Raw genomic sequence first — 144179 nt, forward strand, 5'->3', positions numbered from 1 at the left:
AGAAATATTTTTCTTTTTCTTTCTATAATGCAGAATACTGTAAAAAAACAAAAAAACAAAAAACGCTGTAGAACAGGAAATGTGGCTAATCATACAAATTCTATATTTAGTTCTAGAAAATTTTAGTAAAATATTAGTAAAACAAGTCAGAAGATACTTGCAGGTAGTGGTAAACACCTTTATATAGAACGGAAATTTGGAGTACAGAGGCATAAACACTTAATGGTTTATTAATGTTTGTTTTATAAAAGCAACCTCAGTTTCCTCCCTGGGTTACTTATACATTTCTTTACTCTTGACCACCAATAATTCTCAGGATTCTCAAAAGCTTTTACAATAAACATGTAGTTTTTTGTTCCCCATTTATAGTAAATATTGTTGACTGCAAAATTCTAAAGAAGTAAGTTGTCATTCATCAAACAATTCGCCCGAGGTAGACAGATTTGGGATATTTCTCCTTAAGAGTCGGCCACTGAACAATGAAGTAATCGGAGAGGTGAAACAGAATCTTTCCGGACAGGGATAAATGTTCCACTCGGCAGATGCTTTCAACGTAGACAATGATCACTTTCTTTATTCCTAGTATCCCAAGGAGAAGGGCAGATATACAGATAGGAACACATGTTCCTGGTCCGTTACATAACACCTTGAAAAAAAAAAAAAGTTGAAGGTCAAATAAAAAAACAGAATACTGCTCTAATTTTAAATTAAAAACAGTCCAATATTAGGGAGGATTTTTTTATTATGCTAAGTCTTGAGCGATTCCTTGTTAAGATCCCATCTGTAGCAAACTCATGCAGTTAGAAGCCAGGTGGGGCTGTGTTGTCGGCTCTCCTGCTTACCAACTGTGTGAGTTGGGACAAATCAGTTCACTCCTCTGCACCTGGGTGGCCTGCCCTGTGCTACAGGACGTGTGCACACAGTGCCTGGTGCTCAGCCAGCACCCATGGGATGGGTGCGTTTTGCTCTTCTCCGACTGCTTTGTGGATCTTGAATGTCACACAAACATATGGAAAACAGATAAAATCAGTTGTGATTCACTGTTTTCTCATATACTGACTTGTTCGTGTTGATTTTTTAAAGTAATCTAATTAATAGTTGGAGGACTGACATGTTAAGATATAGGAGAAAATGTCTTCAAATGACTAATTATGTAGAATATTTTTGCTGGAGGTAGAATCACTGTAGGAGTTCAATCCAACACATGGGATATTCGAGAGAAGGTTACGAAATGAATGAGATTTTCCCTCAAGAGAATTTAATCCACACTTGTGATCCCGAGAGTTTTAATGCTTTTGACTTCTGCTAATTTTTATAGAAAGCCACTGATTAAAAACAATTTAGTTGGTGAACCTAATAAGAGAAATAAAAATTTAACTCATAGAGTAACTGCAAAGAATTTTTATAAGTTTTTTAAGAAAATGAGGGGAAAGCTATTACACAGAATTGCTGGTAAGATAATTTACTATTATTTTCAGAGGAGAAAAAGCATTTTGCACAACATCTCAATCATATGCTCATGCTGACTGAATTAGTACAATCCAATAAAGCATTTTTTACTCCACAAATCATAAAACAGGAGATCTGTGGTTGTCTACACACGCCTACTGGGTATTACCTACAATGTCACATGATCGCTCCAGCACAAGGCCCACAAAACTTATCAGACATCAGAGAATCTTAGAGATGAAAGGGTCCCCAGAAATACTGTCTAACCATCCCAGCATTGCAGGGACCTTCCCCAACAGATGTCTGTTGGGGCTGTGAGACAAGGTGAGGGATATAATGGTTTGGTAAAGGTCATGTGAACTAAGCCCCACCCTTCCTGGAGGCAGGACCACCTGGAACACCATTCACAGAGCTTTGGAATCAGAGAGAGTAGCCTGTTTCAGGTAGGAACCAATCCTTTTTAGTCTCCCTTAGGTCCCACCTACAAGTTAAACCCCCTGCCTGTCTTTTATGAAGATTTTTTTTTTTTTTTTTTTTGCAGTACGCGGGCCTCTCACTGTTGTGGCCTCTCCCGCTGCAGAGCACAGGCTCCGGATGCACAGGCCCAGCAGCCATGGCTCACAGGCCCAGCCGCTCCATGGCATGTGGGATCTTCCCAGACCGGGGCACGAACCCGTGTCCCCTGCATCGGCAGGCAGACTCTCAACCACTGCGCCACCAGGGAAGCCCTATGAAGAACTTTTGTTCAGACTTTCTCCTGAAGTACCAGCTACTAAGCTGCTCTCCAGGCCAGTGCTCTTTAATCCCCACTGAGTTGCCCCTATAATCTTTCTTCATAGACCCTCAATGGAGCATAAAAGAAAGAAAATGGGACAGGGAGTCAGGAGAAAGGGGTTAAACAAGCTGTGTACTAGCTCTGTGACCTTGGATGACGGTAATCATAATTACCACCTCAGCTCTCACTACCACTATTTATTAACAGCACATCGTGGTCAGGTACTGTACTGAACATTTCACATGTATTCTTTTAGTTAATCCTCACAGCAATCATTTGAGGCAAGCTTTCATATCCCTTTTTGCAGAATAAGAATCTGAGGCACAGAGAGATTGGGCCAGCTGCCTGATCACACGTCTAGTCCAGACTAGATGACCTTTCCTGTTAGCTCCAGGATTTGATAATTCTTTGAGTCTCATTTGTTTCTAGTTTTGTCTGAAGCCTAAGTTACAAGATTGTTCTGTATCCTTTCAGGATTTAGAATTCTAAAAATCCTATTAATGCAAGGTTTCTCTAATAATGGCACTATTGACATTTTGGACCAGATTATTTTTCCTTGTGGTGCCAGTCCTGTGCATCATAGAATGTTTAGCAGCATCCCTGGCCTCTACCCACAAGATTCCAGTAGCCAAAAAGATCAAGAATGTCTCTAGGCATTGCCAACTCTCCAGGTGAGAACCACTGTGTTCATGTATTCCCTAATCCTTGGATTATCTGTGTTGCTTTTCTCAATTTTTTTCCCATAGTACAGAACAAAATAAAACCTACAGCTAAAAGATAATATAAAGGTTGCATGTTGGATCTTGAATGTCACAAAAATATTTTCATGTTTGTTGCCTTTAAAAAAAATGTACATATCCACATGTGTTCCTTTCAGTGTTTCAGTGTCTGGTCAGCCCGCTATACACAAGCTGTGAATACATTAATAGAGATGTCTGGATACTGGAGGGGAAGTGACTGGGCACTGGTGGGAGATGATTTAATAACCTGCCATAGATCAGAGGCAAAAGGTAAAAGTGGAAATTAAAGGTATTTTGTTTATCTCTGTTGTATCTCTATTTTGAGGTACCTTACTACAAAAGTCCCAGAAACAAAAAAATCACAAAACCCTAAACCACGTATATAAAAAAAAAATCTTAAGGAAAACTTAGGCAAAGGAAAGCTTCTTTTAATTAACCACAGGTTTTAACTCTGAGTTTTACAGTAACCTGGGCAAAAATTTAAAAATTGGGGATTATGGAGTTTCTATTATTTCATGGAGCATACTAGAGAGACTTATTCCAAGCACTAAACAAACTAGAATTCACTGAGATAGCCTGGGTAAAGACTTTAAACAATATAATGGTTGAAGTTGTCTTTTTAATTTTATAAAAAACAGAAATACTCTTCATATTTCTATTTCTTAAAACATAAGTTCTCAGTAAACGTGGGTGCACTGCTCTTACTGACTCTCTACCTCACTACTTTGTAAGCTCCTTATAAGCAGGGTCAATTTCTAGGACAATCTATGTTTTGCACCTGGAACAAAATAGGCACTCACTAAATTCTGCTGAAAGGAAGAAAGGAAAAGGATTGAAGGATAAGGGAGGAGGGAATCCTTTGCCTATCATATATGAAGTCAAACGTTCGCTTTGCCAGACTTGACCCTGTTTGTAGCTCTATCATACACATTTATCATGAACATAATGGCTGTGACTGACAACTTAAAAATTTTTTACTATCTCAGATCCATCGCCTTTTCCTCAGGGGAACCACTGTATCCCTTGCTCTCAACTTAAATGTTTGAATAGAATTGACTCCATGCTCAACTATAAGGAGAGGACATATGACTCGTCTGACCAGTTAGATCATCGAATTTCCCTGGCCAAAGTCATCTGTTCAGGGAAGAGCATATAATCCAGTGAGAAACCACAAGATGTAGTGGGACATTTGTTGGGGCTACTGAGAGAGAGGTACCTTTTCTGTTGTACTGGCACCTAGGAGAATGTGGGCCTGGCAATGTTAACATCTATCTTGCCACCATGTGGAGGGCTTGAGAATGAAGCCATCACAAAGCAGAAGAGAGCAGAGCTGAGAGATGAAGACAGGCCAGGTCCCAAAGATAGCATTTAAGATCCATGAATCCAGCTGTGCCTGAAGGAAACCAGATCTACCCCTAGACTTGCCAGGTATGTGAGGGAATATATTCCATTTTTGCTTAGGCCAGTTTGAATCAGGAGTTCTGTCATTAGCAATAAAAAGCATCCTAACTGACACAGCCCTTTATTTTGTCTAACTCTCTAAGCTCCGACTGTCTGCAATGCCAACCGGTAGGTGTTCATACACGCCTGTTGGATGAATTAACAAATCAATAAACTTCTCTGAGAGCAGGAAATCCAAGAGATGTAATAAAGAGGATATAAATTATGGGTCTAGAAAACTGAAGGAGGTCAAGGCTAAAATAAACATGAAGTCATGAGGATAGATGAGCCAGATCAAGGATCAAGAAGAGTTACAAGAGGAGTGTTGTTCTGTAGATTTGGGTCACCACAGGTCAAGTCCTGTTGGCTGAGACATGACATTGGCATGCACGAAAAGACAAATTTAACTAGGGTAGTCTGAACTTAATTCTTAGCCTAGTAGGAACCCCAGACACAGAATACGGGCCAAGACCTTTGGGGTCCTTGGTTGGTTTGAAAGTCAGAGACCATAAAGTTGAGGGTGATCCAAACATATGAAGGTGAGATTGAAAGCCAGATGGAGGTCCAACTAGTCTGTAATCTAAAGAGACTGGGCAGAAAAGCAGAGTCCAATTCTGAGACACTGGCCTGAAAACCAGACTTTTGGACACCAGCCTCTTGCTGGTGGAGGAGGAGGCTGGAGAGAGCTAACAAACTGAGGAGCCCAGCTGCAGGCAAGGTTTTACTGAGCTTCCAGGGCCATGCAAGAAGCTGGAGAACGAGAGCCCACTGTCAAAGCTGAACTGGCTTGGGAAGACAGTCTCTATGGAAGTCACAGGTTCTGTCAAAACCAACACTTCCATATATAGGATATTAGTTCCATTATGTAGACAGGTAAAAGGGGAGATGAGGAAGGGAGTAAACACTGAGATGTAGGACTAGTCAGGAGACACAGGAAGAAGAGCTCGGCTGTAAGGCTTAAAAAGAAGCCTTACAGGAAAGGTGCTTAACAATGCATCCTTCTTTTCTTTTTCTTTGTTTGTATTTTATTGATACCCTTTATTTTTTTAACATCTTTATTGGAGTGCAATTGCTTTACAATGTTGTGTTAGTTTCTGCTGTATAACAAAGTGAAACAGCTATACATATACATATATCCCCATATCCCATCCCTTTTGCGTCTCCCTCCCACCCTCCCTAGCCCACCTCTCTAGGTTGTCACAAAGCACCTAGCTGATCTCCCTGTGCTATGTAGATGCTTCCCACTAGCTATCTATTTTACATTTGGTAGTGTATATATGTCCATGCCACTCTCTCACTTCGTCCCAGCTTACCCTTCCCCCTCCCCATGTCCTCAAGTCCATTCTCTATGTCTGTATCTTTCCTGTCCTGCCCCTAGTTTCATCAGAACCTTTTTTTTTTTTAAGATTCCATACTTATGTGTTAGTGTACAGTATTTGTTTTTCTCTTTCTGACTTCACTCTGTATGACAGACTCTAGGTCCATCCACCTCACTACAAATAACTCAATTTCATTTCCCTTTATGGCTGAGTAATATTCCATTGTATATATGTGCCACATCTTCTTTATCCATTCATTTGTTGAGGGACACTTAGGTTGCTTCCATGTCCTGGCTATTGTAAATAGTGCTGCAATGCACATTGTGGTACATGACTCTTTTTGAGTTATGCTTTTCTCAGGGTATATGCCCAGTAGTGGGATTGCTGGGTCATATGGTAGTTCTATTTGAAATTTTTAAAGGAACCTCCATACTGTTCTCCATAGTGGCTGTACCAATTTACATTCCCACCAACAGTGCAAGAGGTTTCCCTTTTCTCCACACCCTCTCCAGCATTTATTGCTTGTAGATTTTTTGATGATAGCCATTCTGACCAGTGTGAGGTGATACCTGATTGCAGTTTTGACTTGCATTTCTCTAATGATTAGTGATGTTGAGCATCCTTTCATGTGTTTGTTGGCCATCTATATATCTTCTTTGAAGAAATGTCTGTTTAGATCTTCTGCCCATTTTTGGATTGGACTGTTTGTTTTTTTGATATTGCGCTGCATGAGTTGCTTGTATATTTTGGAGATTAGTCCTTTGTCAGTTGCTTCATTTGCAAATATTTTCCCCCATTCTGAGGGTTGTCTTTTGGTCTTGTTTATGGTTTCCTTTGCTGTGCAAAAGCTTTTAAGTTTCATTAGGTCCTATTTGTTTATTTTTGTTTTTAATTTCCATTTCTCTAGGAGATGAGTCAAAAAGGATCTTGCTGTGATTTATGTCATAGAGTGTTCTTCCTATGTTTTCCTCTAAGAGTTTTATAGTGTCTGGCCTTACATTTAGGTCTTTAATCCATTTTGAGTTTATTTTTGTGTATGGTGTTAGGGAGTGTTCTAATTTCATTCTTTTACATGTAGCTGTCCGGTTTTCCCAGCACCACTTAATGAAGAGGCTGTCTTGTCTCCAGTGTATATTCTTGCCTCCTTTATCAAAAACAAGGTGACCATATGTGCATGCGTTTATCTCTGGGCTTTCTATCCTGTTCCATTAATCTATATTTCTGTTTTTGTGCCAGTACCATAATGTCTTGATTACTGTAGTGCAATCTGAAGTCAGGAAGCCTGATTCCTCCAGCCCCATTTCAAGATTGCTTTGGCTATTTGGGGTCTTTTGTGTTTCCATACAAATTGTGAAATTTTTTGTTCTAGTTCTGTGAAAAATGCCATTGGTAGTTTGATAGTGATTGCATTGAATCTGTAGATTACTTTGGGTAGTATAGTCATTTTCACAGTGTTGATACTTCCAATCCAAGAACATGGTATATCTCTCCATCTGTTTATATCATCTTTAATTTCTTTCATCAGTGTCTTATAATTTTCTGCATACAGATCTTTTGTCTCCTTAGGTAGGTTTATTCCTAGGTATTTTATTCTTTTTGTTGCAATGGTAAATGAGAGTGTTTCCTTAATTTCTCTTTCAGATTCTTCATCAATAGTGTATAGGAATGCAAGAAATTTCTGTCCATTAGTTTTGTATCCTGCTACTCTACCAAATTCATTGATTAGCTCTAGTAGTCTTTTGGTAGCATCTTTAGGATTCTCTATGTATAGTATCATGTCATCTGCAAACAGTGAAAGTTTTACTTCTTTTCCGATTTGGATTCCTTTTATTTCTTTTACTTCTCTGACTGCTGTGGCTAAAACTTCCAAAACTATGATGGATAACAGCAGTGAGAGTGGGCAACCTTGTCTTGTTCCTGATCTTAGAGGAAATGGTTTCAGTTTTTCACCATTGAGAACGATATTGGCTGTGGGTTTGTCATATATAGCCTTTATTATGTTGGGGTAAGTTCCCTCTATGCCTACTTTCTGGAGAGTTTTTATCATAAATCGGTGCTGAATTTTATCGAAAGCTTTTTCTGCATCTATTGAGATGATTATATGGTTTTTATCCTTCAATTTGTTAATATGGTGTATCACATTGATTGATTTGCGTATATTGAAGAATCCTTGCATTCCTGGGATAAACCCCACTTGATCATGGTGTATGATCCTATTAATGTGCTGTTGGATTCTGTGTGCTAGTATTTTGTTGAGGATTTTTGCATCTATGTTCATCAGTGATATTGGCCTGTAGTTTTCTTTTTTTGTGACATCTTTGTCTGGTTTTGGTATCAGGGAGATGGTGGTCTCATAGAATGAGTTTGGGAGTATTCCTCCCCCTCTGCTACATCTTTGAAGTGTTTGAGAAGGATAGGTGTTAGCTCTTCTCTAAATGTTTCACTGAATTCACCTGTGAAGCCATCTGGTCCTGGACTTTTGTTTGTTGGAAGATTTTTAATCACAGTTTCAATTTCAGTGCTTGTGATTGGTCTCTTTATATTTTCTATTTCTCTCTGGTTCAGGCTTTGAAAGTTGTGCTTTTCTAAGGATTTGTCCATTTCTTCCAGGTTGTCCATTTTATTGGCATATAGTGGCTTGTAGTACTCCCTCATGATTCGTTGTATTTCAGGGTCAGTTGTTACTTCTTTTTCATTTCTAGTTCTGTTGATTGAGTCTTCTCTCTTTTTTCTTGATGAGTCTGGCTAGTGGTTTATCAATTTTGTTTATCTTCTCAAAGAACCAGCTTTTAGTTTTATTGATCTTTGCTATTGTTTCCTTCATTTCTTTTTATTTCTGATCTGATCTTTATGATTTCTGTCCTTCTGCTAACTGTGGCATTATTTTGTTCTTCTTTCTCTAACTTCTTTAGGTGTAAGGTTAGGTTGTTTGAGATTTTTCCTGTTTCTTGAGGTAGGACTCTACTGCTATAAACTTGCCTCTTAAAACCGCTTTTGCTGCATCCCATAGGTTTTGGGTCATTGTGTTTTCATTGTCATTTGTTTCTAGTTTTTTTTTAAATTTCCTCTTTGATTTCTTCAGTGATCTCTTGGTTATTTAGTAGCGTATTGTCTACCCTCCATGTGTTTGTATTTTTTACAGTTTTTTTTCCCCTGTAATTGATATCTAGTCTCATAGCATTGTGGTTGGAAAAGATACTTGATACGATTTGAATTTTCTTAAATTTACCAAGGCTTGATTGTGATCTATCCTGGAGAATGTTTCATGAGCACTTGAGAAGAAAGTGTATTAGGTTGTTTTTGGATAGAATGTCCTATAAATATCAATTAAGTATATCTTGTTTAATGTGTCATTTAAAGCTTGTGTTACTTATTTATTTTCATTTTGGATGATCTGTCCATTGGTGAAAGTGGGGTGTTAAAGTCCCCTACTATGATTGTGTTACTGTTGATTTCCCCTTTTAGAGCTGTTAGCATTTGCCTTATGTATTGAGGTGCTCCTATGTTGGGTGCATAAATATTTACAATTGTTATATCTTCTTCTTGGATTGATCCCTTGATCATTATGTAGTGTCCTTGTCTCTTGTAACATTCTTTATTTTAAAGTCTATTTTATCTGATATGAGTATTGCTACTCCAGCTTTCTTTTGATTTCCATTTGCTTGGAATATCCTTTTCCATCCCCTTACTTTCAATCTGTATGTGTCCCTAGGTCTGAAGTAGGTCTCTTGTGGACAGCATATATTTGGGTCTTGTTTTTGTATCCTTTCAGTGAGCCTGTGTCTTTTGGTTGGAGCATTTAATCCATTCACGTTTAAGGTAATTAACAATATGTATGTTCCTATGACCATTTTCTTAATTGTTTTGGGTTTGTTTTTGTAGGTCCTTTTCTTCTCTTATGTTTCCCACTTAGTGAAGTTCCTTCAGCCTTTGTTGTAGAGCTGTTTTGGTGGTGCTGAATTCTCTTAGCTTTTGCTTGTCTGTAAAGCTTTTGATTTCTCCATCAAATCTGAATGAGATCCTTGCTCGGTAGAGTAATCTTGGTTGTAAGTTCTTCCCTTTCATCACTTTAAATATGTCATACCACTCCCTTCTGGCTTGTAGAGTTTCTGCTGAGAAATCAGCTGTTAACCTTATGGGAGTTCCCTTGTATGTTATTTGTCACTTTTCTCTTGCTGTTTCAGTATTTTTCCTTGTCTTTAATTTTTGCCAATTTGATTACTATGTGTCTCGGTGTATTTCTCCTTGGGTGTATCCTGTATGGTACTCTCTGTGCTTCCTGGACTTGGGTGGCTATTTCCTTTCCTATGTTAGGTAAGTTTTCGACTATAATCTCTTCAAATATTTTCTCGGGTCCTTTCTCTCTCTCTTCTCCTTCTGGGACCCCTATAATGCGAATGTTGGTGTGTTTAATGTTGTCTCAGAGGTCTCTGAGACTGTCCTCAATTCTTTTCATTCCTTTTTCTTTTATTCTGCTCTGCAGTAGTTATTTACACTATTTTCTCTTCCAGGTCACTTATCCGTTCTTCTGCTTCAGTTATTCTGCTATTGATTCCTTCTAGAGAATTTTTAAATTTCATTTATTGTGTTGCTCATCATTGTTTGTTTACTCTTTAGTTCTTCTAGGTCCTTGTTAAACGTTTCTTGTATTTTCTCCATTCTGTTTCCAAGATTTTGGATACCTTTACTATCATTACTCTGAATTCTTTTTCAGATAGACTGTCTACTTCCTCTTCATTTGTTTGGTCTGGTGGGTTTTTACCTTGCTCCTTCATCTGCTACATATTTGTCTCTCTTCCCATTTTGCCTAACTTACTGTGTTTGGGGTCTCCTTTTCACAGGCTGCAGGTCTGTAGTTACCATTGTTTTTGGTATCTGCCCCAAGTGGATAAGTTTGGTTCAGTGGCTTGTGTAGGCTTCCAGGTGGAGGGGACTGGTGTCTGTGTTCTGTTGGGTGGGGCTAGATCTTGTCTTTCTGGTGGGCAGGGCTGTGTCCGGTGGTGTGTTTTGGGGTGTCTGTGAACTTAGTATGATTTTAGGCAGCCTCTCTGCTAATGGGTGGGGTTGTGTTCCTGTCTTGCTAGTTGTTTGGCATGGGGTGTCCAGTACTGGAGCTTGCTGGTCGTTGAGTGCAGCTGGGTCTGAGCGTTGAGACAGAGATCTCTAGGAGAGCTCTCGCCGATTGATATTACATGGGGCTGGGAAGTCTCTGGTGGTCCAATGTCCTGAACTCAGCTCTCCCACCTCAGAGGCTCAGGCCTGACGACAGGCTGGAGCACCAAGACCCTCTCAGCCACACGGCTCAGAAGAAAAGGGAGAAGAAAAGAAAGAAAAAAATTTTTTAAATAAAATAATTAAAATAAAAAGATAAAAAAATTATTAAAATAAAAAAGGTAAAAAACATTTTAAAAAAAGGAAGCGAGAAACCAAACCCATAAACAAGTCGACCAATGATAACAAGAACTAAAAACTATACTAAGATAAACATAAAAGTCAGAAACAAGTCAGTCGCAGACAGCAAACTCCAAGTCTACAGTTGCTCCCAAAGTCCACCGCCTCAATTTTGCGTTGCTTTGTTGTCTATTCAGGTATTCCACAGATGCAGGGTACCTCAAGTTGATTGTGGGGATTTAATCCACTGCTCCTGAGGCTGCACAGACAGATTCCCCTTTCTCTTCTTTGTTCGCACAGCTCCTGGGGTTCAGCTTTGGTTTTGGCCCCACCTCTGCATGTAGGTTGCCCTCAGACATCTGTTCCCATACAAACTGGATGGGGTTAAAGGAGCGGCTGATTAGGGGGCTCTGGCTCACTCACGCCGGGGGAAGGGAGGGGTATGGTAGTTATAATTGGAATGCGGGGCAAGCCTGCGGCGGCAGAGGTCAGCATGACGTTGCAACAGCCTGAGGCGTGCCGTGTGTCCTCCCAGGGAAGTAGTCCCTGAATCACGGGACCCTGGCAGTGGCAGGCTGCACAGGCTCCTGGAAGGGGTGGGGGGCAGGGGGTTGTGGATAGTGACCTGTGCTTGCACACAGGAATCTTGGTGGCTGCAGCAGCAGCCTTAGCATCTCATGCCCATCTATCTCTGGTGTCCGTGCTGAGAGCCGTGGCTCACGCCCACCTTTGGAGCTTGTTTAGGCGGTGCTCTGAATCCCCTCTCCTCGCGCACCCCGAAACAATGGTCTCTTGCCTCTTAGGCAAGTCCAAACTTTTTCCCAGACTCCCTCCTGGCTAGCTGTGGTGCACTAGCCCCCTTCAGGCTGTGTTCATGCAGCCAATCCCAGTCCCCTCCCTGGGATCCGACCTCCGAAGCCCAAGCCTCAGTTCCCAGCCCCCACCCGTCCCGGCAGGCAAGCAGACAAGCCTCTCGGGCTGGTGAGTGCTGATCGGCACCGATCCTCTGTGCGGGAATCTCTCCATTTTGCCCTCTGCACCCCTGTTGATGCGCTCTCCTCCATGCCTCCAAAGCTTTCCCCACCCACCCACTCTCCGTCTCCACCAGTGAAGGGGCTTCCTAGTGTGTGGAAACTTTTCCTCCTTCATAGCTCCCTCCCAGAGGTGCAGGTCCCGTCCCTATTCTTTTGTCTCTATTTTTTCTTTTGCCATACCCAGGTACGTGGGGATTTTCTTGCCTTTTGGGAAGTCTGAGGTCTTCTGCCAGCATTCACTAGGTGTTCTGTAGGATTTGTTCCACATTTAGATGTATTTTTGATGTATTTATGGGGAGGAAGGTGATCTCGTCTTATTCCTCCGCTATTTTGAAGGTCCCCCCTGTTCTTTTTAAAATTTTTATTTATTTATTTATTTTGGCTGTGTTGGGTCTTCGTTGCTGCGTGTGGGCTTTCTCTAGTTGCGGCGAGCAGGGGCTATGCTTTGTTGCAGTGCACGGGCTTCTCACTGTGGTAGCTTCTCTTGTTGCAGAGCACAGGCTCTAGGCGTGCGGGCTTCAGTCATTGTGGTACGTGGGCTCAGTAGTTGTGGCTTGTGGGCTCTAGAGCTCAGGCTCAGTAGTTGTGGCGCACGGGCTTAGCTGCTCTGCAGCATGTGGGATCTTCCTGGACCAGGGCTCGAACCTATGTTCCCTGCTTTGGCAGGCGGATTCTTGACCACTGCACCACCAGGGAAGCCCCAAAATGCATCCTTCTTATTTTAGAAAATAAGAAAACCATAAAGTCACTTGCCTTATCCGACAGAGACAAAATCTTCAGACTTGGGTAAGAGAAGGGTAATGGAAACCCCAGAGATGCCTACTTCTGTGAATCACTGAGCTAAAATACGGGGAGGGGAAGATGAGCATGAGGGAGGGAAAGCTCAGATAGGAGCTGGGTGAGCTAAGCAGGGCTGGGGAAAGGCTTACAGAATGGAATGAATGATCTATACGTGAACATAAAGACTGAGGGAACGAACTGGTGGTGAGGGAGGAACTGACTATATAGAAAAAAAGTGAGCTCTTTCGACACCAGGAGAAAAGAGTAAGAATTCAGAGTATTTAGTTTGAGATTGGTTTGGGAAAAATTGTACCTTCTGAGAACATGACAAAGGATAAAAATGGTGGCACAGGAAGTTTCCCCTCAACAGATTTTTCTTTCAATATTTATAACTTTCCAGCTCAATGTGAAAAGTGCGGAAAAGCAAAAAGAAGATAATAATCCTTCTAATTTCATCAATCTGTTAACATTTTGGTGTATTATCTTCATATACACATTTATATTTCACTATAAAATATGTTCATGTATGCACATATATAATCTGAGAGCTTATATATAAACATTGTAAAGTTTTTTTTTGAAGTTTTGTTTAGTTATATTTTTGTGTGTTGTGAAAAATTTTTTAAATTCATGATTTTTAATGACTGCATATATTTAATCCTATGGATATCTCATAATTCATCTAACTATTCCTTTATTGTTGGAAATTCCGGCTGACTCCTTTTTTTGCTATTCTAAATCATGCTGTTATGAACATTTTTGTATATAAATCTGTGATCCCTAAGGTTTTAATTTTGTATTGAACTATGTTCCAGAGTTCTTGCTGAGTGAGAAGTTAGAAGAAACAGCTTCAAGGACTTAAGGAAGTTGTAGAAAGTTTAATAAAACAACTGTCCTGAATTGGGGATGGGCCATGTGGCCTTTTGTTTTGGTTTTTTTTTTGTTCCTGTCTGGAAACTGAGTGATTTCCCACTGTATGAGTTGTGACAGCAGGCAGAGCCCATCTCACAAGTGAGATATTCCTTTCTGTGTTCCCTCTGCAGCTAGTGGATGGGCCGTGACTTGGCCAGATGTTTCTGCCTAGGTCTGATCAGGAGCTGGTGGTGCAGAGAAGCAAGCCCAGAGGAGAGTCTGTTCTGGTGGCAAAGGTGACACTGGCAGAGTCTGGCATCCAGGACCAGCAGGGCCAGCTACACTGTTCACTATCCATCAGTGGTGGCAGCAGTGTTCCCCCAAAGCAGCTCTGAGGCCATGGAATTTGTGCTGTGGTTCTAGCTGTTCAGCTCCTACCTTGTCCCTCCATGTTTACTAATCCTATTTCATTAGCTTTCCCAGTAACTCTGAGAGCTCTCAATAATCTTTCCCTAAATTCTTTTTCTGTTTCAGTCAGCCAGAGTGGATTTTTATGGTTCGTTACCATGAACCTGACTGGTATGGAAAAAAACAAAGGCTTTGAGAGCAGCAGATGCAGAGTTAGAGAAGGAACAGGTCACGTCAGAACAGTCGCAGGATTTCCTCAAGCAGGGCTCAGAGCGCTGCACGGTGAGCACAGGAAGAGGCAGAGTGAAACAAGGATGAGGACCAAGCAGCAGAAAGCACCCAGGGTGAGTGTTTTGGTGTAGGGAAAGGATACTCAAAAGTCCTCATCCAAGAGAGGAGGAGGGCAAGAGCAGTGGGATAAAAGCCGTAGAAAACTGGATAGAGAAGCATCTGTGAGTAATCAAGAGAGTGAGGAAGAAAATGCAGTTGGAGGGCAGGTGGTCTATAACATGTAGAGGATATCGTCAGAGGACCGGAAGGCTGGGGGTGCAGCCTGAGGAAAGGCAGCACTGAATGTCAGCGCTCAGTGGAGGTGGACAGCAGGAAGGAACAGGACGCAGAGCAGATGGGATGACGTGTTTGCTTGGCTCACGTTATGGTACACTGTATTTCTTCTTTTTTATGTGTATTTAATCATCTCAGTAGTAACAGTTAAACAGGAACATCTAAATATCAAGACCAACATGAAATAACCAAATAAAGCCCTAAACACTTGAATCACCAACTATTTTATGAACTTCAAGGTCTCTTACAATCCTATTGCTAACATACAGAATTTTCAGAGTTGTCATCACTGTGTGTATAGCATTTTGAGGTCTACTTTTCCAAGTATACCACTCCTTCCTTCCATGTTGCTACATAGGCATCAGTTGCTTCACTGCTTGAACATGTCACAGTCCACCTAGCCCCTTCCCTACTTCTCTTTACCCAGGCATAGCTTTCATCTTCTTTTAAATAATATCAAAAAGGTAAGTAAAGTTATAAATTGTTTTTATCTAGGCTTATGTTGTAAAGATGCTGAATTTATTGCTGGCTCCTCGAATATCAGTTACTTGCATTTCATTTGATAACAACTGGACCCAATTCTAATGTGTGTATGCGTACGCACACGTAGGCTGCCTCACAACAAACAATGCTCTGGACACCAGCTGGTTGTCCTACAATTTAACTCAATTCTGACCCTACCTACCTGGATATAGAATCAGATTCCACAGGTTAATGGCTCAGTCCCAAAGACTGCCCTCCCCCTTCAGATGCCTGTCACAAGCCCTGGCTGCTACCTGTACTTCTGGCTATAAGTCAGAGGTTCCCATGACCCACTCCTTGAGATCAATTAATACGCTAGAATGGCTCACAGAACTCAGGAAAGCCCATTTACTCACTAGCTTACTGATTTATTACCAAGGATATTAAAAAATACAAACCAACAGCCAGATAAAGAGATACATAGGGTAAGGTATGGGGCAAGGGGGTGAAGTTTCCATGCCCTCTCAGAGTGTGCCATTCTCCCTAAGTCTCCACATGTTCACCAACCTGGAAGCTCTCCCAACACCGTCCTCTTGGGTTTTTATGGTGGCTTCATTACAAAGTCATGATCGTTTAAACTATTGGCCATTGGTGACTGATTCAACCTCCAGGCCCTCTCCCCTCCCCGGAGGTAGAGGCTGGGGGTGGGACTGAAGTTCCAACCCTTTAATGACACAGTTGGCTCCACTGGCAACCAGTCCCCATTCTTGGGGCCTTTCCAAAAGTCACCTCATTAACTTAACAGGCACCTTTATTGCTCTCATCACTTAGGAAATTCCAAGGGTTTTAGGAGCTGTGAGTCAGGAACTGTGGATGAAGACCAAATATATACAAAAAATATATTTTGGTCATCTGAATAACCAAATATATATTTTTCTTTTAAATCACATAATCATATAATGTAATGAAATAAAGAACAGTAAACTTTGGCCCTGTAGGATCTTGCCCAATTGGTAAGCTCCTTATACCAACACCCCAACACTGATTACTCCCAGTCAGCCAGAATATTCTTGCTCCTGCTGCATTCGCATAATCCATCAAGGAGCCGAGCAACATGGTGCTTATGGGCCAGGGCTTTACAGTCACACAGATCTGGGCTGTCTGCTTAACAGCAATGTGAGCAGTCTGTTCTATGTCTCAGTTTTCTCATTCATGGATTCATTTGTTCAAGAAATAGGTACTGAGCAAAGATAAGATGCCAGGTACTTTCTGGGTATAAGGGATCTACTAGTGAACAAAGGTCCCTGCCCTCACAAAGTTTACATTCCAGTGGGAAGACAAAAAATAATAGGTATACGTTTATATAATATAAAGCAGGATAAGGGAACAGGGAGATATGGAGGTCAAAGAAGACCTGGGAGGAGGTGACCTGTAAGCAAGCCAGTAACTGATGAAGTGGTATGGTATTCTGGGTAAATCAGACAGCAACTAGAGCAAGATGGAGGAGAGATGATGATGTAGATTTTGTGAACCGACCATAAGTCTGGGCCAGCAAAAAGGGTTTAGGAGGTTGGGGAGGAGTGTGGGCTTGAGACAGATTATAATTTAACAGAGCTGTTAGGTCCAGGTAACACTCTCTCTCAGGGGCTTGAACTTCTTGTGTTGAATAAGGTAAACAGAGACATATATATAAGGGCAAGATGAGACTGGTCCTGATGGTCCTTCAGGGGAGGTGGGCAGTAAGTTCTAATGTATTCTCCTTCTTGGGAATTAGCAACGGCAAGGTAGAGAATGTCAGGGGTGGGGAATGGTAATCCAACCAGAAACAAATATAAATACAAGGAAGACAGTATGTCTACTTTTTAGTATTGCTGTGGAGATCAAATAAGATAACACATGTAAAGCATTTAACATAGTGCTTGGCCCATGGTAAAAATTCAATAAATGGTAGCTATTATTATTATGTATATATGTATTTTAAATTATTTATTTCTTTATTTTTAGCTGCGTTGGGTCTTCGTTGCGGTGTGTGGGCTTCTCATTGTGGTGGCTTTTCTTGTTGCTAGGGCACAGGCTCTAGGCATGCGGGTTTCAGTAGTTTTAGCATGTGGGCTCAGTAGTTGTGGCTCGCAGGCCTAGCTGCTCCGCAGCATGTGGGATCTTCCCAGACCAGGGCTCGAACCCATGTCCCCTGCATTGGCAGGCGGATTCTTAACCACTGCGCCACCAGGGAAGTCCCAGCTATTATTATAATTCATCCAAAAGTCAAGTAGAATGCTTGTGGCATTTTTCAAATTCTTAAGAGTACTATGTGGCAGAAGGCTTGTCCCTCACTCTGTCACAGACATGGCACTGACCCGGCATGATCTATCCTACCCTTCAGAGGGTACCTTATAAGACTAACCCAACCATCCATTTTAGCCTCTTTATCTTCAAGTCATATTTTTGCTCTGCCTGATCCACTCCACGTGACGCTTAGGTAAAAAAATGACGGAAGGAGCCTGATTACCCGGAGCGGTGTTTTCTCTTTTTCCACACATGGTGAATGACTGAAGGATTCTTGAGCTCCCCTGCTCTGGATCTGGGAAGCCACTGTAGTGTCCTTCTCAGCCAGATGGCCATGAAAGTCCGTGGCCATAACACGGTAAACAAGCCTGATGACCTGGTGAGTAAGCCTGATCTTGTTCATTTCAAAAGAAGGGTCGGCTATTTTGCCCTTGTATGGGGAAACTAGACTTCCCAACCTTCTGCGACCATCCTGATTTGTTGGGTTTGGGCTGAGTTACAGGGGTGGAAGTTACGTAGGTGGGAGACACACAGACAGCAGACTCCAGTGTCCCCTCCACCAACTCTGGGGTGCCCACCTGTAGTCTGAATGCATGTTAGCAAGATCCTACAAGACTCAGGGCTCCACACAGTTTGGCCACTCCATGTATGTTTATGGCTCCTCCAACTGTAAGTGCAGAGTAGGCAAAAGAGCTCAGAGGTTGTCAGTGCCCACACTGGGGTGACATTTTATTTCCTTGCCCTGATGATCCATCATAAAAGATATATAGACAAAATTAAAACTTAAAAAAATTTTTTTTCTCTGAATGGTTAAGCTGTACCTACTTTGCATCATCGTTAAAGATCAACGACAGGCCAGCCAAACATTGTTTTCCTAACCTTCCTGGCTGATTCTACTTTCAGTTGAGGAAACTGAATCTTTTAGTTTTCCTGTTCTCTGGGCCAAATGGTCAAGGTGACGACTTCCTGACTTCTTGGTCTTTTTGTGTTTTCACTGTATTTTCAACATTCTGAAATGTTTTCACGGAGGTCTTTGAATCCTAGTAATCCAGTATTTTTTCCTTTTGTTTTCCCCACACCGTACACTCTGCAGCTCTCGCAGAAGCCCTGATTGCTAACACTAGATGCAGTCTCAGGAGTCACTTAGTTCAGTCCTTGCCCTTGAGCTTGAGAAGGAAGGGAGAGACCTTGACAATCACAGGGCACATACTACTTGCCAGGCCCAGAGCGTAAGTGTGGCATTCTGCGTAATTAGCCTTCTTAAACCTTACAACAGCCCTTTGAGGTGAATGTCTTTATCCTCGTTTTTTAGACAAGGAGACTCAAGACCAGAGCAATTAAGTGACGTATGAAAGATCACACAGCTGAGACTCAAACTAGGTTTAGAAAACAAGCCTGGGCCTCTCCTGTCCCCCATCCTGGTCCTGCACCTGCCAGTCAGGACAAGCATTAGTTGGAAGTGGGCTGAAGGCAAGGTAGGCTCCAGGGCAGATGTGACACAAGGAGTTTAACTGAAGGCAAAATTCTGGCAATTGTTATTAATATTTTATAGCTTTAATAAAGAAATTAGTGGCAGACTATAACATGCCATTGGACTAAGATGGATTCTTTTCAGCAGATAAAATGGAGGCAAATGGTTAACATTTTCAAAAGAAAAGGGAGTATCCTTTCTAAACAGGAAGAACTGGCTCAAATTCAAAGCAATTATGTAACTCCTGACTTCTGTCAAGGCCCTCTCTTAGGCAGATAAGTGATATTTTATTCGTGATCCTTCCCTAATTTTTTTTTTTACATCTACCTATGAATAAAATTGTTATCTTCCTGAACTGAAAACTAGTCAGCAGTTTTCCTTAGATAATTTCTTTATGTACAGATTATGTTTGCAGTATTAAAAAAGGCTTACAAATTTTTTTATAGAGGAGTATCTAATTCCTTAATTCTAAATCAAAAGGATACATAAAAACACTTGTTTGTGAGTTTCTGGTTGTGTGTGTAGAAAAGAGAGGTAGACATAGATGCTCAAAGACAGACAACGAAATGGAGGCAAGAAGACAGAATTCAACAGAGTGAGATGCCTTAAGGAGCTGTACCTCGTTGTGGTTAAAGAACATGGTACTCTGGAGCCGAGCTTGGATTCCACACCTAGAATGAATGGGCAGGGTTCTCCATAGAACATGTGCTTCACTCTGTGCATTCAGGCATTCAAAAGGTGTTTCCCTTTCATCGTCCACCACGCATTTATCAAGATCTTAGCATTGGTGCACCTGACTCCATTGGTAACTTGTAGAAGTAGAATGACACTGCCTGTCAAAATCAGGGGGTCTCTTGGAGGTTTTTATTGCCTTCAAGCTTAGCTGAGTTTTGCTAGGTGTGTTTGGCTGTACTAACCACTCTCTCTTATTATACTCTTAGAAGATAGGAGCATTGATAGGAACTGAGAGAAGTGGTAGGTTTGTCCCAGTTCTATTCAGAGAGGACCCCTTGAAACCAGCAGGTAGAGAAGTGACTTCATGTTAGTATTTTGCAGGCCTTCACATCCCATTCACCCAGGGATACTTGTCAAAAATGCAGATTCTTGGGGGAGGGAGGGGGATGGACTGGGAATCTGGGATTGGTAGTTGCAAACTATTACATTTAGAATGGATAAACAACAAGGTCCTACTGTACAGCATAGGGAACTATATCCAATCTCCTGGGATAACCATGATGGAAAAGAATATTTTAAAAAGGAAGGTATATATGTGTAAAACTAAGTTACTTTGTTGTAGAGCAGAGATGGGCACAACACTGTGAATCAACTATACTTCAATTAAAAACAAACAAACAAACAAACAAATAAAAACACAGATTCCCTCCAAATCAGAATCTCTGGGTCTGGGGCCCAGGAATATTCATTTTAAACAAACTGCCAGGTGTTTCGGTACAAATTAGCACTTGGAAACCTCTGCCCACCACTACAGGAAGGGGGCTGGCCCTCTTCATAAGTGGCACCTTGTCTACATTCCTGCAAAGGGGTCTGTGTGTGCTGAGGGAGAAAGCAGTGGCGGAGGAAACGTGGGGACTGGTAAGCCATCAAAGGCCATTCTCTCTCTCATCCTGCTCAAAACCACTTTGGGGACAAGCAGCCCAGCTGAACTCATCTGGAAGAGCTTTTCAGTGAGTCTGAGGTTCCTAACAGCAGAGAGAACTGCCAGGAATTGAGGAGCTCCGCCACGACGCCCCTCCTTCCCTCTGTTGTCTAGATTTAGGGACCGCCTCTTAGAGAGCCAGCATCCCTGGGAGGTGTCCTATCTTAAAGACTAGAAGTTAGCTCCTTAATTATCTGTTAATTCTTTAAAAATGATTAGTTGACAACATGGCGAGAATAAGGACAGGTTACAGGGAAGGAAGGCACCTGAGGGCAGAAAGGGACATTGGTAGGGAGGTGGCAAGGCAGCATATCCTCTGCCACTCAAAGTCACCCTAGCTGTCAAGGCGCCCCATCCCACTGGTGCTGAAGGAGCATCTCTGCAGACGTGGAGAATGGTTTGCTCACGCTTCTCTGCGTCACTGTCTGGGTCTTTGGGGAGGGGAGGGCTGGACAAGCAGGGCCTCAGTGGTGGGGCTCAGTCTGTCAGTAGCACCGGAGTGAGTCCTCTACCAGACTCATCTTAAGGGCAGGGCAACAGGTTTTAATCCAGCAGGTGATCTGGGAAACATCTTGCTTGACCAAAAGCCAAATTTTGTTAAGAAGAGATTCTTAACCACCATGGAGAGAATACCAAACCTGCAGGTTTTCTAATTCAAATGTGGAGCCCCCCCCGTTTCTTGAAACAAGCTTCTGTCTTATGGTAAACAAGATGGGGTATCTGAGTCATTGACAGTCCAGGGAAAGGGCAGTGATGAGAGGATGGACCCTGGAGCCAGACCACCGGGGAGTGAATCCTGGCTCCACTGCTTCCTACCTGTGTGACCTTGGGCTAGTTATTTCATCTCTCTGTGCCTCAGTTCCCTCGTCTGTAAAATGAGGATTCAAGTAGTGCCTTCCACATAGCATTATAGTGAGGATTAAGTGAAACAGAGTTTGACAAGCACTTAGAACTCAGCAAGTCCCTTATGCATCTTTGCTATTATTTTTCTTAGTCTCTCTGCCTAAGGCTGCTTCACGACAAAGACCAAAAGAGGGGTCTTAGAGTTGAAGGGGGAACAGAATCCTTGTGTCATCTGTATGGCTGATGTTCTTTCAAGATCAACAGTGGCTCTTTTGACTGAACTGCAGTCTTCTCTCCTCCCACAAATCCTGCCGAGGGCACTGCTGGGCCACAGTCCAAGCATCTTCTGTTGGGGCAGCAGGTTCTCAGGTCCTCTTTTAAGAGCCTTTTAAGGGAAAAGGAGGTGGGATGGCAGATGAATCAACCCCCTATTTTGTACAGTTCAGCTAACAGGGCAAATAATGTATACCGAATTATTACTGGTAGGGCTTCCCAGGGCAAGACTGAAAATAAAATTCTGTTAGAGGGACAGTCCATTCAGGGTATAAAATGGAATTATCTTCACCAGGATTAAATCACACTTCCTGACTGTGACAGAGCGTTTCCACGGAGAGTAAGCGCCGTGCAGCCCTTAATGCCCCTCGTTCATTGTTGCTCATGACTCCTACCCCCACTGGCTGTCTAACCCCATTCAGCCTCCCCCGCCTGGCCCACTGCGGTTTGAGTCTTTGAAACAGAGAGCTGGGTGCGGAAACAAGACTAGGCTCCCTCTGGTCCGGGGAAATGTTGGCAATGGGAATTCTGGAGGGGAACTGGAGCCAGGCACTCACACATGTTATAGATGCTAACTTTAAATTTGATGTTAATTATAATCAAGTATGTTTAAAATCCATGTTGTAATTCTAATAACCACCACTAACCCATCATTCTGGGTGGTCTCATCTGTATGATCCTATTAGGAAATTTATTCATGAATTCAATAGTTATGTCCTGGGACTTCCCTGGTGGCGCAGTGGTTGGGAATCTGGCCTGCCGGTGCAGGAGACACAGGTTCGAGCCTGGTCCGGGAAGATCCCACATGCTGTGGAGCAACTAAACCCGTGCGCCACAACTACTGAGCCTGTGCTCTAGAGCCCATGAGCCACAACTACTGAAGCCCGCACGCCTAGAGCCCATACTCCGCAACAAAGACAAGCCTCTGCAATGAGAAGCCCGTGCAATGCAATAAAGAAAGAAAGAAAGAAAGAAAGAAAGAAAGAAAGAAAGAAATAAGCTCACAACTCAGCCAACGAAAAGCCACTATTCTTCGAACTCCTCCGATGGACTCTGTTTACTATCGCCCTTCCAGCTTCCTTTTCCCCTCTTTAACAGAGTTCCCCTCTCCTTGTGGCCTGGCAGCAGGGATCTGCGCATAGTTGACCATGGTTACAGACCTTCAGATTGCAATTCTTTGCTGATCCCAAGTAAACTCATTTTTGCTGGAGAAGTAACTGGCAGTCTATCTGTTTACGGTCAACAGGTATTATAATGATGCTTGGCATTTTTCTCAGCACTTGGGCCTGGGAAGCTGAGTAAGCCATCAGGGAGCCCACAATCTAGAAATGTGGCACTGCATTCAGCCCCTGTCAAGCACTTTGCACAAAACCGGTGCACAACAAAAGTCTTAGGGGAGCTGGCAGAAATTGTTGATTCACTGCTGGGTCTCTCTAGTTTTGGTCAGTTTAACATAACAAAATACCTCAGAAGAAACAATGGTTTTAAACATTGCATCTACAAATATTGAACAAAACCCTTTTATAGTATGTCATTAGTTAAAATTCCCCACTCCAATACTGAGTCTTTAAAAACTAGGAAATGGCGGGAAAAGCTTTAGTCCTTTAAACAGATAGAGAAAATAGTTTTCCATTGTTTTATGTAATCACTTACAAAACTAAAATATATGTTCACCGTGGATATGCCCAATACTGCTCTGTTATGAGGGGCACAGAGTGCTATGTCCAATTAATACAATCTATGGATATAAAAGGGTGAGAGAAGAACATCATGGACTGTTCTAAAGCCATAAAGTCGTTCTCCTTTCCTTCCCCTTCCACCTAGCAAAAGTATTCACTGATCTTTTCTTGTTTACTGTTTTCAGATCCTTGTTTTAAAACTGAAAAGTTCTATAACATCCTATAAAAACAGACTACAAGGAGAGAGCCTGTCCCAGGGATTGAATTCTCTCCATCCCACGCAATAAAAGAATGCAATGAAAAAAACCCAAAGAAAATATAGTTCACAATACAAAAAACATCTAGCTTAGTATCCACCTAAGTACTTTTGTTAGACCTGTTTTTTGGAAAAACTGAAATAAGGCTTCATGTGCCTTATTATGTGAATGGTTGACATAATTATGCACGAGGCAGGAGAATCTGTAACATCATGGCATTCTTGACAGTGGCCCCCCAAAGCCCCCAACACATTGGCTTATTTCTTTTTCTGCCTTCCTTTTTCCTCCTCTCTCTTTCCCGTTAGTGGAAGGCAAATCTGTTATGCCATACCCTGCAGCTTTAACCTGCCAGAGGGCTCCTCCTCTGCTCTCTCTTGGGGGACTGGTCCAGCCCCTCTTACTGGCCAAGTTAATCTCTCTTTTGGCTCTGACTCTCTCAGGCTGGATTCCCCATGTTAACCCTCTAATCCTGCTGGGGAAGGGCCTCTGGCAGCGCTGCCATTTGAATTCTTATTATTTTAACTTTAGAAAACAGCCCTCTTACCAGATACATTTCTCTCTTTCCCCCTTCTCACTCAAACCCTGCCAATTCTACTCCTAAAGCCTCTTTTTTTTTCATTTTAAATAATAGTTTTATTGAGATATAATTCACAAACCCTAAAGCCTCTTAAATCTGGGCGCTGCTGTTGATCTCCACTATTTGGTGTGGGCCAACTCCCCTCTCACCTGGTTCATCTCCTCCCTGCTTTGCATGCCCCGCCCTCTCCTCCGTTTCACTCTTGTAGTTCTGCTACATGGCTTTCTCCTAAAATACAAATCTGACCCCGTTAGCATTTATCATCAGTGGCTTCCTGCTGCCCTCAAAATAAAGTCCAAATATCCTGAATTAAAAGTTCTTCCCGGGGCTTCCCTGATGGCGCAGTGGTTGAGAGTCCGCCTGCCGATGTAGGGGACACGGGTTCGTGCCCCGGTCCGGGAGGATCCCACATGCCACGAAGCGGCTAGGCCCGTGAGCCATGGCCGCTGAAGCCTGCGCGTCCGGAACCTGCGCTCCGCAACGGGAGAGGCCACAACAGTGAGAGGCCCGCGTACCGCAAAAAAAAAAAAAAAAGCTTTAGGACCAGTATTCCTTTCCACTTTTCTTTTTTTTTTTTTTTTAAGCAGTAGTGAGGAGGGGAAAAATGACCAAACTGGGGTTCAAAACGAGAAGATAGAGGGCAACAAAGACATATCAAGTCACTGAATGACTAATTCTATTTTAGGCTGGTCCTGGTCAAAGAATGATAGCTAACAGGTACTCACATTCTTTGTGAACAGTACCTCATTTCATTTTAGTCTCCACAGCCACAATAAGAGATGGGTAAGATTATTCATATTTTATAGGTGAGGAAATAGACTGGCAATATTTATTTTGTCTCCTATGGTAATCAATGGTTAAGTATACCACTTAGAGTTTTAAGGGCAAATACTCAACCTTCCTGTTTCCCTGGAGGGAAGGGAGTTTCCAGGTCCCAGGAAGGAGGAGTGAAGTTTCTGCTCAGTCTTCTCACTCAGCCCTTCCCTGCGGGGAGGAGTGGCCTACCCATCAGTGACCAGGTTAGGAGAACAGCTGAGGATGCGCAGCTCAGCCAGGCCCCCTGGGCTTTTTCACTCTCTTCTTTTCAGCTTGTCTGTCTTCAACATCTATCCTCTATACCTGGCTTGTGTGCTAAGCAGAGAGGCGGGCCCGTGGCCTAATTTAGCAGAGACGGAAGCCCATGGTGGCTGCATATATTAGCCACATCCTCCAATCTGGCTTTCATCAGTTGATAAAGCTAATATTTTGATTTCTACTGTCTTATTTCTCAATTGGTTGGGAACATAAGAGGGGAAGACAGAGGGCTATTAATTGGCTCCCTAAAAGCCAAATACAGGCACATAAAAGGCACTCAATAAATATCTGTTAAATGAATGAATGAATTTGTCCAAGGCCACAAAACTAATAAACCACAGAGACTTGAATCTATGTCTGAGAGAAGAGCCCACGGTTTTCTAAAATTCCCACTTCCGTGCTTCTTGTAGAGTGTTCTATTTCCAGGCTTCAATTCATGCTTCAGCATGGCTGCCAGGAAACTGGAAACAAAGGCTGGTGTAGGCATTAACTACCTTAAAAACACATATCTGCCTAAGAACTTAGCTGATAATCTGTTTGTCTACAGCAGTGCTAGGGACGAGTTCAGCCTGTCTGCCTGTTGTCCGCTGTACTGACTGAGCCCTCAGGTACATGAAGAAGGACCCGGAGGATGACAGAAGCAGTGCAGGTGGCACCAGCAGTGCATGTAACAGACCAGGGAGGAGAAAGGCAGGCAGCCAAGCATGAAGCAGGATGTGCACAAAAGGGGCAGGGCAAGGGCCTGGGGACCGAGGGGAGAATGAGGCCCAGAGGGACTTCGGGGAATGGAGGATGGGAAGGAGGCAAGGGAAGGAAGAATGAACAGAAAAATCCCAGGAGAACAAAAGGCCATAGAGACAGGAAATAAAACTATGTCCAAACAAAGAGCATAAAGTGGAGGCAGATAAAAGAACAAGAGTAAATCACTAGCTATGAAAACAGCCACAAACTGATTTTCCATTTCATGTCAAGATGATGAAAAGTGAGGGCTGTCCTGTGTGCCAGCAGCCTTCAGGAACTAAGAAATAAAACACCCAGGTTGAAAATAGTTTGGGGAGCCAGAGGATGACAAGATTCCTCCTGCAGGCAAAAGTGAAATTAAAGGAATGACCGCATCTTCTACCCTTTTCCCCCACCGATCCCCCTCCAGTCACAAAAGAGGGAGGAGCTGCTTGGCGGGCAACCACGTATGACCTCAGCGGGGACCCTGTTCTGACTGAGCTAATATAGTTGCTTTTTAAGAGAATCTGGTAGAACTCAGGATTGTGTGTTCACAAACACCATATAAAAAACAGGGTCATCGCTGCCTTCCAAGCAGTTTTTTTCAGTCTGTTTAAAGGCCGGACTTCGTCTTTTTTTCCCCTCACTAGAGCAGCACACAAAGAATTCTCTGACACACTGCACCCACTGCAGATGAAAGTGCTTAAGTGTGAGTGAAAGCAACAATGTTTAGAGTGACATTTACTAGCTGCAAACAGTGAAATCAGAGAGCTCCAGTTCATGGAGATTAAATGTCAGGCTTTAAAACATTTAGCAGAGTATTAGCTATGGAAGTTTTTAAAATTTAGGATTTGGTTTTACACTGCAAACAGCACTTAAAAGTTTTTAAAGCAAACAACTGAGTCATAAGCTGAATAAGAATATATATTTTGTACTGAAGATGAGACAAGTGTAGGACAGTCACAGAGTTTGGCTCAACAATGCCAGAGGTGCTCGCTGATCTTCATCTGTTCAGATGAGTAAGAGAAAAGTGACAATCCCCACACTTCATGTTTTGGAAAAGACAAGTCAAAATCCAGAAACAGGAGTTTCTAGGCACATAATTTTCCACACTGGGCATGGACTTTACAAGCCCAAGCGCTTTTACATTACTGTTTCAGAATGAATACTTTTTAATGCACCTATAAAAAGTCAGAGCAGAAAACAGATCCCCTTTTTTCTTTTAAGAATATTTTCCATGGATAAATTTATGCATGATAAAATTGGCTATAAGTGCCAAATATAACATCCGTTTGAACACGACTAAACAATAAAATCTCCAAATCTGACAATATCAGCAGTCCATCCTTCCTTCATTCAAAAGAGCTGGTAAGTACCTTCTCTGTTCTGCTTCTTATGAGGTGCTGGACAGATACAAAGCCAATGAGAATGATTAACATTTCAAGCTTTGTTCTAAACACTTTATAAGCAGTATATTATCCCCATTTTACAGATAAGAAAACTGGGGCTTCCAGAGGTTAAGGACTTTGTCCAAGACCATAGGATCGCCAAGTCATGTAGGATTCAAACTCTAGCCACTGACTCCAAAGCCTGAGCAATTAACTTCTATTCAAGGAACTCTCAGTCTGGCAGAAAGCACAGGCACGTGAACAAATAAAGGTTAAGGCAAGAATATAACACAACAAAGATATGAACAGAGACACAGAGTGAGTAATTCCGTCTCAGGTCTGGGACCCAAGGAGGAGACATTTAAGCTGGGTCTTGATGTATGAGGAGGAGTTTTTCAAGGTGAAAAAGGTAACAGTTACTCTAGGTATAGGGAGCTACACTACCCAAACATGGAGGGCTTGGCATGTCGATGGAATGTTCAGAGTTCACGGTATATTTGAAGGGGGGTGACAATGGAGGCCAGCAAACAAGGATATTATAATAGTCTGGATAAAGATATAAAGGAAGGTTGGAGCAGGGGAAACAGAGGATGCCGTTGTTTGGACACAGAAGTGATGACCTGTGACCCACTGGATGTGCACGGTGAGGGAGATGAATCCATAGTTTCTAACTTTTTAAGACTACTGTAAAAACTGAGAATAAAGGAAGTAAGACAGATTGAGGAGCGGGGTTAGAGAAGAGGAAGATGATACCTTGTTTAGTTTTAGAAAAGCTGAGTTACAGATACTTGAGGGATATCTGGGCATCCTCTCTACTACACTCTCTACTTTAATAAACACTGAGAGCCTCTTGTACCAAGTACTAAGGAAGTTAAAAGAGAACAAAACTGGGTCTTGCCTTTTCAGAGTTCGTGTACTGTATAGTCTGGCTCTCAATGGTGGTAATATATTAGGGAACTAACAAGATCATTTCTGGTTGTTACAGTGACTGAGGGGTGCTACTTGCACTTAGTGGACAGGTGCCAGCGATACAGATATTCTGCAATATTTAGTCTGCTTCATACAACAAAGCACTATCTTGTATCTCACTGGTTATCCATATGGGTGATAATCCATTTACAATTATCTGAGCTTAGAACCTAATTCTGTTTTACAAAGAAAAACAAAAATTTTTTTGCCTGTTTTATATATACACTGAATTTTTCCAAACAGCACTACCATGGAAACTGAACTTTGTTTTGTTTGGACTTTTACCAAGAGTGTTCACTACTTAAGAAAATTACATCAGGAGTTGGGGGAGATGAAAAAGTTCTGGAGATGGAAGGTGGTAACAGTTACACAACAATGTGAATGTACTTAATGCCATAGAACTGTACACTTAAAAATGATGAAAATGATATACTTTATGTTACATATTTTAAAATAAAATAACTTATAAATTGAAAAAAATTAAAGAGAAAAAGAAAAAGAATATTACATCATGGGCAGCAAACCTACTCACAGTTTGTGAAAAGTTACCCATGCAATGTGCCTACACCAGTCTGCACTGTAGCTGCCCTAATCGTGCTACTCCCACATTCCAAATATCTACTTTACTGTGTCTCCTGGTGTGGTCATACCTGGAGATACTGTAAAACATGTAATTTGATTACAAATTACTTTCTTTTTCTTTCTACCTTTAATTGCAACTAGAGCATTATATTGTATTTTTGGAATTATGTGCTGCATAGGTGGGTTATATTAACTATGAATTTCATTTCAGGATAGGGAAGGGTGTGTTATATTTGTTATAAAAAGAATACATTAGTTTGAAAGGGTTGAGAATCACTAGTGAGAGAGACATATATAAATGGAACTAAAGTACAAGGAAAACCATGGCAGCACCTCAGAGAGCTAAAAGTACAAAGGAAGAACAAGGGGAAGAGATATAATTGGCCAAGTAGGGTCTGGGAAGGCCCATGGAGTAAGTATGATGTGAGCAGGTGCTGACTGACATCCTCTGTTAGAATAATTCCAGAGATATGGGGCTTGATATCTGCCTCCAATGATGTCCATTCCTTCTGCCATGGCGTTGATTTTTATCAAGTTCTTTTCAATGTTCTTCCTGTATCTCCCCCACAGTGGCCCTCGTTCTGGGAGGCTCCAGTGGGCAGAGCATGATGAATCCCTAGCCCATGCAGCATCTCTGCCAGAATCTGAAAACTGTGGTCTCTGTAATACTCTCTGGTTAATCTTCTCTTCTTTCGGCTAAATCTCCCTGCTTCCTCCAACTGTTTCTCATATAACTTGGTTTCATTTTCCCTTACTATCTGGGTCATTTTCCTCTGAACATGCTCCAATTTGTCAGTGGCCCTTTAAAAGTGTGGTGCCTAGAACTGTATGTGGTTTCCAGCGCTGAAATATATAACTGTATTTCCTAATATCCCCCCAAAAGGGGAAAATGTTACTGCTCCAAACAGTGAGATCAGGATGGGGTAGGGAACAGGGGAGATCTGTCTTAATCATCATTGTATTTCCAGTATTGAAAAATTTTCCTTTTTTGTTTAAACAAGTTAAATCTGAATTTTTAATAGTCGCAAATAGAGTTCTGATCTCAAAGAGCTTTTTTTTTCTTCCTAGTTTGTTTTTGTTTTGAGGATACAATGAAAATGTGGGTTTGGCTAATAAACACTAACAATTATTTTTATTTGCCAATAGCATCTGTTTACCACCATCCTATAGTCATTTCTTGTCTGCCAATGTCCCAAGTCAATCTAACCAAGACTGGCAAGTGTGCCACCCTTTCCAGGGGCTTGGCCTGTAAACTGGAATTAGTATTTCTGCATCAAGCATGGACCTGGTGTGTGTGGAAAGTCCCTGCATTCCTGTGTGTCTAGTGAACGTCAGCTTGAGCCCCATCATGCATATTTCCATCTAAGCTCCTGATTTTTCATCCCATTTTGGTCTGAGACTGAAACCTTGCAATAACTTGACTGGCTCTTACCAGCATTCTGTCCCCTCGGGCTGAAACAGTACCAGCTTATCTCTTCATTCTAGATGCTAAGGACTCTTGAACCACAGTGACACCATCCACTGGTCTGAATCTTTGGAAGCTACAGCAGAACTCTGCAGAAGAACATCACTCTGACATAAATGCCAGCTTGCTATCCACCCTGAATGCAAAGACTTCAACTACCTGACCAACAAATGGGGGCAGGTTAGCCTCAGAAGTTTAAGCACTTTATGTCACAACTGCTGGCTGCCCAAGTCCCAATACACTTTTGCTGCTGAAAAGACCAGCTCAAAGGTAAACTATGTGAGAGCTGGGTTATTTGTCTGTTTTGTTAGTTAATGTACCCCAAGCCCTCGGAACAGTGTTTAGCATATAACAGCTGCTCGACGGATATTTGTTGAATGAATTAATGAAATGACCTGGTATGGCAGATCTATCTTTGTTTTGCCCAGTATTCTCTTTTTTTTTTTTTTTTATGTGGTGTGCGGCCCTCTCACTGTTGTGGCCTCTCCCGTCGCGGAGCACAGGCTCCAGACGCGCAGGCCCAGTGGCCATGGCTCACGGGCCCAGCTGCTCCGCGGCATGTGGGATCTTCCCGGACCGGGGCACGAACCCGCGTCCCCTGCATCGGCAGGCAGACTCTCAACCACTGCGCCACCAGGGAAGCCCCTCTCTTCTTTTGAGAACTGCTTCTTGATCGTGCTGCCAACCATGAGACTGAACAAGCTAGCAAATGGTGTTACGAGTCTGGAGCTTATTAGTCTGCATGTCCCTAGTCCCTAGATTCCCTACAATTCAAGCAGGTATCTGCACTCCTTCTTACTTCTGGAGAATCTGAGGCAAAATGTCAGGAGGTTTGATGAATGTGAGTGGTACATTTTGCAGTTAGATCATTCAGAGGCTCAACTTTATGTGAATGTCAATCACAAAACCCAAGACAATAGGATAAAATGTATCTCTAAGCTTATGCTTCTAATATTATTGATCTTCATAACTAATCGAATACTAGTGTCATAATTTATCTTATTCACATTCAAATAAATTTGAGATGAAACTTTTTCAAACTTCTAATGATGGATGAAATACAGTTTTTATAATGTCAGCTTTACCATGATAATGCTATTTAAGGTTTCTCAGAAAAAAATTAATCTGTGAAATATGGAAAAAATATATATTGGATTTAAATGATCCAATAAGTGGAGGGTGGGAAGGAGAGCAATAGTTGGATAAGGCTTTTTAAAAATTGTGGTAAAATACACATAACAAAACTTACCCTTTTAACCATTTTTAAGTGTATAATTCAGCATCATTAAGAACATTTATAATGTGTGCAACCATCTCAACTAACCATCTCTAGAACCTTTTCATCATACCAAACAGAAACTCTGTACCCAATAAGTAGTAACTCCCCACTATCCCCTCCTCCCAGGCCCTGGTAATCTCTATTCTATTCTTTATGAATTTGCCTATTCTAGGTACATCATATAACTGGAATTAGACAATATTTGTCTTTTTTTTTGGTCTGGCTTATTTCATTTAGCATAATGTTTTCAAGTATAGATGTTGTAGCATGTATCAGAATTTCATTCATTTTTATGGCTGAATAATATTCCATTGTATGTATATACCACATTGTGTTATCTATTCATCTGTTGATGGACACTAGAGTTGTTTTCCCCTTTTGGCTAGTGTGCTATGAACACTGGTGTACAAGTATCTATTTGAGTCCCTGATTTCAATCATTTTGGGTAAACCTAGGAGTGAAATTGGTGGATCATATGGTAATTCTATGTTTAACTTTCTGAGGAATCTACATAAGGGTTTTAAAGATAACTTATAAAATTAAAAAAAATTATTAATTTAGGAACTATATTCTGCAATAAGAAAGTTATTCCTCACCTGATACTTCACATATCATTACTGGAGACAGAAAGACTGCTGTAGTAAATAGAACAGAGGATACATCATTTCCTTGTAGTGAAGGAGGAGTTTCCAAATAACTATAGATCCCCAAGAAGGTAATATATGACTATAATTGCAACTTGCTAAAATGTAAACACCAGGATTTTCACAAACACAAAATACAGTCTTCTTTAGAAAATTCAAACTTTCATTCAGAAATAAAGAATGAATTCCACTATGTAATCATACAACTGTAGTCTCTGTATGCAAAATAATTGATCAGTTTGCTTCTAAAGTGTAAAGGTTATGAAAGACTAGGAGAGACTGGAGAAATGTCAGAGATTAGAAGAGACGATGGAGACCTGGTAAGTAACCAGGATTGGAATCTCGGATTGGATCTTGAACAGAAAAAGTATGATGATGGAGAAACTCGCAAAATCCAAATAAAGGCTGTAATTTAGTTAATATTTATTATACCAGTGTTAGTATCTTGGTCTTGATAACTGTACTATAGTCATGTAAGATATTAATTCCAGTGAAAGCTGGATGAATGATATACAGGAATTCTCTACTATTTTTGCAACTTTTGTGTAAGTTTAAAATGATTGCAAAATAAAAGCATTCCATATTTTAAAGAAATTATACAATTTCTCTACAATCTCTTTCAGAGGATAGAACTGGAGGGAATACTCCCTAACTCATTCCACGAGGCCAGAATTTCCCTAGTTCCAAAACCAGACAAAGACTTTACAAGAAAACTATAGACCAATATCTCTCACGAACACAGATGCAAAAATTCTCAACAAAATATTAGCAAATTGAATCCAACAGTGTTTGAAAATAATTATACACCACAATCAAGTGGGATTTATTCCATGTATGAAAGTCTGGTTCGACATTTGAAAATCAGTTCATGTAATCTATCACAATAACAGGCTAAAGAAGAAAAATCACATGATCATATTAATGGATGGAGAAAAGAAGCATTTGATAAAATCCAAATCCATTCATGATTAAAAAAAAACTCTTAGTAAACTAGGAATAGAGGGGGAACTTCCTCAGTTTGATAAAAAATATCTACAAAAAACCTACAGCTAACATTATACTTAATGGTGAGAAACTAGGAGCTTTTCCACTAAGATCAGGAACAAGGCAGGGATGTCGCCTTTCATCACTCCTTTTCAACATTATACTATAAAGTCCTAGCTAATGTAACAGGATAAGAAAAGGAAATAAAAGGTGTACTAATTGGGAAGGAAGAAATAAAACTGTCTTTGTTGGCAGATGGCATGATCTGAAAGAACTGACCAAAAAATTCCTAGAACTAATAAGTGATTATAGCAAGGTTATAGGATATAAGGTTGATATGCAAAAGCCAATCACTTTTCTATTGAACAATTGGAATTTTAAATTAAAAACACATAACCATTTACAATAGCACCCCAAACAATGAAATACTTAGATATAAATCTAACAAAATATGTATAAGATCTATATGAGGAAAACTATAAAACTCAGAAAAACAGAATCAAAGAAGAATGAAATATACAGTCCATGTTCATGGATAGGAAGACTCAGTATTACCAAGATGTCAGCTCTTCCCAACTTGATCTATAGGTTCAATACAATCTTAGTCAAATTCCCAACAAATTATCAATATTTTGTGGATACCAATAAACCAATTTTAAAGTTTATATGGAGAGGCAAAAGACACAGAACAGACAACATAATATTGAAGAAGAACAAAGATAGTGGACTGACACTACCTGACTTCAGTAAGTACGTACTGACTTTGTACTTACAATAAAGCTATAGTATCAAGACAGTGTGGTATTGGTGAAAGAATAGACAAATATGTCAAAAGAACAGAATAGAGGGCCAGAAATAGAGCCACATAAATACTGATATTTGACGACAGAGTGAAGGCAACACAATGGAACAAAAATAGTCTTTTCAACAAATGATGCTGGAACAACTGGACATTTACATGCAAAAAAAAAAAAAAAAAAAAAAAAAGGAGAGAATCTAGACACAGATCTTACACCCTTCACAAAAACTAACTCAAAATGGATCATAGACCTAAACGAAAAATGCAAAACCATGAAATTCCTAGAACATAACACAGAAAATCTATATGACTTTTGGTTTGCCAATGACTTTTTAGATATAATACCAAAGGCACAATCCATGAAAGAAACAATTGAAAAGTTGGACTTCATTAAAATAAAAAACTTCTATTCTTTAAAAGACATTATCAAAAATGAAGACAAGCCACAGACTGGGAAAAAATATTTGCAAAAGATATATCTGATAAAGGACTGTTATCCAAAATATACAAAGAACTTTTAAAACTCAACAATGAGAAAATGAATAAACCGACTAAGAAACGGGCCAAAGATCTTTACAGACACTTCATCAAAGAAGACATACAAATAGCAAATAAGCATATGAAAAGATGCTCCACATCATATGTCATTAGAGAAATGCAAATTAAAACAATGAGAGACCGGTACAAACCCATAAGAATGGCCAAAATCCAGAACGCTGACAACATCAAATGCTGATGAAGATGTGGACAACAGGGACTCTCATTCATTGTTGGTGGGAATGCAAAATGGTACAGCCGCTTTGGAAGGCAGTTTGGCAGTTTCTCAGATAATTAAACATACTCTTACCATATGACCCAGTAATTGTGCTTCTTGGAATTTACCCAAGGGATTAAAAACTTATTTATACGCAAAAACCTGTACACAGATGTTTATAACAGCTTTATTCACAATTGCCAAAACTTGAAAGCAACCAAGATATCCTTCAGCAGGTGAATGGATAACTAAACTGTGGTACAACCAGACAATGGAATATTATTCAGCACTAAAAAGAAATGAGTTATCAAGCCATGGAAAGACATGGAAGAACCTTAACTGCGTATTAACACCTGAAAGAAGTCAATCTGAAAAGGCTACATACTGTATGATTGCAACTATATGACATTCTGGAAAAAGCAAAACTATAAAGATAGTAAAAAAAAAAAATTCAGTGATTGTCAGGAGTTGGGGCAGTGAGGAATGAATAAGCAAAGCACAGAGTATGTTTAAGGCAGTGAAACTACTCTGCATAATAATATAATGGCAGATACATGTCATTATATATTGGTAAAATATAGAATGTGTAACACCAAGAGTGAACAATAATATAAATATCAAGACTTTGGGTGATAATGAGGTGTCGATGTAGGTTCATCAATTGTAACAAATGTACCACTCTGGTGAGGGACAGTGATGATGGGGGAGGCTATGCATCTGTGGGGGCAGAGGGTACATGGGAAATCTCTGTGCCTTCTGCTGAATTTTGCTGTAAACCTAAAACTGCTCTAAAAAATAAAATCTACTTTAAAAAAAAAGTGAGAGAAAGAAACAACAAGCTACAGTATACTGATATTTCTATCAGCCATGTGACTACTCATTTGTGTATTATGGATTTAGAAAATACCACAAGAATGAGTTAGTTCTTTTTGCCATTCCTAAGTTCTACAAAGAAAAGAAAGTTCTTATTGACTGGAAGGGAAAAAAATATCACCATATCATTCCATATTTAGTGAAAAGTTCTACAAATTTGGAAGAGAAAATTCCAACAGGGCCTAGCAGAAACATAAACAAGCAACGTGCTTCATTATATAAACAAAGAAATTGAATAAAGTCAGAGGAATTGTTCTTATCATATACTTAGAATACTGTGTGCTTCTCTGGCCACACTATGATCAGAAAGCCAACTCAGAAAAGAATGAGGCGTATAAAAAAATAAATAAAATAAAATTCAAACATTCAAAAAAAAGAAAAGAAAAGAATGAGGAATGGTGGGTGCATCTAAATTAGCCTAGGGCTTCCCTGGTGGCGAAGTGGTTGAGAGTCCGCCTGCCGATGCAGGGGACACAGGTTTGTGCCCCCGTCCAGGAAGATCCCACGTGCTGCAGAGCGTCTAGGCCCGTGAGCAATGGCCGCTGGGCCTGCGCGTCCGGAGCCTGCGCTCCGCAACAGGAGAGGCCACAACAGTGAGAGGCCCGCATACCACAAAATAAATAAATAAATAAATAAATAAATAAATAAATAAATAAATAAATAAGCGAGCCTAGAAACCTAAAGATTCCAATTACTTCCATATAAAACAGGATTAAGATTCTTTATTATTCCTTATTATTGAAATTCAAAAACTAAATTTGATCATCATTTTAGTCTTCACTTCTAATGAGTAAAAGTGATAAAAAAGCTTGGGGGAGAATGGATACATGTATATTTACGGCTGAGTCCCTTTGCTGTGCACCTGAAACTATCACAACATTGTTAATCGGCTATACTCCAATATAAAATAAAAAGTTTAAAAAAAGTGAATTTTAATTATTATTTCATCATATGAACTTCCATGTAAACATGGTTTGGATCTTTTGGTGAATGTCATGGTAATCCAAGATCTCTAGTTTAGGGAAATACTATACCATCCAACTTGGTGAGAAGTATAGTTGGAATTAAACTTATATGAACTATTTTCCAGTTGTTTTGTCTTATTAGAGAAAGCTACCAAGTTATTATAGTAGAGCCCAGTAAGATTTTGCTGCTCATTAAGTTATAATGAGTTCTCCACATTTGTTACTAAAAAAATACAAATGCCAGATTTGGTGGTCAACAAGGCTATGCTGACAGTGTTAGGGCAAGTTCTGAGGTACCTCTAATCAGGCAATCCTCTGCAGGTCAGTCACACACTACATCATCATACACTGGGTTTCCCCTTGAGAACATCTATACTCCAGGGCCAACAGGGCCTGTTCTAGGCAGCCCTGCTTTGGTGGAATTTCCTAGTATATCAAATTAGAATCAGTGAATCAAAGACTCAAAGCTGGAAGGAACCTTAAAGATCAAAAGTGACATCATAGGAAAAAGTATAATTTGGTAAGATATCGTCCGACTCTGTGTCTGCGCTGTTGATTAAACGACAAAATAAAACAAAAAACAATCCAGGAGAATCTTTCCCTCTCATCAAAGATATTAGTTGCCACATATTTGTAATCACAGAATTATCTCATTTTTCCAATGCAGGATAAGTAACAGGCCATATTTGAACTTGACCAAAAACAATTGTTAATTTACAATTTATCCTAACCCTCTACTGCTTCTGATGGAAGTTTCCTGTGCATTATAATAAAAATACAGCAACCAGAACCTGGATGTTTACAGCATTTTGCCAACAATTAAAACAAACAATCCACCAAACCTGCACTGGCTCTGTAGACAAAAGAAATCAAACAACTACTTCAGAGTTCCAAAACTAATTTATTGGTCTAATGAGGACTAGACTCCAACTTGGATATTTTACTGTTTTCTGGTCCCCAGTAAGATAAAACACTTCAGCATATATTTTTAGAATTATTTTTATTTTAATAGCATTGCCTTTAAATCACTTTTCCTTAAAAATAACAAAAAACAAAACAAAAAACCCTCCAGCATTTCTAACTTTATGATTCTCTAAATTATGAAACTCGTTATGAAACAACAATTTAGTTTACTTTACCCAACTTTTATCATTTTGTGTTTAGAATCATCCTCAGAAATCCAAATTGGCTGATTACTGAACAAGTTCTAATTACTCTCCAGAGACTGTGGGAGCGGGGCTTTTAGCATTGTTCACTGTTTGGCTGGGAAACAGGCTTCCTCTTGTAGTGCCCGATCTGTTATTGATTTAAACACTGACCTAAAGGGCTATTTGTTCTGGGTTCTTTGAAGTACATTTGCTGCTCCCGCCTTCTGGAACTATTCTGTCAGACATCCTGAAGCCTTATGCCATATTCTTCACTGTGTAGTTTGTGAACGACGGGAGAATGGCTCATTAACGTGCTCTCACCACCAAAAGAGGGCCTGGGATTTAAAACACCTCCAAATAATCACACTGGTGTTTCTGTCTTGAACCTTGAGGCCGTCAGTTCAGTTCCCAGTTCACATGATCCCTCCTTCCTAATCCTGGACTTGGGGCAGTGCCTGCTTCCTAAATTATATACTCTTCTGAGCATGAATGCCACCCATTTCTCATGGTCACCTCTATCTTCCACGGTGCCCAGCTCAGGTCTCAGCTCACAGCAGTTATTCAATGTAAAATAATAACACCACTGTAAATAATTTATTTATTTACAATTATTTATAGACAAATTACAATTATTTGTAAATTTATTTACAGATAATTTTTTATTTGTAAATAATAACAAGTTTATAAAATAATAACAAGTTCAGGAATAAATGACTTCAAAGGATAGAGATTCAGATTATAACCAGTAAAAAAATCTTGCTCTGATATCTAGGTTTTATGATCCTAAGAAGTGGCATCAGAAAGCAATTCTGCATTGATAGTTTCAGGTCCTCTTAAAAAATAATTCAACGAATAACATTTTCCTTAAGAATCAAGTGGGTATTTTGGCGGAATGACAGCAGAGGAAGACCCGAGTTCCTCAGGCTTGGTTATGCTTCCCAATCCTTTTCAATCTGAAGAGAGCTTTGCACAGTTTTAGACTTGCCACAGCGCTCTTAGAAGAGGGGAGGTCCAAGTTCCCATGCTCTTTGATAACTAAGAGGAAGGGGCACACCTGGCTAGTGGGGAGGGAGAGAGGCACAGGAATAAAGGGGATCCAGGAGGCAGTTCAAGGGTCCCCTGAATGTCATTCACCTCTGAGTGGGACCTAAGAAGGAAAAGAGGGTGGTAGCCGAGGAGGAGATACTTAACCGGCAGAGAAGGAAGACAGTGCAGCACTCTGGGGACAGCTGGGATCAGGAGCTGCTAATATTTGTCATGGTGTCTTCCAGTTCCTTACAATCCAGTTATTCATCAAAGACCTCCCTAAGCACCCACACATGGCTAAGCTCCCTAGCAGATAATAATACAGCCAGAAGACTGTTTTTGGCCCTTAAAGTGCTCATAATGTAAGTTGGGGAAGGAGAAAATGAATGGAAGTGAGATGACCAGTGACAGTGAAATGTTAGTCTGAGGAGTTCACAGGCGGGAAAGATCTGGATGGACTGATAGTCCAAGACACAGCTCAGAAGAAGCTTCCAGAAATTGAGGATATGAATTGTGTAACTGAGAATCAGGCCCATGCCCACAAGCTCCTTCTTGAGAGGGGCAGATTCAGAAGGATGTTGTTGAACGGTGGCCCAGCAGGAGAGAGAACCTGACAGACTGCTTTTAGAAAGGCTGGAGTATGTGACGAAAACACAAGAGGGCCGAGAAAGAAAGAACAGAGAAGCAAATAATCTTTGGTTGTTTTCATGCCTGAAGGGGCTCACTGTGGCATGAAAATTAACATGAAAACAGTTAGACATACCACATCATCCCAACTGGGCACTGTGGAGACATTCCTTGGCTTAAGTTTAAAAATATTTATTAACTCCTTATTAGCCTCTCAATTTTTGGAAGAGAATATTGAACCTGATGATAAAGGGGTGAGGAGGACCTAGGAACCTACCATGGAGGCTCCTTGTGTACATACTAGTTATATTCACATAAGACTATGAAGTAGGTTTCATGGTCTCTGTTCTACAGATGAGGAAAAGGAAGTTTATGGAGATCAAATAGCTCACTTAAGCTTGCCCAAATATTAGAATGGCAGACCTAGATTCTGAACCTTGCTATACATGCTGCTCAAGCCCACTTCCTTTGTTTCATGTACAGAGTATTCACTTGGTTGCTCTTAGAGAGGAAAGATATCTGTTTCATTTGTAGTGTGGTCTAGAGCTGAGCCTGGAGCTGGGAGTGAGAAGAATGGGGTTTTTTATCCATGCTTTGTTATTAGTTCTAAGACTCGAGACAAGGCATGCCCCCTCTTGGCTTTATTATCTAAACTTTATAAAGAGGATGTGGGATTAAATGATTGCTAAGGTATTATCTGTGTAAGTTTATGATTCTAAGAGTACAAGTGGATTCCCCACCAGGGAATGACTTAATATGACTGTTCTAGTAAAAAGAGGAGGGGGAGGCTTCCCTGATGGCGCAGTGGTTGAGAGTCCGCCTGCCGATGCAGGGGACACGGGTTCGTGCCCTGGTCTGGGAAGATCCCACATGCCGTGGAGCGGCTGGGCCCGTGAGCCATGGCCACTGAGCCTGTGCATCCGGAGCCTGTGCTCCGCAACGGGAGAGGCCACAACAGTGAGAGGCCCGCGTACCCCCCCAAAAAAAAAAGAGGAGGGGTAATATGAGACACGCATTGATTGCTGTATATAGAAATCCACCAGGATATAAATAATCTAATAAATAATTCTGCCACAAGAGCAGTGGCAGCTCTAGGACTTTAAGAAGTAAGGGTTCAGGGGTGGCAGGTTTGTCTTGCTACTGTGCAGTGAGCCCACCGCCTTCATGTGCATAGCCTGCATTTAGCCCCCCATGTGTATGAGGCCTACAAACCACCCTTTCGCACTGTTACCACCCATTATTGTTGCTGGGAAAGGCATGAAAGCTGAACACAAACATAATCCGCTCAGGGAATCTATATAAATGAAACAACCAGAGGTAAGAGAGCATGTACCCCAGACAGAGCAGTCACTACTCAGCTCTAGGTGATACCTGTCCTGCAGTCACCTGCCCTTCCAATTTTTCAAAAAGAGCCAGAAATATGGATTTTTGTGCAACATGAAATACCTGAAACAACCTTGTGGTACCAATGCCAACCAGCTATGTGAATCAGACAAAACATGTTTGTATCTAAATGTGATCCAAGATCATCAATTTGCTTTAGAATTAGCTGATAAAAAAAGAGAATGCAGGAGGCCTCGTCTTAAATATTGTAAAAAGTGCTCACTGAAGTAGACAAAGAAAAGGCACTGAGAAAGACCTTAGCCATTTTATTTGAATAAAGTCTATTAGTAATGCATAAGCTCTTACACATCTAACTCTGATAATGCTTACAACTTTTGTCAATACCCATCTGTTTCCTATAGTCAGTAGTAAGAGAGCCCTTAAAACAAAGGTGAGTGTGCTAATTCAGGGACAAAAAACTGGGAGACTTATGAAAACTTAAAATGTAGTTCTATCCGGGGCTTCCCTGGTGGTCCAGTGGTTAGGACTCCATGCTCCCAATGCAGGGGGCACGGGTTCGATCCCTGGTCAGGGAACTAAGATCCCACATGCTGCACAGCACAGCCAAAAAAAAAAAAAAAAGTTCTATCTCCTAAGAGACCTAAGGGGAGAAGAATTTCTGCAGCAGAAGTTGATCAAGGCAGCTGGAGAAAAGTGGAAGATAATGGGCCAAACCCCGGGGCCATCAACATGAATCCCAATGGGAGGGCAGAGGTGTGAGTGAGAAAGAGGAAGAAAGAGAAAGAAAGGTCAAAGTATGAAAAGAGACAGAAGAGAGAAGGCTGCTGTATAGGGCGGGACAGTAGAAGGATAGCCAAGCTTTCGAATGCGTGTGTATGGGTGATAGGTGTTCCTTAAATAAACTATGAGGAACCCCAGAAATACTCTCAGAGCTAAGTCATCATCATAATTTAAAAAAATATGTTTTGGGGGCTTCCCCGGTGGCGCAGTGGTTGAGAGTCCGCCTGCCGATGCAGGGGACACGGGTTCGTGCCCCGGTCCGGGAAGATCCCACATGTCGCGGAGCGGCTGGGCCCGTGAGCCATGGCCGCTGAGCCTGCGCGTCCGGAGCCTGTGCTCCGCAACGGGAGAGGCCACAGCAGTGAGAGGCCCGCGTACCGCAAAAAATAAAAATAAAAAAATAAAAAATAAAATAAAGTAAAAAACTCTAAGTGGTTTCATGATACTCAGGCATTAAAGTAAAACAACTGTTGATGAAAATGTTTTGGAATCTAATACAGGTGGTGCCCAACATTGTGAATGTACTAAATGCTACTGAACTGTACACTTTAAAATGGTTAATTTTATGTTATGTGAATTTCATCTCAATAAAAAAAGTAAAGCAACTGTATTCTGCTTGAGATGAAAGAGAAATTTTTGCCATTCCTTTTGATTGCTTCGACAAAGACAAGATTTAACACTTCAGAAACGTGTTATCAAGAAAATCCTTAGATGAATTCCAGGGATTAATTCAGTTGGTGCAAAGGTTAGCCAAGGAGCAGTTATGCAATGCTTTTTCCCCTATTCTATTTTTTCCACCCCTTTAAAAGTGCTAAGCAGTCATCACTAAGTTTTAATAGCTTCTCTTTTCCTTCCTATATTCCTCCTACCCAACTTCTCTCCTTCAATATTTATTGAAGTCCTACATGCCCCCGAGCACTTTAATAAGTGCTAGGATTGCCAAGATGAGTTAACATATCTTACCTTTCCTCAAGGAGTTCACAGTCTGCATTCAATTTCAAAAACTCCCCAAGCAAATGCCTCTAGTGTTTTCCAATTAAATAAGCATTTTCCATATTTAATTGGAAATTAAATAAGCATTTCTTCTTATATATATATACACATATATAAAATATTATTATATATTATCATGCTAAGTATTTCTCATGTTACTCATGTCCAATTTTCTTGAATATTCTGATCAGAATGGGTGTTGAATTTTGTCAGACTTGCTAAGTATCTGTTAATATAGCTATATGACCTTTTTTTCCTATACTTATTAGTATGGCATATGATGTTAATGGATTAACTAACATTAAAACAACCTCATATTCCTGCAATAAACTCCACTTGATTATGGTGTATTATTTTCTTTAATGTGGTGTTGGATTCTGTATGCAAATATTTTACTTAGTGATTTTGAATTGACATTTATGATTTATATTTCTCTGCAATTTTCTTTCTTTATATTGTTTTTTAAAATCTGGTTTAGGCTTCTGTTTTATTATTTTATTCTTTACTGTCAGGTTTATCAGTTATTTTCAGTATCTTTTACTGACCATCTATTGCCCGTACAACAATAAGCTTTTTCATTTCTTTCCTTTTCTTTCTCTCTCATATTTCAGTTGCATTATTTCAAATTTATCACAATACATAACCTTTGTGCATTAGCGTATCACCTTCATTCCACCTTTGTTTTATTCTTACATGTACATTTATAGAATTAAAAATGTTGACCACCTGTCTTTTTTTTTTAATATATATTTTTTTATTAGTTTCTGCTTTATAAAAAAGTGAATCAGTCATACATATACATCTGTTCCCACATCCATTCCCTCATGCATCTCCCTCCCTCCCACCCTCCCCATCCCACCCCTCCAGGCAGTCACAAAGCACCGAGCTGATCTCCCTGTGCTCTGCGGCTGACCATCTGTCTTTTTGCTGAAGTTTTCCCAATCATCTTTTGGTTGGTTGATGTCATTCATTAGTAGTTTCCTTAGGAAAGGTTGATGAATGCAGAACTCCTTAAGTTTTTATGTGTTGAATATTGTTTTCTCATTGCCTTGGTCTTTGAAGGACACTTTAGCTGAATATAAAATCACTGGTTTACACTTTCTCTCACTGAGTTTTGAAAAACATATTGCTCCATTGTTCCTCTGCTTTTTAGATTGCTTTTAAAATGTCTGATGCCTCAGTCTAATTATTTTGCTTATGTAAATTATTTAATAATTATTAATCATTTAATGATTTAATTATTGAAGGCCTTGATGAGTTTATCTTCATATTTGAAATCTAGTAGTGTCTTAGATTTGTCTAGGATGTGTCTTACAGCTGACTTTATAAAATATTTCAGAGACTAGGTTTAAAAATTTTCAATCTATTTGTAAAATTAACATAATCTTGACATGTTAATTTTAAATAAAAATAGTAAACAAACAAAAACAAAAAACTCCCCAAGCTACTTCTTCCACACCAACTCGAGTTCCAGACATCTCCAAATCTTTAATGACTCCACTTGACTTGGACTGCAGCAGCCCTTCCTAAGCTCTCACATTCCATACTCAATTATTTGTGTTCTGATTGTGCTCCTTTCTTTGCTTTTTTCCTTCGGACCAAAGGGAGATTTTAAAAATTCTAAACAAAAACAGCACTTTAGTGATTTTCAGATACTATAAAAATAGAGCTATGCTGATTCACATGAAACTTTAAAATAGGCACTGTAAGGCTGTGAAACTGGCTGCTTCTAGGAATCATTATTAAAATTGAAGATCATTTCAAAGATTTCCTTTCTTTTGATCCCACCCTCTGTTCTTACTTAGCCACTGGTGCCTCCATCACCTTTTTGTACAAGGCCAGGTCCCTCTGAGTTCATTGTCTCTGATTACATATCAGTCCTTTCTTGGAAAACAGCTTTGTTTCCATCATGCTTGCTTCCCTTATTCTTATCCTTTCACACATGAATTTCTTTTCCTTCACTTTTATTTCTGTTTTCACTGTAGCCATGTTGTTATTCTTAGGAAAACACACTAGATTTCACCTTGAAAGGAAGAGGCCCCACCAGGTCCAGATCTCATATGTGCCTGTAATGGGCTGAAACAGTGACAACTCAGAGAGTGATGCAGGCAAAGCGAAACAAGAGAAAAACGGTAGGCAAAGCCACACTGGCTTCTGCAGAGAGGAAAAACATAATGTTTGCCAAGTGGAAAAAGGATCAACTCAGAAAAGAAAGAAAAATCATTTTCAAGCTTCGGAGAATTCCCCCAAAGTGGAGAAAAAGAAAAATAATTCAAAGTCATCTCTAACTGATAATATACAGCCTAATTTTGACACAGATTTTGTTCTAAGGTCATTCAAAATGTGAAACAGAAACCATAACATTTAAATTAAATATCTCATTTGTGGATGGAAGTAGCTACAGGTTGTCACCCAGCCAATGTGTCAGTGGCACAGCTGGCAATTTCACCATGCAGCTGGGAAATGCAGTTTGTCAGTCATAAGAAACCAGATATGTGGGAGGATTTTCACATAAAACCACTCCTCACAGTGGACTCTGACCTTCACCAGACTTACTAAATGAACATATAGTACAGAGCTGGTTCTTCTGTATCTTTATGAAAGCTGCTAAATTTACAGTACATGTAAGGAGGGGAAATACAAACTGGGAAAAAGTAACACTGGTATTATTTTAATGTGTTACAGAGGACTGGTCAACAGAGGAACAGGAACTGAACAAGCTTAAACAAATGGCTCCCAAGTATGATTTCATTAATCTTGGAAAACAAGAAGCAGTAGATGATTGCGATCTAATTGTTTCTTATTTGACTTGGCTTGAAAAATCTTATTCTCACTTAACTCCATTTATAGATAGGCATCTTGGGCCGGCTGACCTTTTCTTTGTCTAGCTAAGTTTCCTTTGAACATGCTATAAAGGTTTTGATCACCAAAAAATATAATACCAGATGAAGGTCATTACATAAAGAGAATCAAACCAACAGCAATTAAGGGGAAAAACAAAGTTCCTGTAAGGGTTCTGGCGTATCAACAAGAAGTTAATTGACTCTTCTTAATGTTTGAAACACATGTCAATCAACAAGGCAATAAAATTTTTATATACTATGCAAACAGTGGTAATCCCAGTTCAACCCAGTTGTGGCTCACCCCAGAAAATACCTAATTAAAAGAAAAAATCATAGTATCCCAGTTATGGACAATAACCCATTATCTATGTCATCAACTTGCTACTGCTATGAACTTAGGCATTTCACAGCTCAAACTGGATATAGAACATGGAAAAAAATGACTAAGTAAAATAATGGCTTTCTTTCATACAAAGCACGAGTGTACATGTAATAAATACATCTAAATTTGTCATAGTGAATTAAATCAGCTTCAGCTTCAGGCAAAAAGGCAGAGTATTAAGATGAAATGGTCCATTTCTTTCCAGTTGGTTATACATGTAGAATCTGAAATTTATTTTTTTACTTGATTAAAAATTAAATTAGGTTTCATTTTTACATGCAGAGTTCTTTCTCTGAGTATTTCATTTAACAACAGCCAGGTTGGAAGGAAGCCAGTAATCAAACACTTCAGACTTGGGAAAGCCTTCTGGTTTTTCAGACTCTTAATAAAGCCTGAGAAGAATACCAGTTTAGGGAGCGGGTGTCTTTGTTTTGGGGATGACTCACATCATTCAGTATTCATTCATTTATTTTTAAGTCATTCCACAAATATGTGGAAGGCACTTTTCTAGGAAGGGACCATGGGAAACACACAAATACATGGCCTTTACCCTCAAGAACTTTACAGATCTTTCCCCCTCAACATAAGCATTCCTCTACTTTAGTTTAATGATCAGCAACCTAACAAATTCAACGTTCTCTTCCTCACTTTGAAACAAACAAATTTCTTCTCAGGAGTATATTTTCAAGAGAGTATGAGATCAGCCCACTTATTCAAAGAATGATTCAAAGACTCCTACTTTTAGGAGAAACTAAAAAGACACAATAGAGAAGAAATATTTGGGTTTCGAGAGACAAAACAGTGAACTACAAGGACTACTTAAAATTCATATGACTGTGGGATCAATACATACATTACACTAGGGGAAAAAGGGCATAGAACGAATTATGAATGGCCAAGATCAATGAGACCATTTAGACATGGTTTTAGAAGGGCTAACGAAATGTTCCATGTCTCTCACAGTTATCTGTAGACCTATTAGATGGAAAATCAGCAAAGATATAGAAGGGCTCAGTAACAGGCAATTACAGAACACACCACACAGCAGAATACACATTCTTTTTAAGCACCCATGGACAATATATTCACCAAGATAGACTGTATCCTGGATCATAAAACATTACCTTAACAGGGCTTCCCTGGTGGCACAGTGGTTGAGAGTCCGCCTGCCGATGCAGGGGACACGGGTTCGTGCCCCGGTCTGGGAAGATCACACATGCCGCAGAGCAGCTGGGCCCGTGAACCATGGCCGCTGAGCCTGCGCGTCCGGAGCCTGTGCTCCGCAACGGGAGAGGCCACAACAGTGAGAGGCCCGGGTACCACAAAAAAAAAAAACAAAAAAAACATTACCTTAACATACATTAAAAAAAGAGTATGGGGCTTCCCTGGTGGCGCAGTGGTTGGGAGTCTGCCTGTCGATGCAGGGGGCGCAGGTTCGTGCCCCGGTCCGGGAGGATCCCACATGCCACGGAGCAGCTGGGCCCGTGGGCCATGGCCGCTGGGCCTGCGCGTCCGGAGCCTGTGCTCTGCAACGGGGGAGGCCGCAGCGGTGGGAGGCCCGCGTACCGCAAAAAAAAAAAAAAAAAAAAAAAAAGATAATAGGAAAAAAGTCTCCAAATACTTAGAAATTAAAGCACTCTAAATAATCCATGGGTCAAAGAAGAAGTATCAAAGGACATAAAAAATACTTAGAACCAAATGAAAATATAACATACCTACATTTGTAGGATGATGCTATAGCAGTGATGAAAGAGAAATTTATAACACTAAATGCTTACATTAGAAAAGAGGAAAGGTCTTCAATCAATAATCTAAGCCTCTACCTTAAGAAACTAGAAAAAGAAGGGCAAAATGAACCCAAAGCAACCACAAGAAAGGAAATAGTAAAGATAAGAGAAAATAAATGAAACAAAAAGCTGACTCTTTGAAAACATCAATAAAATTGGTAAGTCTCTAGCAAGACTGACAAATATAAAAAGAAAGAAAACAGAACTTGCCAATATCAAGAATGAAACCAAGGCTATAACCACAGATCCTAAAGCTGTAAAAGAGGACAATTGGGAACATTACAATTCTGTGCACATAAACTTGACAATTTAGATGAAATGGAATAATCCCTTGAAAACCACAAACTACTAAAATTCACCCAATATGAGACAGAGAATCTGAATAATCCTATGTCTATTAAAGAAATGTAATCTGTAGCTAAACACTTCTGAAAAAGAAATCTCCAGGACTAGATGGTTTCAGTGGAGAATTTTATCAAACATTTAAAAAAGCATTAACATAAATTCTAAACAGTCTCTTCCAGAAAACAAAGAGGATATGTCATTTTATAAGGCCAGTTTAATTTCAATACCAAAATCAGACAAAAATAGTACAAAACAAAAAGCCACAGACAAATATCCCTCATGAATATCATCATAAAAATTCACACAAATTATTAGCAAATGAAATCCATCTATATATAAAAATGTTATACAACATGATCAGGTAGGATTTATTCAGGGAATGCAAGCCTGTTTCAATATTTGAAAATCACTCAATGTAATGTACTGTATCAACAAAAAATTATGATTGTATCAATCAATGCAAAAAAAACTTGTAACAAAATTCATTTTGTCATTAACACATTAATTTTTCTATTGTCATTAATAAAAACATTCTCAGTAAACTAGGAATAGAGGTTGTGATGGTTAATTTTATGTGTCAACTTGACTGGACCATGGGGCACCCAGACATTTGGTGAAACATATGTCTGTGAGGGTATTTTGGGGTAAGATTAACATTTGAATCAGTAGACTGAGTAAAGCACATTGTCCTCCCTAATGTGGATGGTCCTCATCCAATCAACCGAACACTTGAACAGAACAAAAAGGCTGAGTAAAATCCTATCCTATTGATTTTGGTTCAGTTTTTCTGGAGAACCCTGACTAATAGAGAAGGGAAAGTTCTTCAATTCGACAAAGAGCATCTATAAAAAACCTACAGTTGACATCATACTTAGTGGTAAAAGAATGAAAGCTTTTTCCCTAAAATTGGAAAAGAGACAAAATTGTCTGCTCTCATCATTCATATTAAACATAACACTAGAAGTCCTAGCCAGTGCAATAAGCTAAGAAAAGGAAACAAATTATATACTGGTTGGAAGAGAAGAAATAAAATTTTTTCTATTTGCAGGACATATGATTGTCTAGAAAATCTATTTAAAAAAGCAAGATCTCAGGATATGAGATAAAAAAAGCTCAACTGTATTTTGATATGTTAGCAACAAACATGTAGAAACCAAAATTAAAAACACAATACTATTTATAACTTACAATTATTCCAAAAAAGTGAAATACCAAGATATTAATTTAAAAAACATGTACATGATCTTGATGCTGAAAATTACAAAACTTGGATAAATGAAATAAAAGGAGATCTAAATAAATGGAGAAGCATACCATGTCCACGGATTGGAAGACTCAATATAGTAAAGATGTCAATTTCCCCAAAACTGATTTATACATATAATGTAAGTCCTATCAAAATCCCAGCAGAATTCTGTTGTATACATAGACAAGCTTATTCTAAAATTTTTATGGAAGGGCAAAGGAACTAGAATATCTAAGACAATTTTGAAAAAGAAAAATAAAGTGGGAGAAATCACTCTACCAGAAGTTAAGATTTACTGTATACAGCTATAGCAAACACAGCAATGTGCTATTAGCAGAGGAAAAGACTCAGAGATGAATGCAACAGAGATTCCAGGAATAGATAAACACAAATACACCCAACTAGTAACTCCTTTAAAAAAAAAAAATTCCAACTGATTTTTAACAAAGGGGAAAAGCAATTCAGTGGAGGAAGGAAAGGTTTGTTTATTTGTTTTTAACACACTGTGCTGGGCATCCATAGGCAAAATGAGCCTTCATCTAAACCTCACACCTGATATAAAAATTGATTCAAAATGATTCATACATTTAAATGTAAAACATAAAACTATAAAACTATTACGGGAAAACATGAGGAAATCTTTGGGATCTAGGACTAGATGAAGAGTTGTTAGATGTGACAACAAAAGTATGATTCATGAAAGAAAATTTGATAATTAGACCTCATCAAAAGTAAAAATCTTTGTTTTGTGAAAGACCCTGTTAGGAAGATGAAAAGACAAGCTATGGACTGAGAGAAAATATTTGTAAACCACGTATTAGACAAAAGTCTTACATCTAAAATATACAAAGAACTCTCAAAACTCAAAAGTAAAACAAACCAATTAGAAAATGGGCAAAAGACATGAACAGACATTTCAGTGAAGAAGAGATATTAATGACAAATAAGTACATGACAAGATGTTCAACCTCATTAGCCATTAGGGAAATAAAAATTAAAAACACAATGGTATATCCCTACACACGTAAAAAATACTGATAATACCAAATGCTAGAGAGAATGCAGAGAAACTAGATCTTTCAGACATTGCTAGTGAGATGTAAAAATGGTACAGCCACTATGGAACATAGTTTGGCGTTTCTTATAAAAGTAAACTTGAACTTTCTATCAGACCCAGCAAACTTATTCTTGGGCATTTACCCAGATAAATAAAAACTTATGTCTATACAAAAACATGTACATGTATGTTCACAGTAGTTTTATTCATAGCAGCAAAAAAGTGAAAACAATTCAAATGTCCCTCAATGTATGAATGGTTAAACAAACTGTAGAACATCCATACAATGAAATCTTATTTAGCAATAAAAAGGAATTATTGATACATGTAAAAAACTGAATGGATCTCAAGGGCATTATGCTCAGTGAAAGAAGTCAATCTCAAAAAGTTCCACAGTGTATGATTCCATTTATAGAACATTCTTGAAATGACAAATTATAGTGATGGAAAACAGATTAGTGGCTACCATGGAACAGGGACTGGGGATAGCACAGGGGAGTTCCTTTGCAGTGATGGAACAGTTATGTATCTTGATACATGGATAAAACAGCATAGAACTATACACAAACACAACCACACATGAACACATATGAAATACAGTGAAAACTGAATAAGGTTTGTAGTCTAGTTGACAGTATTGTACTAATATCAAATTTCTGATTTTGATAATGCACTATGGTTATATAAGACCACCACTAGTAGAAGCTGGGTGAAGGGTACATGGAACGCTGTGTACTATTTCTTCAACTCCTTGTAATCTATAATTATTTCAAAATAAAAAAATGCTAAAAAAAATTGTGTTCAAATGTTTTTTTTTTTAATTTTTATTTTATTTATTTATTTTTGGCTGTGTTGGGTCTTCGTTGTGGTGCACGGGCTTCTCATTGCAGTGGCTTCTCTTGTTGCAGAGCTTCACACAGGCTCAGTAGTTGTGGCTCGTGGGCTCTAGAGCACAGGCTCAGTAGTTGTGGCACACGGGCTTAGTTGCTCTGCGGCATGTGGAATCTTCCCAGACTAGGGCTCGAACCTGTGTCCCCTGCATTGGCAGGCGGATTCTTAACCCCTGGGCCACCAGGGAAGTCCTAAATGCATTTTTTTTTTTTTGGGCGGTATGCGGGCCTCTCACCGTTGTGGCCTCTTCCATTGAGGAGCACAGGCTCCGGACGCGCAGGCTCAGCGGCCATGGCTCACAGGCCCAGCCGCTCCACGGCATGTGGGATCCTCCCGGACCGGGGCACGAACCCGTGTCCCCTGCATCGGCAGGTGGAGTCTCAACCACTGCGCCACCAGGGAAGCCCCTCTAAATGCTTTTTAAAAGAATCTCAAGCACCAAAATAAGCTGTAGGCTGAAGAGATGGAAAAACTATTTCTGATTTAAATAGTTTTTTTCCACCAACAGAATTACTCTCTATTTCATGCCTACCTGTTGTTTCTTTAGTCCACTTTTCTTGAAGCTAACTAAATATAAGCTTCTTGAGGACAAAGCTATATTTCATCCCTTTCAGTGCCTGCTGCAATACAGACATTAAAAAAAAAAAACTACTAGTTAAGTTTTTAATTGAGTGAGTTATCTAATTCTGGCAAATCTGATACATTTCTAAAGAGAACTAGAATTATGCTACTCTGACTAGCTCTGTGACCTTGGTTACTTAGACCTCTCTGGATTCTGAGCTCCTCATCTACAGAATGACAGTAAAGAGTATTGTGTCAGAGAACTGTTAGGAGAATTAAATGAGTTAATATATGCGAAGTACTTAGAATAGTGCCTGACACATAGGGAGAGTTCAATAAATGTTATTTTTCTAAAAATTTTTAAAAATACAACTTTTAGGTGTTCCGGTCACATGAATGAAAATGATAAATCAGTAAAACATTTAAGTGTCCATTTCCTTTAACTTCTATTGGATTTAAATGAAAAGAGTTTATGGGGTTTATAGAGGAAAATCCCAAAACGCCATCTTAACAGTATCCATAATATTTAACCTTATAAAAATGACTACCTTGCTACTGTATTCAGGTCTTAAGTTCCAGATCCCATTAATTTCTAATAGCAAGAAAATACTATATTTAAAATGCTAATTAATAAAAATTCAGTCTAAAGATTTCAACCTTATATACATTATGTGACACTCACTCAACTGACTTATTAATCTTTCACTCTTCTTAAAATGACCTTTTCCTATTCTCTGACTGATTAACTCTTATCCACCTTTGCTTAAATGTCATCTCCACTCTCAAGCCTTATCCAGATCCCCAAAGAGGACCTATCACACTGCAACCACCCAGCTGTGGGCAAGACTGCTGTCCACTGTGCTTACTTACTTTTATACTTCTCACACACAGTATAAATCCTGTCACAGAGTAGGGTCCTTGACAAGTATCTGTGAATGAATGAACCACTGAGTTCTTCTTGTGATACTCCCACAGCAATCTTCACTTACCACCATAAGGCACTTGGCACACTACATTATAATTACTTTCCCATTTGTCTCCCCCACTAGAGTGTAAGCTCTTTGAGGGAAGGGCCCACAGCTCACCCATGCACAGTGACTGGACCATTCATCAAAGATACGTACTGTGAGGCTACCAAGTGCCAGGCACTGTTGCATCAGTATAATGAACAAGGCAGTTGCAGTTTCTTATGGAATGACAAACACATACATAAAAAAGATAGCTTTTTATTGGGATTAGTACTATGAAGAAAATAAAGCAGGGAAGTCTGACAGAGGGATGAGGACATGAGCCGGAGGAAGGGCTAGTATCAGGATAGGCCTTTGTGAGGAGGTAACATTTGAGCTCAGAGAACAAAAAGGAGCCAGTCACGTTTACAGCAGGGGTGAAGAGCCCCATGCACAGGGAATGGCAAGTACAAAGGCTCTGAGGAATCAGTTGGGTTTGTTGGAAAAAAACAAAAAAAACAAACAGGCAGGTCTGGCTGGCACACAGTAAACTAGGGGAAGAGAGGAGGAGAAGAGGTCAGAGAAGCAGGTTGGGCTAGAGCGTATAGGCTACACTGAGAAATTTGGACTTTGTCCTAAGAGCACAGAAAACCGCTGGATGATTTTAAGTGTGGAGTAACAGAATCTGATGTACGTTATAAAAGAAATCACATTGGTTGCTAAGTGGTGAAGCAACTGTGGGGGATCATGAACTTCCTTCCATAGGCAGACAAATTAAGAGGCTATGCAGTGTGGGTGGGGTGGCGCTGCATGGTGTGGGGCAGAAAGATGGACAGAAACAGACAGAAATCACGGTAAATTGAGAAGACATGGCTGGCAGGCCTTGCTATTGAACAGGGGAAATAGGTGTGGCAGAGAGGAATCAAAGATGTCTCCTGAGGATCTGACTTGAGCAAGTTTACCAAGATGGGGAAAAGTAGGAAATATCTACTATCTTGAACCAAGAAACTTTCAGATGCCTACTGGATATACAAGTGGAAAAGTAGTACATGTTAGGCACTTAATATAGACTTTCAGTAACTAACACTTCGAGGATGATAGACTCACCTAAAATCAAACATATAATATAGCATTCCAAACATGACCAACTCTATTTACTGCTTCCAAGATTACAAACGTAAAATAATAAGCGATTGAAATGACGAGAAATCGCAGTTCATTTGATAAACTATGTCATTTTTGGCTGCTACTGATGCTCCCTGACCCAGATTTTTAATTCAGCAAAGGTGCTGAATTTTATGTTAGAAATTTTAGACAAATGCTGTAACTCGATTCTGGTATTTGTGCCACTTAGAGAGGGTCTTAAAAACACTGGAGAGGTGAGGTGCCGAGAGGAGCAAGCAATGACTCACCAAATCACTTTTACTCAAAGATACGTACATGCCATATATGAAGCTACTGGGAGCCAAAGGTTTTGATGCTTTTGGCCATGATTCACATTTTAAAACTCATATTTGTTAAGATAAGTTACACAGAGTAAAATTTACCCTTTTTAGAGTACAGGTCTGAGTTACGACAAACACATACAATTAAGTAACGACCACCATCACCACTAAATCAAGATACAGAATGGCTTCTCACCCAAAAAAGTTCTTTCAAGTCTTTTTGTAGTCAGTCCCTCCCCCACCCCTGGAGGCTGAAAACCAATGATCTATGTTCTGTCCCATTATCTTTTTAAACTCAAGAATAATCTTATGAACTTATGACTCTGATTCACAGGATGCCTGGCAAAGCCATATTTCTTGAAAAATATGATACGTGAAACACCAGAACCACCTAAAAAGTATTTAATGCCCTTGTAAAAAAAAGAAACCATCCAGTCCAATTACTAAGGATTAGATTCAGGCCTCCAAAACAGAGTTTATAACTTTCCTCTAAGATGCTTTTTGTCCAATAATTGGCTTGGATGAAACAAGCATGACTTTCAATATACACTCAACAAGCAGATTTACACATTTTTTCCTCAAAACAACTTGATGTTTTTGATTACTATCTCATTCAAAAAGTTAAATTAAGATATAAAACATTACATATACTCACAATGGTTTTATATATGATTTTCTATAACAGGAAACTGGTAAATATGAATTTGATTAATTTTCTAAGTCAATCTCATTTTCAAAATTCTGTAATAATACTTTTTTAATAATACTGTTCCTCTTATTTTAATTATCCATTTTGAATTTTAAAAATATTCTATTTGGGGCTTCCCTGGTGGCGCAGTGGTTGAGAGTCCGCCTGCCGATGCAGGGGACATGGGTTCGTGCCCCGGTCTGGGAAGATCCCACGTGCCGCGGAGCGGCTAGGCCCGTGAGCCATGGCCACGGAGCCTGCGCGTCCGGAGCCTGTGCTCCACAACGGGAGAGGCCGCAACAGTGAGAGGCCCGTGTACCGCAAAAAAAAAAAAAAAAAAAAAAAAATTCTATTTTGACAAATATACATGACACTTAATTTTGAAATATATACTATTATTATTATTCAATTAGATCAGGCTTTGTTAAATCTACTAAAGCAGATACTTAATTTGATCTGTTGGGATCTATTTAAATTTTATACTCTTATTTAGAGGGAGTGATGTTTAATGTAATTTATTTTAAAAGTAATTTATTAACTGATTCTTAATTGGCCTGAATGAATGAACACATCTTCCATGGTGAGCCAGAAATGGTGGCATACAGTCCAGTGGTTAAGGCCTTGGGCCTTGGAATCAGAAAGACCTGGATGCTAGACCTAGCTCTGTTATTTACTGATTGTGCATACACTCTGGGCAAGTAACTTCCTGTCTCACAAAGCCTCACTTCCCTCCTCCATTAAATGTGCATAACAGTACTACCCACCTCATACAGCATGAATGCCAGTACTTAGGACTAGGTCTGGTACATGTAAGTGTGCTCAATAAACGTTAGCTAGTACATACTGGATGGAATTTCCATTTAAAAAACATTGAAATGTTCTATTATTCAGCATTTGCTCTGAAACAACAAGGAAAGTGACTTTATATTTTATAGATGACAAAGTGAGGCACAGAGACAGTTGAATGGAGAGCAGACTTACCGGCCCAGGTGCATACAGTTAAAGAGAAGCAGAAAGTCACCTGGTTGTTCAGACAACTCAAGTAATTTAAAGTCTGATGCTACTATAGTTTCTAAAAATGGGGTTTTCTTTTTTTTTTTTAAGAAGTAAAGAAGAAATTTTGTTGAAAATCATAAGAAAGCTAAGGATGCATAAAAAAAGACATATGGATCAATGGAACAGAATAGAGACCCCAGAAATAAACACAGGCACCTATGGTCAATTAATTTTTGACAAAGGAGGCAAGAACATCCAATGGAGAAAAGACAGTCACTACAGCAAGTGGTATTCGGAAAGCTGGACAGCCGCAGGTAAATCAATGAAGTTAGAACACACCCTCATACCATACACAAACATAAACTCAAAATGGCTTAAAGACTTAAATATAAGACATGATACCATAAAGCTCCTAGAAAATAACATAGGGAAAACATTCTCTGACATAAATTGTAGCAATGTTTTCTTAGGTCAGTCTCCCAAGGCAATAGAAATAAAAGCAAAAATAAACAAATGGGACCCAATCAAACTTATAAGCTTTTGCACAGCAAAGGAAACTGTAAACAAAACAAAAAGACAATCTACATACTGGGAGAAAATATTCACAAACGATGCGACCGACAAGGGCTTAATTTCAAAAATATACAAACAGCTCATATACAAAAAAACAAACAACCCAGTCAAAAAAAATTGGCAGATCTAAAGAGACAATCCTCCAAGGAAGACATACAGATGGCCAACAGGTACATGAAAAGATGCTCAACACTGCTAATTACTAGAGAAATGCAAATCAAAACTCACACTAGTCAGAATGGCCATCATCAAAAAGTCTACAAATAATAAATGCTGGAGAGGGTGTGGAGAAAAGGGAACCCTCCTACACTGTTGGTGGGAAAACAGTATGGAGGTTCCTTAAAAACCTAAAAATAGAGTTGGCATATGATCCAGCAATTCCACTCCTGGGCATATATCCAGAAAAGACGAAAACTTTAATTTGAAAAGATACATGCACCCCAATGTTCATAGCAGTGCTACATATGATAGCCAAGACATGGAAGCAATGTAAGTGTCCATCAACAGATGAATGGATAAAGAAGATGTGGCATATATATACAACAGAATATTGCTCAGCCATAAAAAAGAATGAAATAATGCCATTTGCAGCATCATGAATAGCACTAGAGATTATCACATACTAAGTGAAGTAAGTCAGACAGAGAAAGACAAATACCACATGATATCACTTATTTGTGGAATCTAAAAAAATGATACAAATGAACTTATTTACAAAATAGAAGCAGATTCACAGACATAGAAAACAATCTTATGGTTACAAAGGGGAAGCGGGGGAAGGATAAATTAGTTTGGGGTTAACAGATACAAACTACTATATATAAAATAGATAAACAACAAGGTCCTACTGTACAGCACAGGGAACTATATTCAATATCTTGTAATAACCTATAATGGAAAAGAATCTGAAAAAGAATATATATATGTATATATGTATAACTGAATCACTTTGCTGTATACCTGAAACTAACACAACACTATAAATCAACTATACTTCAATTTAAAAAAGGCAAAAATATTCAAAAAGAAAAATAAAATTAGTGCCATTTACAATTTTAAAAAAAGAAAGCCAAGGATGAATACAGGAGAGATATGCATGTTGTCCTTAACCATTAACTTTGTGTGTGTGTACAAGGGAATTTCATTAAGTGGGAGTTCATTTTGTGAAGCCAGCCACATCAAAGCAACTGACTGGATAATGTTCAGGTTTGAAATAATTTTGAAAACTCAGTTTAAAACAGAAATAAGTATTTCACATTTCCCCCCTTTTCCCTTTTTATTCCTTTAGAAACATAATAGTCTTTTTTTCCCTTTCACTCTTTATAGGCAAATTTATGGTACTCATAAAATTTTAGACTAAGTTTGAAGGAAACTGAGAGGACATCTGGTCCAATCCTTTTGTTTTAAGGTAGAGAATGATGCCCAGAAGGGAACTAAAATAGAATAAGAGCCAAAGTGAGCCTGGGACCAAGTGTCCTAATGCCCCATCAGTTACTCTTCCTACTACAAGGGTATCAAAATACTTAGGCTGGGCAGTCACCAGAGCTCCTCCATGTCCACAGCAGACATCAGCCATCATGTCACTACTTCCTTCTCACCTTCACACCTTAGAGTCCTGAAGTCACCACATTCAACCTGGTTGCTGCCATTGACAGTAGTCATGCCCCCAGTGATTTAGTAAATGTAAACCCCAAATTTCCAGCTTAAAATGTGAAGACCTTTTTTCTTCCTTCCATTTTGTCTCTTAAGTTTCAGAAATAATTAAATCTTTAAGAGTGGTAATGATCTTTTAGGAAAACATCTGAGTTCCACACTCTTAAAATGTGGTTGGAGACTGTGAGATAAACTTATCCTGTCAAAAATTTAAAAATAAATATAAGCAAAATTAATCTATGGTGATAGAAATCACCAGAAAGTGGCTGCTTGGGAAGGGGCAGGTGGGGTGATGGAAATGTTCTATATCTTGATAGAGATGTGGTCAAACTATATACTTAAGATCTATGCATTTCACTGTTTGTAAATTATAGCTTTTAAAAAAATCTAAAGTACTCACGTAGACAATTCAGATTTTAAAACTCTCATCCAAGGGAGGGACCTGAATTGCAATACAGCTGGTGAAAGGCAATGACCAAACTGATAGAGATCTTTCAAAATCATCGTAGCTAAATGCATTTTCGTTCAGTTATTCATGAGAATAACATCCACTGTGCCAGAACTCATGTATAAGGAAAGCAAATAAAGAGTTTCTTTAAGGCTATGCAGATTAATGGATTCTGCCTTAAACAGGAATGAGAGTATTATTTAAGTACTGTGTACACTATTGTGATAACATATCTGCTGATCTGCATTGCCTACTGAAGTGCATTTAGCATTTAGTAATAGAGCTTCATCCTAAAGACCACAGAGAACTTAAGACTTTTATAGATAAGGAAGGTAAGGTTTAATACAGTGCACTAAAGCCTTCACATTTCTATTTTCTGTATAACTTTCCTATAAAAACTTCAGTGTGTATGACATTCTGCCAACTGCATATCATTTTCTGGTAACAGAGCTTTTTGGTTTTGTTTTTGTTTTTTTGTGCCTACTAGATTGCTAACGTAAAAAAAAATTTTATTGGGGTATAATTGATTTACAATGTTGTGTTAGTTGTGTTAGTTTCAGGTGTATAGCAAAGTGCATCAGCTATACAAATACACATATCCACTCTTTTTTGGATTCTTTTCCCATACAGGCCATTACAGAGTATTGGTAACAAAGTTTTGACAAAATAAGAAGAGTACTGAAAAGGAATAAAAAAAACTGGCTCTTCTCTGGCTGACAAGTAAGCACATGACGTTGGCTCAGAAACCACAGGTGGCTAGCAGCACAAATTGGTGAAAGATAGTGCTCGGTTAGTCCTTATTGCCATGAGACAGAGGGGAGAAAAGGGCAAATTTAGAGTTCAAGTTATAGCTAGAAAGGGAAGGCAAATTTCCCACCTCTCTGAGCAAAGTGCATTGAGATAAATTTTAGCACACATTAGTAAAAGGTCTGGTATAGTATCTGGCACACTGATGAATGGTAGCTGTTCAAGAAAACAATATGTCCTGTTACTAATGAAGGATCCACAGGAGACTGACCTTCTCTCTCATACGTACCAAATCTGGCTTCACTCGGTGAGTCAGGGGGAAGGAGAGCCACATAGAGTACAAGGTGGTGAGTACCGTGGACAGCCAGGACTGCTGGACCTCCCGGCTTCTGGGAATGCGGTGAATATAGTATTCGGGTAACTAGAAGGAAATAGTGAAAATGCAAATCAACTGGGCCAGTGATACTGAAGTTAAACATAGTAACAGTTAACATTTGTATAAACAGGAAATGCTCTCTCAATTTTAATTTTCATTGGAAATATTTTTAAACTAAGTTATAAAGCCTTTTTCGTGCTTTATACAACACACATCACTGGGTTATGACAAAAAGTTCCTGAATATGATTCAAAATGTTAAAGTCAGTGTTGACAATAAGCTGGGGGAAATTTTCTATAAAATATGTTTCAGGCAAAGACCTTAACATACTTATATACAAAGAGTCCTTACAAATCAGTATAAGTAACCAAGTATCAAGATGGGCAAAGGAGATGGACAGACAATTCCAAACAGAAGAAACACAAACAGCCAATAAACATTTGAAAAGATCGTTAACAATTAAACACAAAAGAAAGCAATGAGTCATTTTTCACCTATCTAATTGGTAGAGATTGTGGATACTCAGTGTTTTTGAGGATGTAGGGAAATAGACATTTACATTCCCTGGGCAAATACATTAGAACAACTTTTTGGGAGGGCAATTTAGGAATATCTATCAGAATTTTACGTGTGTCTATTTTTGATCCAGCATTACTGCTACCAGAAATACATCCCACAGACTTACCCACATGCTATCTACTTTATCACTGTTTGTATTTGTGGAAATTGGAAACAGCCCAAATATCCTCCAACAGGGATTGGAGAAGTCCATACAATAAAATATATGGAGACACGTGAACAAATGACAGATTTATATGAACAGATATGGAAGATGTGTCCAGATAAGTTGTTAAAGTGAATATACACATTGCAGGACAGTATGTTTAATATGGTCCAGTGTGTATTAACAAATCACACAGCTGTGTGTGTCTGTATACACATTGGTACACATATCAGTATTTGCATGAAGAAAATCTGGAACTGTTTGCCACAAACTATATGATGTGGAAGGGATTACACAGGGAACTGAATACCAGAAGGTGAGAATCACTGGGAGTTTCTTGCAGCCTGGCTACCACAAACGTTAAGTCAGAGAGTAAAGGACTAAATACCTAATACATTCCTCTCCCCATCCCCCCACCTTTGGCCTTGAGGAACAATATGCTCCTAGAGAAAAGAACAGAAAAACCTTTTCCTAAACTAGTGGAAGACACAAAACTACTGGTCCTAAGTTTTTTCAAATTTAGAAAAAGGTGTGAGATTGTGTGTGGAGGCTTCTGTTATGCTCCAGGAGGGCATCTGTGTAGCTCCTATAAAAACTAAAACGGGCTGCCCATGTGACCACTCTGTTTCACATATGATGGGTAGTCCCTCTTCCTCCCATACTACACCAGTGGGGAAAGAAAGATCTGGACTCAATATGTTATTCATTATTTTTATTTATTTATAATAAATGAATAATTTATTTATATCAATGTTTTTTATTTATTTATTATATCAATGTTTTTTTTTCTTCCAAAGGATTAAGGTACTAAATGTTCAACTAGAAAATAATACTGAATAGTTCCCAAACTATAGACCACACAAGGGGCAGTATCCAAAAGGGGGCAAACTTGTAAGGAATCTTGTTGGAAGTTTGTGCTTGCCTAATTTGTGGAGATTATTAATTTAAAAACATGTAATGGGTAAAACAGTACTGAAACTGAGCCTCCCTAAAACTGAGTTTCCTTACTGAGCTTATGATTAATCTCTCTATCCAAATCATTATTCCCTTTCTTGTCCCCTCTGACCTCTATCCTGTGCTAACTGAACACTTATCCACCAGAGTCAGTTGACTAAAATTGCTGTTGTCCATAACATCGTTAATGCACTAAAATTACTATTATATATATCATCATTAACATACAAACCCAGGTTGTTTCTCCAGGGCAAGATGAGCTAACAGACCCCTGAGCCACGGACCACCTGGTTTGAGCCTCATAAACCAGAACATCCTGACTCCCAAAACTATGATTAAGAAATGTCACAAGACAATTAATCCCAGCCTTTGTTCATCCCTTTAAAAAAAAAAAAATCCCTAACTCAAAGACCAAGTGGGAATGGATCTGAGGCTTGTCTCCCACACTCTTGCTTGGCCCCTTGCAATAAACCCTTACTTTGCTGCAAACTCTGGGCTGTCAGAGTTTGGCTTTCTGCGCTGTGGGTACATGAGGCCTTGCTTGGTTTCAGCACTATAGAGCCAAAATGCCTAATCAGAAACCTTTTGGATCAGAAGTGTTTCGAACAGGTAATACAGGACATATACCATATATTACATAATATCCACCACTGAAGATTGGAGAAGTAACCAAACATATTAACATTTCTATAGCAAAACACGACCATTCACACTAAGTGGGATAAAGACTATACTCTTCATGCCAATTCAAACCAGGTTTTACTGTCAAATAAACTTGTGACAAACTTGGAACATTTTTTTCTCCCTCAGTTTTCCTAGCTTTCTAGGATTTCAGATCAGAGATTGTGGACCTGTACTACAAAATACATTTGAACCCAATAAGATGTCAGTATTATTATAGTAAAAATAGCCCAGTAGGGTCTCATTATAAAGGTTTTTTCAATGTTACTTCAAAAATTTGAGGCCTGATCTTAATATCTGTAATATTTTCTTTAAAAAACCATGGGTGTCTACCATGTCCCTTGAATCTTTTAAAGCTGTGAGCATATAACTTTTTAAAAAATTTTATTTTATTGAAGTTTAGTTGATTTACAATGTTGTGTTAATTTCTGCTGTAGAGCAAAGTGATTCAGTTATACATATTCTCTTTCATATTCTTTTCCATTATGGCTTATCACAGGATACTGAATGTAGCTCCCTGTGCTATACAGTAGGACCTTGTTTATCCATTCTACATATAACAGTTTGAATCAGCTAATCCCAAACTCCCAATCCATCCCTCTCCCCTCCCCCACCCCCTTGGCAACCACAAGTCTGTTCTCTATATCTGTGAGTCTTTTTCGTAGATACGTTCATTTATGTCATATTTTAGATTCCATATATAAGTGATATCATATGGTATTTGTCTCTTTCTAACTTACTTCACTTAGTATAATAATCTCTAGGTCCATCTATGTTGCTGCAAAGGGCATTATTTCATTCTTTTTTATGGCTGAGTAGCATTCCATTGTATATATATACACACCACATCTTCTTTGCTTATAGCTATGTAAAGAAGCAATGAACTGTATTTTTGGGTATTTTTAGTGTCCTGAGGGGCTGGAAGGGGTGGTCAGCCTGACTCTGGCTCTGGAAGCCCAGCTCCCCTGACTCCATCTGAGCTCCAGAGAGGCAAACACAAAAGCCTGGTAGGGCCTACGCAAGGGTCTGGAGACAGCTCTCTTAGACTTGGACATGGAAGAAAAGACTACATCTCGTCCCGGGGAGCAGCCCGAGGAAGCAGAGAAAGTGGGTTCTGGAAGTCTCCAGTCCAGTCCCAGAAGGACAGAAACTAGTGGAGGCATGTTCTGGGTTGCAACCTGAGGGTCCTCCTAGATGGAGACTAGAAAAACAGGCCTGAGGTTGAGCAAACAAGGTAGTGACTGAAGAGTGATGACCTGTCTTCTGACTTCTGGCTGCACCATGGAAGGAGCCCAACCTCAGCCTTCAGATCAGATGCTAGGCTGGGGAGGGGAGTCTTGGTTCCACTTGTGGGCTGGAGCTAACTGAGCCAATGATCTCATGCATACAGTGACCCACCACTCAGTTTGCACAGGATGGTCCCAGTTTATGCCTGTAGTCCTGGCATAATTATTAATAGTACTCCCTTCTGCTCTCAGAAGTATGCCAATTTAAATGATAAAGTATATGGTTACCCACAGGGTGGGCAAGGAGTAGGTTCTTCCTAGTGATAGGGAAGGAAATTTACTCAGAATAGCCCAAGGCAAGGTGATGCAAGAATCTACATTACCATCAAGGACAAGAGTCTAAGTGGTAGCTGGGAAGAAAGCCAAGCTGGAAGTCCTACCAGTGAGATAAACAGGAAAACAGAGAGTTGGTGACCAGCGTGGGGAAATGCGGGTGGTGAGGATTGAGCCAGGCAAGGGGTCAGAACCATGACCCTGACTGGCAGGAGAGCGGGGACGGGGGGCAGGGTCCATATGTTACCCCTCTCTGGCTTATGGCTCTACGCTAGAGAGGCCTATACCTCCAAACCCCATCTAAGTCTTCGCCACATTATGACGTTTTGATAATAAGTTCAGGGAACTGGAAATCCTACCAAAAAAGAGATTTCTCTCCAAATCCAAGCCTCTTCCCACCCATTCCCCCCACCTGATCAGTTCTCAGAGGCACCTTTCCCGACTGACCTTTCTAAATAACCCTGCTCTTCCCACCTGTATGCACACTCCTCTCTCCTCCATCACCAGGCTTGCTTTTTGTTTTAAAATTACTCTATTTCCTCTACTGGCATATTATATGTTTATTTACTGATACCTCCACGAGAATATAACTTACCTGAGGACGCCAGGAACTCTGATGGTTGCAATCTCAGTGCTTGTAAGAGTATTTGGTTTACAGTTGGTGTGCAATACATATTTATTGAATAAATGATTCAATATGTTTTTGCATATTAATATAAAATAACTCAGTCTTCCTGTCACCTACCTGAGATGTTCTTAGACTGGGAATGCAGAAAGGACACAAAGGAGGTAATTTCACAGTGCTTAACCTGGGGCCTTATTTGTAAGGTCCACTCAATAAATGGGTTGAACTGAAAGGATGGAATTCCTGGGGCAAGAGGGAAAATGCCAGAGCAAAGCAGGGTATTGAGAGTTTATAAACAGCCAGAGTCAGGAGGCACCAAACCCTAAGAGGCGATGAGAAGGAACCAAAGACAAACGCCCCCTCCCCATCAATGTGTCCTAGATACACAGCCTAGAGGGCCTCAAGGAACTTCTCAGCCCTTGTGGGTCCTGTCCCCAGAAAATAAGTCCATGAGAGAAGACTGTCCTGAGGCTTTGAGGTCTGAGCACAAAGGGAAAGGGAGTCTGCTAGGTTAAAGCGACCAGAGCCTTCCACTGTACACCTAAAACTTCTTGAAAAATTCTATACCCACTGGTTCTGTATTAAACCTGCTATGCAGGGGTGCAGTCAAGTGGATGGAAACCTGGGGCCATCTTGATAGGGACAGAGCCCTCAGAATAGCTATGCCTGATACACAGAAGTTGGTGTTAGGGTATCTGATGTCCTGTATCACCTAGAAGAAATACTGAGAACCAGGCCATGACAAAATCTTAAGAGAGTTTTTATTACTTTATATAGTTTTAGAAGATAATCAAATATATAAAGAAGTCAATGAAGAAAAATTATCAATAGAATGCTTGTATTTTGGTCTTCACTAAAGTTCCTTTGAAGACAAAGGAATGGGAGAGAGTTTCAGAGAGCTACAATTTAGGCTCGGCTATGACCAGGCATTCCTAGGGGTTGTGGCATCTAGAGAAATCCAAGTGAAGGCACCTTTATAGACATACTGTTTTTATTAGTCTGTACCTCTGCCTTGAGGAAACTGTCCCTGATCCTCTTCTATGTGCTGTTAATGGGATGCAGGACACAAAGGATACTTCATCCATCATTTTACCCCCGAGCCCCATCTCCAGACCCAACATTTGGTTTCAGAGTGGCCACATGACCCAAGCAGGGTCAGTCTTTTCCTGGATTCTTATAGAGACACAGGGAAAGCTCTTCCTTTTAGAAATACTGTGGGCTGCTAAACTGGCCCTCAATAATCCATTCTACTGGGGTAAGAAATACATACTTGTTTTGGTATTCCTCTATTCACTAGGCTTTTCTGTAACAACTCAAAACTGAACTATCATATTTGCCACCAAAACATGCTATTCCTGTGTTCCCAAGCCAGAAATTGACAGATGAACAGTAGAACCTATCATAAACAGGTTTCCTGAATAGATGTGATGATCATGAAGACCTATGTTGGGACTGGCAGGGACGAGGGTTGGTGGGGGCCACTCTGAAACCAAATTTTGGGTCTGGTGATGGGGGTCAGGGGGTGAAATGATGGATGAAGCATCCTTTGTGTCCTGCATCCCATTAATAGGACATAAAAGAGGGTCAGGGGCAGTTTCCTCAAGGCAGAGGTACAGACTAATAAAAACAGTATGTCTATAAAAACTGCCCCCATGTTTCCTTCTTCCAAAACCTCTACACGCGTTCCTACCTACCCACCTATTCCCAACATCCCCGCTACTCTCATGGTCCAAGCCATCACCACCTCTCACTGTGACTATTACAACTGCCTCTCAAGTCGTCTCTGCTTCTTCTCTTGCTCCCCTTCATTTTATTCTTTACAGAATCTCCAGAGCGATCTTTTTATAATGTACAGCAGATCTTTCTTTCTCCCGTTTAAAACCCTCCAAAGGCTCACCACTGCACTTGGGATAAGATCCAGGTTTCTTACAACTGCCTCCAAGGTCCCATGTAGTCTGGCGCTGGCTTATGTCTCTAGCCGCTCCCTGCTCACTCCCTCCAACCACACGGGTCTTCTTTCTGCTGTTTGAATGTGTCAGACTCATTCCTTCCTGAGGGCCTTTTCTGCTCATTCTGAGCTGTCTGCCCTGCTCCCAGACTGTCTCATAGGAAGCTCCTTCCTGCAAGTCAGGTCTCGCTTGACCATTATCTCCTCAGAGAGGATGCAGTTCTCCCCGACCATCCCCTACCCCCAAAACATGGTTGCCCTCCACCGCACTGTCTTATTTTACCATCTTCACAGCAATTTATTGGTAACTCAAATTAACTTGCTCATTTATAGTTTGTCTGATTGCTGTCTGCCTCTCTCCCCAGAACGTAAGCTCCGTGAGAGGAAAGGACTTCATCTCGCTGCCCACTGTGATCCTGATGCGCAGAATGCTGTTTCACACATCATGGGTGCTCATCACTACTCGCTGAATAGATAAATGACTGTCATTACAGTTTCTAGAAGCTCAGTCTGTGGTCTGTTCTGGGGAAGATACTAACTCCTTATCTCATAACATCTCAGGAATGTAAGAGACCAATTAATCGAACCTTCTCACTTCACAGGTGAGGCATCTGAACCTTCCCACGGGGACAGAGCCAGCAAGTGGTAGAGCCAGGACCTGAACCCAGGCTTTCCACGTGTCCTGAAATAGGCTGCTGACTCACCTTCATGAAGGCTGTTCTTGGTCCCTGTGCCTCCCTGCTGAGAAGCCTGCCCCCTCCAACACACAGTGAGCTGAGCCAGCTTCCTCTGGAGCTGTGCTCCCGGCCGCCTGTGGTTTCTGTGATAGCCAACCACCCATCCTGACCCATTTCCTCTCCCTTCTTTGTTTTGTAACTCACCAGCCCTATATATCTACAGCCTTCAACTCCCTGAGTGTGCTGTGTCTCTACCTGCCTTATGGGAATTGGGCCGCTGGCCTCCTCCCACCTCTCTGTGCTTTGCGCCCTGCTCTGCGCTATAGATTTGGCACCACTCCCCCACCTACCACTGTCACCAATGACTCCCTCCTCTGCCCGCGAGGCTCTCTGGGGAAAAAAAATCAGAAAAAAAAAATACAGGGGCTTAGAAATCTTCAGACTTTTCTGTTGAACCTTAGGCCCCCAAGTCCCTTCTGGCAAGTTCTGCTGTTTTGCTGTTGCTCCTGCCTGGCAGCCGACTGGGAAAGTATGCTTTAGTTGAGTCCTTGCTTTCTGTGCAGGTCAATGTGTATACCCTGCAGTATGTGCGTATCTTGCAACGTGATCCAGTCTGTTTCACACAATTGGCAGTCATATAAAAGAGAAGAAAGACTCTTTCTCTCTCCACCATGTAGTTAATGAAACATCCTTTCTATCCATCTATGCAAGCTTCCTAATTAAGAAGTGGCAGGGACCATGTCCTACATTACTGTGGATGCCCACAGAGCCTCCCAGTGTTCCCCACACGTACTTGATTGATGCATAACCAAACCCACAGTGGCAAGACAGACAGCAAAGGTAGACTGCCTAAGAGTAAAAAAAAATAATGTGGAGAAATGGATTTTTTTCAGGCTTCTAGTTTGTCTGGAATTATGTGAAACACTGAGTTAAATGCTAATAGTATATGACAACTTGTAACTTTCACAGTATCTTTCAGAATTACATCACTGTTGAAAACCACAAACATATCTGGCCTTAGATTTGTGACAAACTAAATAGAAGTTTATAGTGATTCAGATGGAAATAATTCCACCAAGGAATCCAAATGGCATCATAAACCACAACAGAGCAGGTCAAGTGGTCTATGAAGTCATTCTCTGCTGTTACCACACACTGAAACATACAATACATTTATTATTTAGTGAATGCCACGCTATTGCAGAATCTTGGAAACAAGACAAAATGAAAATGGTAAAATTTCATTCAACCAAAAATGGTTTCAGTTTTCCTTCATAACCGTTTTTAAAATAATGAAAAGTACAATATATAGTAAAAGCATGTTGGATGATTCACCCAATCATTCTGAAATCAAGATGACCATAATTTACCACCCAAAAAAGGTTTTTATTTGCATGTCCTTCAAGAACTTGGTAGCTGCTCACTTCAACGTAGGTGATGACGAGGTACCATGAAGTGTCTTGGGATGAACAAGCCGTGGGTTCCAGGCTGGGTCCTGCTGATAACCAGCTCTGTCACCTTGGGCGAGTTAGCCTCTCTGGACCTCAAGTCTCTCACTGTGAAGCAAGGAGGCCTGGCTGAGATCAGAGATCCTCAACTAGCCATCATGACCCCACTACTGGTTCTCAAGCCTGTCTTGTCAGAGACAGGCTTCCTTTTACCTTTAAAATGGTATGAATTTAAAGACCGCTGTTCCAGGCCTGCCTCACGACTTGGGGCCACTCCTCACTTTACCTTGAGAAGCTCTTCCTTGCCTGGAGGTCTCAGGCTTCAGGGAAATAAAAAAGAAGTTTGTTCTTGAAACACTTAGGGGAGTCTGGCGCAAAAGAGTTCTAAAGTCCTTCATAATGAATATTAGTATTCCTCTTTCCAGCCTTTTTTGCCCCTTTCTTTTGCCAGAAATAATCCAATTTTTCCTTTGGGTAACTCGATCTTGCTCACATTCTCAGCCAGATGGTTTGGGTGGGACTTCAGCCCCTGTCTCCTTAACCCCTAACCTGTAGCTCCAAGAGTAGCCCTGGAATGGCTTAAGCACCATGGAACAACACTCATCTCTGGCTACGATGATTAGCTGAAAGATGTGAATATAACCCAGTTGGAGACCATCAGGCAGGAGACATTTTCTGGGACTTCTGGAAAAAAGAAGCTTCACCTCTCCCTCTCCTACATGCTGTAAGAGAGCTTCTTCTTCCTTAGACCTTTAGTGCAAAGATATGAAGCCAGGAGGCACTAATGCTTTTTGCTGCCCTGAGGGAAGAGCCTGGAGCTGCTGGAGGCAGCACTGGGGAGCCTGATGGGAGGATGCTGCAGAGGATAGAGCAGACACACCACTATCCTTGGTGGCCTCCCTGGGCAGCTGGACCAAGTCTTGCCAGAAACAACACTGAATTTTTCCCATTTCGTTAAGTCAAAAAATGCTCTTTATTGTTCAAGCCAGTTTTGAGTTTAGTTTTATGTCACTTGCAGTTGAAATACCCTTCCTTTTAGCTTTAAAATGGTATGAATTTATTTATTTATTTAAAAAATATTATTTACTTATCTGGCTGCACTGGGTCTTAGTTGTGGCACGTGGGATTGCCATGTGCAGGATCTTTAGTTGCGGCACACGGGCTCTTAGTTGCGGCATGGGGATCTAGTTCCCGGACCAGGGATTGAACCCAGGCCCCCTGCAATTGGGAGCGTGGAGTCTTAACCCCTGGACCACCAGGGAAGTCCCTAAAAATGGTATGAATTTAGAGACTGCTTTCCTCTTCTTAAAAAGGAAAAGATATTAAAATCATAGATGCAACAAGTGTTTACAGCGCTGGCTATTAGAACTGTATTCTTCCTTGTGAGCACAGATATACTCCCAAGAGCACCTACCAGGTGACAGGAACTGGGCTAGGAGCACAAGGGTAAATAAGACGTTTATAAAGAACTCACTGCAGTCTGGTAGGACAACTAATAATTGCAATCAGAGAGACTGATACGGTAAGAGACATCATTATTAAATATAATGTTAGCACCAAGTAAGAAATGATGAATTATACTTTGATAAACCCAGTCAGGCTTTATAGAAGAGATACTTTATCTAACTTGGAAGAATATGACATTTATCAGGTATAGCAGAGGAGGAAAAAAGGTTCTTCTGGCGTGTTCACAGCAGAGAGACATGAAATGGCATGGAATATCTGGGGAACTATATTTTGGCATGTAAAGAGGACAGGGCAGCAGAAAATGGAGCTGGAGAGGTAGGGCCTTCAAAGCCATGCTAAAGAGTATGTACTCAAATCTAGAGGCAAAGAGGAGTTACTGAAGGATGTTAAAACAGGAGAGCACTGTAATCAGATCTGCTTTCAAGAAATACCACTCCAGCAGTTACGAAGAGAATGTACAGAAGGGTGGCAGCTCAACCAGAGGAGGAAAATCATTTGAGAGGTCACTGAAACACGCCAGGAGAATGACGTTGAAGGCCTGAAGCAGGGGTCCCCAACCCCCGGGCCACGGACCGGTGCTAGTCTGTGGTGTGTTAGGAACCGGGCCGCACAGCAGGAGGTGAGTGGGCCTCTCCCTGTCGCTCCCATTACCGCCTGAGCCATCTGCCCCCACCCGCCCCCCGCGGAAAAAGTGTCTTCCACGAAACTGGTCCCTGGTGCCAGAAAGGTTGGGGACCGCTGGTCTAAAGGATACTTACAACACTAAGCTGAAGGACTGGAGAGGGCAAACAGCAGGGAGCAGGGATTTAAGGAGGCTGCGGAGCTTGGGGTGACTCTCAGGTTTTTAGGGGAGTGAATGGTAAAAGGGGAAACAGACTGAGAGCGTATCGTTATTCATTGTGGTTCTGTTTTGAGCATAATTTTGTGAGTCAGTAAAACACTAAGTACAAGATATATCCATGTTAGAGAATATGTACAGGTAATTGTCAGGTTGAAATGGGATAGACAGGGGTTTGTACTGGGAACTTGGGCAATGAATTCACTTGGCAGGTGGGCAGACAGAGCAAGACAACTGGGAATCTCAGAAAAGGCAGTGTTGGGAAATCTAGATTCCAGGCAGGCGCTGACAGGTCCCAGGGTGGCCTGGCCTGGAGCAGTGGCCTCGCTTGTCTTTGACAAGTCAGACTTGACAGCCAGTTGTGGGATCAAGAACGCTAGTTGAGGATCCTTGATCTCAGCCAGGCCTCCTTGTCTCACAGTGAGAGACTTAGGTCCAGAGAGGCTAACTCGCCCAAGGTGACAGAGCTGGTTATCAGCAGGACCCAGCCTGGAACCCATGGTTCCTTCATCATAGGTCACTTCATGGCACTTCACCCTCTACCATGACTCGAGCATCTTTCACATCCTTGAAGGACAAGTGAACACCCTCTGCACCCGCTATTCCACTTTTGCTTCCTTCTAGCGCTCAGCTCATTGGTCAATCCTGACTAAAACCACCACCAGTCATCCCCACTACTTGTAGCGCTCAGAATTATGTTGTCCCTGGCAGGATTGTAACTACTGGCTCCAGAATTATTTCCTGGAGCTTAAAGGCTAAAAGAGACCAAAAAAATCTCCATTTGTGCAAAAGGAAGGATAAAAGGAAACAGGCCACATCCTGATTTTGTGACAACAACAAAAAAGAAATTATTGTATGTTTGGGCCCATAATATAAGTATGCATTTTTAAAATATGTTATTTATGGAAATGTTTAAATTCAAACATTGGTTATTAGAATGTCTTTAATTAGCTTTAAAAGAGAAACAATAGCACCATATTGTAAAATGTTACTAGCTCTGCATGTTGTAAGAATCCCATACAAATTTCACTGGCACAGGGAAAATGGTCAAATTACCTTAAAGCTGAAATAACTGCAAGACATTATTCACAGTTATTTCAATACCATCAATTCAGAATCTGATTCAAATAAAGTTTAACCTAACATGCCTTTGTTGTAGAGATGGAGGATGGGAAAACTAAGATTTGGGAAGGAATTTAAGAGATTAAGCTACTTAAAATACTTTAGAACCATATATAACATCTATCTGAAAATAATCATTTATTCACTGAAACAGCCACATCACAGGATCTCTATGTGCAATAAATTTCAAATACTTTCTATTTTTCACACATCTAGAATGATCATCTTCCAAATTAGAGATTTTTTTTTTTACTTTTACCTATAACTGAATATAGTTAAGGTCCATTATAAAGAGGAAAAGTGCATATATACATTAGTCACACTCTAAAAAGGTAAAAATGTTAAACTATAAGCTATAATACACAATTTAGAAACTGAAACAAAACCCCACAACTGCAATTACATAGTTCACAAACTTATTTCTTTTAGAATTGCTTGGGAGTTATGAAAGAGAGATACCAAATGCATTAGCATTAGATGTAGAAGTCTCAGCACTTAAACACAGTCTTAGTTTACTGTGTGAAGTTAGCAGCCCACCTAGTGGAAAATAGCAGGTGTTGTTAAATGGAAGCACATCATGCTAATTTCAGAAGTATTGATAGATAAATCCTGCAATCACGAAACTGTCACTGAATCATACATACATATGGGCTAAAAGATGAAACCAAAAGATCCTTATTTATTAAAGTAAAAGAAAAACTAATATGCTTCCAAAATACAATTATACTAGTCCCAAAATATTAGTGCTGATGATATGTGGGTTATTTAGAAAATTATTACTTCCACTGGGGCTTTTATCTCTTCTCAGCTTTGTGTCTTCAAAAAAACAAAACAAAAAAACCCCAAAAAAACTTGCATTATTTTCTAATTATAACTTAGAAAACACAGAAAATGTTCAAACAAAACCAAAAATGAACCATTATTCATAACTCAAAATGATCCTTATACCCTCTCTTAAAAAACAGTCAGATCACTTAAATCCCTTCTGCAACTGAAAACACTCTAAGATGGTCTCAGGTTTCTACAATTGAAATAATTTCTCGTCTTGTAATTTAAACAACTGCTTTCCCAATCTCCTATCATGTTCTTGTCCAACACTCCCTCCATTTGTCTGAGCAAGTCCTGCACTTTCCACCTTCCTTACTTTTTCCCTTTTTTTTTTTTTTTTTTTTTTTTTTTTTGCAGTACGCGGGCCTCTCACTGTTGTGGCCTCTCCTGTTGCGGAGCACAGGCTCCAGACGCGCAGGATCAGCGGCCATGGCTCACAGGCCCAGCCGATGTGGGATCCTCCCGGACCGGGCCCCAAACCCGTGTCCCCTGCATCGGCAGGCGGACTCTCAACCACTGCGCCACCAGGGAAGCCCTTTTTCCCATGTTTGCTCTTCATATTCGGCTACCCTTTTGGAACTCTCCAGCCCAGAGAGTGCTCCCTCCTCTGCATTCAAAGCAGCACTGTCTTTTCTCTCTCTAGGCCTGTTAAACATGGTTGTCTTCACACTGGAACTCCCTTCACTGCCATCCTGAGAAATCCCCTTGCTCTCTTGGGCCGGCACCCAGATTCTGGGACTGGAGTCTTCCTCCTTCTTGGGTTTCCCTTGTTTTGGTGGAGCACTTCCTCTGTGAAAGGGTATATGGGGAATCTGTTTGAGGACATTTCTCCACTGTCATTCTGAATGTCATTAGAACCCCCAATGTGACTCCCTTCCTTTTTCTTTCTGGATGTTTTTGGCATTTTTCTCTTTATCACTAGTTCTGAAATAGTATGATGATATATCTTATTGTGACTACAGTTTAACTAGGCTGGGGATAGTCCTTTAGTTTGAAGGTTATGTCCTTCCAGTGCTGGGAACTCTGCTTGGGTCTTCACTTGTTTTTAAAAAAATTTTCCCATGTCCTTGTTCTTTTTAGACAGTACACCGCCAACATCCAGTTTAATTATTTAATTTTCTTACCTTTCCTCTATTGTTTTTATTTTTTGTTCTGATTTACAACAGAGCTCTTGAATATAATCTTCCAATTTTTTTTTATTCCTACAGTTACAATTTTAATAGCCAAAGGTCTTTCTTATTCTGTGAGGATTTAAAAGGAATAGATCTCATTTTTTTTTTTAAGACACAATGTCCTCTCATTTCTCTGAGGATACTGCTTTCCTTTAATACCCATCCCCCCAGCCCCCCACATTCCTTTTCTCAAAGTTCCTTTCCCTGTTTTGCTTTCTCTTATGAATGGGACTTTCCTCTAGTGGCTGGTGGTCTGTGGATGCCGGTTCAAACCAGTAGTTCTCAAGAAAGAGGGGGAGATTTCTCCCCCCAGGGACATTTGGCAAGGACGGGAGACATTTTTGGTCACCCGTCACATTTTTGGGAGGGGTGGGAAACGGATGGGTGTTACTGGCCTCTAGTGGTAGAGGCCAGGGATGCTGCTAAACATCCCACAGTGCAGAGGACAGCTTTCCAACCAGATTTATCTGGCCCAAAAAGTCAACAGTACCGAGTCTGAGAAACTCCGGTTCCTATTAAAGAATGAGGCACTAAAAGGAAGACAGAAGCTCTGTGTGCTGGGTAGAACTTGTCAAGTAAAGGATAAAAGTAGTCAGGACTTGACCACTTCATTGGGGGAAATCCCAAGTGTTGGAATCTATAGTTCTCTTCTCCTGAGCAAAGCATTTTCTTCAAAGCTAATCTTTCATCTCCTACCTGGGGGAAATACATGAAGTGATTGGAAAGGGGACCTTAGTGGTGTGTGTTGAGGGGACAGGGGTAGTTATTTACATTCCTTGAACCCTGGGTTTTCAGAGCAATGTCTTATCCCATTCATAATTTGGCTTGTTGTTCCTAAAGCCAAAACCTCTTTATTCAACTTTTCCAGTGGGTAAATCTTGAACTATCAGCGTAGGGCAGAGGGGCTGGGAACCTAACCGGTCTATAGGCAGACTTCAACCAAAAGGCTTCTTTTCAGCCCCACCATGCACTCCAGGCTCCAGAGGTACCTGGTGCCTTTATTATTTTTTAGTCACTAGCACTGCCCAGTAACACTTTTATTAATTAATTCCTAAGGTTTCCAGTGTTCATGCTTTTGCCTCTCCAATTGCAACAAAAAACTTCAGACAAAGAGCACTTCCTTTCCTTACTTCTTCATAAAACATAGTCCAAATTCTGCATACAGAAACTACTCAATCAATACCCACTTTTGATTTTCAAGAAGGATTTTACTTTTGGGAAGGCTTCTAGGGAGCTGTTCTACCTGTCTCGAACAAAGAAGAGCATATAAAACAAATACACCAGTACTACAACCTCAGCAAGGTGTTTGATGAATAAAGTCTTTAAATAAAAACACTCTCTACGTGGAAAGACTGCTAGAAAGCCATATAGAGCCTTTTCAAACTCAAGAAAGGAAAATCATCCCTAGCAAGGATATATGATGTTTCTAAAAAAAGAATTGGAGACAATCTCTCCTCATCTTCCCCAAGCCAGATCTGTCTGTGATATATCAGCCCATTCTGAAGTTCAGCCCTCCCCCTCTCTACTGAGAAGTAATGCAGGTCCCAACAGTGCAATGTTTAGCAGTGCACTGCCACCTGGTGGCAGCACGAGGGAATGACAGCGACATGCGCTGAGGAGGCAGCAGAGGCCAATAACAGAAGTCCTTCAACACCTGGAAGGGTTTTCTAGGATGTTTCTGGAGCTTGAAGGACCTTTTGGGGTTGGAAGACGGGAAGAGAGGGAGAGCAAGGGAGGGGAGAGAAAAAAGGGAGACAGAGTACAAGTTCACAGGACTTAGGAAATGGTTTTAAACTAGCAAAGGGGGGGCCTGGGCACACCCTTTGAATCCCAGGTTGGATCCAGGTTCCTCCAGCCAACGCAGAGGCTGTTGAGTCCCTTGGATGGTATAAAATATTATTTGTAAAGACACTTGGAGAGTAGGATACTCCACTGACAGATTTCCCAGGGTCAATGATGGCAACTCCAAAGTTCTGCTTGATTCCTCTCTTTTCTTCGCATCTCATATCCAATCTGTCAGGAAATTCTGTTAACTCTACTTTCAAAAATAATCCAGAATCCAACCATTTCCCCCTATTCCTTATCCCTAGTGGTGTAAGCTACACTACCTCTTGCTTGGATTGCTTCAACCAGCTCCAAACTGGTCTCCTTGGTTTCATCCTCGAACCCTAGTCTATTTGAGACACAACAACCAGAGTGATCCATTTAAAAGAGCAGTCAGGCCGCTCCTCTGAGCAAAACCTTCCAACAGCTCCCTGTTTTTCCTCTTTTTTTTTTCATATTAGTCATCCATTTTATACACATAAGTGTATATATGTCAATCCCAATCTCCCAATTCATCACACCCCCACCCCACCCCCCGCTGCTTTACCCCCTTGGTGTCCACACGTTTGTTCTCTGCATCTGTATCTCAATTTCTGCTTGGCAAACCAGTTCAACTGTACCATTTTTCTAGGTTCCACATACATGCGTTAATATACGATATTTGCTTTTCTCTTTCTGACTTACTTCACTCTGTATGACCATCTCTAGATGCATCCACGTCTCTACAAATGACCCAATTTCGTTCCTTTTTATGGCTGAGTAATATTCCATTGTATATATGTACCACTTCTTCTTTATCCATTCGTCTGTCGATGGGCATTTAGGTTGCTTCCATGACCTGGCTATTGTAAATACTGCTGCAATGAACATTGGGGTGCATGTGTCTTTTTGAATTATGGTTTTCTCTGGGTATATGCCCAGTACTGGGATTGCTGGATCATATGGTAATTCTATTTTTAGTTTTTTAAGGAACCTCCATACTGTTCTCCATAGTGGCTCTATCAATTTACATTCCCACCAACAGTGCAAAACGGTTCCCCTTTCTCCAAACCCTCTCCAGCATTTGTTGTTTGTAAATTTTCTGATGAAGCCCATTCTAACTGGTGTGAGGTGATACCTCATTGTACTTTTGATTTGCATTTCTCTATTAATTAGTGATGTTGAGCAGCTTTTCATGTGCCTCTTGGCCACCTGTATGTCTTCTTTGGAGAAATGTCTATTTAGGTCTTCTGCCCATTTTTGGATTGGGTTGTTTGTTTTTTTAATATTGAGCTGCATGAGCTGTTTATATATTTTGGAGATTAATCCTTTGTCTGATGATTCATTTGCAAATATTTTCTCCCATTCTGAGGTTGTCTTTTCGTCTTGTTTATGGTTTCCTTTGCTGTGCAAAAGCTTTGAAGTTTCATTAGGTCCCATTTGTTTATTTTTATTTCCATTACTCTAGGAGGTGGATCAAAAAAGACCTTGCTGTGATTTATGTCAAAGAGTGTTCTTCCTATGTTTTCCTCTAAGAGCTTTATAGTGTCCGGTCTTACATTTAGGTCTCTAATCCATTTTGAGTTTATTTTTGTGTATGGTGTTAGGGAGTGTTCTAATTTCATTCTTTTATATGTACCTGTCCAGTTTTCCCAGCACCGCTTATTGAAGAGACTGTCTTTTCTCCACTGTATATCTTCACCTCCTTTGTCATAGATTAGTTGACCATATGTGCGTGGGTTTATCTCTGGGCTTTATATCCTGTTCCATTGATGTATATTTCTGTTTTTGTGCCAGTACCATATTGTCTTGATTACTGTCGCTTTGTAGTATAGTCTGAAGTCAGGGAGCCTGGTTCCTCCAGCTCCGTTTTTTTCCCTCAAGACTGCTTTGGCTATTTGGGGTCTTTTGTGTCTCCATACAAATTTTAAGATTTTTTTGTTCTAGTTCTGTAAAACATGCCATTGGTAATTTGATAGGGATTGCACTGAATCTGTAGATTGCTTTAGGTAGTATAGTCATTTTCACAATATTGATTCTTCCAATCCAAGAACATGGTATATCTCTCCATCTGTTGGTATCATCTTTAATTTCTTTCAGCAGTGTCTTAGTTTTCTGCATACAGGTCTTTCATCTCCTTAGGTAGGTTTATTCCTAGGTATTTTCTTTTTGTTGCAATGGTAAATGGGAGTGTTTCCTTAATTTCTCTTTCAGATTTTTCATCATTAGTGTATAGGAATGCAAGAGATTTCTGTGCATTAATTTTGTATCTTGCAACTTTACCAAATTCATTGATTCACTCTAATAGTTTTCCGGTGGCATCTGTAGGATTCTCTATGTGTAGTATCATGTCATCTGCAAAGAGTGACAGTTTTACTTCTTCTTTTCCAATTTGGGTTCCTTTTATTTCTTTTTCTGCTCTGATTGCCGTGGCTAGGACTTCCAAAACTATGTTGAATAATAGTGGTGACAGTGGACATTCTTGTTTTCTTCCTGATATTAGAGATTTCCTTTCAGTTCTTCACCATTGAGAATGATGTTTGCTGTGGGTTTGTCGTACATGGCCTTTATTATGTTGAGGTAGGTTCCCTCTATGCCCACTTTCTGAAGAGTTTTTATCATAAATGGGTGATGAATTTTGTCAAAAGCTTCTTCTGCATCTATTGAGACGATCATATGGTGTTTATTCTTCAGTTTTTTAATATGGTGTATCGCATTGATTGATTTGCATATATTGAAGAATCCTTGCATCTCTGGCATACATCCCACTTGATCATGGTGTATGATCCTTTTAGTGTGTTGTTGGATTCTGTTTGCTAGTATTTTGTTGAGGATTTTTGCATCTGTATTCATCAGTGATTTGGGTCTGTAATTTTCTTTGTTTCTGGTATCTTTGTCTGGTTTTGGTATCAGGATGATGTTGACCTCATAGAATGAGTTTGGGAGTTTTCCTTCCTCTGCAATTTTTTGGAAGAGTTTGAGAAGGATGGGTGTTAGCTCTTCTCTAAATGTTTGATGAATTCACCTGTGAAGCCATCTGGTCTTGGACTTTTGTTTGTTGGAAGATTTTTAGTCACAGGTTTCAATTTCATTACTTGTGCTTGGTCTGTTCATATTTTCTATTTCTTCCTGGTTCAGTCTTGGAAGGTTATAACTTTCTAAGAATTTGTCTATTTCTTCCAGGTCGTCCATTTTATTGGCATAGAGTTGCTTGTAGTAATCTCTTAGGATGCTTTGTATTTCTGTGTTGTCTGTTGTAACTTCTCCTTTTTCATTTCTAATTTTATTGATTTGAGTCCTCTCCTGCTTGTTCTTGATGAGTCTGGTTAAAGGTTTATCAAATTTGTTTATCTTCTCAAAGAACCAGATTTTAGTGTTATTGATCTTTGCTATTGTTTTCTTTCTATTTCATTTATTTCTGCTCTGATCTTTATGATTTCTTTCCTTCTGCTAACTTTGGGTTTTGTTTGTTCTTCTTTCTCTAGTTCCTTTAGGTGTAACGTTAGATTGTTTATTTGAGATTTTTCTTGTTTCTTGAGGTAGGCTTGTATAGCTATAAGCTTCCCTCTTAGAACTGCCTTTGCTGCATCCCATTGGTCTTGGATCATTGTGTTTTCATTGTCATTTGTCTCTATGTATTTTTTTATTTCCTCTTTGATTTCTTCAGTGATCTCTTGGTTATTTAGTAACGTATTGTTTAGCCTCCATGTGTTTGTGTTTTTTATGTTTTTTCCCCTGTAATTCATTTTAAATTTCATAGCCTTGTGGTCAGAAAAGATGCCTGATATGATTTCAATTTTCCTAAATTTACTGAGGCTTGATTTGTGACCCAAAATGTGATCTATCCTGGAGAATGTTCCATGCGCACTTGAGAAGAAAGTGTAATCTGCTGATTTTGGATGGAATGTCCTATAAATATCAATTAAATCTATCTGGTCTATTGTGTCATTTAAAGCTTCTGTTTCCTTATTTATTTTCTGTTTGGATGATCTGTCCATTGCTGTAAGTGAGGTGTTAAAGTCCCCCACTATTACTGTGTTACTGTCGATTTCCTCTTTTAGAGCTGTTAGCAGTTGTCTTATGTATTGAGGTGTTCCTATGTTGGGTGCATATATATTTAGAATTGTTATATCTTCTTGGATTGATCCCTGGATCATTACATAGTATCCTTCCTTGTCTCTTATAACATTCTTTATTTTAAAGTCTATTTTATCAGATGAGTAATGCTACTCCAGCTTTCTTTTGATTTCCATTTGCATGGAATATCTTTTTCCATCCCCTCACTTTCAGTCTGTATGTGTCCCTAGGTCTGAAGTGGGTCTCTTGTAGACAGCATATATATGTGTCTTGTTTTTGTATTCCTTCAGGGAGCCTGTGTCTTTTGGTTGGAGCATTTAATCCATTCACGTTTAAGGTAATTATCAATATGTATGTTCCTATTACCATTTTCTTAATTGTTTGGGTTTGTTTTTGTAGATCCTTTTCTTCTCTTATGTTTCCCACTTAGAGAAGTTCCTTCAGTCTTTGTTGTAGAGCTGGTTTGGTGGTGCTGAATTCTCTTAGCTTTTGCTTGTTTGTAAAGCTTTTGATTTCTCCATCGAATCTGAATGAGATCCTTGCTGGGTAGAGTAATCTTGGTTGTAGGTTCTTCCCTTTCATCATTTTAAGTATATCATGCCACTCCCTTCTGGCTTGTAGAGTTTCTGTTGAGAAATCAGCTGTTAACCTTATGGGAGTTCCCTTGTATGTTATTTGTCGTTTTCCCTTGCTGCTTTCAATAATTTTTCTTTGTCTTTAGTTTTTGCCAATTTGATTACTATGTGTCTTGGCGTGGTTCTCCTTGGATTTATCCTGTATGGGACTCTCTGCATTTCCTGGGTCTTGGTGGCTATTTGCTTTCCCATGTTAGGGAAGTTTTTGACTATAATCTCTTCAAATATTTTCTCGCATCCTTTCTCTCTTTCTTCTCCTTCTGGAGCCCCTATAATGTGAATGTTGTTAGGTTTAATGTTGTCCCAGAGGTCTCTTAGGCTGTCTTCATTTCTTTTCATTGTTTTTTCTTTATTCTGTTCCTCAGCAGTGAATTCCACCATTCTGTCTTCCAGGTCGCTTATCCGTTCTTCTGCCTCAGTTATTCTGCTATTGATTTCTTCTAGTGTAGTTTTCATTTCAGTTATTGTATTGTTCATCCCTGTTTGTTTGTTTTTAATTCTTCTAGATCTTTCTTAAATATTTCTTGCACCTTCTCGATCTTTGCCTCCAATCTTTTTCTGAGGTCCTGGATCATCTTCATTATCATTATTCTGAATTCTTTTTCTGGAATGTTGCCTATCTCCATTTCATGTAGTTGTTTTTCTTGGGTTTTACCTTGTTCCTTCATCTGGTACATAGCCCTCTACCTTTTCATCTTGTCTATCTTTCTGTGAATGTGATTTTTGTTCCATAGCCTGCAGTATTGTAGTTCTTCTTGCTTCGGCTGTTTGCCCTCTCTCCCAGTGTTTAATATTTAAGTGATCTTTTCTCATGATCTTTTCTTATAGTTACTGGCATATAAGAACATTACTAATCTTTGCATATTCCATTCACACGACACCTTCCTGAACTTTTCTTATTTGATGGTTTTTAAGTTGAATTTTTTGTTTCGAGATATACTTTATAGAATATGTGACTTTATTTCTTCTTTTTCAATATTTGTACCTCTTATTTCATCTTAGGTGGAGGGTCGAATCAAAAAATCGATGACTAATGCCAGGTATTCTTGTTTTTGGTTCTGATTCTAGGGAGAGAGAATGCCTCAAATGGAGATTGGCTTTTGGCTCCAAACACACTTTTTCATATTAAGGAAATCATTTAAAGTGTTAGAATAACAGGTTATTTGTGCAATGCAGTGTTTTAGGACGATAAATGAGGGCAGTCATGAATATGAATGTGATGCCGACAAGAAGACTAGAGACCAAAGCAACTGCAGCACATGTAGGGTTTGCATATAACATGTATTCAGTATTGCTGGCCCGAGCAAATTACTGAAAAATACGAATAGAGCACATGGAAGGTTTTATTTAGTGACATAACAACAAGAGTTTGGGATATCTATTACACTAGGGTCTACTCCATGTGATACTTTTTCATGTTTATTGCATTTACCTCAAAACAGGAATTCAATCAACATACAACCAGGGTGCTATAGTGCCAATGGGGTGACATGCCCTTTCATGTCAGCAAGGTACTTAATTTAGGCTTTTCGTTTTTAATTTTTCTTCTAATCAACGTCACACCCACATTTGTAGAAAATTTGGAAAGTTATAAGAATACTTGCAGACTGTATATAACATAAGTACAAAAATGTTTACTGCAGTATTCAGTGAAAAAGTGAAAACAGCAATAGGGAAAAGGTACATCAATACTACAGTCTACTACCCAATCATTAAAAAGTACAAGGTAGGGCTTCCCTGATGGCACAGTGGATGGGGGCCCGCCTGCCGATGCAGGGGGCGCGGGTTCGTGCCCCGGTCCGGGAGGATCCCACATGCCACGGAGCGGCTGGGCCTGTGAGCCATAGCCGCTGGGCCTGCGCATCCGGAGCCTGTGCTCCGTGACGGGAGAGGCCACGGCAGTGAGAGGCCCGCGTACTGCAAAAAAAAAAAAAAAAAGTACAAGGTAGACCTACAAGTACCAACATGGAAAACTATGAAGGTATAAAGTTAAATGCAAAAAAGCTGAAAGCAATATATAGGGTGTGATTTATAAATTAGCCATACTCTGCTCCCTCAATGCTGTTTATGTAGTTATGTGTATATATGTACATGTAATGTCATAATATTTTGTTGTAAGTACATGTATATACGGCAGGAGAAAAAAAGTGATACCAGCAGGGTATGACTCAAGCTGGTACAGTGTTTCCCTCCACAGAGGGTTGGAGTGGTTATAGAAAACTCCCATTTTTTACTTCATATGCTTCTTTGCTGTCTACGGTTTTTCAATTAAGAAACAAATAAAAAAATTTTGGAAAGAAAAGCATAACGAAACAAAAATAACCACTTACTGTCCTGAGGCAGATATTCTTGGGCATATTCAATAAAGATTTGCTGAAATATCCACATAAACGTAGTATCTGTACAGAATTGGTACTCATTTAATATTTTTTTACTAAATAAACAAATAAATAATCTTTCTTGGTGAAACATTATAAGCTTAATTATAGAGGAGTGAGAACTCTAGTTAAGTGACCCAAAAGTAAAGAATGCTGGCTCTAATTTTTAACCCTTTAAATCAGTTTTCACAACTTCTATTGTTTTATATATGAAAAAAGCCCACTCTGATTTTTATGTGCATTTTTTTTTCTTTTTTTTTTGCAGTACATGGGCCTCTCACTGTTGTGGCCTCTCCCATTGCGGAGCACAGGCTCCGGACGCGCAGGCTCAACGGCCATGGCTCACGGGCCCAGCCGCTCCGCGGCATGTGGGATCTTCCCAGACTGGGGCACGAACCCGTGTCCCCTGCATCGGCAGGCGGACTCTCAACCACTGCGCCACCAGGGAAGCCCTATGTGCATTTTAAAAATGTTTTATTTGAATGTCACTGAACTCTTTTCTTTAGTGATATGATCTGAAGATGCCAACTCATGCTCTAACAGAAGTCACCAGGAGTAAGGGTTGTCAGGTGAGGTGGTTAACAAATGAGGTGCAGACAGAGAAGCAAATAAAGGATGAACCAGAATCTACAGTGCAATGCCCTGAGCCTCATTTCCCCCCGTGTGTCGAAGGGGTGGACATCCCTGCTGAAACACAGGCCAACAAGCGGACTACTGCTTTCCAGGAAGAAAGCTCTGGTGAGATTTTTCACTTACTGTCATTTAATATAGCCCTGGTAATTGATTCTATTTGGAAAGGTTACTATCCAATTTTTCTGAAAGATATTACTTTAGCTACTCTTTACTTTAGAGCTAATCCCAGGGGAAATTACATTTTCTTTAGACAGCATTTCAAGATTTTTCTTCATATAGGTAATTTCACAGCTAAACATTCGCTTGTTTTTTGTTTCGCTTAGCTTTCTGCCCCTCACCTTTCTAATCTCACTTGCTTTATTTGAGTGGGATCGAAATGTTTCTCCCCAGAGATGCCTGTTTCTCTTAAAAAACTAGTTAAACTACTTAGAGACACATAGACTATAGAGGAGTTAGAAAGTGCACCAGGAATAACTATTTCTCTTCACTCTTGTGTAACAAATAAGATGAATTATGTACCTAAAGATTTTAAATATAATTAAAAGAATACACTGAATCAAAGGAATTAGGAGGAATGTGAATGAAGTTTCTGCTACAAAAGTAGGTCATCTCTACCATTCAATTAATAAGATTACATTAATTTAATATTTAGCTTTAAAATCTGCTGTATATTTATATCTAGCACAAACAGACAAATATGATCATTTAAATATTTTTCTACAAACTAGCAAAAACATTTAGAAATTAACTAATTCCATATCAGAATAAGTTATTAACCAAACAATAGAAAATTCCTATGCTACTTGGGCAACTCCAAGTGATTAACAATGGGTCATTTGTATCTTCTGACTTCTGGGAAGGTCTTCTTTATGTTTTTGGAAGAGCAGGCTTGTGCTGAAAATGTAGGTTTTGGCTTTCTAACAGAACAAAATGGGAACTGATGTACTTTTATTCCTAAAGTTCTCTGAGAGATATGGATGAGACACCTTGCCCAGGCACAGAGTTCAATTACTGATAATGCTTTAAAGTGGTACAGAGTTTCTGGGTTTACTTTAGAGGTCTGAAAAATATCTAACTATAAAGAGATGGTCAAGGCCTTTAACCACAGGAGTATTATCTACAGCTAGGAAACTGCAGTTGGTACAGTTACACCAGATTTTAAAAAGTGAGGTGGGACTTCCGTGGTGGTGCAATGGTTAAGAATCTGTCTGCTAATGCAGGGGACATGGGTTCAATCCCTGGTCCAGGAAGATCCCACATACCATGGAGCAACTAAGCCCGTGCACCACAACTACTGAGGCTTTGCTCTAGAGCCCACAAGCCACAACTACTGAGCCCACGTGCTGCAACTACTGAAGCCCATGCACTCTAGGGCCCATGCTCCGCAACAAGAGAAGCCACTGCAATGAGAAGCCCGCATGCTGCAACGAAGAGTAGTGCCCACTCACCACAACTAGAGAAAGTCTGCGTGCAGCAACGAAGACCCAACACAACCAAAAATGAATTTAAAAATTTTTAATTAAAAAATAAATAAATAAATAAGTGAGAAAAATTGGGTGGGTAGGGGGGTGCTATTTACACAAATAGTGTAGAATAGGCATCTAAACAGAGGATATGATAAAACTCTGACTTAAACCAACACCCAAACCCTCCTTCTATAAATGGATTAAAATTCTGTAAGATATATATTGAAATACTATTTTACTGAACTGAAAAGAAGGGAAATCCCTACTTGCCAGAAACAAGAAGAAAATGAAAAGGCAGCAGACAGCCTGTAACACTGAGATTTGGGAGGAAGACAATGATGCCAGAAACCTAGGGCTGGAGTTTGAGTGCTCCCTCCCCCCACCCCCAGTTCTGGAGGAGAGGCATACAGAGGAACAATGAATTGGCAGTCGATATTTCCATGACAATAACAGCTCCCCTATACCTGAAAGCTAGAGTGCTTTGGGCTCAGTTCTCAGTCGTCTTCTATTTCCTAACTACATTCAATCCCTGGGTGATCTCACAGTTTCCTGTTTTAAGTACTACCATTTAAACACAGATGACTCCAAAATTCATATTCCAGACCAGCCTCCCTCCTCAACTTCAGACTCATATATCCAACTGCACAGTCAACATCCTTGTTTATATGGTTACAGACATCCCACATTAGCCCGCCTGCTCCCTCATATAATCTTCCTCATGTAAATGAATGGCAACTCCATTCTCCTGGTAGCTTAGGCCCAAAATCTGGATGTTGTTCTTCACTCCTCATTTTTTCCCCCTACACCTCACACCTTATCTGCCAGGAAATCCTATTAGCTCTTCCTTCAAAATATGTCCAGAATCTCACTACTTCCCAACACATCCACTGTTGCTATCCTGGTCCAAGCCATGTTGGTCTCTCACCTGAATTACTGCAATAGCTCCCAAACTCCTTTCCTTGCTCTGCCCTTCTCCCTTTGAGTTTATTCAGCAGCCAAAATGATCCTATTAAAATATGTCAGATCATTATCACTCCCCTACCTATACCCTCCCAATGGTTCCCCACATCACTCATGGGGAAAAAATCTAAGACTAAAAATGGACCAAAAGGTCTTAAAAAATCTGACCCCATTATCCTCACTTTGACCTCCATCGCCTCATAACCTACTCAGCTTTCTCTCGCTTACTTTGTTTTGGCCACACTGATCTACTTGCTATTCTATAAACATGCCAGGCACAGCCCCATCTCAGGGCCCTTCCTTGCAGTTATTGCTTCCTCTTCAAGAATTCTCTTCCCTCAGTTTGCTTTACAGCTCACCTTCTTCAAGTCTTTGTTCAAATGTCACCTTTCCCAGCCACTCTACCCAAAACTGAAACCTCCCTTCAACTCCCCAATACTCTCCATTCTCTTTCCCTACTCTATTCCTCTCAACATTTATCATTAACATATTATACATTTTACTTAATTATCTTGCTTATTATCCCCCCATTGGAATATAGTCACCACAAGGGCAGAGATATTTGTATTCTATTCACTATTGTATCACTAGCACCAGTGGGAATTCAATAAATACTTGTTTTAAAAAAATGAATAAATGTTAAATTCACAATTACGAAGGAAAAAATTCAAACTAGAATTCTAAATTCAAACTAGAATGCAGTCAAAGGAGGGCAAAACAAAAACATACTTTCAGGCAAACAAAAACATGGAAAGAATAAATCACTTACAGACCTTCCATGAAAGAACTAATAAAATATATATTTCTGGAAAAAAGACATTGGATCCAAAAGAAAGAAGTAGTAAGAGTAAGGAAAGAAAATACTACATAAATCTAAATAATTACTAACTGCATAAAACAATAATAGTAATAAGTAACTTAAGTGGAATAAAAACAAGGTAGAACCAAAACACTAAACAATAAAATAATACGATGGGAGGAGGTCCTCACAATTAAAACATTCTAAAAGCATTTTTTTTTTCAGAAGGAGGCTAGAGATATTAAGTTTTTGACTTTAAGGTAGATATCCATGTTAACAGTTTAAGGAAAATGGCTAAGATAAGAGAATAATTTCCATTCTAGTAGAAGGGGAAAAGGGAGGACAATGAAAGTTCAATTAATCCAAAAAGAAGACAGAAAAGGAAAAAAAAATTAGAAGAAAAGTATGGTAAATAGAAATAATCAAATAAAATAGTAGAAATAAATCTAATATATTAGTAATCAAAATAAATGTACAGATACCAAACATGCTTGTTAAAAGACAATGATTCTCAGTTTTGAATTTTAAAATTGTGCTTTATGTCATTTATAAAAGACACAGTTAAAACATAATGACAAACAAAAGTCAAAAGAGACGGAAAAAGACATACCACACAAACACTACAGCACAGATTACAAAAAATAGCAAGAGAATATTTTGAAAATATTAATGCTGATATGTTTGCAAGGTTACCAAAATTAAATATGTTCCTAGAAAAATATCTTAAGTTATACTGTTTTAAAAAGAAACAGAAATCCTGCAAAGTCCTATAACCATAACAAAAAGAACACATCAGGGCCAGGTGGTGTTATAAACAAGTTATACAGAACTTAATATTATAAAGGAAGAAGTAAATTGTCACTATTTGTAAATGACATGATATTATACATAGAAAACCCTAAACACTACACCAAAAAACTGTTAGAACTAACAGACACATTCAGTAAAGTTGGAGGATACAAAATCAACAGGCAAAAACCTGTTGTATTCAACAGGCAAAACCTGTTGCATTTCTACACAATTTAAACAAATTATCAGAAAGAGAAATTAAGAAAACAATACCATTTACAACTACATCAAAAAGAATTAAATGCCTAGGAATAAATTTAGCCAAGGAGGTGAAAGACTTGCACACTGAAAACTATAAGACACTGATGAAACAAATTATAGAAGACACTAATAAATGGAAAGATATTCTGTGCTCATGGATTAGAAAAATTAATATTGTTAAAATGCACCACCAAACCAGCTATACAAGAAATGTTAAAGGAACTTCTCTAGGCAAAAAAGAAAAGGTCACAACTAGAAACATGAAAATATGAATGGAAAAAGCTCATCAGTAAAAGCAAACATACAGTAAAGGTAGGAAATTATCTATGCACAAAGCTAGCAGGAAGGTTAAAAGACAAAAGTAGTAAAACCATCTATATCCACAATAAGCAGTTAAGGGATACACAAAACAATTATTTGTAAAATACGATATCAAAAACAATAATCATGAGGGGAGGAGAGTACAAATGCAGAGTTGTTAAAATGCGTTTGAAATTAAGAGATCAGCAACTTAAAACAGTTGTATCACAATCATAATCATATATATCACATACAAAAGAAAAAAGATTCCAAAACTAATACTAGAGATAATCATCAAATCACAAGAGGACAAAAGAAGAAGAAAGGAACAAGAAAGACCTACAAAAAGAACCCCAAAACAATGAACAAAATGGCAAAAGGAACATACATATCAATAATTACTTTAAATGTAAATGGACTAAATGAGCCAATCAAAGACACAGACTGCCTAAATGGATACAAAAACAAGACCCATATGTACGCTGCCTACAAGAGACTCACTTCAGATCTAAAGACACACACAGACTGAAACTGAGGGGATGGAAGAAGGTATTCCATGCAAATGGAAATCAAAAGAAAGCTGGGGTAGCAATACTTATAGCAGACAAAATAGATTTTAAAATACAGACTGTTAAAAAAGACAAAGAAGGGCATGACATAATGATCAAGGGAGCAACCCAAAAAAAGAAGATATAATAATTGTAAGTACATATGCACCCAACATAGGCGCACCTAAATACATAAAGCAAATATTAACAGACACAAAGGGAGAAATCAACAGTAACAATAACAGTAAGGGACTTTAACCCCTCACTCACATCAATGAACAGATCATCCAGACAGAAGATCAATAAGGAAACACTAGCCTTAAATGACACAACAGACCTAATGGACTTAATAGTGATATATAGAACATTCCATCCAAGAGCAGCAGAATACACATTCTTTTCAAGTGTACATGAAACATTTTCCAGGATGTATTACATGGTTCGCTACAAAACAAGCCTTGGTAAATTTAAGAAAACTGGAACCATATCAAGCATCTTTTCTGACCACAATGTTATGAGACTAAAAATCAACTACAAGAAAAAAACTGCAAAACACACAGACACATGGAGGCTAAACATTATGCTATGAAACAACCAATGGATCACTGAAGAAATCAAAGAGGAAATTAAAAAAATACCTGGAGACAAATGAAAATGAAAACACAATGATCCAAAATCTATGGGATGCAGCAAAAACAGTTCTAAGAGGGACATTTATAGCAATACAAGCTTACCTCAGCAAACAAGAAAAATCTCAAATAAAAAAATCTAACCTTATACCTAAGGGAGCTAGAAAAAGAAAAACAAAACCCAAAGGTAGTAGAAAAAGGAAATCATAGAGATCAGAGCAGAAGTAAATGAAATAGAGACTAAAAGACAATAGAAAAGATCAATGAAACTAAGAGGGGGTTCTTTGAAAAGATAAACAAAATTGATAAACCTTTAGCCAGACTCATTAAGAAAAAAAGAAAGTGGGCCCAAATCAATAAAATCAGAAACAAAAAAGAAGTTACAGCTGACTCCACAGAAATACAAAGGATCATAAGAGACTACTATGAACAACTCTATACCAGTAAAATGGACAACCTAGAAGAAATGGACAAATTCCTAAAAATACATAATCTATCAAGACTGAATCAGGAAGAAATACAAATATGAACAGACCAATTACCAGTAATTAAATTGAATCAATAACAAAAATACCTCCCAACAAACAAAAGTCCAGGACCAGAAGCCTTCACGGGTGAATTCCACTGCACATTCAGAGAAGAGTCAACACCTATCCTTCTCAAACTATTCCAAAAAACTGCAGAGAAAGGAACACATCCAAACTCATTCTATGAAGTCAGCGTCACCCTGACACCAAAACCAGACATAGATATTACAAAAAAGAAAATTACAGGTCAATATCACTGATGAACATAGATGCAAAAATCCTCAACAAAATACTAGCAAACTGACTTCAACAGTACATTAAAAGGATCATACCCCACAATCAAGTGGAATTTATCCCAGGGATGAAAGGATTTTTCAATATCTACAAATAAATATATGTGATACACCACATTAACAAACTGAAGCATAAAAACCATACAATCGGGCTTCCCTGGTGGCGCAGTGGTTAAGAGTCTGCCTGCCGATTCAGGGGACACGGGTTCGTGCCCCGGTCTGGGAAGATCCCGCATGCCACGGAGAGGCTGGGCCCGTGAGCCATGGCCGCTGAGACTGCGCATCCGGAGCCTATGCTCCGCAACGGGAGAGGCCACAGCAGTGAGAGGCCCACATACGGCAAAAAAAAAAACACAAAACAAAACCAAAAAACCATACAATCATCTCAACAGATGCAGAAAAAACCTTTTCATCAACTTCAACATCCATTTACAATAAAAACTCTCCAGAAAGTGGGCACAGAGAGAACATACTGCAACATAATAAAGGCCATATATGACAAGTCCACAGCTAAGATCATACTCAATGGTGAAAAGCTGAAAGCATTTCTTTTAAGATTAGGAACAAGACAAGAATGTCCCCTCTCACCACTTTTATTCAACATAGTATTGGAAATCCTATCCACAGCCAGAGAAGAAAAAGAAATAAAAGGAATCCAAATTGGAAAGGAAGACATAAAACTGTCACTGTTTGTAGATGACATGATACATTAAAAAATCCTAAAGACACCACCAAAAATCTACTAGAGCTCATCAATGAACCTGGTAAAATTGCAGGATACAAAATTAATATACAAAAATCTGCTGCATTTCTATACACTAACAATGAACTATCAGAAAGAGAAATTAAGGAAACAATCTCATTTACAATTGCAACAAAAAGAATAAAATACCTAGGAATAAATCTACCTAAGGAGGTAAAAGAGCTGTACTTGGAAAATTGTAAGACACTGATGAAAGAAATTGAAGATGACACAAACAGATGGAAAGATATACCATGTTCATAGACTGGAAGAATAATCTTAAAATGACCATGCTACCCAAGGCAATCTACAGGTTCAATGTAATATCTATCAAAATACCAAAGGCATTTTTCACAGAACTAGAACAAATAATTTTAAAATTTGTATGGTAACACAAGAGACTCCAAATAGCCAAAACAATCTTGAGAAAAAGGAACACAGCTGGGGGAATCATGCTTCCTGACTTCAGACAACACCACGAAGCTACAGTAATCAGAAGAGTATGGTACTGGCACAAAAACAGACACACAGATCCATGGAACAGAACAGAGGTCCCAGAAATAAACCCATGCACTTATGGTCAATTAATCTAGGACAAAGGAGGCAAGAACACACAATGGAGAAAAGACAGTATCTTAAGTAAGTGGCACTGGGAAAACTGGACAGCTACATGTAAAAGAATGAAATTAGAACATTCTCTAACGCCATGTAGAAAAAATAAACTCAAAACAGATTAAAAACCTAAATGTAAGACCGGAAACCATAAAACTCCTGGAAGAAAACATAGGCAGAGGACTCCAACATAAATTGTAGCACTATTTTTTTGGATCTGTCTCCTAAAGCAATGGAAACAAAAGCAAAAATAAACTAATGGAACCTAATTAAACTTAAAAGTGTTTGCACATCAAAAGAAACCATCAACAAAATGAAAAGACAACCTACTGAATGGGAGACAATATTTGCAAATGATATGATTAATAAGGGGTTAATATCTAAAATATATAAACAGCTCATAATCTTAAAATGACCATGCTACCAACAACAACAAAAAAACAACATCAAAAAAAAATCCAACAACCTGATTAAAAAATGGGCAGAAGGCCTGAATAGACATTTTTCCAAAGAAGACATCAGATGGCCAACAGGCACATCAAAAAATGCTCAACATCATTAATCGTGAGGGAAATGCAAATCAAAACCACAATGAGATATCCCCTCACACCTGTCAGAATGGCTATCATCAAAAAGGACACAAATAACATTTGTTGGTGAGGATGTGGAGAAAAAAGAACCCTCCTACACTGTTGGTGGAAAAGTACATTGGTGCAGCTACTGTGGAAAACAGTAGGAGGTTTCCCAAAAATCTAAAAATAGAACTACTATATGACCCAGCAATTCCACTCCTGGGTGTATATCTGAAAAAAGCAAAAACACTAAGTCAAAAAGATACATGCACCCCAATGTTCATAGCAGCATTATTTACAATTGCCAAGATATGGAGGCAACCTAAGTGTCCATCAACAGATGAATGGATAAAGAAGATGTGGTACACACACACACAATGAACAAGAGATAACAAGTGTTGGCAAGGATGTGGAGAAAAGGGAACCCCTGTACACTGTTGGTGTGGTCACTATGGAAAACAGTATGGAGGTTCCTCAAAAAATTAAAAGTAGAACTATATAATCCAGCAATTCCACTTCTGGATGCTTATCCAAAGAAAATGAAAACACTAACTCAAAAAGATATACACTGGGCTTCCCTGGTGGTGCAGTGGTTGGGAGTCCGCCTGCCGATGCAGGGGACACGGGTTCGTGCCCCGGTCCAGGAAGATCCCACATGCCGCGGAGCGGCTGGGCCCGTGAGCCATGGCCGCTGAGCCTGCGCGTCCGGAGCCTGTGCTCCGCGGCGGGAGAGGCCACAACGGTGAGAGGCCCGCGTATCGCAAAAAAAAAAAAGATATACACTACCCCAAGTTCATTGAAGCATTATTTACAATAGGCAAAACATGAAAACAACCTAAGTGTCTACCAATGGATGAATGGATAAATACTGAATGTAACGTGATTGATACATACATACACACACATGCACACAATAGAATATTATTCAGCCTTAAAAAAGAAGGAAATCTTGCCCTTTGTGACTACCTTGATGGACCTTGAGGGCATTATGCTAAGTGAAATAAGTCAGACAGAGAAAGACAAATACAATATGATCTTACTTATATGTGGAATCTAAAAAACCAGAAAACAAAAAACCCAAGCTCACAGATATAGAGAACAGATTTGGTGGTTACCAGAGGTGGGGCATTGGGGGTGAGGGAAATAGGTGAAGGGGTCAAAAGCTGCGAGCTTGCAGTTATAAAATAAAGAAGTCATAGGGATGCAATACTGCAATACAGCATGGTGACTGCAGTTAATAATATTGTAAGAAAAAGAAACTTAAAAAAATTAATTCCGTACTTATACAAATTCCCCCAAAGAGCAAAAAGTTGTGTATACCCTACAACTCACATAATGAGACTAGTGTAACCTTGATACCAAAACTAAAGAACAGCATGAGAAAGGAAAAATACACAGCAATCTCCGTTATGAACATAAACCAAAAATTCCTAAATGATATGTTTGCAAATCAAAACCAGCAATGCATTAAAATACAGTGCACCATGAACAAACTGGGTTTATTCCAGGAATTCAAGACTAGTTCATAACCATGTAATTGTCCATATAAACAGAAAAAGTTGGAAAAACTAGAAGATCATCTCAGATGCAGAAGAGACATTTGATAAAAATCAACAACTAAATATTATTTAAAATAAAACACAACACATTTTTTAAAGCAAAAAGAATGCAAAGATGACCACTACACGGCTCCTATTCATTACCATTCCAGAAGTTCTAATAACAAAATGAGAAAAAAGAACTAAAAGATGTAAGGATTACAAAGAAAGAATCATAATTATTACTACTTGTAGATGATAAGATTATCTTCGTTAATAACACAAAAGTGTACAAATTAGGATTAGAGTGTAGCCAGGTGGTTCTTATAAGATCACTTTATAAAAATCAATTGTATTTCTATATATTGCAACACAGAAAATATTATTAAAAGTTATACAACTTACAACAATAATAAAAGAATACAAGGTACCTAGAAATAAACACAACGAAAGATATGCCAGACTCTTATGAAGAAAATTAGAAATGTTACTGAAAAGCATTAAAGGAGATCTAAATTCTGTAACGGAGAGAAAGGTGATGTTTCCAGATAGGAAGACATCATCAAAGAGATGTAAGTTCTCCTGAAACTGATGGACAGATTCAATTCAATTCAAACCAAAATCCCAACAGAGTTCTTTGTGAACATTTTTTTTTTCTGTTGTACGTGGGCCTCTAACTGTTGTGGCCTCTCCCGTTGCGGAGCACAGGCTCCGGACGTGCAGGCTCAGCGGCCACGGCTCACGGGCCCAGTTGCTCCGCGGCACGTGGGATCCTCCCGGACCGGGGGACGAACCCGCGTCCCCTGCCTCGGCAGGCAGACTCTCAACCACTGAGCCACCAGGGAAGCCCTCCACATAAGTTTTTAAATTAGCTTTGAAAAGTTCACAAAGAGGGGGCTTCCACTCAGATACAGACCTATACATACATGGAAACTTGATCTAACAGTGGAAGCACCGCGGATCGGTGGGCAAAGGACTATTCAATAAATGGTGCTGGGCCAGTACTGGTGGCTCCTCTACTAGACACTGCAGGTCTAGAGCATTCAGTATTCTTGGCTGACATGGGCTCTGCAGCAAATGTATTGATCGCTATTGATTTCTTCAGTCAGACCCTTCCTCTCCCCAATCTGGTGAGCTCCACAGAGGTACAAAAGATAGCTGTCGGACTTCCGGGTAAGATGGCGGAAGAGTAAGACGCGGAGATCACCTTCCTCCCCACGGGTACACCAGAAATACAGCTACACGTGGAACAACTCCTACAGAACACCTACTGAACGCTGGCAGAAGACCCCAGACCTCCCAAAAGGCAAGAAACTCCCCACATACCTGGGTAGGGCAAAGCGGAGAGATTCCCGCACAGAGGATCGGTGCCGAGCGGCACTCACCAGCCCGAGAGGCTTGTCTGCTCGCCCGCCCGGGTGCGCGGCGCTGGAAGCTGAGGCTCGGGCTTCGGTCAGAGCGCAGGGAGAGGACTGGGGCTGGCGGCGAGAACTCAGCCTGAAGGGGGCTAATGTGCCACAGCTAGCCGGGAGGGAGTCCGGGAAAACTCTGGAGCTGCCGAAGAGGCAAGAGACTTTTTCTTCCCTCTTGGTTTCCTGGTGCGCGAGGAGAGGGGATTAAGAGCGCTGCTTAAAGGGGCTCCACAGACGGGCGCGAGTCGCGACTGAAAGCGCGGAGCCCAGTGACGGGCGTGGGACGCTGGGGCTGCTGCTGCCGCCGCCAAAAAGCCTGTGTGCGAGCGCAGGTCACTGTCCACACCGCCCTTCCGGGAGCCTGTGCAGCCCGCCACTGCCGGGGTCCCGGGATCCAGGGGCGGCTTCCCTGGGAGAACGCACGGCGTGCCTCGGGCTGGTGCAACGTCACGCCGACCTCTGCCGCTGCAGGCTCGCCCCGCACTCCGTGCCCCTCCCTCCCGCCCGGTCTGAGTGAGCCAGAGTCCCCGAAGAGGCTGCTCCTTTAACCCTTTCCTGTCTGAGCGAAGAACAGACGCCCTCCAGCAACCTACACGCAGAGGCGGGGCCAAATCCAAAGCTGAGACCCAGGAGCTGTGAGAACAAAGAAGAGAAAGGGAAACCTCTCCCAGCAGCCTCAGAAGCAGCGGATTAAAGCTCCATAATCAACTTGATGTACCCTGCATCTGTGGAATACATGAATAGACAACAAATCATCCCAAATTGAGGAGCCAGGAGTCAGTGCTGTGCCTCTGAGGTGGGAGAGCCAACTTCAGGACACTGGTCCACGAGAGACCTCCCAGCTCCACATAATATCAAACGGCGAAAATCTTCCAGAGATCTCCATCTCAACACCAGCACCCAGCTTCACTCAACGACCAGCAAGCTACAGTGCTGGACACCCTATGCCAAACAACTAGCAAGACAGGAACACAACGCCACCCATTAGCAGAGAGGTGGCCTAAAATCATAAAAAGTCCGCAGACACCCCAAAACACACCACCAGACGTGGACCTGCCCACCAGAAAGACAAGATCCAGCCTCATCCACCAGAACACAGGCACTAGTCCCCTCGACCAGGAAGCCTACACAACCCACTAAACCAACCTTAGCCACTGGGGACAGACACCAAAAACAACGGGAACTACGAACCTGCAGCCTGCAAAAAGGAGACCCCAAACACAGTAACATAAGCAAAATGAGAAGACAGAAAAACACACAGCAGGAGAAGGAGCAAGATAAAAACCCACCAGACCTAACAAATGAAGAGGTAATAGGCAGTCTACCTGAAAAAGAATTCAGAATAATGATGGTAAAGATGATCCAAGATTCTATTTCCAAGATCCAAAATCTTGGAAATAGAATAGACAAAATGCAAGAAACAGTTAACAAGGACCTAGAAGAACTAAAGATGAATCAAGCATCGATTAAAAACACAATAAATGAAATGAAAAATACTCTAGATGGGATCAATAGCAGAATAACTGAGGCAGAAGAACGGATAAGTGAGGTGGAAGATAAAATAGTGGAAATAACTGATGCAGAGCAAAATAAAGAAAAAAGAATGAAAAGAACAGAGGACAGTCTCAGAGACCTCTGGGACATCATTAAACGCACCAACATTCTAATTATAGGGGTTCCAGAAGAAGAAGAGAAAAAGAAAGGGACTGAGAAAATATTTGAAGAGATTATAGTTGAAAACTTCCCTAATATGGGAAAGGAAATAGTTAATCAAGTCCAGAAAGCACAGAGAGTCCCATACAGAATAAATCCAAGGAGAAATACGCCAAGACACATATTAATCAAACTGTCAAAAATTAAACACAAAGAAATCATATTAAAAGCAGCAAGGCAAAAACAACAAATAACACACAAGGGAATCCCCATCAGGATAACAGCTGATCTCTCAGCAGAAACTCTACAAGCCAGAAGGGAGTGGCAGGACATAATTAAAGTGATGAAGGAGAAAAACCTGCAACCAAGATTACTCTACCCAGCAAGGATCTCATTCAGATTTGATGGAGAAATTAAAACCTTTACAGACAAGCAAAAGCTGAGAGAGTTCAGCACCACCAAACCAGCTTTACAACAAATGCTAAAGGAACTTCTCTAGGCAAGAAACACAACAGAAGGAAAAGACCTACAATAACGAACCCAAAACAATTAAGAAAATGGGAATAGGAACATACATATTGATAATTACCTTAAATGTAAATGGACTAAATGCTCCCACCAAAAGACACAGATTGGCTGAATGGATACAAAAACAAGACCCATATATATGCTGTCTACAAGAGACCCACTTCAGACCTAGAGACGCATACAGACTGAAAGTAAGGGGATGGAAAAAGATATTCCATGCAAATGGAAACCAAAAGAAAGCTGGAGTAGCAATTCTCATATCAGACAAAATAGACTTTAAAATAAAGACTACTAGAAGAGACAAAGAAGGACACTACATAATGATCAAGGGATAGATCCAAGAAGAAGATATAACAATTGTAAATATTTATGCACCCAACATAGGAGCACCTCAATACATAAGGCAAATACTAACAGCCATAAAAGGAGAAATCGACAGTAACACAATCATAGTAGGGGACTTTAACACCCCACTTTCACCAATGGACAGATCATCCAAAATGAAAATAAATAAGGAAACACAAGCTTTAAATGATACATTAAACAAGATGGACTTAATTGATATTTATAGGACATTCCATCCAAAAACAACAGAATACACATTTTTCTCAAGTGCTCATGGAACATTCTCCAGGATCATATCTTGGGTCACAAATCAAGCCTTGGTAAATTTAAGAAAATTGAAATTGTATCAAGTATCTTTTCCGACCACAATGCTATGAGACTAGATATCAATTACAGGAAAAGAGCTATAAAAAATACAAACACATGGAGGCTAAACAATACACTACTTAATAACGAAGTGATCACTGAAGAAATCAAAGAGGAAATTAAAAAATACCTAGAAACAAATGACAATGGAGACACGACGACCCAAAACCTATGGGATGCAGCAAAAGCAGTTCTAAGGGGGAAGTTTATAGCAATACAATCCCACCTTAAGAAACAGGAAACATCTCGAATAAACAACCTAACCTTGCACCTAAAGCAATTAGAGAAAGAAGAACAAAAACATCCCAAAGTTAGCAGAAGGAAAGAAATCATAAAAATCAGATCAGAAATAAATGAAAAAGAAATGAAGGAAACGATAGCAAAGATCAATAAAACTAAAAGCTGGTTCTTTGAGAAGATAAACAAAATTGATAAACCATTAGCCAGACTCATCAAGAAAAAAAGGGAGAAGACTCAAATCAATAGAATTAGAAATGAAAAAGGAGAAGTAACAACTGACACTGAAGAAATACAAAAGATCATGAGAGATTACTATAAGCAACTCTATGCCAATAAAATGGACAACCTGGAAGAAATGGACAAATTCTTAGAAATGCACAACCTGCCGAGACTGAATCAGGAAGAAATAGAACATATGAACAGACCAATCACAAGCACTGAAATTGAAACTGTGATAAAAAATCTTCCAACAAACAAAAGCCCAGGACCAGATGGCTTCACAGGCGAATTCTATCAAGCATTTAGAGAAGAGCTAACACCTATCCTTCTCAAACTCTTCCAAAAGATAGCAGAGGGAGGAACACTCCCAAACTCATTCTACGAGGCCACCATCACCTTGATACCAAAACCAGACAAGGATGTCACAAAGAAAGAAAACTACAGGCCAATATCACTGATGAACATAGATGCAAAAATCCTCAACAAAATACTAGCAAACAGAATCCAACAGCACATTAAAAGGATCATACACCATGATCAAGTGGGGTTTATTCCAGGAATGCAAGGATTCTTCAATATACGCAAATCAATCAACGTGATACACCATATTAACAAATTGAAGGAGAAAAACCATATGATCATCTCAATAGATGCAGAGAAAGCTTTCGACAAAATTCAACACCCATTTATGATAAAAACTCTGCAGAAAGTAGGCATAGTGGGAACTTTCCTCAACATAATAAAGGCCATATATGACAAACCCACAGCCAGCATCGTCCTCAATGGTGAAAAACTGAAACCATTTCCACTAAGATCAGGAACAAGACAAGGTTGCCCACTCTCACCACTCTTATTCAACATAGTTTTGGAAGTTTTAGCCACAGCAATCAGAGAAGAAAAGGAAATAAAAGGAATCCAAATCGGAAAAGAAGAAGTAAAGCTGTCACTGTTTGCAGATGACATGATACTATACATAGAGAATCCTAAAGATGCTACCAGAAAACTACTAGAGCTAATCAATGAATTTGGTAAAGTTGCAGGATACAAAATTAATGCACAGAAATCTCTGGCATTCCTATATACTAATGATGAAAAATCTGAAAGTGAAATCAAGGAAACACTCCCATTTACCACTGCAACAAAAAGAATAAAATATCTAGGAATAAACCTACCTAAGGAGACAAAAGACCTGTATGCAGAAAATTATAAGACACTGATGAAAGAAATTAAAGATGATACAAATAGATGGAGAGATGTACCATGTTCTTGGATTGGAAGAATCAACATTGTGAAAATGACTCTACTACCCAAAGCAATCTACAGATTCAATGCAATCCCTATCAAACTACCACTGGCATTTTTCACAGAACTAGAACAAAAAATTTCACAATTTGTATGGAAACACAAAAGACCCCGAATAGCCAAAGCAATCTTGAGAACGAAAAATGGAGCTGGAGGAATCAGGCTCCCTGACTTCAGACTATACTACAAAGCTACAGTAATCAAGACAGTATGGTACTGGCACAAAAACAGAAAGATAGATCAATGGAACAGGATAGAAAGCCCAGAGATAAACCCACGGACATATGGTCACCTTATCTTTGACAAAGGAGGCAGGAATGTACAGTGGAGAAAGGACAGTCTCTTCAATAAGTGGTGCTGGGAAAACTGGATAGGGACATGTAAAAGTATGAGATTAGATCACTCCCTAACACCATACACAAAAATAAGCTCAAAATGGATTAAAGACCTAAATGTAAGGCCAGACACTATCAAACTCTTAGAGGAAAACATAGGCAGAACACTGTATGACATAAATCACAGCAAGATCCTTTTTGACCCACCTCCTAGAGAAATGGAAATAAAGACAAAAATAAACACATGGGACCTAATGAAACTTAAAAGCTTTTGCACAGCAAAGGAAACCATAAACAAGACCAAAAGACAACCCTCAGAATGGGAGAAAATATTTGCAAATGAAGCAACTGACAAAGGATTAATCTCCAAAATTTATAAGCAGCTCATGCAGCTCAATAACAAAAAAACAAACAACCCAATCCAAAAATGGGCAGAAGACCTAAATAGACATTTCTCCACAGAAGATATACAGACTGCCAACAAACACATGAAAGGATGCTCAACATCTTTACTCATTAGAGAAATGCAAATCAAAACTACAATGAGATATCATCTCACACCAGTCAGAATGGCCATCATCAAAAAATCTAGAAACAATAAATGCTGGAGAGGGTGTGGAAAAAAGGGAACCCTCTTGCACTGCTGGTGGGAATGTGAATTGGTACAGCCACTATGGAGAACGGTATGGAGGTTCCTTAAAAAAACTAAAAATAGAACTACCATATGACCCAGCAATCCCACTACTGGGCATATACCCTGAGAAAACCATAATTCAAAAAGAGACATGTACCAAAATGTTCATAGCAGCCCTATTTACAATAGTCCGGAGATGGAAACAACCTAAGTGTCCATCATTGGATGAATGGGTAAAGAAGATGTGGCACATATATACAATGGAATATTACTCAGCCACAAAAAGAAATGAAATTGAGCTATTTGTAATGAGGTGGATGGACCTAGAGTATGTCATACAGAGTGAAGTAAGTCAGAAAGAGAAAGACAAATACTGTATGCTGACACATATATATGGAATTTAAGAAAAAAAAATGTCATGAAGAACATAGGGGTAGGACTTCCGGGTAAGATGGCGGAAGAGTAAGACGCGGAGATCACCTCCCTCCTCACGGATACACCAGAAATACAGCTACACGTGGAACAACTCCTACAGAACACCTACTGAACGCTGGCAGAAGACCCCAGACCTCCCAAAAGGCAAGAAACTCCCCACATACCTGGGTAGGGCAAAGCGGAGAGATTCCCGCACAGAGGATCGGTGCCGAGCGGCACTCACCAGCCCGAGAGGCTTGTCTGCTCGCCCGCCGGGGCGGGCGGCGCTGGAAGCTGAGGCTCGGGCTTCGGTCAGAGCGCAGGGAGAGGACTGGGGCTGGCGGCGAGAACTCAGCCTGAAGGGGGCTAATGTGCCACAGCTAGCCGGGAGGGAGTCCGGGAAAACTCTGGAGCTGCCGAAGAGGCAAGAGACTTGTTCTTCCCTCTTGGTTTCCTGCTGCGTGAGGAGAGGGGATTAAGAGCGCTGCTTAAAGGGGCTCCACAGACGGGCGCGAGTCGCGACTGAAAGCGCGGAGCCCAGTGACGGGCGTGGGACGCTGGGGCTGCTGCTGCCGCCGCCAAGAAGCCCGTGTGCGAGCGCAGGTCACTGTCCACACCGCCCTTCCGGGAGCCTGAGCAGCCCGCCACTGCCGGGGTCCCGGGATCCAGGGGCGGCTTCCCTGGGAGAACGCACGGCGCGCCTCGGGCTGGTGCAACGTCACGCCGACCTCTGCCGCTGCAGGCTCGCCCCGCACTCCGTGCCCCTCCCTCCCGCCCGGCCTGAGTGAACCAGAGTCCCGGAAGAGGCTGCTCCTTTAACCCTTTCCTGTCTGAGCGAAGAACAGACGCCCTCCGGCGACCTACACGCAGAGGCGGGGCCAAATCCAAAGCTGAGACCCGGGAGCTGTGAGAACAAAGAAGAGAAAGGGAAACCTCTCCCAGCAGCCTCAGAAGCAGCGGATTAAAGCTCCACAATCAACTTGATGTACCCTGCATCTGTGGAATACATGAATAGACAACAAATCATCCCAAATTGAGGAGCCAGGAGTCAGTACTGTGCCTCTGAGGTGGGAGAGCCAACTTCAGGACACTGGTCCACAAGAGACCTCCCAGCTCCACATAATATCAAACGGCGAAAATCTTCCAGAGATCTCCATCTCAACACCAGCACCCAGCTTCACTCAACGACCAGCAAGCTACAGTGCTGGACACCCTATGCCAAACAACTAGCAAGACAGGAACACAACGCCACCCATTAGCAGAGAGGTGGCCTAAAATCATAAAAAGTCCGCAGACACCCCAAAACACACCACCAGACGTGGACCTGCCCACCAGAAAGACAAGATCCAGCCTCATCCACCAGAACACAGGCACTAGTCCCCTCCACCAGGAAGCCTACACAACCCACTAAACCAACCTTAGCCACTGGGGACAGACACCAAAAACAACGGGAACTACGAACCTGCAGCCGGCAAAAAGGAGACCCCAAACACAGTAACATAAGCAAAATGAGAAGACAGAAAAACACACAGCAGGAGAAGGAGCAAGATAAAAACCCACCAGACCTAACAAATGAAGAGGTAATAGGCAGTCTATCTGAAAAAGAATTCAGAATAATGATAGTAAAGATGATCCAAAATCTTGGAAATAGAATAGACAAAATGCAAGAAACAGTTAACAAGGACCTAGTAGAACTAAAGATGAATCAAGCATCGATTAAAAACACAATAAATGAAATGAAAAATACTCTAGATGGGATCAATAGCAGAATAACTGAGGCAGAAGAACGGATAAGTGAGGTGGAAGATAAAATAGTGGAAATAACTAATGCAGAGCAAAATAAAGAGAAAAGAATGAAAAGAACAGAGGACAATATCAGAGACCTCTGGGACAACATTAAACGCACCAACATTCGAATTATAGGGGTTCCAGAAGAAGAAGAGAAAAAGAAAGGGACTGAGAAAATATTTGAAGAGATTATAGTTGAAAACTTCCCTAATATGGGAAAGGAAATAGTTAATCAAGTCCAAGAAGCACAGAGAGTCCCATACAGAATAAATCCAAGGAGAAATACGCCAAGACACATATTAATCAAACTGTCAAAAATTAAACACAAAGAAATCATATTAAAAGCAGCAAGGCAAAAACAACAAATAACACACAAGGGAATCCCCATCAGGATAACAGCTGATCTCTCAGCAGAAACTCTACAAGCCAGAAGGGAGTGGCAGGACATAATTAAAGTGATGAAGGAGAGAAACCTGCAACCAAGATTACTCTACCCAGCAAGGATCTCATTCAGATTTGATGGAGAAATTAAAACGTTTACAGACAAGCAAAAGCTGAGAGAGTTCAGCACCACCAAACCAGCTTTACAACAAATGCTAAAGGAACTTCTCTAGGCAAGAAACACAACAGAAGGAAAAGACCTACAATAACGAACCCAAAACAATTAAGAAAATGGGAATAGGAACATACATATCGATAATTACCTTAAATGTAAATGGACTAAACGCTCCCACCAAAAGACACAGATTGGCTGAATGGATACAAAAACAAGACCCATATATATGCTGTCTACAAGAGACCCACTTCAGACCTAGAGACACATACAGACTGAAAGTAAGGGGATGGAAAAAGATATTCCATGCAAATGGAAACCAAAAGAAAGCTGGAGTAGCAATTCTCATATCAGACAAAATAGACTTTAAAATAAAGACTACTAGAAGAGACAAAGAAGGACACTACATAATGATCAAGGGATCGATCCAAGAAGAAGATATAACAATTGTAAATATTTATGCACCCAACATAGGAGCACCTCAATACATAAGGCAAACACTAACAGCCATAAAAGGAGAAATCGACAGTAACACAATCATAGTAGGGGACTTTAACACCCCACTTTCACCAATGGACAGATCATCCAAAATGAAAATAAATAAGGAAACACAAGCTTTAAATGATACATTAAACAAGATGGACTTAATTGATATTTATAGGACATTCCATCCAAAAACAACAGAATACACATTTTTCTCAAGTGCTCATGGAACATTCTCCAGGATAGATCATATCTTGGGTCACAAATCAAGCCTTGGTAAATTTAAGAAAATTGAAATTGTATCAAGTATCTTTTCCGACCACAATGCTATGAGACTAGATATCAATTACAGGAAAAGAGCTATAAAAAATACAAACACATGGAGGCTAAACAATACATTACTTAATAACGAAGTGATCACTGAAGAAATCAAAGAGGAAATAAAAAAATACCTAGAAACAAATGACAATGGAGACACGACGACCCAAAACCTATGGGATGCAGCAAAAGCAGTTCTAAGAGGGAAGTTTATAGCAATACAATCCCACCTTAAGAAACAGGAAATATCTCGACTAAACAACCTAACCTTGCACCTAAAGCAATTAGAGAAAGAAGAACAAAAACATCCCAAAGTTAGCAGAAGGAAAGAAATCATAAAAATCAGATCAGAAATAAATGAAAAAGAAATGAAGGAAACAATAGCAAAGATCAATAAAACTAAAAGCTGGTTCTTTGAGAAGATAAACAAAATTGATAAACCATTAGCCAGACTCATCAAGAAAAAAAGGGAGAAGACTCAAATCAATAGAATTAGAAATGAAAAAGGAGAAGTAACAACTGACACTGCAGAAATACAAAAGATCGTGAGAGATTACTATAAGCAACTCTATGCCAATAAAATGGACAACCTGGAAGAAATGGACAAATTCTTAGAAATGCACAACCTGCCAAGACTGAATCAGGAAGAAATAGAACATATGAACAGACCAATCACAAGCACTGAAATTGAAACTGTGATAAAAAATCTTCCAACAAACAAAAGCCCAGGACCAGATGGCTTCACAGGCGAATTCTATCAAGCATTTAGAGAAGAGCTAACGCCTATCCTTCTCAAACTCTTCCAAAATATAGCAGAGGGAGGAACACTCCCAAACTCATTCTACGAGGCCACCATCACCTTGATACCAAAACCAGACAAGGATGTCACAAAGAAAGAAAACTACAGGCCAATATCACTGATGAACATAGATGCAAAAATCCTCAACAAAATACTAGCAAACAGAATCCAACAGCACATTAAAAGGATCATACACCATGATCAAGTGGGGTTTATCCCAGGAATGCAAGGATTCTTCAATATACGCAAATCAATCAACGTGATACACCATATTAACAAATTGAAGGAGAAAAACCATATGATCATCTCAATAGATGCAGAGAAAGCTTTCGACAAAATTCAACACCCATTCATGATAAAAACCCTGCAGAAAGTAGGCATAGAGGGAACTTTCCTCAACATAATAAAGGCCATATATGACAAACCCACAGCCAGCATCGTCCTCAATGGTGAAAAACTGAAACCATTTCCACTAAGATCAGGAACAAGACAAGGTTGCCCACTCTCACCACTCTTATTCAACATAGTTTTGGAAGTTTTAGCCACAGCAATCAGAGAAGAAAAGCAAATAAAAGGAATCCAAATTGGAAAAGAAGAAGTAAAGCTGTCACTGTTTGCAGATGACATGATACTATACATAGAGAATCCTAAAGATGCTACCAGAAAACTACTAGAGCTAATCAATGAATTTGGTAAAGTTGCAGGATACAAAATTAATGCACAGAAATCTCTGGCATTCCTATATACTAATGATGAAAAATCTGAAAGTGAAATCAAGGAAACACTCCCATTTACCATTGCAACAAAAAGAATAAAATATCTAGGAATAAACCTACCTAAGGAGACAAAAGACCTGTATGCAGAAAATTATAAGACACTGATGAAAGAAATTAAAGATGATACAAATAGATGGAGAGATGTACCATGTTCTTGGATTGGAAGAATCAACATTGTGAAAATGACTCTACTACCCAAAGCAATCTACAGATTCAATGCAATCCCTATCAAAATACCACTGGCATTTTTCACAGAACTAGAACAAAAAATTTCACAATTTGTATGGAAACACAAAAGACCACGAATAGCCAAAGCAATCTTGAGAACGAAAAATGGAGCTGGAGGAATCAGGCTCCCTGACTTCAGACTATACTACAAAGCTGCAGTAATCAAGACAGTATGGTACTGGCACAGAAACAGAAAGATAGATCAATGGAACAGGATAGAAAGCCCAGAGATAAACCCACGGACATATGGTCACCTTATCTTTGATAAAGGAGGCAGGAATGTACAGTGGAGAAAGGACAGTCTCTTCAATAAGTGGTGTTGGGAAAACTGGACAGGGACATGTAAAAGTATGAGATTCGATCACTCCCTAACACCATACACAAAAATAAGCTCAAAATGGATTAAAGACCTAAATGTAAGGCCAGACACTATCAAACTCTTAGAGGACAACATAGGCAGAACACTCTATGACATAAATCACAGCAAGATCCTTTTTGACCCACCTCCTAGAGAAATGGAAATAAAGACAAAAATAAACACATGGGACCTAATGAAACTTAAAAGCTTTTGCACAGCAAAGGAAACCATAAACAAGACCAAAAGACAACCCTCAGAATGGGAGAAAATATTTGCAAATGAAGCAACTGACAAAGGATTAATCTCCAAAATTTATAAGCAGCTCATGCAGCTCAATAACAAAAAAACAAACAACCCAATCCAAAAATGGGCAGAAGACCTAAATAGACATTTCTCCACAGAAGATATACAGACTGCCAACAAACACATGAAAGGATGCTCAACATCTTTACTAATTAGAGAAATGCAAATCAAAACTACAATGAGATATCATCTCACACCAGTCAGAATGGCCATCATCAAAAAATCTAGAAACAATAAATGCTGGAGAGGGTGTGGAAAAAAGGGAACACTCTTGCACTGCTGGTGGGAATGTGAATTGGTACAGCCACTATGGAGAACGGTATGGAGGTTCCTTAAAAAACTACAAATAGAACTACCATATGACCCTGCAATCCCACTACTGGGCATATACCCTGAGAAAACCATAATTCAAAAAGAGACATGTACCAAAATGTTCATAGCAGCCCTATTTACAATAGCCCGGAGATGGAAACAACCTAAGTGTCCATCATCGGATGAATGGGTAAAGAAGATGTGGCACATACATACAATGGAATATTACTCAGCCATAAAAAGAAATGAAATTGAACTATTTGTAATGAGGTGGATGGACCTAGAGTCTGTCATACAGAGTGAAGTAAGTCAGAAAGAGAAAGACAAATACTGTATGCTGACACATATATATGGAATTTAAGAAAAAAAAAGGTCATGAAGAACATAGGGGTAAGACAGGAATAAAGACACAGACCTACTAGAGAATGGACTTGAGGATATGGGGAGGGGGAAGGGTAAGCTGTGACAAAGTGAAAGAGCGGCATGGACATATATACACTACCAAACGTAAGGTAGATAGCTAGTGGGAAGCAGCCGCATAGCACAGGGAGATCAGCTCGGTGCTTTGTGACCGCCTGGAGGGGTGGGATAGGGAGGGTGGGAGGGAGACGCAAAAGGGAGGGGATATGGGAACATATGTATACATATAACTGATTAAATTTGTGATAAAGCAAAAAATAAAAATAAAAAAAAAAAAAAAAAAAAAAAAAAAGAACATAGGGGTAAGACAGGAATAAAGACACAGACCTACTAGAGAATGGACTTGAGGATATGGGGAGGGGGAAGGGTAAGCTGTGACAAAGTGAAAGAGCGGCATGGACATATATACACTACCAAACGTAAGGTAGATAGCTAGTGGGAAGCAGCCGCATAGCACAGGGAGATCAGCTCGGTGCTCTGTGACCGCCTGGAGGGGTGGGATAGGGAGGGTGGGAGGGAGACGCAAAAGGGAGGGGATATGGGAACATATGTATATGTATAACTGATTAAATTTGCTATAAAGCAAAAAATAAAAATAAAAAAAAAAGATAGCTGTCAGGGACGCTGCAGGTACAAGTCCCCTTAGCTGAAGTGTAGAGAGAGACGAGAAGTGTATTCCTCCCTTTATAAGGCTTGGTCAGAAGGTGTCTCTCTGCCCTGCCTCCTGTCCGCCTAGTCTGGCTCATAGGGGTGGTCGACACAAAGGACAACAGTCATGTTCCTTCTACTGCCTTCAATGGCTCTCTTCTGCATCTCTGCAGAAACTCTCCCCAGCTTTAGATTCACGCATGAGCAGACCATTTCAGGAACGAGATAGTGTTTTTTCTCTAACAGGGGTGTTGCACTGCCCCAGCAGGAAAGTAACCGACAAAGGAAGGAGGTCGAACAGAGATGCTTAGTCCTATACTGTGGTGTTACTTCGATAACGAGAAAAAAATAATGGCACTTATAAAATTGAAATCTTTGTCTTTCTTATTAAAGTGCATCAAACCCAACTTACTGGGTTCTAAAACATCATGATCCACAGTACATAACAATCTTCTAAATGTTTCACTAAATCCTGACACAATTCAGCAAATAAATGGTACATACAGTGATGGACCTGGAGGGAAATAATTAAAACTGGAGCCTCCAAATTGGGTACAATTTCAGAAAGAGGAAAAGAACGCGCACACTAATAATTAGGTAAAAACAAAGATACCCACTCTGTATGTTGAAAAACAATAAGAAATTTGTAATCCTTTGATCTTTATATTTTTTTCTAGTAGTGTATGCCACTGCTAAATTATAAGACTTTTTTACAATATTCTTGTGAGAAAATTACCATCATTTTCTATAAACTCTCCAATTCTAATATATACTCTAAGATAAGAGATTAAATGACACTTTAAGTCTTTGATGCCTTGGATAAGAATTCTCAAGGCATTCTGTTCACAATGAGCGTTTTGAATTGTAAAAGAATACACAAAAGAGGCAGAGTGGGCTGTGCAGCAAAAGCGCAGGCTTTGGAGAAGACAAATTTAGGTAAGTCCCACATATCTGCCAGGGCCTTGGCTGAGTTTTTTTTTGTCTCTGAGCCTCATTTATCTCATTTGTAAAATGAAGCTACTATTATCTGTTTCACCCATTACTGAAAGGATCAATTATTGGCATACTCAATAGTCTCTACTATTTTCTCCTTTCACATTTGCTAAAAGGAAAAAGTTTGTTTTGCTTTATGTCAAACAGGAGGCTTTTCCTGAAATAGTCCAGTGTATATATTTGTATAGGGATGAAGAGTGTCCTCCAACAAGTCATGTCCACCTGGAACCCATGAAAGTGACCTTATTTGGAAATAGGGTCTTGTGGATGTAATCAAGTTAAGATGAGGTCGTACTGGAATAGGGTGGGCCCTAAATCCAATGACTGGTGTCCTTATAAGAAGGGCCTGTGAAGACAGACACAGGAATGGTCCTGTGACAATGGAGGGAGAGACAAGAGTAATGCTGACACAAGCCAGAAAATGCCAAGGACTGCTGGCCACCATCAGAAGCTAGGGAGAGGTGAGGAAGGATTCACCCCAGAGCCTCCAGAGAGAACACGGCCCTGCTGACACCTTAATTTTGGACTTCTAGCCTTTGGAACCATTAAAGAATAAATTTCTCTTGTTTCAAGCTACCCTGTGTGTAGTACTTTGTTACAGTAGCCCTAGGAAACTAATAACAGTATTGACTCCTGAAACAGAAATGAAGCATTTTGGCTCATCTCCCACAAAGAAAAAACATACCACTTATTTCACTATGGCTGAATAGTCATCGGCGCATTCCAAGATTGTTTGATGTGGATTTTCCAAGAACACAATTTAGTAGTGCGTTATTGAGCGATCATGTTTACAAGCGAACAAAACGTAACTAAAGCAGGCTTTAACTAACTATAAAAAGGTCAGTGGAGGATGAGTTATATTAGTGGATCCTGATTTCCAAGAAACATAAGAACCACCAAGACAGGGCCCATATGGAAGCAGCTCTGGAGTCAATGAAGGCAGGAGTCACCATCTGGTTTCCCATCTTGTTCTTCCTGTGGATGAACTTCATTCTTTTCTCTAGCTGCAGTCTGTCTTTAGCCAGCAGGTGAAAACATGACTGCTGGCAGCTTCCAAGTTTTCTCTTTTACAGAGTTGAACCCCTGAAGAAAGACTACTTTCATTTTCTGGACCCCCAAGTCCAAAAAGCCTGGAGGAACACTTTGAGTGGCCTAAGCTGGGTCGCCTGTCCACTCCTGAACTACCTGTTGGAGCCCTGTGGCCGGGCAGGTACCAGAGAGAGGGATGGATGGAGACGATCTAACAAGAAACAGCTCTAGTTTCCTTCCTGATTAAGTAGTTCCACTTTTTTCAATTTACCCCAAATTCTGCTATAATGCTAAAATGAAGTGAGCAACCAGGAGCAGGGAAGTAATTTTAAAGGCAAATACAGATATGATTGGAAGAATAAGAAGTAGTAATAGATAAATCAAATTATCAATACACATAATACGTTGATAAAGAACTTTAACGAAGAACCAATAAGCACATGAACTGGATGCTTTATGTAAGAATAAATAAAACAATTTTCACAGTTGGAATTACTGAGAAACAATTTTCTCTATTTAAATAATAGAAGAGAATATAAGAAATCAAGCAACCATTTTTATTTGAAGATTTATTTTAAAGAAGTTTTTATATTTGGGTAGTAAAAGAACTATATTTCATCAGCAATAAACAGTTGACTGCATTGTGTGAGCAGGGCACTGAAGGGTCATGAGATTGTTTCTAGAGAAAATTAAATTCAATACATAACTTGTAACTTTTCTTAGACATAGAAATTACCACTTACCATAGCACTGGGGTTTCTATCAGTTCGATTTACTTCAAAAGAATTTATTTTATGGGCACTCATTTCATCAGTGTCAGCAATGATATAATGTCTAGGAGAGTAAGCATTGGACAAGCTCTCAAGCAGCCTCAGCATCTCAGTGGTATGCCCACCTGGAAAAAAATATTGGAAGGCTTGAGATTAAGAAACCGGTAATGGACATATCCATCTGACTACATTATACTAATACTATGTTTTGTGTATTTCTCAAAACACAGAAGGAATATTTGGAAATGATCATCTATGCCCTTGTATAAATACTACCTTTATATGGGGGAAGAGGATAATAAATGTATAAAAATAAAATCAGCACCAGCAGTAGGTTGTGCTACTGTACTACCTGAGGAAGGTCCAAAGAAGTATAAGACACAGATCCTGTTATCAAGAAGTCTGGTGGGGAAGGGACAAGACACACAGACATACAAAGAGTGACGCAAGACAGCAAGAAAAATTAAAATGGGGTTTGGGGGAGGGAACAAGCAAAAGGTTATGAAAAAACAATGTCCTAAGCATAGGGGAGATCCCTGGTAAAGGCTGAAATGACTTGAAACGCGCAGCTAATGGACAGATATGAGTAGGGAGGCCACTGGGTGGGGGTGGGATTATTAGAACAGGCGAAGGTAAGATCTGGGATGGGTGATCAAGGCATGGTGGGAACACTGGGAAGAAAGAGGAGAGTGAAGTAAGGTCAGGAAAGTAGGCTGGAAAATGGGAAGACAGTTGCTGAAGGTTTCTGTGTTGTGAAGTAACATCAGGGAGTCATAAGCACTGACTCCCAGGGCTCAGATCTTCCTAAGGAAGACTTTTGTTCAACAGCTCCTAAGAGAGGTCTTAGACCTAACAGAGGTCTCAAATATTTACCAGCTTCACCCAACAACTGTGTGTTCAATTTCTGAAATCGTACAATCTCCAAAATTTTCATTCTTTAATTTTAAAACCATGAATTTAAAAACCAACTGTGGTCACTGAGGTTTCCTTCGGGGTAAAAACCCAAAAGAACATTTACCTATTACATTAACTATATACCAATTAAGCAAAGCAATCAAACTCCTTAAGAATGGGCCCTATCATACCTATGTAATTTAACTGCACAAGCCCCTGGCCTCAGCCAGGTTGATGTCTTTAACATTCTCTGTGTTCATCTCATTTGTTACCTCTTCCTTGTCTGTGGTCACACTACAAAGCTCCCCCCACTCACCTCTCCCTTACTGTTGCAAGAAAGCTTTCAAACGCGATACAGTGAACATATAGGATAATCAAACAAATTATGTGTTTTCTCCAAACGCATATATTTTCTTACAGTAGAAAGGGAAAGATTACTCTCTAGATCCCAGAAGGAATTAGATATAGAAATAAAGTCATCAGAGAGTAAGTATAACAGGAATTAGAATCATGCTTTAACTTTATAACTTATCAGCCATCTTCTTATGTAGGGCAAGTAATTTACACATCTTATACTCATTTTACCATTTTTGTTTTTAACTTTGAAAAAGTGTGGTGGTTTGCAAAGTAGGTACTTGCTTTCAGAGCTGGAACAATTATGGATAAATCCGAATATATACATCTTCCACTGCAATTAAAACTTCATTTTACCTGCTTTAACAGTCTTTTCTTTTTTCCTTAAAAGGAAACCCTCACTGAATACATTCTTTGAAAAATTAACTTTGTTACTGAATAAATAAATAATAAGAGCTTCGTCTTGCATTTTACTTTTTTATTAAGACTTATCCTTTGGGAATGAAATCTTCTCAGTTCTATCTTAAAGTATATCCAGAATCCAATCATTTCTCACCACCTCTTTTGCTAGCACCCTGCTCCAAACCACATCACTCTCACGTGGATTATTAGCAAAGCTTCCTGGTCTGTTCCCCCCTCTGCACTTGTCCATTCAAGTGTCCACTTGAGTCTACTCTCAACACAGCCTCTAGACTGATCTTCTTAAAAAGAGTTGATCAAATTATTTACCTCTGCTCAAAACCCTCCAAGGGCTCCCCTTCTCATATGGAATAAAAGCCTTTTTGTAATCTGACCCTTATTGTTACCTCTTGGACCTCATCTGCTTCTTCTCCCCTTACTCAGTCTACTCCAGCCACTCTGGCCTCCTTGCTGTTGGGTATCTGTCATCTCCTCAGGGAGGCTTTACCTGACAATTCTGACGAAAATGCAACTTTCTTTCTCCTCGCCTCTTCCTAACCCACCTTTTTCAAACCGTAAACAGAAGGCTCAGTGAGGTTAACTAATTTGCACAAGATCACCAAATTAGTAAGTGGCAGAGATGTGATTCAACTCTGGTGTTATGTTCATTTAGAGGCACGTGGTCCTAACCTCTGCATGGTAGGAAGCAGTGGAGTAGTGCCAACAGCTCTGTAGAGCAGGGTTTAAAATACCCTTCCGCGATCTGCATGGGGCTTGCCTCCCTATATCCAACTCAGTACAATAGTGCCCTCGCACCTCTGGTCATCCCAAGTGCTATGGCCTTCTTTTCACACCCTCCCAGCCCTCAAAGCCCCAGCTCCCCCTTGTCTGGCTACTTCTTAGTCATCTTTCAAGTCTCAGTTTAGACATCACGACTTCCAGGAAGCTTCATGTCTCAAGTTCAGAAAAAGTGGCGCCCAGCGTGAACTTCCATAGCAGTCTTAACCTCCCAGGTTATAGCACTTATTGTGGCAAGTACCCATTCTGCTTTTCGTTTTCTATTCTCCATTTCATTCACTGCTGTGTCCTCACAGCTTTCACACTGCTTGGGGCATAGTCAGCACTCCACGGCAAGTTCTATTCGTCAGTTTTGTTATTTCCAGGGCTTAGCTTAGTGCTTGACCTCCCCTATGGCTCAAAATACATTAAGTGAATAAAGTAATGAATTACACGTGAACATAAGTTTAGACCATTTGCTAATACTTATAAATATTATGCTATCCGGATGCAATCTCCTGGCATTTCTGAATGTACACAGCATGTATATGTATCGCTCTGTCAGAGCTGTCCATTTAAAGAGGTACGCCTACAGAGCTGGCCGACTCCGTTTGGATTGTATTACCTGATTGCACAGGTTGTTGTTCACCCCCCGGCACAATATCCTGAAGTGTGTATTGTTCTCCCGTTAGTAGGTAACTGTTTCTATCCTCGTGGATTTTGTATATGTATATTTATAAATGTGACAATTCGCTTTGTCTCGCTTATCATGTAGTATTCGTAATTCCTAAATTAAATCCCAAATGCCTAGATTAATAATGCAAAACAGAAGTTTTTATTCAGACAAATTGCATGTTAGCATCACGCGCTTCTGTGTCCTCTCTGTTCACTAATAATTTGTTAGAAAAATATACGCTACAGAGACGCTTAATTACAGACAAGTATAAGTAACTCATTTGTCATTAAAGACGCGGCCTGGGCCACATCAACAACAGACCAGCATTTTGCCCAGCCTGGGCTGACCCGCTCCAGTCCCGCAGAGAAACTACAAATCTCAGCATGCAACGCTGCACAAAGTGCTAGGGGCCCTGCGAAAAGCGCCGCGGTGGGCTCTGGGGTTTGTAGTACCCGACCTGAGCCCGCCAGTCACCGCCCGGATACTCACCGGACCCAGCCACCACCAAGACGCTGAGAGACCGCCGGGGCACAGCGGCGCGGGGACGCAGCACTACCCATAGCCGCACTGCCAGCAGCACGGCCACGGCTCCTGCCGCCGCCGCGAGGATAAGGGTGCCACCCATTCGAAGACAAGACGCATGCGTGCTATCCCCCGGCGCCGGCCGCAGGAGCGGTGAAAGTTCAAAACTACGGGCGCTGCGGAGACCCAAACTCGAAGTGTGAGCCTCTTGGTGGGCGGGGCTTGTTGGCGGTGGGAGGAGTTCAGGGCCAGAGGCGGAAGCCTGGCCTCAGAGCACCCCGCTGGGTACCCCGCGGGATTCTACGCACGTACAGCCCATGCGTAAACTGAAATTCGCTGATTAAAGCGCTGGAGGAGTTTTGGTTTCGGTTCGTGAGGAGGTGAGGCCAGCTGGGCGCCCTAAAAAGGACTTCCCAAGTTAGCAGGTGTTCCAAATTAACCAACTTTGTGAATTCCACCTGAGACCAGTGGCATACGTCGCCTTTTTTTTTTTTTTTTTTTTTTTGGTGCCAAGGGAAATGTTTCTGGTGCACATGCACAGCTACTGAAAGTGCCTGCCAGTGAAAGGTAACTTGGTACAAAAAACTGAATTTCGAGTTCTCATCCAAATCTCCTCTTTCCCAGCACTCATATTTTTAATTTTTCTAGTCTTTTTCACAGATCTCAGTGTGACCAGAGTAGCTAGCTGAGGGTGATCACCTCAAGTTACACCATGTTCCTGAGAGCAGTGGAAGTTCAGTGGCTCAAGGTAGTGAGATAGAGAAAGGGTCGTCCTATTCAGTTAATTTTACCGCAAAGGCAACACCTCCCCCCGTCCCAATTTTGCTTATTTTTATGTTTACTTAATCCACATTGTAGCAATATAAAAAGGCTGAGATTAGAGAAGCCTCTTCACCCCAAGTGTAATTTGCCTTCAGTCCCCAATGGACCTGTAGGTTAGATAGGACAAGTATACAAGTCCAGAAAGGTGAAACAGCTTGCTCAAGTGAAACAGTGGCAGATGTAGATTTAGAAACTGGAAACCCTAACTGCTGCTGCATAGCAGTTTACTCCGTGTATTCCTTTGCCAAATTCAAACTTCCTTGATTTTCAAACTTGCTTAGATCCTAGAATGTGTTTTTAAAAATGCAGCCTTGGGCTTCCCTGCTGGTGCAGTGGTTAAGAAGCCGCCTGCCCATGCAGGGGACATGGGTTTGAGCCCTGGTTCGGGAAGATCCCACGTGCCGTGGAGCACCTAAGCCCGTGAGCCACAACTACTGAGCCCACGTGCCACAACTACTGAAGCCCGGGCTCCTAGAGCCCGTGCTCCGCAACAAGAGAAGCCACCGCAATGAGAAGCCCGCCCACTGCAATGAAGAGTAGTCCGCACGCAGCAATGAAGACCCAATGCAGCCAAAAATAAAATAAAATAAAATAACTAAATTTATTTTTTTTTAAAATGCAGCCTCTCAGGGTACAATAGGGAGCTCCTGAATCAGAATCTCCAGGGGAGAGGACTGAGATCAGCTCCTCTAACCAATGTGTCTATTTCTATCAGCAGGCAAGTTTGAGAGACATTTAGGTACTTCGTAGCATCATTTTCTGGCTAATGGACCTCACATACTTCCTGTATTCTATCAAATCCTCTTAACCCTATATCCTCACAATAAGGTTGTAGGGTGAATATTATTCCCCTCTTTACAGGTAAAGAAAAGGATTCTATAAAAGTTAAATAATTTGCCTAAGTTTAGCTAGTGGGGAATTCCCTGGCAGTCCAATGGTTAGGACTCCGCGCTTCCACTGCAGGGGGCACAGGTTCCATCGCTGGTCGGGGAACTAAGATCCTGCATAGTGTTAGTAAGTGGTGGAGAAATTTTATAATTGTGGGCTTAGAAGTCAATGCTTCTCAAATTTTGATGGAATCAGAATCCCCTGGGCTTACAAATACGTAGTTGGAAGTCCAGAGGTAGGGCCTCTGGCGCAGTATGAAAAATAGCTTAAGAATATTACAAAAGATGTAGTTTTATTTCATCTACCCACTCTGCCATTCCCAGCAATGGCTTCAGCCTAAGACTCTCTCCCATCATACTTTTAGAAGAAGACATTAGTTGTCTCAGAAATTTACATCCAGGCAGGGCAGTCTCCAGATTTCAAGAGGTTATCTTGTCCTTGGGTCTTTTTTTTAAGAGTGAGGAAACCTTTTCCAGAACCTCCCACAGCAGACTTTCACTCCTTTTGGCCAAATTTATATCACTTGCCCCTTCATAAAAGGAAGGAGACCACAAATCTGGCTGAGGTAGGATGGAGGATGACATACAACTCACCTGTGGTACCTGGCTGTTTGGTGGAGGGTGGGTACTGAACAAAACAGGCATTCTCTTGGAGAGGAGGATGTTGGAGGAGGGTGGAGGAAAGGTCATTGCTGGGTAGGCAAATAATAGTGTTTGGATTGCTGCGAAGGTAATGCATCTGAGCTGGTGTTGTAAACTGACAACAGGCAATGCAGATGTTTGGCATATTAATAATGTTAGTCTCTAGGCCCCAAAAGATACCCCTGCATTCCCTAGTACCCATCCCCTCACTACTGTCATTACCTGTGTCTGTACGAAATATCAGTTTGACCGCACTTCGTTGTAGATGGAATGAATGGGGAGTGATCAAGCATTTTAGTGGCTGCCAGTAAATGCAGAGAATCAAAGAGGGTGGAATAGCAGACATTGTTTGGAGTTATTGGTTGAGTTATTTTGAATTAAGTCTAGGGTCAAACTGTTCAGTGTTCCTGACAAGGAAGTTGAGGACTGCAGGGAGGAGCTGGGTGGCAGGTGGAGACAGGAACAAAGTTGGGAACTCCTGAACACAGTAAATCAGGAGTGTTTTATTCACCCACAAATTGCTGGGTGAGCTGAGTCCTGGGCTGTGACAGGCACAGAATATAATTAAGAGGTGAATAATATGTACTGGATTAATCAGAAAAGGCAGGACTGAACAGGACGAAGCAACTAAAATTTCTCTTGGGAAGGTAAGTTGCACTGACAATGCAGATAACAAATGCACAGAGGTAAATTATACTGTGTGAAAAGCATGAAAATGTATTAATAATTGATAAACTGAATAATAGTATTGAGCCATACCAATCATAAGTAAAGTCTGCCTGGGAAGTGATTTTTATTATCTTCTTAAATCAATTTTCTAAAGTTTCTGTGACAAGTATTATTCATGAATATTTTTAAAGTTAAGATTATTTTGCACTATTGAATGGAATTGTACTTGTTAATTTAGTCAACATATTTTATGAGCACCTGCTATGTGCTAGATTTAGGTGCAGGGGATCTTGTATGACAGTAGTAGTCCAGACAAAAACCTTGGACGAGGAAGATGACAGTGGAAGGTAGAAGAGGGTAGATTTGAGATATATTTTATGGATAGAGTCACTAAGACTCGTTGATGGATTAGATATTGGTAATCAAAGTGGCTCTTAGATTTTTGGCTTCAAAACTGGCTGGATGGTGTCATTTGCTCAGACTAGACAAACAGGAAGAGAAACAAGTTTTTGTGAGCAGAGAAAGGAGAGGAGATGATGAAAATGAAGTGTTTTGTGTTGGATGTTAGTTTGAATAACCTGTTAAACATCCAAGTAGTTGTGTCAAATAGGCAGTTTATGTATAAATCTGAAGTGTGGGTTAGAGCTAGAGGTATAAATTTAGAATTCAGCATATAGATGGTATTTAAAACCATGGGACTGGGTGAGATCACCTGGGGAGGGAATTTAGGTCAGTCCTGTCTGACAGAAGTTTCTGCAATGATGGAAATGTTTTGTGTTCATGTTGTCCACTAGACACATGGCCTGCTGAGCACTTGAAATGTGGCTAGTGCTGTGGAGGAACTGAATTTTAATTTTATTTCATTTAAATTATTTTAAATTTAAACACATTGGCATTAGCCAATAGCTAATGTATTGGATAGCTTAGGATAGAGAAGAGTCTGGGGTCATTAATATTTAGAGGTCTAGTCAAGAAGACTGGGCCAGCAAAGGAGATGGAGAAGAAAACGCCAGGAAGATAGGAGGAGAATCAGGAGATAATGGTGTCCACAAAAACCACAGGAGGAAAATGATTCAAGAATGGGAGTGCAGTTAGCTATGTCATGTGCTGCTGATAGGTGGCATTAGGTGACTTGGGAACAAATTAGTCACTGGGGATCTAAACAGGAGCAGCATTTCCATGGAAGGGTGGTTGTGAAAGGCAGATAGAAATGGGCAGAGGAGAGAATGGGAGATGAAGAGAAGCAGTGTCTGTAGACAGTCATTTCAAGTTTTTCTTTGGAGGGGAATGGAAAAATTGGATGGGAAATATGGGAGAATTTGTAATCAAGGAAACGTTTTTTTTTTAAGATGGCAGTTAACTGACATATTTATATGATGTTAAAAATGATCCAATAGGGGCTTCCCTGGTGGCGCAGTGGTTGAGAGTCCGCCTGCCGATGCAGGGGACACAGGTTCGTGCCCCGGTCCGGGAGGATCCCACATGCCACGGAGCGGCTGGGCCCGTGAGCCATGGCCACTGAGGCTGTGGTTCCAGAGCCTGTACTCCGCAACGGGAGAGGCCACAACAGTGAGAGGCCCTCGTACCGCAAAAAAAAAAAAAAAAAAAAAAAAGATCCAATAAAGGGAAATTGATTTAGGTGAGCAAAGGAGTGAGGACAGGACATTTATCTTCAAAATGAAAAGGGTTGGAATCTTGAGCACAAGGGGAGCAGTTGGGCTTTGATAGGAGGGACCCTTATTCCACGGTAACAGAATGGAGGGCAGGGATATGGATGCAGGTCCTGGGAGGTTTGTAGAATTGGCAGTGAATAGATAAGGGTGTGGAGACTGGGGGTGCAGAAGAGTATTAGAAGCTCAAGAAGAAAGAAGGTATGAAATAATCACCTTGAAGAGTAATTGGCATACTCACCAGGATCAGCCTAGGATTTCTGGGCAGATTGGGATGCCCAAATATAGAGAGAAACCAGTCGGCGTGATTTTATGTCTTTTCCCCCCACTGGAAAAGGCAGACAGTTGGCTTTAACCACAGTTAGATTTTTGACAGGTGACTACATAAGAGAGAAGGTTCTTTTCAAGGGAGTGAGGTCCATGGAATTTCCTCTTGACATAGTGGAAAGTGAAGACAGGGGAGTGGAGGTGGGACAGTGGATGAATCATGGAAGAGTATAAGGCCAGTGGACTGGAGGCCTAAAGAAAGTTGAAAAATTGCAATTAAAAACTAGAGTCAGTGAATTATAGATATAAGAGGTGGTGATCAGAGAGTGGGATGCTTGAAGTAAATATTGTGTTATTGCTGGTGGTAGTATTTAGGGTATGACAATAGGAATGGATGAAAAAGATCATTGGGGGTCACTAAGGGGTAGAGAGGAAGAAAATGAGCTAGGAACTCAAGTCTTCAAAGAGTAAGAGGTTGAAAGATGACAGCAACCAAAAAGAGCATTGATTATAAGCTAGATATGTTCCGTTTGTCCTTCCAGATCCACGTTTCTCCACCCCACTCAGTGCCATGGGAGCTCAAACCTGGATTAAATCAACAGGTTTCCTTGCTCTCTGGTTCTGGTTGGGTTTGGCCAAGGGAGCTCCTCAGCAAATTGGATGGAGAGAGGCTGTGCCCCTGAACTGAAGATTTCTGCTTTTCAATGTGGCCTTCTCTACACATCTCTCTCCTTCTGGGTCCCACAGCTCCCTTTCCTTGTTCCCTCAGGCTAAGGGTGGTAACAGTTCCGTTGTTACTAACCCTGAGTCACTGTATGATCCTTTGTGCCTTCCCTACCTCGTTCACACCTTTGTAAATACAGTTGACCCTTGAATCCCAGGAGGTTGAACTCTGGGCATCCACTTATACATGAAGTTTTTTCAGTAGTAAATATTTCAGGACTACATGATCTGTGGTTGGTTGAATCTGTGGATGCAGGAACCGTGGATGGAACCACAGATACGGAGGAACCATGGATATGGAGGGCCGACTATAAATGATGCTAGGATTTTCCACTGCACAGAAGGTTGGCACCTCTAACCCCTGAGTTGTTCAAGGGTCAGCTGCAGTCCCTTTATTAAATCATCCTCAAATTAACCTAATGCACGTGGGCCATCTGTATCCTGTTGGGGATGCTGATACAGGGTGGTACAACTGCATGACCAGAACTTCAAAGGAGCTAGAGTTTTGGGAAGAAGAAGGAGAAAGCTACAAATGACTTGGAAGCAGTGATAGGGGTCAAGAGAGGTACTTTCCCCACCTCCCGTGTGGGTGTGGGAATCAAATGGCCACTATTTGAGAAACATATTGAGGAAATGTGGGAGAGCAAGGGTTCAGCTTATGCAGCAAAGTGGAGAAGACATTCAGAAAGAAGTTGAAGATATAGAGGAAGTTTGCAGATACAGATCAGGAGGTCCAGAGGTGCAGTGAAAGTGTTTGAAAGGTGGTGAGGAATGCGAGTTGGGCCAGATTTGGGGATTTACAAGTAACTACAGAGGCCAGAATCAGGATGATACTGGCTCATCTGGGAGGCTTCTGGGGATTGAAGTAAACAGGGGTGAGGGCAGGCTCTCAGTTCAGTTCTACTAGTACCTGTTATGTGCTGCACCCGGGGTCAGGGCAGGGACAGTGGTAAGGCAGTTGACAGTTAACACCCAAGCAGTGATTTAACAGTGATCCTGGCTATATGAACTGTGTACCTCTTACCAGAGCCTCCTAAAGAAAAGTCACCTTCTCACGCTCTCATGGGCTGCCTGGGAGGGTGGGCTGCTAGGAAGCCTGGCAGCTAGGCTGTTCCCACCAGAGTTCAACAATCTTCAGTCCTAATGAGGGTGGTAAAGAAAAATGAAGCTTTTCTGCAAGAGCCAGGGAGATCCACTTTGATCAGCATCATGTTTGTCCATGATAAGGTAGGATAAATCTGGAAGGGAGTTCTTAGTCTGGGCCAGAGACAGAACTGTGGCCACCAGGACTGATGGTTGTATGCTTTAACATTAAAGATCTTCTGGAAGGTTGGGTAGGATGGGTGACAGAAATTGTGCCAGTAGAACCCAAATATCTGAATCATAGCCAAGACATTTTTTTCCTTGTCAAGTATACTTTTTGTTTTGTTTTGTTTTTTTGCGGTACGCGGGCCTCTCACTGTTGTGGCCTCCCCTGTTGCGGAGCACAGGCTCCGGACGCGCAGGCTCAGTGGCCATGGTTCACGGGCCCAGCCGCTCCGCGGCATGCGGGATCTTCCCGGACCGGGGCACGAACCCATGTCCCCTGCATCGGCAGGCGGACTCTCAACCACTGCGCCCCCAGGGAATCCCCAAGTATACTTTATATATATTTAAGTCAAGACCTTTTCCTGGATGAAGCCACTTCCTAGGACTCCTTGAATGCTAACCCTTGAAGGCCATTATATAATCCTTAACTGGCATTTTACTGTGTGCTTACTATATGCTAAGCACTGAGAACATGATTTAACTTATCTAATGCTCACAACACCCCCATGTGGTAGGCATTATGATGATCCCCATTTTGCAAATGACAGAGAGATCACATCATTTGCTCTGAGTCACAAAGCTAGGACTCAGTAGTCAGGATTCAGAAAAGCTCCCTACAGTATCATTAAATGTATTTATTGTATATTTACACCAGCTTTTGTGCTATATATTAAAGAAAGAAAGATAGAAATATAGTATCGTTTACTATGCCCAACTTTTCATTTATAAAATTAGAACTAAATAGGAGGGAGAGGATTTTGAAAAGTGGCTTTTTCACATGCCAGTCAAGAATTGCTCTTCTGTTTTCTAGCTTTTTCTCCAAGTACATTAAATAAAGGATACTAGATTAGATAGATAGATAGATAGATAGATAAACATATGTATGCCTCTCTCTCTTTCTCTCCCTCCATATAGTTTATATAAATATATACATATACATATAAATATATATATATCTTGATACATATAAATATATGTATATATCTTGATTCAAGCCTTGTTTAAGATGAATTTACAGTGAAATTACTAGACATGCTAATTTTGTTCTTTCACTTTATGTCCATTTATCTCAGATAAACCTTTCCAGATATGTTTATAAATCCCTTGCCCTAGCCTTGTGCACCCAAAATGCCTTATCAGTTCCAAATTTAACAAGACATTAAAATCTTATTTAAATCTACATTCCCAAACTATCATGGTAAGTATCATACCAACTTATACCATTTACTAATGACAAACACAATAAAAGTAGCTTCTTTAATTTTCAAAGTTACCATATTTTCAGTTTTAGACTTATAAATAAACAATTCTATTTCTGCACATAACACTGCTTGTCTTTGAAATCTGTTGAATTAATTTTCTCCTCATCCCAACCCTCCCTCCCCGCCAAAGCCTCTGCCCAACACCTCCATCAAGTCCATCTTTTCTCCTTCATTGTACATCTGCCCTTTTTTCTCTGTTTTTCTCAAGTTCTTTTCTGCTTCCATAGAGCTTTTTGTCCTTGATAGAAACACACAAATTATGTCTTCACTCTTATCTGACTATATTCCTTAACTGTATATGAAAAAAAAATTTATATACATAATCAAACATGCAGTCTACCATTTAGTAGGCATTTATATAGTTTCTCAACTACCTCTCAGAACCGTCCTATGAACTTAAGTACTATTATTATCCCCATTTTGTAGGTGAGGAAATTAAGGCCTTAACCATGCTAAGTCTACACTGCTGGTGCTCTGATTTGACTTCCTATGGATGTACTGTGGCCAGCTAGTGGCTTCAGGGAATATAGTGATGTTACTTAGGGAAGGTAATTAATGCAGAAAATATGTTACATTAAGAAGAAGGGGATAAGAAGAATGAAATTTACAGATGTGCCACCTAAAGCTTAGTGTTATTTTCTCTTGGAAATTTTGTTTAAATATTATATGAATATAGTTTACAACAGCGGATATGTAGCTCTTGCTGTGCCCTTTAACCTGGTTTCTTCTCTGCTTCTCCATGATTTATTTAATATACTGTTCATCTTTCATCTATATTAGGTGCCCTATTCATTGTGAATCCCTTCTGAATTTGTTACAAACAGGCTTGACAATTTACTGAAAAACCTTTTTTGGAGAGAAATTTCAAATTACTTAGCTATTTCCCAAACTTAAAATTCCCTTCTCCACACCAGTGCTCCAGTGGGATCTTTGCTGGTTATATTTGTTTTGGAATAAGTTAAAAGATAACTTAAATGAACCTGAGAAAGTCTTAACACTTTGTAATACTTTATTAATGTTTACCTAGGGAACTGTGGAATAACTGTGTCTTAACTTAGAAATTTAAAAGAATCTCTAAATTTCCCTTTCTGAAAAGATGCTATGAACTAAAGAAAAACTTTATGGTCAGTTTCCTCCATCAATTATGCCTTCTCTCCTAAATCTTTAACTATTGACTCTCATTGTATCTTTGTCCTTAGGCTATAAAGTTCAAGTCTCTCCCATTAAAAAATAAAAGCACAATCAATAAAACCCTCCCTCAATCAGCCTGGCTCAGCATAACTCCTTTAAACTACCAGTCAGACACAGCCCAACCACATTAAAATGGCACTCCAGCCTTTAACCACACCTTTCATCCCTTTGCCAGAGTGTTTTTCCACTCCCAGTCTATTTTTAAGCAACTGGGCTATTTCGTGGAACTGAAACCTTCTGGTGTGCACAGAACAAAGTTATTTTTCTGATGTTGAGGGGCAGTCATCCTGAACGTGTAGCCAGGCAGCCTGTTTTTGGTGAACTCCAAGCATATGTAGGCTCCTCTCAGCATATGGAAGAAGCATGGCCCTCCCAGCGCTACAGAAGTCAGGTATGGATTGACACAGGCCTTGCCCTAGAATAACACTGTCCTATGTGTACTAGTTACCTCTATAATATACTGACCCAAAGAGTTTCTGAGAGCTTGGTTGAATTAGTACTTGTTCACGATGCACATTATGTATATGCTGGGCAGCTAGAACTGTGGACCACCCTAGTCTCTAGGACCCAATACCCCAGCTCTGCTCCCGGAGGCTGGTTCTCATCCTAGTCCACATGCCAGTGGAACTAGTTATAACTAGTTGCCATCTTATCTCTTCTTTCCTAAAAAGTCAGTGTTCTTAAAGACTAGTCCATGCTTGCTGTCATGTTTTTCTTTGTCCATTTTCACTCCTTAATTCACTGAAATCTAGCTTCTGCCGTAATTATTCACTAGTAACTGCTAGATTTTCAAATCCAAAGAACATTTCCTTTTCTAGTTTTTCCTTGTCTTCTCTCAGGCAATTGAAATTTTTCTCCCGTTGACTTTCATTACTCCATTTTCTTCCTATTCTCCTCATATCACTATTGTTCTACCTTCATATTCTTCTGGGGGTCCCTTTTTCTCTGTCTAATTCCCTTAAAATAAATTTTAGGGGCTTCCCTGGTGGCGCAGTGGTTGAGAGTCCGCCTGCCGATGCAGAGGACGTGGGTTCGTGCCCCGGTCCAGGAAGATCCCACATGCCGCGGAGCGGCTGGGCCCGTGAGCCATGGCTGCTGAGCCTGCACGTCCGGAGCCTGTACTCCGCAACGGGAGAGGCCACAACAGTGAGAGGCCCGCGTACCGCAAAAAAAAAAAAAAGAAAATTGGGGCCTCACAGGGTTGGAAAATCCAACTATTTCTGTAGCCCAAACAGGAGGTAAAAGACTGTTTTTCAGAGACTTTCTTAAAGCCCTCCCATTAAGATTCCTCAGAAAAAGAAAGAAATATAGCCTTCCAGCAAAGATCAGATTAAGGATGTTACCCTCACTTATTTTGTAAGATTATGTCATATTAGCCACAATTAAAACAATGAAAAGAGGAATGGGTAGAGCATAGAAACTACAGAATAAGCTAGTTTAAGAGCCAGATCCAGAAAAGAACTTTGGTACCATTTCTGGCACATAGACTAGAGATGAATAGTACAAAAGCCTGTTAAGTTCTTGAGGAAATTGCATTACTAAAGAAACCATAAATCTGACCTGCAAAAGCCATTCATTGTTTGTGTCCTCAGGCAGTCTCCAGGAGAGCATAGTCTCCAACATCCTCTTCAATCTTGAACCTGGTGAATGATGGACAAGTAAGAACCTCCCAGAGGGTGAACCCAGGGGTCTTCAGGCATAACAAAAGGCATCCAGAAGGGTTCATCAGGGAACTTCTTCCATGGTCAGGGCAAAAATTTCTGTCTGGAAAGAAAACTATTAAGGATTACTCCTTGCTATATGTTTCCCATTCTTTCCTTTTTCAAATGGAAGTTTTTATTCTATTCCTGATCTACCATTGCATATTGGGTTGAAAGTGGGGATCAAGTAACTATTTTTTGTTTTTTTGGGTTTATATGTCACTGGACTATATGTTGCCACATCTGGACAAGACAGAGAAGGCTGTACTTTCCCCAGAGATAGTAGACCTTGAGCTGGCTATGGAAATGAATAGGCCCACAGATGGTCTCTGTTAGAGAGGGAGGTTGAGATGTATGGGAAGAAGAGTGCACTTAGATATCTGGGTGGTCTGAGGGATTGACTAAATCTCTTTGTTTACCTTTACCTGAACTAATGCAGTCTTCCTGGGTGTTGTGATTTGTTTATTCAGAAACCTATCACCTGCATAATGACAACTTTCAAATTTGTATGTCCCACCAGTATTCTCTTTTATATTCTAGACCTCTATTATCCAAATACTGAACACCTCTGCATAGATTTATCACAGGAGAAAACTTAATCGCCACATGTCCAACACTGAAATGATTTCATATCTCCTTAAACATGTACCTCCTCTGTGATAGACTGCAATAAATGGTCACAAACTCATCCCATCCCTCTACACATGCCCCTGTGCATTGTGACTTTTTGTTCTTCTCATCAAGAAGTGGACTCTAGATCTCCACCTCCTTGTGTCTGGGCTTGCCTTGTGACTTGCTTTGATCAATAAAATACAGCAGAAGTAATGACGTGGGAATTATGAGTCTAGACCTCAAGAGGCCTTGCAGGCTTTGCTCTCACTCTCTTGGAAAGCTTCTGTCATTATGTGAAGAAACCTGGGCTGGTCCCTTTGGGGATGAGAAGATACGTGGAGAAAGGTGCCCAGCTGACATCCAGCACCAACCACTAACATGACTGACAACATAATGTGCAAGGCCCAGTAGGGCCTCTTGTTTCATAATTATTAAGAATTTTAAGACAGCAATAGCAGAACAGTGAACTGAGCACAAGTTGTATGCCCATGCAGCTGGCCTTGACTGCTAGAGAAACCATTTTGGAGCATCAAGCCCTTGCCAAGCTGCCACAGCTGACTGTCACCACATGAGTGAGCCCAGGCAAAACCAGCAGAAGAACTTCTCAACCAAGTTCATCCCAAATTGTCGACCCACATAACTGTCAGCTAATAAACAATTGTTGTTTTAAGCCATGAACTTTGATGATAGTTTGTTTGGGCAGCCATAAATAATTAAGTCATCCTTATAATCTCTTATCCTGGATAATTACAGCCTGAATCAATTAAACTCGTCAACACTTTCAACCTCATCCTATGAGGCTTGAAGAGTTCTTTATGTTATCTGCTTCCCTATGTGTTTTCTCCTTACCCAGAAGTAAGTGTTGTGGAGTCAGACTACTGTGGTTTAAATTCTAGGTCCTCCCATTCTAACTGTGTGCCCTTGGACACATTATTTTACCCTTTTTTGCCTCTATTTCCTTATCTGCAAAACAGAGCTAACCTTGTGTTTTTTTATGAGGTTCTTTGAAAGTTGAATGAGTAACACGAACAGCACTTAACACAGTGACTGTGCTCAATAAATGTTAGTTATTATGATCACCTTGGATTTAACACACTACCCGTGAGATTCAGGATGAAACTTGCAAGAGGACTGCAGAAGACTTCTGGGGTTGTACAGGAATTCAGAGAGGTAAAAAGAACAACAACAACAACAACAACAAAAAATAACAGACATGGTCTGAGAAAACTATAAAGTAGTATGAGGTTAGAAAGGTGATTTCTGGCGTCAGACTTTCTTCCCTCACATCTCAGCTCTGCCATTTGTTCTGTTTCTTTGGCAAGTTACTTAACCTCTTTAAGTCTTAATTTCATCAATTATAAAGTAGGACCAAGGAAAGGAAATCTCATAACATTATTGTGAGGTTTGAGTAAGGGCTAAATGATTACATCCTATAGGCCTGGCTTATAGAAGTCCTGTGAGCCTGGCATATAGAATACGCCCACCACATGATATTTGAAATGTGAGTATTGGTCAGAAAGGCAAGCCAAGATCACTTTGAGAGGAGAATTACCAAATAAAAAGTGACACTGTATACAAGACTGTAAGCAGGATATGAGGTAAGAGATTAGGAGCCAAAGAGAGAGTGAACAGATTAAGTTTGGAGATCAAGGCAGAAGTGAAACCATTCAAGACTCTGGTTGCCACATCAAAAAGTCTGAAAGACATATTGCATGTTTCCTAAACCTTTCTGCAAACTATAATGGCAAAGCAGAAAATGCTCTAGGAGCAGATTTTGGATTAGAGGGAACAGTTCAAAGAAATCTTAGCTTATTCTCCACCAATTAGCCTTTGAGGATTCTCTCCATTTTTAGGTTCGTTCTCGTCTTTTCCTTCCTCAACAGTCAAGAACCCATTTATTCAGCAATTATTTATAGAGGACCTTGGAATACAATGGATGAGTGGCAGACCAATTTCCTGTCCTCACAGAGCCTCGGACTAACAGGAGATTCAGACAATTAAACTAGTAATCTCAGCACTGTGTGAGAATGTAGGGATCAGGGAAAGCTTCCTGGAGGGAGTTACATTTAATGTGAAACTTGAAAAACAGATAAGTAGACATCAACTAACCTGGTGTGTGGGGGAGACATGGTGAGTGTGGCTGCAGGGAGAGAAGAGTATTCCAAGTAAAAGAACAGCATATGCAAATTCATGGAAGGAAGAGAACCAGGAATTTGGGGGGAATTCAAAGTAGTTCAATTGTGCTGAAAAATTGAGTTAGGGGCTAGAAATTGCTGGAGAGGAGGCTAATGGGGTAAAATCTGCTCTTCTAAGGAATCTGGACTAAGGGCAATGGGAAGCCATTCAAGTGTTTAAGCAGAGGAGTGACATTTAGAAAGAATACCCCGATTATAATATGGAGAACAGAAGGAGCAGGACAGAAAGCCCGCTACCTGAGTTTGTAAAAACGTTTTATTGGAACACAGCCGTATCCATTCATTTACATATTGTGTACTGCTGCTTCCAGGCCTTAAGTGCAGAGCTGAGTAACTGACCATCTGGCCCAGAAAGCCTGAAATATTTATGATCTGGTTCTTTAAGAAAATGTTTGCTAATCCCAGGGAGACTACTGTAGTAACCTGGGTAAGACAACATTCCTGTCTTCCCAGCTCTGGGGAAGACTGGAATCCTAGAAAGGCAGTCATTGTCAATAAGTGAAGAAATCATGACCTAGATATCAGTTGTGATAATCTGTTGTTTTTCAACTAAATAAGTGTTCTTCCTATGTTTTCTTCTAAGAGTTTTAGAGTAGCCAGTCTTACATTTAGGTCTTTAATCCTTTTTGAGTTTATTTTTGTGTATGGGGTTAGAAAATGTTCTAATTTCATTCTTTTACATGTAGCTGTCTGGTTTTCCCAGCACCACTTATTAAAGAGACTGTCTTTTCTCTGTTGTATATTCTCTCCTCCTATGTCATAGGTTAATTGATCTTAGGTGCATGGGTTTATTTCTGAGCTTTCTATCCTGTTCCATTGATCTATATTTCTCTTTTGGTGCCAGGACCATACTGTTTTAATTACTGTTGCTTTGAAGTATAGGCTGAAATCAGGGCGCCTCATTCTTCCAGCTCCATTTTTCTTTCTCAGGATTGCTTTTGCTATTCGGGGTCTTTTGTGTTTCCATACAAATTTTAAATTTTTTTGTTCTAGTTCCATGAAAAATGCCATTCATAATTTGACAGGAATTGCACTGAGTCTGTAGATTGCCTTGGGTAATATACTCATTTTGACAATATTCATTCTTCCAATCCAAGAACATGGTATATCTTTCCATCTGTTTGTGTCATCTTTGATTTCTCTCATCAGCATTTTATAGTTTTCAGAGCACAGGTCTTTTGTCTCCGAAGGTAGGTTTTTTCCTAGGTATTTTATTCTTTTGATGCAGTGGTAAATGGGATTGTTTCCTTAATTTCTCTTTCTGATCTTTCTTTGTTAGTGTATAGAAATGCAACAGATTTCTGTGTATTAATTTTGTACCCTGCAACTTTACCAAATTCATTGATTAGCTCTAGTAGTTTTCTGTTTTTTTTTTTATTTTCTTTAGAATTCTGATTCTCATCTTTTTTTCCCCAACATCTTATTTTTTTTGAATTTTATTTTATTTATATTTTTATACAGCAGGTTCTTATTAGTCATCAATTTTATACACACAAGTGTATACATGTCAATCCCAATCTCCCAATTCATCACACCCTCACCCCCACCCCTAGGCACTTTCCCACCTTGGTGTCCATATGCTTGTTCTCTAAATCTGTGTCTCAATTTCTGCCCTGCAAACCGGTTCATCTGTACCACTTTTTTAGGTTCCACATATATGCCTTAATATACGATATTTGTTTTCCTCTTTCTGACTTACTTCACTCTGTATGACAGTCTCTAGATCCAGCCACATCTCAACAAATGACCCAATTTCATCCCTTTTTATGGCTGAGTAATATTCCATTGTATATATGTACCACTTCTTCTTTATCCATTTGTCTCTTGATGGGCATTTAGTTTGCTTCCATGACCTGGCTATTGTAAATACTGCTGCAATGAACATTGGGGTGCATGTGTCTTTTTGAATTATGGTTTTCTCTGGGTATATGCCCAGTAGTGGGGTTGCTGGGTCATATGGTAATTCTATTTTTAGCATTTTAAGGAACCTCTATACTGTTCTCCATAGTGGCTCTATCAATTTACATTCCCACCAACAGTGCAAAACAGTTCCCTTTTCTCCACACCCTCTCCAGCATTTATAGTTTGTAGATTTTCTGATGATGCCCATTCTAACTGGTGTGAGGTGATACCTCATTGTAGTTTTAATTTGCATTTCTCTAATAATTAGTGATGTTGAGCAGGTTTTCATGTGCTTCTTGGCCATCTGTATGTCTTCTTTGGAGAAATGTCTATTTAGGTCTTCTGCCCATTTTTGGATTGGGTTGTTTGTTTTTTTAATATTGAGCTGCATGAGCTGTTTATATATTTTGGAAATTAATCCTTTTTCCATTGACTCGTTTGCAAATATTTTCTCCCATTCTGAGGGCTGTCTTTTCATCTTGTTTATGGTTTCCTTTGCTGTGCAAAAGCTTTTAAGCTTCATTAGGTCCCATTTGTTTATTTTTGTTTTTATTTCCATTACTCTAGGAGGTGGATCAAAAAAGATCTTTCTGTGATTTATGTCACAGAGTGTTCTTCCTATGTTTTTCTCTAAGAGTTTTATAGTGTCTGGTCTTACATTTAGGTCTCTAATCCATTTTGAGTTTATTTTTGTGTATGGTGTTATGGAGTGTTCTAATTTCATTCTTTTACATGTAGCTGTCCAGTTTTCCCAGCACCACTTATTGAAGAGACTGTCTTTTCTCCATTGTATATCCTTTCGTCCTTTGTCATAGATTAGTTGACCATAGGTGCGTGGGCTTATCTCTGAGCTTTCTATCTTGTTCCATTGATCTATGTTTCTGTTTTTGTGCCAGTACCATATTGACTTGATGCCTGTAGCTTTGTAGTATAGTCTGAAGTCAAGGAGTCTGATTCCTCCAGCTCTGTTTTTTCCGTGAAGATTGCTTTGGATATTTGGGGGCTTTTGTGTCTCCATACAAATTGTAAGATTTTTTTAATCTAGATCCGTAAAAAATGCCATTGGTAATTTGATAGGGATTGCATTGAATCTGTAGATTGCTTTGGGTAGTAGAGTCATTTTCACAATATTGATTCTTCCAGTCCAAGAATATGGTATAACTCTACATCTGTTGGTATCATCTTTAATTTCTTTCAGCAGTGTCTTTTACTTTTCTGCATGCAGGGCTTTTGTCTCCCTAGGTAAGTTTATTCCTAGGTAGTTTATTCTTTTTGTTGCAATGGTAAATGAGAGTGTTTCCTTAATTTCTCTTTCAGATGTCTAATTATTCATGTATAGGAATGCAAGAGATTTCTGTGCATTAAATTGTATTCTGCAACTTTACCAAATTCATTGATTGGCTCTAGTAGTTTTCCGGTGACATCTTCAGGATTCCCTATGTATAGTATCATGTCATCTGCAAACAGTGACAGTTTTACTTCTTCTTTTCCAATTTGGATTCCTTTTATTTCTTTTTCTTCTCTGATTGCCATGGCTAGGACTTCCAAAACTATGTTGAATAATAGTGGTGAGAGTGGACATCCTTGTCTTGTTCCTGATCTTAGAGGAAATGCTTTCAGTTTTTCACCATTGAGAATGATGTTTGCTGTGGGTTTGTTGTATATGGCCTTTATTATGTTGAGGTAGGTTCCCTCTATGCCCACTTTCTGGAGAGTTTTTATCATAAATGGGTGTTGAATTCTGTCAAAAGCTTTTTCTGCATCTATTGAGATGATCATATGGTTTTTCTTCTTCAATTTGTTAACATGGTGTATCACATTGATTGATTTGCATGTATTGAAGAATCCTTGCATCCCTGGGTTAAATCCCACTTGATCGTGGTGTATGATCCTTTTAATGTGTGGTTGGATTCAGTTTGCTAATATTTTGTTGAGGATTTTTGCATTTATATTCATCAGTGATATTGGTCTGTAATCTTCTTTTTTTGTGGTATCTTTGTCTGGTTTTGGTATCAGGGTGATGGTGGTCTCATAGAATGAGTTTGGGAGTGTCCCTTCCTCTGCAATATTTTGGAGGAGTTTGAGAAGGATGGGTGTTAGCTCTTCTCTAAATGTTTGATAGAATTCACCTGTGAAGCCATCTGGTCCCGGACTTTTGTTTGTTGGAAGAATTTTAATCACAGTTTCAATTTCATTACTTGTGATTGGTCTGTTCATATTATCTATTTCTTCCTGGTTCAGTCTTGGAAGCTTATACCTTTCTAAGAATTTGTCCATTTCTTCCAGGTTGTCCATTTTATTGGCATAGAGTTGCTTGTAGTAGTCTCTTAGGATGCTTTGTATTTCTGCACTGTCTGTTGTAATGTCTCTGTTTTCATTTCTAATTTTTTTGAATTGAGTCCTCTCCTGCTTTTTCTTGATGAGTCTGGCTAATGGTTTATCAATTTTGTTTATCTTCTCAAAGAACCAGATTTTAGTTTTATTGATCTTTGCCATTGTTTTCTTTGTTTCTGTTTCATTTATTTCTGCTCTGATCTTTATGATTTCTTTCCTTCTGCTAATTTTGGGTTTTGTTTGTTCTTCTTTCTCTAGTTCCTTTAGGTGTAAGGTGAGATTGTTTTTTTGACACTTTTCTTGTTTCTTGAGGTAGGCTTGTATAGCTATAAACTTCCCTCTTAGAACTGCTTTTGCTGCATCCCATAGGTTTTGGACTGTCGTGTTTTCATCGTCATTTGTCTCTGGGTATGTTTTGGTTTCCTCATTGATTTCTTCAGTGATCTCTTGGTTATTTAGTAACGTATTATTTAGCCTCCATGTGTTCGTTTTTTTAATGTATTTTTCCCTGTAATTCATTTCTAATCTCATAGCCTTGTAGTCAGAAAAGATGCTTGATATGATTTCAATTTTCTTAAATTTACTGAGGCTTGATTTGTGACCCAAGATGTGATCTATCCTGGAGAATGTTCCATGCACACTTGAGAAGAAAGTGTAATCTGCTGTTTTGGGGTAGAATGTCCTATAAATATCAATTAAAACTATCTGGTCTATTGTGTTATTTAAAGCTTCTGTTTCCTTATCTATTTTCATTTTGGATTATCTGTCCATTGCTGTAAGTGAGGTTTACAAGTCCCCCACTCTTATTGTGCTACTGTTGATTTCCTCTTTTAGAGCCGTTAGCAGTTGCCTTATGTACTGAGGTGCTCCTATGTTGGGTGCATATATATATATATAATTGTTATATCTTCTTCTTGGATTGATCCCTTGATCATTATGTAGTGTCCTTCCTTGTCTCTTGTAACATTCTTTATTTTAAAGTCTATTTTATGTGATATGAGTATTGCTACTCCAGCTTTCTTTTGATATCCACTTGCATGGAATATCTTTTTCCATCCCCTCACTTTCAGTCTATATGTGTCCCTAGGTCTGAAGTGGGTCTCTTGTAAATAGCATATATATGGGTCTTGTTTTTGTATCTGTTCAGCGAGCCTGTGTCTTTTGGTTGGAGCATTTAATCCGTTCACGTTTAAGGTAATTATCGATATGTATGTTCCTATGACCATTTTCTTAATTGTTTTGGGTTTGTTTTTGTAGGTCCTTCTCTTGTGTTTCCCACTTAGAGAAGTTCCTTCAGCCTTTGTTGTAGAGCTGGTTTGGTGGTGCTGAAATCTCTTAGCTTTTGCTTGTCTGTAAAGCTTTAGATTTCTCCATCAAATCTGAGTGAGATCCTTGCTGGGTAGAGTAATCTTGGTTGTAGGTTCTTCCCTTTCATCACTTTAAGTATATCATGCCACTCCCTTCTGGCTTGTAGAGTTTCTGCTGAGAAATCAGCTGTTAACTTTATGGGAGTTCCCTTGTATGTTATTTGTCATTTTTCCCTTGCTGCTTTCAATAATTTTTCTTTGTCTTTAATTTTTGCCAGTTTGATTACTATGTGTCTTGGTGTGTTTCTCCTTGGGTTTATCCTGTATGGGACTCTCTTCGCTTCCTGGACTTGGGTGGCTATTTCCTTTCTCATGTTAGGGAAGTTTTCAACTATAATCTCTTCAAATATCTTCTCGGGTCCTTTCTCTCTCTCGTCTCCTTCTGGGACCCGTATAATGTGAATGTTGTTAGGTTTAATGTTGTCCCAGAGGTTTCCTAGGCTGTCTTCATTTATTTTCATTCTTTTTTCTTTATTCTATTCTGCAGCAGTGAATTCGACCATTCTGTCTTCCAGGTCACTTATCCGTTCTTCTGCCTCAGTTATTCTGCTATTGATTCCTTCTAGTGTAGTTTTCATTTCAGTTATTGTATTGTTCATCTCTGTTTGTTTGTTCTTTAATTCTTCTAGGTCTTTGTTAAACATTTCTTGTATCTTTTTGATCTTTGTCTCCATTCTTTTTCCAATATCCTGGATCATCTTCACTATCATTATTCTGAATTCTTTTTCTGGAATGTTGCCTATCTCCACTTCATTTAGTTGTTTTTCTGGGGTTTTATCTTGGTCCTTCACCTGGTACATTAGTTCTAGTAGTTTTCTGGTAGCATCTTTAGGATTTTCTATGTATAGTATCATGTTAAGATTGGTTCAAGCCCCTATTACACAACTCTTCAACAAAGTACAGTATCTCCTGAAGTGTTCTGCAATTTTCTAGACATATACGGTTTTATCATTATCTTGGGCACTGCTTCTACTGACGGGTTCAGTTTACGGACTTTCTCATTGTTCTGGGTGTGCTGTCTCCATTCTGCTCCTTTTTGATCCAGCAGTGGAACTTGACCCCATGCTTTCTTTACTTACCCCACCACCATCTCCACTCACAATGTGTGTACTGTGGGGAGGTGTGGTGGTGTAGGGGTAATGGAAGACTAACTGAAGATTTGGAAGACATGAGAGGAGTTGAAGGAATGCAAATAACTTAGAATACTGCACACGAAGAGAAAGCATTTTAGGCATATTATGGAGTTACTCTGCCTTCTGTCTCTTTTCTTTCTCTTCTGTCTTCTCTTTTCTCCCCAACTTTTTCCATGCCCCCAGGTGAATTTCTAATGTAGAACAGTCTTTCTTTGATTATCCTCTCTCTTGCTGACCCAAGTTCTCAAGCACTCCGTGTCTACTCATAGCAACTCATCAAAGCATTTCCTCTGAGAAGAATTCTGGTGCCAGCTGTTGAGAGAATTGGTTTATCTTCACTACAATAGCAAGGTTCCTTGGAACCAGGATAGGGTTCTGAGGATAGGTTTCTATCAGATAAGGTGTAATCTTACTCATCCAGGAAAGGAAGGAGTACAAATTTGGGGGAGGAGAGTAATGAAGTAGGGAAACCAAGATCACTTCCAAAGAGTAGTGTAAATATCAGACCCAAGGGGCGAGTGAGAGGTTGTAAGTAAAAGAGGAGGCCAGGGATCTAGAATAAAGGAAATCAGCCCAAAGAACTGTATTGTAGATACAATACAGTTTGACTCCTTGTGAAGGGAGACTGTGTTTTAACTATTTATATGTATGCAACACTTAATATAGTGTTGGACACAAGAAATGTTTGATAAACTGAACCCTCAACCTCATGCCATTCCTGAAATCTGGTTCTCTTTGTGCTCCTGGGACTTTGCTGTTCTGATACAGGTCAATTTACTATGTCTGAAAAAATCAAGCAGTATTGGTTTTATTTCTAAACGACCCAGATAAAAGCACACCACTAAGTGTATTTAACATGTTCTTCCTTGAAAAAGACCTACACTAGGTCTCAAGATATCTGTCTCACAACAAAAATAGCAACAAACAACTGTTAATACAAGCACCATCATTTATTGAATGCCTACTAGATCTAAAGTACAGTCAGGTGCTTACCTATGTTCTTTCATTTACACCTCATAATGACTGTATTATATTCATTTTACAGATGAGGAGACTGGCTCAAAGAGATTCTCTTTCCTTAGGTCGTGATAAGTGGCATGGTGTCTGGCTTCAAAACTCTTGATCTCAATAATACTAGCCTTTGCTGCTTCATAACTCTTTGCCCTGCCTCCCATCTAAACCTTTGTTTGCTTTATTCACTTGCTTAAAGTCATCCACTGTTTCCTCATTTGCTCCTGAACAGAGTCTGCAATATTTAGTGTGGCATAATTTATTTTTCACAATCCCTGAAGTGATCTTTAGGGGCCTCATCTCCTATTGCTGTTTCTATATATGCATATTGAGTTTCAAACATTTTTGGTTCCTGGGGACAGGCCACGCTCCTCCATGCTTCCAAGGTTTTGGACGTTCTCCTTCTTTCTGGAGTGCTCTTCCTCCCCAACTTGCTTGGGCTTTAAAATCAGGAACCCAGGGGACTTACCTGGTGGTGCAGTGGTTAAGAATCTGCCTGCCAGTGCAGGGGACACAGGTTTGATCCCTGGTCCGGGAAGATCCTACATGCCGCGGAGCAACTAAGCCCGTGCGCAACAACTACTGAGCCTGCACTCTAGAGCCCATGAGCCACAACTACTGAAGCCCACATGCCACAACTACTGAAACCCATGAGCCTAGAGCCCATGCGCCAAAACAAGAGAAGCCACCACAATGAGAAGCCCTCACAATGCAACGAAGACCCAACACAGCCAAAACTAAATTAAAAAAAATAAAATAAATTTATTTTTAAAAGACTGTGAATCATAAAAAATATATATATTAAAAAAAAAAAACCCAGGAGCCCAGTTGCTAATCAGTTTTTCCTGGAAGTTCTCATAATTTCTCTGGGTTTTGATTCTCTTATTAGTAAATGGAGATGATATTTCCTACATTTTGGAAAGAGGTTATCTGGGATGAATTGTGGCTTTGCCACTCACCGGCTGCATCATCTTGGGAAAGTTGCTTGATTTCTCTAAGCCTCAGGTTTTTTTCTTCATAAAATAGGATAATGAAGGTTATTTTAAAAAGGGCCTGACACAAAGTAAGTACTCAATTAGTGTGCACTATTATTATATGACTCTTGTGTGAATTAAATAAGATTAACATACATAATGATCTAGCACAATAATTGTTAACACACTGTGCTTCCTTAGTGACTTCCTGGTCACCCTTCAAAATTCAGCTCAAATTCACCTTTATAACACTTTTCTGGAAGCATTCTGTACATTCCACACACGGTTAGCCATTTTGTTAATTGTGCTCACATACCTCTATTTTTACTTTTTGTATCCCGTGTAACTATTTGTTTAACTTCTCATCTCCTCTGCTGGCCTGGACTCCTTGCAGGCGGAGACCATTTTTATAATCCACCCAAACATAGCATAAATAGGTATTTTATACACATTGGTTGATTGATTGAATGACTACATTCACTAATAAACAAAAATGAGTCTTAAGGAACTTCTAGTTGGTAGTAATAGTACCAGTAGTACTACTACCACTGTGTAATGTTTATCGAGTATCACCTGTGCATCACTGTCCTAAGCTCTTGGAACTCATTAGCTCATTTAATTTTCACAATAGCTCTGTCAGGTAATTATTGTCCCCATTTAAACTTTTCAAAAACTATGAAATTTTATTACCATTTTACAGATAAAGTAACTGAGGATCAGAGAAGTTAATATACTCAAAATTGTACAGCCAGTAAGAGGTATATAAAAAATGCCATGTTTTAGTAGAAAACTTGGCATTGCCTACAAGACACCTTCCAGGTCATCTCACTCTTGCCTTTCATTGTCTTTGAACTATTGCACATCCTTCTGGATTATCTGATTGTAGCTGTTTATCATCTTTGCATCATTTTACAACTCTATATAAATGTCTTTTTTCAGATTCTCTTTTGAACAGGTTATAACATCTCCCTGTTTCCCTCACTGAATGAGTTAAATAACATCTTTAACTTTTTTTCTTTTCTATCTGTATCAGAGTCACGATTTTTGCTTTTTCTGAAAATTATCTTTTAACAGAGATACAACTGGAATGCAACTCCCAGTTGGACTGACTTCAAGTCCCGTTTCTGTACCTCACAGGCCTCCAACTTCTCTGTGCCCTTTACTGGGGAGCCTGTTTTCAAATTGCAGAGTTCTGAGTTCTACCTCAAAAGAGTCCGATTCAGTAGCGTTTTTGTTTTGTTTTTATTTTTAACAAGACTCCTGTTATTCTGCTGCTGGTGGTCTGAAAAGCACTGCTTTGAAAAACTGTATGATACTACTTCTTTAGTAGGAGAAATAAAATACTTGTTCAAAGCAAGTAACAAACTAGTTTCAAAGAAGGAGAGAAGAGGAAGAGAGAAATTTTGTCTGGAAGAAACAGTAAGTTTTATGGAGAAATTGGCATTTGATCTGGGCCTTAAAACTAGGAAAGCTTTTGACAGAAAGATATGAAGACAAGACATCCTGTGTTTTGGAAGCAGCATGAGCAAAGGCAAGGAGGCAGGAAAATGCACAGCATTTTGGGGGAGAATGACTGGTGGTTGAATTTGGCTAAATTGAGTAAAGAATATGAGAGGGAGGGTATGAACAAGAAGACTGGAAAGGTAAGTCTGAGCTAGAATGGAGGATTTGGGTGCCATGCATTTACTTGATAGGCAATAGAGAGTAATAGAAAGCTTTGATTGGAGGTAAAAGGATAAGAAGAAAATCAACAGCAAGTTAGAAGAATCCTGAAGAAACACGAGGTTGGATGTAGAGACAGAGGAAATCAATGAATGGCGAGGAAAGGAAAGATGTGAGATCATGAGGATTTGAAGTCTCTTCTGTAATTAATGAATGCTTATTGATGGTCTGTCATGTGTGAAACCTGTGGTGCTAGGCACTGGGAAGGAAATTATTATCCTGGAACTTCCTGTGTAAAGGCTCAAAGAGGGAACACACGAGAGATACATCAGAGGTTAAAGAAGGCATATGGGCCTAAACTGGGTGAGTGAAAGAGGAAGGGTAGAGAACATAAATATATGAAAGATCTTTAGGGAGTAGAATTGACAGAATTTGGTGTCTACTTGGATACAGAGGGCTAAATAAGAGGGAAGAGTCTAGGAAAATTGAGGTTTCTGGGTTGGGCGATTAGGTGCACAATGACTCCTTAAACTGAGAAAAGTGAGAAAGAAGAGTATGGGGAGGAGTGGGGGGATAATGAGTTACATTTTATTTCATTTGAACAACCTGAGAACACGTAGTAGGATATTGGGAACGTTGGTCTGGAGCTCAAGAAAGAGAGCTTTAGATAGCTATTGGGTAAGTGGAGTTGATATCAGATGTACCTTGGTGGATTGTGGAAATAGGAAGAACAGAGTTGGAGCCAAAGCTGAAATCAGGTCCAAAACTAGATGAGGCTGTTTCCTGGAGTGGGTGGAAGTGAACTGAGCAAAGGTTAATTGCAAAAGTTAGGGCTCAGAATTAAAGCAGAAAAGCCCATATGTTATCGGGCTACGCAAGAAGTTGTCAAAACTTGGAGATGAAAATGTCAAGGGGCTAGGAGAGTGTAAGAGTGTACTGAGAAATGAAAGCGAGGGAGGTGAATCAAGTTGAAGAAAGTTCTTCACAGGACTTATTTTAGGATTAGTGCTGTATTTGTTTGGAAGAACTACTTTAGGTAAGCAGTGAAATTCCAAGGAGTTTGAGAGACAGAAGATGCCCATTCAACTGTCATGTAAGGAAAAAGAGAGAGAGGAACACAGAGCTGATGGCAGACCATTCAACTTCTCAGGAATCTCCTTAATCGTATGTAAAGTTGGGGTAAATCATGAAATTCTTGGAGACAATTTTCTATGAAAGCTAGAGAGAGGGCTGAACTCTGGGTCCAGGGTGATGAAGCACAACAGGGGTGTCAGTGAGTTGACTCTTTGTATTTTTATGTTGATTTCCAAATTCAAAGAATGATTGGTTTTTACTGTTGTAATGGTCGTTACAAACCAAAGAAGGGCAGATCTACCAAAAAACACATCTCAATATTGAGACACATGATTTTGAACTTTAGCTCTATTTGTTTGTTTGTCCCCTCTCCCTTCCAAATCAGTATAATAAATGCTAAATCTAGACAGTTGGTGTTTTTAGCTATTAGTGATAGTTACTTTTTTCTAAGAATTTCTTGTCTGGCTTGCAATCAAAATTTATGCAATTTAAAAAGTTTCCCATGATGCCCTTACAATGTGCATTCTTTGTTGAAAGATTTAATAATTTGGATTAAGACAAAGTGAATTGAAATTGAGTTCCTTTCACTTGTGATATATTAGAGGGCTTACTTTCCCTTTCTGTACTAGTAGAATATTGTGTGCATAAAACTGTGTTAAAAGCCAAATCCTGATAGTTTGTAAAATGTCATCTGGTACAGCACTTCCTGTACAAACCAGAGGGCAGTTTCTCTGTAGGAGCTCTAAAAGGAAAGGCAAAGTATTTCTTTAAATCACTTGATTCCCTTTTATTAACTTTAGGTAATTGCTCAGGATAAAAAATGAGGGAAAACATGTCGTTCTTTTGCCCTTTTCCACTCTAGAATGTAGACTGTGAGTTTAGACTCTCCCCTAGCCATAGAACTTCCAAGTCTTTTTAAAATATATATTTATTTATTTTATTTATTATTTTTATTTATTTTTTTGGCTGTGTCAGGTCTTCTTTGTGGCACAAAGGATCTATCAACACGGCATGCAGGCTCTTCGTTGCCTTGCGAGGCCTTCTCTCTAGTTGTGGCTCGCAAGCTCCAGGGCGTGTGGGCTCTGTAGTTTGCGGCACGCGGGGTCTCTCGTTGAGGCGTGCGAGCTCAGTAGTTGTGGCTCGTGGGCTTAGTTGCCCCGAGGCATGTGGGATCTTAGTTCCCCGACCAGGGATCGAACCTGTGTCCCCTGCTTTGGAAGGTGGATTCTTTACCACTGGACCACCTGGGAAGTCCCAGAACTTCCAACTCTTAACTGAGTTCCTTTGCTAGCTAAGAAAAGTGGGGAAAATAGGTATGGGGAGAACACATAGAGAGCACCCACCTTGCAAGGTGCAGTGTAAGGTGCAAAGGTGGAGAAGACAGAAACTTTGTCTTCAACCAACTTAAAATCCATGTGTGTTCAGTGATCAAACTCCCAGAACACAATTGTGAGGCTCTCAGTTGTGCTTTGGACTCTGATGTACCACAATGTTGCCTCTTCTATTGGTGGTGGGCTTTGATAATTAGGTACTTGTCCAGAAGTCAGCTGGACTTTGGGTGAGTATGTGATTTCATTTATTCCTAAGTTCAGAAAATATTCATTGTTTTCTTACTGTCGGCAGCAATTGAGGTAAATTAGAAGATGTGGGAACAAGACTGGAACAAAGGAGACTACTTTGCAGGCAGTTGCTCTAATGCACATCCTAAAGCTTCTGTGGAGTGAGAAAGGAGTCAAAGGTGACTTCTAGTTGCTGGTGGATCATGTTAGCCATGCAGAGAGATAGACAACCACTGCAGATAATATTCTCTTTGCCAATTGGTTATCACCAAACATCCAAATTCTGAAGACCTCACCTTCTATCTCTACATGTTTAGAGAAATAGTGAATTTCATATCTACATCAAAAGAAATAATTTCTAGGCTAAAAATATTGACATTTCATTTTGACTTGGTATATATATTATTTTTGTGAAATGCTTGATGTGTATTTGATTGGAGGAAGAATTCATAGATTAAATTAAATTTCCTTACCCTGATGGTCTTTTTTTTTTTTTTTGCTATACGCAGGCCTCTCACTGCTGTGGCCTCTCCCGTTGCGGAGCCCAGGCTCCGGACGTGCAGGCTCAGCGGCCATGGCACACGGGCCCAGCCGCTCCGCGGCATGTGGGATCCTCCTGGACCGGGGCACGAACCCGTGTCCCCTGCATCGGCAGGCGGACTCTCAACCACTGCGCCACCAGGGGAGCCCTCCTGATGGTCTTTTGATTATTGATATTATAGTTCCTAATATGCCACATATAAATAGAATTAATAGTTAAAATTTTCTTTACCCAACAATTCATTTCTTCCTACTTTTTATCTATTAAATATTATGTTACCATTTTGGGATACTCCACATTTTATTACAGAATATATTTGTCAAAGTTTGAAGACACTTAACTGTAACACTTAATTATTTTTGACCTTGTACTTTCTGCCAAGGAGAATTTAAAAATCTGTGACTAGCGACTTCTCTGGTGGCACAGTGGTTAAGAATCCACCTGCCAATGCAGGGGACATGGGTTCAAGCCCTGGTCCGGGAAGATCCCACATGCCATGGAGCAACTAAGCCCGTACACAACAACTACTGAGCCTGAGCTCTAGAGCCACGAGCCACACCTGCTGAGCCTGCGTGCTGCAACTACTGAAGCCTGCATGCCTAGAGTCTGTGCTCTGCAACAAGAGAAACCACAGTGAGAAGCCCATGCACCACAACGAAGAGTAGCCCCCACTCACCGCAACTAGAGAAAGCCAATGCACAGCAATGAAGACCCAATGCAGCCAAAAATAATAAATTATTAATTAATTAAAAAATAAAAAATAAAAATCTGTGACTAGAACCACAAATTTCCTGTTGGAAAATAAATTTACAAAGGATGATTTCTTTTTTATTAAAACTAGATTGCCTTCTTAGTATATTGCAAAGTATAACAAGTATTTCGAAAAGAGATGGAAATGGATAATTTTTTTAAATTGTTACTTGCTAGAGGGCAAAAATGTTTTGTTTGTACTAAAATGCAAACAACGCAGGCCTCAAGATTAAGTGGGAGATCTGAATGTAGCATGTGCATTTTCTATATAAACAATAATTATAACTCTCATTTTTTAAACTGTTTTTTTAATTTAATTTTATTTATTTTTTAATACAGCAGATCCTTATTAGTTATCCATTTTATACATATTAGTGTATATATGTCAATCCCGATCACCCAATTCATCACACAACACCCTCCCTGCCACTTTCCCCCCTTAGTGTCCATACGTTTCTTCTGTACATCTGTGTCTCAGTTTCTGCCCTGCAAACCAGTTCATCTGTACAATTTTTCTAGGTTCCACATATATGCGTTAATATACGATATTTGTTTTTCTCTTTCTGACTTACTTCACTCTGTATGACAGTCTCTATATCCATCCATAACTCTACAAATGACTCAATTTTGTTCCATTTTATGGCTGAGTAATATTCTATTGTATATATGTACCACTTCTTTATCCATTCGTCTGTCGATGGGCATTTAGGTTGCTTCCATGACCTGGTTATTGTAAATAGTACTGCAGTGAACACTGGGGTACATGTGTCTTTTTGAATTATGGTTTTCTCTGGGTATATGCCCAGTACTGGGATTGCTGGATCATATGGTAATTCTATTTTTAGTTTTTTAAGGAACCTCCATACTGTTCTCCATAGTGGCTGTATCAATTTACATTCCCACCAACAGTGCAAGAGGGTTCCCTTTTCTCCACACCCTCTCCAGCATTTGTTGTTTGTAGATTATCTGATGATGCCCATTCTAACTGGTGTGAGGTGATATCTCATTGCAGTTTTGATTTGCATTTCTCTAATAATTAGTGATGTTGAGCAGCTTTTCATGTGCTTCTTGGCCATCTGTATGTCTTCTTTGGAGAAATGTCTATTTAGGTCTTTGCCCATTTTTGGATTGGGTTATTTGCTTTTTTAATATTGAGCTGCATGAGCTGTTTATATATTTTGGAGATTAATCCTGTGTCCGTTGATTCATTTGCAAATATTTTCTTGCATTCTGAGGTTGTCTTTTCACCTTGTTTGTACTTTCCTTTGCTTTGCAAAAGCTTTTAAGTTTCATTAGGTCCCATTTGTTTATTTTTGTTTTTATTTCCATTACTCTAGGAGGTAGATCAAAAAAGATCTTGATGTAATTTATGTCAAAGAGTGTTCTTCCCATGTTTTTCTCTAAGAGTTTTATAGTGCCTGGTCTTACATTTAGGTCTCTAATCCATTTTGAGTTTATTTTTGTGTATGGTGTTAGGGAGTGTTCTAATTTCATTCTTTTACATGTAGCTGTCCAGTTTTCCCAGCACCCCTTATTGAAGAGACTGTCTTTTCTCCATTGTATATCCTTGTCTCCTTTGTCATAGATTAGTTGACCACAGGTGCATGGGTTTATCTCTGGGCTTTCTATCCTGTTCCATTGATCTATGTTTCTGTTTTGTGCCAGTACCATATTGTCTTGATGCCTGTAGCTTTGCAGTATAATCTGAAGTCAGGAGAAGTCAGTCTGATTCCTCCAGCTCCATTTTTTCCCCTTAAGACTGCTTTGGATATTCAGGGTCTTTTGTGTCTCCATACAAATCGTAAGATTTTTTAA

At 39.9% G+C, this 144179-nt stretch overlaps 1 protein-coding gene across 1 annotated transcript; it reads right to left on the minus strand.

The window, feature by feature from the left end:
- Positions 1–214: 214 nt before the first annotated feature.
- On the minus strand, positions 215–114212 carry ALG14 (ALG14 UDP-N-acetylglucosaminyltransferase subunit; the record flags this gene model as incomplete). The annotated part of the gene is made up of 4 exons (XM_079697816.1): positions 215–646; positions 59570–59701; positions 110461–110612; positions 114077–114212. 4 exons carry the CDS (start codon positions 114210–114212, stop codon positions 416–418), a joined length of 651 nt encoding a protein of 216 aa, XP_079553942.1. The 3' UTR covers positions 215–415.
- Positions 114213–144179: the final 29967 nt, after the last annotated feature.

This window comes from Hyperoodon ampullatus (genome assembly GCF_949752795.1).
Source record: "Hyperoodon ampullatus genome assembly, chromosome: 2".
NCBI lineage: Eukaryota > Metazoa > Chordata > Mammalia > Artiodactyla > Ziphiidae > Hyperoodon > Hyperoodon ampullatus.